This window comes from Chiloscyllium punctatum, chromosome 24 (assembly GCF_047496795.1).
Source record: "Chiloscyllium punctatum isolate Juve2018m chromosome 24, sChiPun1.3, whole genome shotgun sequence".
In the NCBI taxonomy this organism is placed as follows: Eukaryota; Metazoa; Chordata; class Chondrichthyes; order Orectolobiformes; family Hemiscylliidae; genus Chiloscyllium; species Chiloscyllium punctatum.
In genome coordinates, this window is record NC_092762.1 from 3,757,087 (window position 1) to 3,901,265 (window position 144,179).

General features: G+C 49.7%; 1 long non-coding RNA gene across 2 annotated transcripts; it reads right to left on the minus strand.

The window, feature by feature from the left end:
* Nucleotides 1-19,452: 19,452 nt before the first annotated feature.
* LOC140494369 (uncharacterized) lies at nt 19,453-68,311 on the minus strand. 2 transcript variants are annotated; one of them, XR_011963932.1, is made up of 3 exons: nt 68,071-68,311; nt 34,890-34,939; nt 19,453-19,731 (listed from the first exon to the last, which is right to left on the minus strand). It is a non-coding gene; the product is annotated as an uncharacterized lncRNA (long non-coding RNA). The 2 variants fall into 2 exon arrangements; XR_011963931.1 differs by lacking the exon at nt 68,071-68,311 and adding an exon at nt 67,561-67,715.
* Between the last annotated feature and the right edge of the window lie 75,868 nt (nt 68,312-144,179).

Here is a 144,179-nt window from a genome sequence, read left to right on the forward strand (position 1 = left end):
AATCGTTATTTCACTGTTGATGTGAAATCAGATCCTGCACTGAATCCGCTCGCTGTTTTTTGTTGTTGTGGCTAAAAGAATGACGATCGCAGTGAAAAACTGAGTTCCATTCCTTTCATTTCCTGCATCTCTGTCCTCAACAGGGTGGCTGGTGATCAGCCTTCTTGATCCGGTGGAGGCACCAGTGCATTGTGAACCTAATCTAAAACAGATGTAATTGGTAATCTTCAATTTCCGTCGTTCACTGTTCGTCTGTTCTGTTTCATGTTACTTTACCACTTTCCAGATAATGGTGCTGCACTGAGGCTCCAGTGAGTTTGTGAGCACCGTCTGGAATTGCCTCGCTGCCATTTGTGCGAGCTGCTCATGACCCAGATGACTCAACTGCCTCACAGAGAGCTTTCAAGCTTCGGTGTGCCAGGAATTAAGTTCTATTTGTCAGTTGTGTTTTTGTTCCACGTTAATATCGGTCAGTGTTTGGATTCGCTGGAGAGCTGAGGGTTTAACACGATTTGTGACGTCTTTTCTGCAGCAGGAACCTTTGGGAATATGTCAAGGAGAATGGTCATTGGCAGCAAGAGTTCGGAAAAACTTAACCTCCCGTTGGTTTCGATCCAACCACCTTCAAAAAGCTCTACCAAAGCGGACCGAGCGTGTAACGACGCCGTCTTCTACTGCCAACAATCTATTCAAGCTGCTACTCGCCACTGAAGCGTCTCAGTGGTACTGTCGTAGAAATTAAATTGAAATCTAGCAAGATCAAAAAGAAACGTTTATTTGAGACCTTTGCAAAGGGACACGATACATTGGCAAGACGCCTCATGTAAGGGGCGCCTGTGATCATTCACATAATCCTTTTATACAATAATGCTATAAAGTGAAGATTACCAATTTCAATCTGGATTAGATTAGGTTCACAATGCTTTTCCTTGTAAACACCTCAAGGTTGGGAGGCTGGAACATTCGATCTCCTTTGCAGATATGGAGTTTTGTTCATTCCTTGAGTTCTGATATGGTAGTTTAACTGGCCTTGTAAGTCTGCTGATAGGTCAGTTTGCTTTTACATTTTTTCTGTCAGTATGCAATACGTGCCCGTAATTTCAGTCAGGCCCTGACTTCTTTGTTTTCGCTATGGTTTTATAGATTTCAAAATAAATGTCAAATTTCCATTGCATTTTACCCTTTTTTTGTCATTTTATAACAACAAGAAAAAAAGCTACACAGCCTGACAGCGAGACATCAAACTGCTTAGGGCGCACCAGACATTTCCTCCGAAATCAGCTACCTGTAACGCAGCTTTCTGGTGGTATCAACACTTGCTGTGCCCTGTACATACCCCAAACTTCACACGTACAGCACGTCAACGTTACGATGTGGTGGGATCCATATAATCGGATCTTCCTGCTGTCGGGCCTCTGATCGTTTTACCATTTGGTATCCCACTGCACTCAGAAGCAATTGCCGGAGGCAGGTACACAAGCAGGGTCCAACACAAAGCACTGTGTGTAAGACCAGTCCTACCACTCGTCGAGTGTGTAGGATCCAATATCCCCATCCGCCCCAAAGATAGATAAGCCTTTGGAACCAGGAGTTATCTTCTGGGGAGGGTATCTTATTACTGACTTCATATGACTTATTTCACGCGTGATATTCTGGAACTCATCAGGAATCTTAAAACAGCTTGAGGTACCGAACATTTTGCAATCGCCTCTCTCTCGGCCGTAAGTATGTCTAGTACTATTCTATTTAGTGTCACTGCTTCCCTTACTGCCGTGAACTCATTATGAAAGAGTGTCAGACCTTCCTCTGTCAACACCGAATATTCGCTCCTAGTGTAGTCCAGGGGTCTGTGAGTGTGTACCCATTCCAGTTCTGCGGGATGTCACTTCGGGTTCGCCCATTCCTGACATTTGGGACGAACACTGTCATGCCAGTAGACAGTACCGTGGGGTAGCAGCACCGGTTCCATCCCAGGCGGTGGTGGTTGCCTTTCTCTGCACAGGTCCATATTATACCCACAATTATGGTCTGAGTATTGATAAAGGATCAAGTAATATGTAAAATCGAAACACTTGCATAGGCTGCGGAGCAAGTGTCATGTTCAGGTACAGCGTCATATAATACTGGGAGATTTCAAATTACGTCTCCCCTAATGTGTGCAAATACACGTTTCTCCTCTGCCTTCCATTGTATGGAAGGCTGTGGTTGGCAGCGTGTCAACATTTGGACTGCAGTTAGCGTTAAGTTCGGGTGGTGCTGCGAGATTTGTTCTAATTGCTCCCCCGATCAGGGTCAGGGAAGTCGCTGCCTGTGGAAGCAGGCAGCTCACATTTCTTGCCAAGCTCTGTTACTCGTTCGACAGTCCGTCGTCGGGCTGTGTACAAATATATCCATCAATGGCAGCCAACCTCTAATCTCTGGTGTTGTATTTGCGCCAAGCCACACGCTCTGTTCCTTTCACATCTAGCGATAGCACTTCGCTCCTCCCAACCTACTGGCATCGCATTTACGCCATTTATGTTATGACATCCAAATTCCACGAAAGAGTTAGACTCGCTTCCGAACCCCGACCAACTCCCTCCAGGTTCTGGAGTGTCAATAATACGCTCTGTTCTGCTTGGTGTTTGGTCCATTATTTGGTTTGGATGGTTGCCATGCCCCGGTGCTACTATTTCCTGTAATGTCTCTCGTGGAGTGAGGGGGCTATCACATTATATTTACAATATGTATCGGAGAAGGTTCTCTGTATTCCAAAGCACCAGGCTTCCTCAACGCTCTTCTGAATCTTGGTTATTATTACCCGTGCCATGGCACCTCCTTCCTTGATAATAGGATACCTATATCCCGTGTCAGGTGTCCCTGCAGCCGTGGTCGCTACTATCAAGTGCCAGTCACTGGGACAATAAGGATCCCTCCATAAATATTCCTTGTACCATTTATAGTCGAAGTGGTTACTAACCGGCCATGTGTCACATGTAAAAGTCAACTTAGTATCCCAGACGCACCTGCCTTCACGAATCGTCCTGCCAGGGCAGCCCCATGTTTGTATGAGTCTTCTAATCAATATTTGGTTCCGATGTTGTCCGATATCTCTTGAAGTCCAGCTACACGTTTGCAATGGCTGGTGTGTATCAACGTGGCTCTTTGGGCGATCTTAACAGCTGACTGTGTTGTAAGGAGCACTTTAAAACTATCCCACCCACCTCTTCGCCCTCTCGCATTTCCTCCTGAAGTCTTTCACCACGATCCAGTCTCCAGATTCTAGGTCGTGCATCTTCCCTTCTGCTGATTTGGTTATTGCTGCCTTCACTTGTTTCTGTATTTGAGACTGCAGTGCAGACAGTTGCATGGTGGTACGGTTGTTAGCATTGCTGTCACACAGCGCCATAGACCTGGATTCAGTTCCCGCCTCAGGCAACTGTCTGTGTGGAGTTTGCACATTCTCCCCGTGTCTGCGTTGGTTTCCTCTGGGTGTACCCGTTTCCTCCCACAGCCGAAAAATGTGCAGGTTAGGTGAATTGGCCATGCTAAATTGCCCGGGGTGTCAGGGAAAATGTAATGGAGTGGTTCTGTGTGGGTTGCTCTTCGGAGGGTCGGGGTGGCCTTTTTGGGCCGAAGGGCCTGTTTCGTCACAGCAAATAATCTTATCTAATCTCATCCTCGCAGTGGTCTGTTATCGGTCTTAACTTAGGTCTTGAGCCAATTCCTCTTTTGGGCGGCCTACCAACAAAGTCTCTAATGGGCTAAGTTTGGCTCTTCCTCTCCTTCCAAATCTCATATACATTTGCAAAATTGGAAGTGCCTTTGTCCATGATACCTAAAGTTCCTCACAGTGTTTGTCAATTTATTTTTTAAGGAAACATTTCACTTTCCACTGCCACCACTCGCTGGGTGTTATGCACAGTGTTGTCTCCCGTTTATTCCCAATTAATCACCGATCTACTCCAGGGCAATTTTGACAAATGGTGTCACATTGTCGCTGCTCAGCCATTCAGGAATTCCCCACCTCGGAATTATTTCAGCTAGCAAAGCCTTGGCTACTGCAATGGCATCCTGTTTAGACGTTGGGATCGCTTCCACCCAGTTGGACACACATCAACTATGACCAGACAATGCCTTTTCCCTTCACTGGGTATTAGCTCAATAAAATACATCTGTAAATGTTCAAATGCTCTTTGGGATAGGTGGCGTTCAGCCTGACTCATCTGTATTCCCCTCCCCACATTATTATTGGCACGGATAACACATCATTCACAATATATTCAGGAGAAATGAGTTAATCCCTTAGAGTACCAGTGCGAAGAAATATTGTTGTACATCCCACCATTTGACGCGTGGTCCTCACCATGTGCTGTTTGGCATAGAAACGGAATAATGATCGCGGTTGAGAGGGTTTAGCAATGGGGACACACCACAACCATTCCCTTATTCTGCGCCCTACCCTTGTCCATTCGCTTCTCCTCCGGCGAGGGCTGCGACTGTAACTCCCCTAAGTCTGCTTTGGATCACAAATATTTGACATACACATGCCAACTGATTACTTGGCGGCTGCTGGGCTGCAGTCCTTGCTGCCGAGTTTGCATTCGCATTGCCTTGTAAAGGAATCATTATGTTTCGTGTGGGCTTCACATTTACAGTCAGCGATTGATTTCGGCGATACGACTGCTTCCAGGATGTCAGAAATCAGGTCACAGTGTATGTTGGGCTTTCCAGTGTAGGCCAGGAAGTCCCTGTGCTTCCACAGCGTTGCAAAATTACGTACAACCCCGAATGCATATCTGCTGTCGGTGTAAATATTCACTGTCCTTCCCTCAGCCAATTTACATGCCTCAGTCAAGGCAATCAGCTCTGCTGCTTGAGCTGACAGATGACAAGGGAGTGATTCCGTTTTGACTACCTCGTGGATAGTTACTCCAGCATACCAAACACAATTCTGTCCTGTCTATTTGCTCCTGGATGCTGACCCATCCACAAAAAACGTCATATACCGATTCTGAATTTGTGAATCCTGCACGTCTGGTCTTGGGTTTCAAATTTCACTAGTTACAACGACACAGTCATGTGGGTCTCCGTTTCCTTCTGTGGGAAGAGTTCTAGCAGCATTAAGGAGGTTACATCTCTTTATTGTAATGTTAGGCATCTCCAATAGCACATTCTTGTATCTGAGCCAACGTGCTGCCGACATGTGTGCTGTGTTTTGCTCGGAAAACCTTTAGGATGCATGTGGGACCAGGATGGTAAATTCACCACAGCGACTGTGTCCCTGGACGCGACAGCAAACTTTTTCAGGTGCAGTCACGGCTCGCAGGCACTTAGGCAATCCTGTCGCTACGGGTCTAAGTTTAGACGAAATGTAAGCGACCTGCATCAATTTTCCCACATTATCCTGCATCAGCATAAATGTCATGCAGCCACGCTTCTCATCTACGATTTGTACAAAAAGCATGCTTGGATTCGGAATCTCCAGTGTAAGTGTAGTTTGGAGCGACATTTTTAATTCAACTGAACGCATTCTGGTTCTGCAACTCTTAGCCATGGGAAATTTCACTTAGTGGGGGGCCTCAAATTTTTCGTAATGTGGGATAAACATTCTATAGTAGGAGCGCACGACCAAAAAGGATAGCAATTGTTTCTTCATGTGAGGATTTGGAATTTGCTGGATTGCTTGAACTCTGTCTTGAACAATGGCCTTCCCTTGTTCAGATAAGAAGTGACCTAAGAGTGACCTGTGTTGCCCAATTTGTAGTTTTGTGAAACTAGCTCTGTGCCCGTCCCTGGCTAGATGGCAGAACAAGGCAAGCGTACGTTTCTCACATTGTTCCTCTGTTGGTGCTGCTATTGATCATTCGGCTACATGCTGAAGAAGCACTGACCCTGGGGTAAAGCAAGACTCTCCAGACTCTTGCATAGAGTCTCATTAATTATGGTGGGGGACTCACAATAATCTTAACATAGTCACGTGAATGTATACGATTTGCATTTGATTGGAAAAGTGAACCAGAATTGACTTTCTGTGCGTACTGGTACACTAAAGAAGGCATTTGCTAAATCCATAACAGATAACAATTTCCTTTCCAGTGAAATTTGAGCAAATATAGTACAAGGATTAGGAACATTTGGGATGGGCGGAACATCAGCATAATTGACTGCCTGCAGGTCTTGAACAAAGCTCCATTTCCACCGTTCACCTGGAATGTTTGCCTTTTGGACCGTAAAAATGGGGGCTCCCACCGGTGATTATCCATGGGGGATGATCACTCCAGCCTTCAGGAGGGATTCAAAGACTAGAGTAATTCTTTCCACAGCCTCGGGTTTTAACGGGTCTTGTGTTCTGCAAGACGATACTAAGAGTTCTGGGGTATTCTTATGGATTCACAGGTTCGTATAAACCCCAGACCACGTTTGCCTTTTGCCCTGCACTCAGTAGGGACCGTTCTTAATCTTGGGTCCGAGACATCTACCATAAGCTAGACGTCAGGCTACCCTTTTGGCGGGGTTTACCTGGATTGCCCGAGCTGCCTGATTTAGCCAATTTAGTTTCTTCATATATGTCCTTAGATCTTCATGGAATCAGATACGCACATCGTCGCTGAAGACACAACCTTTCGTATTTTGTGCCTGCAGTACCCATCATCCAAAGTCCTGCTACCTGTCGCTGAATGCCTTCTCCAATGGTACTTGAGGAAAGGAGCCTTCCGCATCAAAACGTTTGCGTCGACTTGCCGTCACAGATACTTTGGATAATTTTACACTGACTGCACATCTGTGATCATTCCAATAAAATTCCCACAATACTAACTGATCTGGTTTAACCAATCTCCTCACATGATCCTTCTCATATGATTTGTAAAGGCCATCATGTTATATGCGTGCTGTGCAGTGTCGCACATCCTCAGCAAGAAAATCGGTGTTAATGGGATTGACATGGTTACTTGCTTCCTGGGCGAGTGAATCTCTCACTGAACCTATAGCTCTCTGACTTAATCGCCACTCATAGACATGCATCAGGCGTCGTGCGTCGTATTTTACAGCCTGTGCTGGTAAATCTTCTTTTTGTCGTTCCTGCAAGCCTGTCAGGGTACTGTGCAAATCCGACCCTAGTCTCACTATGAGATCAAGAGGCCATCAGATTTAAAGAATTCCGACAACAGAAATGAGAATTGGAATGTTTCACCATTACTGGTTTCGCACAATATGGGTGCGGTTAATCTCTCACGTATCATGACTCCTGATGCATCCACTGCATCCACTCACTGAACTGCCTTCATTTAACGACTGAATATGTCCGCCTGTATCGACCAAAAAGGTAACGCGCACCGTCCACATATAATACATTTTCCCATGATACTCGAATTCGCTTCTTATAAACATCTCAGTGTCATGGGCCTGAAGCATTCGAGTTCCTTTCCAGATACAGATTTGTTTTTTTTCTAATTCCTAGATTTTTGATATGGTAGTTAACTGGCCTTGAAGTCTGCTACTAGTTCGGTTTAACTTTACTTTTTTTCTGTCTGTCTGCAACACTTACCTCTGCAAAGTCAGGTACTTACTTCTTTGTTTCTCTGTGCTTTTATTAGTTTCAAAATAAATGTTAATTTTCCATTGCAATGGACATCGCATTATTTTTCAAGGTCGCTGCAACAGGGAGGGCCAAAGTTCCTGCACTGTATTGTAACGTTCTATCTTGTTAGTTACATTTGCTGCTGGTTTCCGATATATCTCATGTGGAAGCTTCCAGTCACATCTTCCAGAGATTTGTCTGCACTTCATTTAATCAAGGCAACTGTATTTCCTGCTCAGAATGTGATCTTTCTACAAAGGAGAGAGGAAAACAGAGTCGCTGACAAAGCTGAGATCATTAACGTTCTGTCCAGAGTCAACAAAATCTATCCCGATCTATCAGTCTCCTGTAACTTCAAAATGACACTGTGTTCCCACCCTTCAGGCTCTCTGCCTGTATTCCTGATGGAGGACTGTTGCGCAAAACGTCGATTTTACTGTTCCTAGGATGCTACCTGAACTGCTGTGCTCCTCCAGCATCACTCTAATCTAGACACTGTGTTCCTAGGACACTATTTCAGTCTCTGGTCTGCTGCAGTACTCCTTCAAGGCACAACACAAGCTGGAAGACTGGCAACTCATTTTCTCCCGACAGACCATGCAAACTTTCGGACCCAACATCGAGTTCAATCATTTTAGACACGTCAGCCCTCTTCCACATTCTTCAGCCACCCGCCCATCCTATCAGTTCCGAAGACGGATCATTGGACTCGAAATGTTAACTTTCCTTTCTCATCAGAGATGGACAAAAGCTGCTGATTTTGTTCAGACCTTTTGGCTTTTCTTCAGAGAACTTTGCTTTTCCGTTGTAATCGCCAGACTGCTGGATGCGTCTGATTGCAGGAGGAGAAATTCACAGGAGATGAAAAGAATGGCAAGGGCTGGACCACTCCCATTGTGAAGGTAGACGAGCTGAGCTGGGGATGTTTATCTAAGCGCAGAGAAGGCTGTGTGAGAAACCAATTAACGTGCACATTTTATGAAGAGGAGAGATATGTATGACAGGGAAGGAATAGAGTGACAGATATGAAAGACAGGAGACGAGATGTTTTGAGGAGATTTAGGAAGAATGCTTTCACCTAGAGTGTTGTTTATCTGGAAATCATTGTGTGAACATGTGGTAAAGCTAAGTATCATGAGAACGTTTCAGCAGTCTGCAGCCGAACTCTTGAAGAGCCAGGGCACACGTGGAGAAGGACCATGTACTCGAAAGTGTGACATGGACAGACAGACGCGAGATGGGTATCCTGAACACAATGGATCAAAGGCAAACCTGTGTGCTTACGATCCGCTGCTGCAGATCTGTCGTGCAATAGAAAGCGCTTTGGGATTCTGTACCAATGTTATGGTTGCTATTCAAACGTTGTGGGTTCGAGTCATATCAGACTCGTGTTTTAGTATATGATGTGGAAGGTGGTCAGATCGGACTCGGCTGCTCAACTGAAAACCCAACAATATTCGTGCAGAAACCCAACTGTCTCGAAACGGAACGTTTGCCTCTCACAGATTTACATTTTCGATGTCTATTTATGACGGGGATCGACAAATGTTTGTTGGGCAGGAGGCAACACGATGATGTGGATGGGCTGGAAAAAGACATAAAATTGTTTTGGCAGCCATGATGATATCGAAAGACGTGGCAGGGCAGGATCGGTGTTAAGAATGGCCTCCTCCTGTTCCTTTGTGTCTGTGTCATTTCAGGCCAAGGTTTTCAAACAATCACAATGAGGACAATACGAATTAAACGCCAAGTAATATTTTGGTCTCACCTCCATTTCGATTCCCTCCCAGCTGGAATAGACAGATCTTGTTTCAGCTTTAGATCAGACAGTGGAGGATTCTCACAAGTTCTCCTTCAGGCTGAATGTTCCTTCACATAGGTTTCCAAGTGGACACGTGGAGCAAGCAATTGCATAGTTGTTGGAGATTCAGGTGCAGATTTCCCCTTTGCTGTGCTGGAATTCTGGCCAAGGTAATGAACGTGAATTTCTGACATTTCAAAGCTTACTCTGTATTCTTGCGACTTTACAAATTAAACTGAATTTCAATATGACCTTGCATAATATCATTCAATCTTCACTGTGCATAAAAACCATGCCACGTGCTCTTGGATGCAGTATGCTGGACATAGTTGAGGTTGTGTGCAGTATGGGTCGATGTGTCATTTGAACATGCCAAACGATGTTGGTAAAATATCAGTGAATCGAATTTTCTGATGAATTGAATCCGATAGAAGGAAAATCCCAGTACAGTTGCGACATAACATTGCCTGTGATGAACGCAGGAAGCCAAGGTAAACGTATGCAGTATTTAATAAAGCCGATTTTCACCACATTTTTAATGTCATTTTCTTGAACCTGATGCTTCATAATGGATGATCCCTTATCAGTATAACCTCCTCTGCACTGAGTTTCATTTTAGATCCACAGACAAAACTGAGTAATTGGGTCGCAGTGGTAAGACCAGGAGCCGTTCGTCATCATTAGATGGAAGGTCACGATGTGCAATTAGTTACTTACTGTACTTGCATGACAGAATGGCAGTACATGAGCTGCCAAAATTTCGCATTCGATTCATGCCAGGTGTTTGTTTTACTGATAGTGACCAGAGATGATTGCAACTTCAAGCTGAAGAACAGTTCAAACACGGAATATTGCAAAACAATAAAGTGTATTTGGCCCTAATGTTGCAACGACGTGTGATACCAATCTGAAGTCCATCTGATCAGCATTTTACCATTATAAGCCGTACATTTATCCAATGATCTCTTAATTGCTCTGGAGGTTGTTGAAGACAAGGCGTTCAGCACCCTTACTTCTCTCTGAGAAAGGAATTTAGCTCGGCATCTATCACCCTCAAATTGCATCGATTTGCCTTTGTGCCTTCCATTACCATTTGAAGAAAAAGGCCTTCATCGTTCACCTTATGGCAACATCTGATCATCTTTTATGTATCTATTAATTGACCTCTCAAACTTCTCATCTCTATCGCAAACAGCCTCAAGTCCCTCAGCCTTCCCTCGTAAGACCTTCCCTTCATAGAAGGTAACATCCTCGGAAATTCATCTGCACCATTTCCAATGCTTTCGCATATAATGTGGCGACCAGAACTGCACGCAACTCTACAAGTTTGGCTACAGCAGAGAAATTTCTAGAGTTGCAAAGGGGTCCTTTGGCCCCGAAATTCAATCTCCCTCCCAATAAAAACTAACACACTGTGCTCCATGCAAACAAATATATCAACGTGTGTGTTAACTTTCAGAGTTTTATGTAAATGAGCACCGAGATCACTCTCCTCATCTAAACTTCCAAGAATATTACAATTAACCCAGAACTCGTTATGCTTGTTGTTCCTTCCAAAGTAAATCATCTCATACTTTTCCACATTAACCTCCATTTGCAACCTCTAAACTCAGATATGCAGATTATCCATGTCCCTCTGAAACCTGCAGCAGACATTGGCACTGTTGACAACTCCATCGAGCTTAGTGTACTCTGAGCATTTTATCATCCACCATCCCATGCCCGAACCCAGGTCATTATAAAAGTGACAAACAACAGTGGACCAAAAAAGGAACCTTGTGGTCTACCATGAATTCCACAATGAATATTTCCCGTCAACTCCCACATTCTGTGTTCTTTCAGCCAGCCAATTACAGATCTAAATTAAATCACCGTCAATCCTATGTCTCTGTATTTTATGCAACAGTCGACCGTGTCTTCGAGAAAACCATATCCACCACGTCAACCACTTTACTCTCATCCACCTGTTTGCTCTCATTTTCAAATCGATCAATAAAGGTTGTGAGGCACAACCTAGGATTCACAAAATCGTGTTGACTGTAGCTAAACGAAAACTTCTTCGTTTTCAGATGATCATAGCTAATATCTCTCATAATCTTTCCCAAAACATTACCTCCAAGGAAACTAAGCCTCACTTCTATAATTGCCAGCGTTCTCCCTACTCACCTTCATGAATAAGGGGACAATATTTGCTCAAATCGAGGCTTTTCGCACTAATCACAGAGACAGTGACGAAATAATATTTGTAGTCAATTGTTCTGCAATCTCCTCCCACGATTCCTAGACAATCCAAGGATACATCCCACCAAGCCCAGGGTACAAAACTATTTTGAGGCTTTCAAGAATTGCTGACAACTCCTCTTTATGAATATCAATTTTGTTTTTTCTAACAGGTTGCATCTCAAAATTCTCTTCCACAACATTATCTTTTTCCTTTTTAGATATGATGAAAAATATACATTCAGCGCCTGTCCTATCCTTGAGACTATGCTGACGACTTCCTACTGCTGTTCCTGACAGGCCCGAATCATTCCATATCTTTTATTCTTGAAATAACAAGCTTCAGGGTTTTAAATGACCCTGCCAGCTGAAGACTTCTCATGACCCCTCTTCGCTCTGAGTAGCACTCTCTTTTTGACCTTCCTGGCTAGATTTTACTTTTCAAGTGCCCTAACTCAGTCTTCATATCTCATGTTGACATGCACCTCCTTCTCCCTCTTGACAAGGAATTCAACTCTTTCAGTAGAAAATGTCTCCCTGTCTCGACCTCAAAATCCCTGCATGACACACACATATTTTATCAAGGGCATGCAGGAGCGCTTCCGTGATCAAGCTCCATATTTCAGGTGTGCACAACCCCTGCGGTTACTTTCCTCGTCTGGTGCATCCTAACTCTTGCCTGATCGCATCATACTGACCTTTCTCCCAGTGGTACCTCATGCTCTGCAATGTATATAAATAAACATACCGAATTGTGGTCACTATCACCAAAGTGCTCACTTATGTCCAAATCCATCAGCTGACTTGCTTCATTCCGTAGTACCAAATCCAATGTGGTTTTGATCCTTGTTGGCCTGTTCACATACTGCTGCACGAAACCCTCCTGCACACATTGGACAAAGAACGACCAAGCGGAGGTACTCCAACAATAACGTGTCCAATTAATATTTAGAATGTTAAAGTTCCCCACTCCAACTACCCTGTTACTTTCGTTCTTATCAGAATCATCTTTGCAATCTTCTCCTCCAAATCTTTCGAACATTTTGGTGGTGACCTCTACTTTCCTGATTTTAATTTCAGCCCATTCTTGTTCAGCAGATTCGGTAGAGTCCACACCAAATATCCTTTCTGTTTCCATAGTACAGTCTTTGACTAATAATTCCACATCTCACCCTCTGTAACGACTTTCCTGTTCTAACTGAAAAATCGAAACTGAGATACCAGGAACAACCTTTCCTTTCAGTGCTCCATTCATGTCTCTGAAATGGCCACAATATTGAAGTCCCAGGTAACAACCCATGACACGTGCTTTATCCCGTATGCTCCTGGCGGTGAAGCAGACACAGTTCAAACTACCTTCATCCTACCAGTATACACTCGCAAACACGTAAACCTATTTATAACCTAACCACTCAAAAACTTCCTGCAAACTGCAGCTAAAATTCAGGTTCGCAGTCTGCTGCTGAATTCGTTTAAACCCTCCTGGGAAGCGTTAGAAAAGTATCCACTCAGGATATTGGTACCCTTCCAGTTCAGGTAAAGACCGTCCTGTTTGTAGAGTTCCAACCAACTCCAGAATGAGCACCAACTATCCAGATATCCTGATTCCTATCACCTGCACCATCCTTACAACCACGTTTTCAATTGCTCTCTCCCTGTTCTTGCCCTCACTACGTGGCATGTGTAACAAATCAGAGAGAACAACTCTGTTTGATCTAAATCTAAGATGTCTCATTGGATCCCTGAATTTCTGCCATTCATCCACATCAGTTTTCTGACCTATGTTGTTGGTGCATATCTGACACATGACCTCGGGCTGCTCCCCCTCCCTCTGAAGGAACTTGAAAACACGATGCAAGTCATTACCACCCCTGGTAACTTGGAGGGATCACATCAAACATGAGCCTGCCCTGTACCCACAGAAACTGCAATCTGTCCCCCTCACTATGTAGTCCCAAATAAATACTGCTCTCCTACCCTTCTTATCAACAGGGACAAACACTGTGCCAGAGACCTGTACCACATGGCTTACCCCTCATAAGTCATCCCTCCAAAAGATAACAAATACAGTATGTTTGTTACTAAGGGGCACAGCCATAGCGGATGCCTGCTTTGGCTGCCTCTTCCCTTTTCGTCTCCCGACTGTATCCCATCGACCTTTTTCTCGTACCTGAAGTGTAACTGCCTCCCTATAACTCCTCTCAATTCCCCTCAGACTTCAACGTTTGGGAGAAGATTTGTAGCTCGGGTGCTCGTTGTTGTGGTTCTGGTCGCCGATCTGTGAATTTGTCTTGCAAACGTTTCGTCCCCTGTCTAGGTCACATCATAAGCGCTTGGGAGCCTCCTGTGAAGCGCTTCTGTGCTCTTTCCGCCGGCATTTATAGTGGCCTGCCTCTGCCGGTTGTTAGTTCCAGCTGTCCGCTGTAGTGGCCGGTATATTGGGTCCAGGTCAATGTGTTTGTTGATTGAGTCTGTGGATGTGTGCCATGCCTCAATGAATTCCCTTGCTGTTCTCTGTTTGGCTTGCCCTATAATGGTTGTGTTGTCCCAGTCGAATTCATGTTGCTTGTCATCTGTGTGTGTGGCTACTTCGGGTAGCTGGTCGTATCGTTTCGTGTCTAGTTGGTGTTCATGGATACGGATCGTTAGCTGTCTTCCAGTTTGTCCTATGTAGTGTTTTGTGCAGTCCTTGCATGGGATTTTGTATACTACATTGGTTTTGCTCATGTTGAGTATCGGGTCCTTCGTGCTGGTGAGTTGTTGTCTGAGAGTGGCTGTTGGTTTGTGTGCCGTTAGGAGTCCTACTGGTCGCATTAGTCTGGTTGTCAGTTCGGAAATGCTCCTGATGTATGGTAGTGTGGCTAGTCCTTTGGGTTGCGGCATGTCCTCGTTCCGTTGTCATTCTCTTCGGCATCTGTTGATGAAATTGCGAGGTATCCATTTTCGGTGAATACCTTGTATAGGTATTCTTCTTCCTCTTTTTGCAGGTCTGGTGTGCTGCAGTGTGTTGTGGCCCATTTGAATAGTGTCTTGATGCAACTTCCTTTATGTGTGTTGGGTTGGTTGCTTTCATAGTTTAGGACTAGGTCTGTGTGTGTGGCTTTCCTGTAAACCTTTGTGGTGAATTTTCCGTTCAGTGTTCTCTGTACCATCACGTCTAGGAATAGGATTTGGTTGCCCTTTTCTTCCTCTCCAGTGAATCGGATACCTGTGAGTGTGGCGTTGATGGTCTGGTGTGTGTTCTCTATTTCTGTATTTTTAATTATTACAAAGGTGTCATCCACATATCTGACCCAGAGTTTGGGTTGAATTTGAGGTAAGACTGTTTGTTTTAACTTTTGAATTACTGCTTCTGCTATGAGTCCAGAGATCGGTGAGCCCATGGGTGTTCCGTTGATTTGTTCGTATATCTGCTTGTTGAATTTGAAGTATGTTGTGAGGCACAAGTCCAGTAGTTTAAGTATGGCGTCTTTGTTGTTAGGTTCAACGTCCTGTTGTCTGTTACGTCTGTCCAGCAGGTTGGCTATTGTTTCTCTGGCTCGGGTTTTGTCAATAGAGGTGAACAGTGCCGTTACATCGAATGAGACCATAGTTTCTTCCTTGTCTATGTGTATATTTCTGATGATGTCCAAGAATTCCTGTGTCGATTATACAGAGTGTCTGGATCCGCTGATCAGGTGTTTCAGTTTCTGCTGTAGTTCTTTAGCAAGTTTGTGTGATGGTGTCCCTGGTGGTGATACTATGGGTCTGAGTGGGATGTCTGGTTTGTGCAATTTGGGTAGTCCATAGAATCTGGTGGTGTTGTTGCTTTCAGGTTTCATTCTTTGTAGGTCAGACTTGGTTATCTGTCCGTTTTTTTGTAGATTCCTCAGTGTGTTGTTTATCCTCTTGGTGAGCTGTGGGGTAGGGTCAAACTCCCTCTTTTGGTAAGTGTTGGTATCTGCAAGTGGTTGTTATGCTTTTTCGATGTACTCTGCTTTGTCCAGGATGACCGTCATTCTGCCTTTGTCTGCTGGTAGTATGATTATGTTCTTACCGTTTCTTAGTGATTTTAGTGCTTCCCTCGCCTTGGTGTTGAGGTTATGTGTTTGTAGTTTTCTTGTTATCAGCGGTACGATACTTTGTCTCACTGTTTGTTGTGTCTCTTCTGTCAGTTCATTGTTCCTGAGTGTGCATTCTAGTGCAGCAAGGAATTCTGCTGTCTTGGCTTCCCTGTGGTTGTAGTTGAGTCCCTTGGCCAGTATTGTTCTTTCCGTGTCTGTGAGCTGTCTGTGGGAGAGGGTATTAACCCAGGTGTGTGTTGTGATGTCCTCTTCGTTGTGTGTTAGTCTGGCTATTTTTTTCTCTTCGTTGTGTGTATTGGATACCCTCGCAATTTCATCAACAGATGGCTAAGGGAAAGACAACGGAACGAGGACATGCCGCAACCCAAAGGACTAGCCACACTACCATACATCAGGAGCATTTCCGAACTGATAGCCAGACTAATGCGACCACTAGGACTCCTAACAGCACACAAACCAACAGCCACTCTCAGACAACAACTCACCAGGACGAAGGACCCGATACTCAACATGAGCAAAACCAATGTAGTATACAAAATCCCAAGCAAGGACTGCACAAAACACTACATAAGACAAACAGGAAGACAGCTAACGATCCGTATCCATGAACACCAACTAGACACGAAACGAGACGACCTTTAGTAGCCACACACACAGATGACAAGCAACATGAATTCGACTGGGACAACACTACCATTATAGGGCAAGCCAAACAGAGAACAGCAAGGGAATTCGTTGAGGCATGACACTCATCCACAGACTCTATCAACAAGCACATTGACCTGGACCCAATATACCGGCCATTACAGCGGACAGCTGGAACTGACAACTGGAAGTGGCCGAGACCGGCCACTATAAATGCTGGAGGAAACAGCACAGAAGCGCTTCACAGGAGGCTCCCAAGCACTGAGGATGTCACCTCGACAGGGGACGAAACGTTTGCAAGACAAATTCCCAGCTCACTTCAGACTCCCGAAAGAGCCAATGTCCAGCTCCCAACGCAGTTGCCAAGGAAATGGAGTTGGGTGCACTTCCCGCTGATTCAAATGTCGGGGGCATTACTGAAAACTCTTATCTCTCACATTCTACAGGAAGGATATTCAAATGGCCGATTATCCATTCCTAATGTTCTGAATTCACATACACACACATATATATGTGCGCATACATAATAAATATTTCCATTTATATATGTACAGATATATATGTGAACCGCATGTATGTATGTGTATATATACTTAAAAGTTGCAAAAGAACGTTGAGTAAAACAGCATTTATTCTAAAAAATATGACTTTGTGGAGTGTTCTGTCCTTGGAAAATACCTAAGTTACTTCAGACCAGCCAGAAAGACCCACTGAGTGAATATCCATCACTCAATAGAGATACAGAGGTGATTTTTTAAAGTCGATGACGTTTCTCGTGTCGCTGAGCCTGCGCTGTGTTCAATTCTGGAAAGGATGTTTATCTCGTTTCATATTACTGACATTGCTGCAAACTCGCACAGTCCATTAAAGCAATCCCAAAATTATTAGGTTTATCTCAGTGGACATTTTGCCTGTTATCAGAAAAACTGGAATAGAAATGACAAAGATGTTTTTAAGTACTGGTATGAAGATTACAGAATACCAACAGGAATATTTTTCGTGTCTTGTCACTGGATATTCTTGGGGGAGATGAGTGAGCAGCAAATGGATTCACTCCATTCTATGTGATTGCACCTAAATTTTGCAATGCAACAGATGAAAGAAAAAAGGTGCAATACATCGGCAGGTCAGTTCCAACTCACGAAAGGAGAGTTTCATTTTGAACATCGCTATAGTCTACAGTATTAGCTGAGTCGGTCAACCAGGAGCCTAACGGTATGCTGAGGCATTGCGAGAATTAATCCCACACTGTTGGCATCACTTTATATCATAAACCAGTTATGTAGCGGACTGAGCTAATCGGCTTCCCTTGAACGCTGAGATAACAAAAACAGCTCAGCTCTTTAACAACTCACTGAAGTTCACGTAAAACAAGCTGCCAAGCCTGTCCTCACAATCAGCTCATTCTATACTTAGTCGTACTCAGTTGCAGGTTTTATGAGGTTTCTTTCCAATTAACGTTTCCCAGTTATAGAATGTGCACCTCACGCGTACCCATCCTGGCCGCGCAGACTCCCTGTCCCGGTGAAATTCAATCCTTGTGTGCCTGCACGCATCTTTACAAATATTTTAGAATGAGATTCTGAATATTTTTCCTGAGAAAAAGGAATCATTTTTGAGTTCAACAGCTGTCGAAGGAAAAAGAAAACGTGCTCCAAACTTCCCTTTATCATTTATCGCTGGTTTTGAAGTTCTAAACTCTAGATATAGATCCATCCGAATGAGGGAATTTCCCTTCTGTTTCCTCTCACCAAATTCACATCACCTGGAAACCTTACATATGGACACAACTCAGTTTTACCTGGTGTCACGCCACATGGTCTATTCGTCTTTTCCATCATCCCATGAAGCCCCGCCTTTTCTTTTCAAATGGCATTATCCCCCATTGCATCATTGGCTTCCTTTCCATTTTATTGTTTCCAAGTAAACGCAGTCCATTCTTCCTGACGTCTTTCCATTCCAGTCACCGCCATCCATGACTTTTATCATCTCGTTATATCCCAGTATAGACCAAGTCAAAAAGGATGCTCGGTCCAATGCAACACATGGAAACCGGTCTAATGCTGTATACTGCCATTACCAATGTCTGGATAATGGGAGCTAATTCAATCAAAAGTGAATCAGTTGATTGTCGCATAATGGATCAATCCCTGACTGAGAATGACTCTTTTTCCTCACTTTTCTCCCCTTTCTGAACATGTGCGAAAGCAACACAGTGAGGGATCATAGAATGCCTACAGTTCAGAAACTGGCTGTTCAATACAACAAATGCACACCAATCCTCCAAGGATTAACCCTCACAGAACAATTCCTTACAGATTTTTCTCTTGATTTGCTCCTGATTAGGTTAAATTACTGACAGTTAACCTAGTTATAAGCAAATCATATCTCTGGCGCTGTGAGGCAGCAGTGATAATCAGTGAGCCACCATGCGGCCCTGTACAATATTGCAAGAAACATGCAGACACGTTTGAAATTCGATTCCTGTCAAAGATGCTCTACTTTTGTTGTTGCCCTTATCAGGATCAATAAATCTTGATTCCCTGAGCAAGAAATTAACCCAAACGACAGCGGTGAAAGAGCTGCATCACAACCACCAGTCGACCAGGAAGGACAGCATGTGCAATTGTGTCTTCACTTAACAGCATAGCTTTCTTTTCCTGCGATGAGAAATTACTTCCAAAAAAAGAATGTTCGTGACACCGTGCTTTTACAGCACAGAATAATACATGATATCAGTGCCGGTCATCAAACATCCATCTATTCTCGTTTCCAGTTTCCACTAGTTGGCCCACAGCCTGACGGCTGAAGTGTTCATCTGAATGAGAAATTCCCTGCAAAATTTTAATCTCACATGAACCAGCAAATGACACTGAGTCAGATACCGTTCAACTTTGTTCATGACCTGCTGTAGAAATGAACCTCATTTTGAGCCGTAGAGGGAAAAATACAGACACATCTTTTGAGAGTGACAAAGGCCTCAGGAGAGCCCAACTTCCATAAAATGAGGAATTGAACCGTTTGGCCTCTTCTTTCTTCAGTACTAGTTTTAAAACCCGATTCTATTTACATAAGCAGAGGGGTAAACAGGCAGGAGGCTGTCCTTCGAGGACTGCCCCAATCGTTAATAATTTGTACCTGCTAAACTTTGAGTTCTCCACCTCTGAGGCAGCCTGGCTGGCTATGCTCTTCCAGCCTCCCACCTGTTTAATTTGGATTCCAACAGATTTCTGTCTCTTCATAAGGAACGGAAGCATTCAGTCGCAACCCTGTACGTATTCGTCCCCCACTGTGTCACCGTTACTTTTCTGCTTCTACTGAGTCACGTTGTTCTTCCTGCCAAACGAAGTCATCCCTCACATCAGAAGCTTGTCATCCTCATGTTTCTCGAACGAAAAATACGGATGTGGACTTCCAAACTGAAACAGATGCAGACTGGTCTGCGTAAAAAATAACTTGCAGCTGTTGATTCAAAAATAATCCCTAACAACATAGAGAACGCACCTTCCGATGCTTGCTGCAATAGTTGCAAGAAAATTATGCAAGGCCAACGTGCGAATCGAGGTTACAACCCCGGGTTTACAAAACCAGGTTTCGAACCACTGATTTATCGAAGCACTGACGCATCACCCGTTTTGACACTAACAAAACATGGTGACGTGTTGGAGTGATGGAGTGAGAGTGAGGGGGTCAGGGTGACAGTGATGGAGTGAGTGTGAGGGGGTCAGGGTGACGGAGATGGAGTGAGTGTGAGAGGGTCAGGGTGACAGTGATGGAGTGAGTGTAAGGGGGTCAGGTGGACGGTGATCGTGTGAGTGTGAGGTGTTCAGGAAGACTGAGAAGGAGTGTGTGACGGAGTTGGGGTGACGGTGATGGAGTGAGTGTGAGGGGGTCAGGGTGACAGTGATGGAGTGAGTGTGAGGGGGTCAGGGTGACAGTGATGGAGTGAGCGTGAGGGGGTCAGGTTGACGGTGATGGAGTGAGTGTGAGGGAGTCAGGTGGTCCGCGATGGAGTGAGTGTGAAATATAGAGTGTGACAGAGATGATTTGACTGTGAGGGGGTCAGGGTGACAGTGATGGAGTGAGTGTGCGTGGGCCAGGGTGACGGGGATGGACTGAGAGTGACGGGGTCAGGGTGAGGGAGATGGAGTGAGTGTGAGGGAGTCAGTGTGACAGTGATGGAGTAAGTGTGAGGGGGTCAGGTTGACGGTGATCGTGTGAGTGTGAGGTGTTCAGGAAGACTGAGAAGAAGTGAGTGTGACGGAGTTGGTGTGACGGTGATCGAGTGAATGTGAGGGGACCAGGGTGATGGTGATGGAGCGCGAGTGACGGGTTCAGGGTGAAGGTGATGCAGTGAGTGTGAGGGGGTCAGGGTGACGGAGATGGAGTGAGTGTGAGGGGGTCAGGGTGACAGTGAAGGAGTGAGTGTGAGGGGGTCAGGGTGACAGTGATGGAGTGAGTGTGAGGGGGTCAGGTTGACGGTGATCGTGTGAGTGCGAGGTGTTCAGGAAGACTGAGAATGAGTGAGTGTGACGGAGTCGGGGTGACGGTGATGGAGTGAGAGTGAGGGGGTCAGGGTGACAGTGATGGAGTGAGAGTGAGGGGGTCAGGGTGAAGGTGATGGAGTGAGTGTGAGGGGTCAGGGTGAGGGTGTTGGAGTTAGTGTGAGGCCTCGGGTGAGGGTGATGGAGTGTGTGTGAGGGGGTCATGGTGAGGGAAATGGAGTGAGTGTGAGGGGGTCCGGTTGACAGTGATGGAGTGATTATGAGCGCGTCATGGTGACGGCGTTGGCGTGGGAGTGAACGGGTCAGGGAAACTGTGATGGAGTGAGAGTGACGGGGTCAGGATGAGGGTGATGGAGTGAGTGTGAGTGGGTCAGGGTGACGGTGATGGAGTGAGTGTGGCAGATCAGTGTGACAGTGATGGAGAGAGTATGAGTGGGTCAGTGTGATGGTGATGGAGTGAGAGTGAATGGGTCAGGGTGAGAGTGATGGGGTGAGTGTGAGGCGTCACAGTAACAGTGATGGAGTGAGTGTGAGGGGTTCAGGGTGACAGTGATGGAGTGAGAGTGACAGGGTCAGGTTGGTGTTGATGTAGTGAAAGTGATGGGGTGATGGTGAGGGAGATGTAGTGAGTGTGAGGGGGTCAGAGTGACGGAGATGGAGTGAGTGTGAGGGGGTCAGGGTGACGATGACGGAGTGAGTGTGAGGGGGTCAGGGTGACAGTAATGGAGTGAGTGTGAGGGGGTCAGGTTGACGGTGATCGTGTGAGTGTGAGGGGGTCAGGTTAACGGTGATCCTGTGAGTGTGACGGAGTCGGGGTGACGGTCATGGAGTGAGTGTGAGGGGGTCAGGGTGAGAGTGATGGAGTGAGTGTGAAGGAGTCAGAGTGTCAATGATGGAGTGAGTGCAATAGGATCAGGGTGACGGTGTTGAAGTGAGTGTGAGAGGGTCAGTGTGATGGTGAATGGAGTGAGTGTGAGGGGGTCAGTGTGATGGTGATGGAGTGAGTGTGAGGGGTTCAGGGTGATGGTGATGGAGTGAGTGTGAGGGGGTCAGTGTGATGGTGATGGAGTGAGTGTGAGGGGTTCAGGGTGTCAGAGATGGAGACAGTGTGAGGGGTCCAGGGTGATGGTGATGAAGTGAATGTGTGGGGGTCAGTGTGACAGTGATAGAGTGAGTGTGATTGGGTCAGGGTGATGGTGACGGAGTGAGTGTGAGAGTTTCAGAGCGCTGGTGGTGGTGTGAATGTGTGGAGTTCATGGAGACTGTGATGGAGTGAGTGTGATGGGGTCAGGTTGATGCTGATGGAGTGGGTGCGAGGGGGTCAGGGTGAGTGTGATGGAGTGAGTGTGAGGGGATCAGTGTGACGGTGATGGAGTGATTGTGAGGGGGTCAGTGTGACAGTGATGGAGTGAGTGTGAGTGGGTCAGGGTGATGGTGACGGAGTGAGTGTGAGTGGGTCAGGGTGATGGTGACGGAGTGAATGTGAGGGGATCAGGGTGACGGAGATGGAGTGAGTGGGAGGGGGTCAGTGTGACGGTGACGGAGTGAGTGTGAGGGGGTCAGGGTGACGGTGACGAATTGAGTGTGAAGGTATCAGGCTGAGGCTGGTGGAGTGAATGTGAGTGGGTCTGGAAGACTGTGATGGAGTGAGTGTGAGGGGGTCAGGAAGACTGCGATGGAGTGAGTGTGAGGGGGTCAGTGTCACTGTGATGGAGTGAGTGTGAGGCCTCGGGTGAGAGTGATGGAATGAGTGTCAGGGGATCAGGGTGACAGTGATGGAGTGAGTGTGAGTGGGTCAGTGTGACAGTGATGGATTGAGTGCGAGGGGTCCAGTGTGAAGGTGACGAAGTGAGTGTGAGGGGGTCAGGGTGACGGTGACGAATTGAGTGTGAAGGTATCAGGCTGAGGCTGGTGGAGTGAATGTGAGTGGGTCAGGAAGACTGTGATGGAGTGAGTGTGAGAGGGTGAGTATGACGGTGATGAAGTGAGTGTGAGGGGGTCAGTGTCACTGTGATGGAGTGAGAGTGAGGGTGTCAAGGTTACAGTGATGGAGTGAGAGTGAGGGGGTCAGGGTGACAGTGATGGAGTGAGAGTGATGGGGTCAGGTTGACGGTGATGGAGTTGATTAGATTAGATTACTTACAGTGTGGAAACAGGCCCTTCGGCCCAACAAGTCCACACCGCCCCGCCGAAGCGTAACCCACCCATACCCCTACATCTACATTTACATTGCCCTAACACTATGGGCAATTTAGCATGGCCAATTCACCTGGCCTGCACATCTTTGGACTGTGGGAGGAAACCGGAGCACCCGGAGGAAACCCACGCAGACACGGGGAGAACGTGCAAACTCCACACAGTCAGTCGCCTGAGGCGGGAATTGAACCCGGGTCTCAGGCGCTGTGAGGCAGCAGTGCTAACCACTGTACCACCGTGCCGCCCACGGTGAGTGAGTGTGAGTGGGTCAGGATGACTGTGATGGAGTGAGTGTGGCAGGTCAGTGTGACGGTGATGGAGAGAGTATGAGTGGGTCAGTGTGACGGTGATGGAGTGAGAGTGAATGGGTCAGTGTGAGAGTGATGGAGTGAGTGTGAGGGGGTCAGGTTTTTGGTGATGTACTGAGTGACGGAGACAGGGTGAGGGAGATGTAGTGAGTGTGAGGGAGTCAGGGTGACGGAGATGGAGTGAGAGTGACGGGGTCAGGTGGACGGTGATCCTGTGAGTGTGAGGTGTTCAGGAAGACTGAGAAGGAGTGTGTGACGGAGTCGGGGTGACGGTGATGGAGTGAGTGTGAGGGGTTCAGGGTGACGGTGATGGAGTGAGTGTGAGGGGGTCAGGGTGACAGTGATGGAGTGAGAGTGATGGGGTCAGGATGAGGGTGATGGAGTGATTGTGAGTGGGTCAGGGTGACAGTGATGGAGTGAGTGTGAGGGGGTCAGGTGGACGGTGATCGTGCGAGTGTGAGGTGTTCAGGAAGACTGAGAAGGAGTGTGTGACGGAGTCGGGGTGACGGTGATGGAGAGAGTGTGAGGGGGTCAGGGTGACGGTGATGGAGTGAGTGTGAGGGGGTCAGGGTGACAGTGATGGAGTGAGAGTGATGGGGTCAGGATGAGGGTGATGGAGTGAGTGTGAGTGGGTCAGGGTGACAGTGATGGAGTGAGTGTGGCAGGGCAGTGTGACGGTGGTGGAGAGAGTATGAGTGGGTCAGTGTGACGGTGATGGAGTGAGAGTGAGGGGGTCAGGGTGATGGTGATGGAGTGAGAATGAGGGGGTCAGGTTGACGGTGATCGTGTGAGTGTGAGGGGGTCAGGTTAACGGTGATCCTGTGAGTGTGACGGAGTCGGGGTGACGGTCATGGAGTGAGTGTGAGGGGGTCAGGGTGAGAGTGATGGAGTGAGTGTGAAGGAGTCAGAGTGTCAATGATGGAGTGAGTGCAATAGGATCAGGGTGACGGTGTTGAAGTGAGTGTGAGAGGGTCAGTGTGATGGTGAATGGAGTGAGTGTGAGGGGGTCAGTGTGATGGTGATGGAGTGAGTGTGAGGGGTTCAGGGTGATGGTGATGGAGTGAGTGTGAGGGGGTCAGTGTGATGGTGATGGAGTGAGTGTGAGGGGTTCAGGGTGTCAGAGATGGAGACAGTGTGAGGGGTCCAGGGTGATGGTGATGAAGTGAATGTGTGGGGGTCAGTGTGACAGTGATAGAGTGAGTGTGATTGGGTCAGGGTGATGGTGACGGAGTGAGTGTGAGAGTTTCAGAGCGCTGGTGGTGGTGTGAATGTGTGGAGTTCATGGAGACTGTGATGGAGTGAGTGTGATGGGGTCAGGTTGATGCTGATGGAGTGGGTGCGAGGGGGTCAGGGTGAGTGTGATGGAGTGAGTGTGAGGGGATCAGTGTGACGGTGATGGAGTGATTGTGAGGGGGTCAGTGTGACAGTGATGGAGTGAGTGTGAGTGGGTCAGGGTGATGGTGACGGAGTGAGTGTGAGTGGGTCAGGGTGATGGTGACGGAGTGAATGTGAGGGGATCAGGGTGACGGAGATGGAGTGAGTGGGAGGGGGTCAGTGTGACGGTGACGGAGTGAGTGTGAGGGGGTCAGGGTGACGGTGACGAATTGAGTGTGAAGGTATCAGGCTGAGGCTGGTGGAGTGAATGTGAGTGGGTCTGGAAGACTGTGATGGAGTGAGTGTGAGGGGGTCAGGAAGACTGCGATGGAGTGAGTGTGAGGGGGTCAGTGTCACTGTGATGGAGTGAGTGTGAGGCCTCGGGTGAGAGTGATGGAATGAGTGTCAGGGGATCAGGGTGACAGTGATGGAGTGAGTGTGAGTGGGTCAGTGTGACAGTGATGGATTGAGTGCGAGGGGTCCAGTGTGAAGGTGACGAAGTGAGTGTGAGGGGGTCAGGGTGACGGTGACGAATTGAGTGTGAAGGTATCAGGCTGAGGCTGGTGGAGTGAATGTGAGTGGGTCAGGAAGACTGTGATGGAGTGAGTGTGAGAGGGTGAGTATGACGGTGATGAAGTGAGTGTGAGGGGGTCAGTGTCACTGTGATGGAGTGAGAGTGAGGGTGTCAAGGTTACAGTGATGGAGTGAGAGTGAGGGGGTCAGGGTGACAGTGATGGAGTGAGAGTGATGGGGTCAGGTTGACGGTGATGGAGTTGATTAGATTAGATTACTTACAGTGTGGAAACAGGCCCTTCGGCCCAACAAGTCCACACCGCCCCGCCGAAGCGTAACCCACCCATACCCCTACATCTACATTTACATTGCCCTAACACTATGGGCAATTTAGCATGGCCAATTCACCTGGCCTGCACATCTTTGGACTGTGGGAGGAAACCGGAGCACCCGGAGGAAACCCACGCAGACACGGGGAGAACGTGCAAACTCCACACAGTCAGTCGCCTGAGGCGGGAATTGAACCCGGGTCTCAGGCGCTGTGAGGCAGCAGTGCTAACCACTGTACCACCGTGCCGCCCACGGTGAGTGAGTGTGAGTGGGTCAGGATGACTGTGATGGAGTGAGTGTGGCAGGTCAGTGTGACGGTGATGGAGAGAGTATGAGTGGGTCAGTGTGACGGTGATGGAGTGAGAGTGAATGGGTCAGTGTGAGAGTGATGGAGTGAGTGTGAGGGGGTCAGGTTTTTGGTGATGTACTGAGTGACGGAGACAGGGTGAGGGAGATGTAGTGAGTGTGAGGGAGTCAGGGTGACGGAGATGGAGTGAGAGTGACGGGGTCAGGTGGACGGTGATCCTGTGAGTGTGAGGTGTTCAGGAAGACTGAGAAGGAGTGTGTGACGGAGTCGGGGTGACGGTGATGGAGTGAGTGTGAGGGGTTCAGGGTGACGGTGATGGAGTGAGTGTGAGGGGGTCAGGGTGACAGTGATGGAGTGAGAGTGATGGGGTCAGGATGAGGGTGATGGAGTGATTGTGAGTGGGTCAGGGTGACAGTGATGGAGTGAGTGTGAGGGGGTCAGGTGGACGGTGATCGTGCGAGTGTGAGGTGTTCAGGAAGACTGAGAAGGAGTGTGTGACGGAGTCGGGGTGACGGTGATGGAGAGAGTGTGAGGGGGTCAGGGTGACGGTGATGGAGTGAGTGTGAGGGGGTCAGGGTGACAGTGATGGAGTGAGAGTGATGGGGTCAGGATGAGGGTGATGGAGTGAGTGTGAGTGGGTCAGGGTGACAGTGATGGAGTGAGTGTGGCAGGGCAGTGTGACGGTGGTGGAGAGAGTATGAGTGGGTCAGTGTGACGGTGATGGAGTGAGAGTGAGGGGGTCAGGGTGATGGTGATGGAGTGAGAATGAGGGGGTTCAGGGTGAGGGTGATGGAGTGAGTGTGAGGGGTCAGGGTGAGGGTGATGTAGTGAGAGTGACAGAGTCAGGTTGAGGGAGATGTAGTGAGTGTGAGGGAGTCAGGGTGACGGAGATGGAGTGAGTGTGAGGGGGTCGGGGACAGTAACGAAGTGAGTGTGAGGGGGTCAGGGTGACAGTGATGGAGTGAGTGTGAGGGGGTCAGGTTGACGGTGATCGTGTGAGTGTGAGGTGTTCAGGAAGACTGAGAAGGAGTGAGTGTGATGGAGTCGGGGTGACGTTGATGGAGTGAGTGTGAGGGGTTCAGGGTGACAGTGATGGAGTGAGAGTGAGGGGGTCAGGATGAGGGAGATGGAGTGAGTGTGAGTGGGTCAGGGTGACAGTAATGGAGTGAGTGTGGCAGGTCCGTGTGACGGTGATGGAGAGAGTATGAGTGGGTCAGTGTGACGGTGATGGAGTGAGAGTGAATGGGTCAGTGTGAGAGTGATGGAGTGAGTGTGAGGGGGTCAGGTTTTTGGTGATGTAGTGAGAGTGACAGAGACAGGGTGAGGGAGATGTAGTGAGTGTGAGGGAGTCAGGGTGACGGAGATGGAGTGAGAGTGAGGGGGTCAGGGTGACGGTGACGGAGTGAGTGTGAGGGGGTCAGGGTGACAGTGATGGAGTGAGTGTGAGGGGGTCAGGTGTACGGTGATCGTGTGAGTGTGAGGTGTTCAGGAAGACTGAGAAGGAGTGTGTGACGGAGTCGGGGTGACAGTGATGGAGTGAGTGTGAGGGGGTCAGGGTGACGGTGATGCAGTGAGTGTGAGGGGGTCAGGGTGACAGTGATGGAGTGAGAGTGACGGGGTCAGGGTGAGGGAGATGGAATGAGTGTGAGCGAGTCAGGGAGACTGTGATGGAGTGAGTGTGAGGGGGTCAGGTTGATGGTGATGGAGTGAGTGTGAGGGAGTCAGGTGGTTAGCGATGGAGTGAGTGTGAAATATAGAGTGTGACAGAGATGGTTTGACTGTGATGGAGTCGGGGTGACGGTGATGGAGTGAGTGTAAGGGGGTCAGGGTGATTGTGATGGAGTGAGAGTGAGGGGGTCAGGGTGACAGTGACGGAGTGAGTGCGAGGGGTCAGGGTGTCAATGATGGAGTGAGTGCAATAGGATCAGTGTGACGGCGATGGAGTGATAGTGAGTGGGCAGGTTGACAGTGAAGGAGTGAGTGTAAGAGAATCAGTGTGACGGTGTTGAAGTGAGTGTGAGAGGGTCAGTGTGATGGTGGATGGAGTGAGTGTGAGGGGTCCAGGGTGATGGTGATGGAGTGAGTGTGAGAGTTTCAAGCGACGGTGGTGGAGTGAGTTTGAGGGGGTCAGAGTGATGGTGATGGAGTGAGTGTGATGGGGTCAGTGTGACAATGATGGGAGGAGTGTCAGTGGTCAGGGTGATGGTGATGGAGTGATTGTGAGGTGGTTCATGATGACGGTGATGGAGTGAGTGTGAGAGGTACAGGGTGTTTGAGATGGAGTGAGTGTGAGGGGTCCAGGTTGACAGTGATGGAGTGAGTATGGGCGCATTGTGGTGACGGCGTTGGAGTGAGTGTGAGGGGGTCAGGGCGACGGTGATGGAGTGAGAATGAGGGGATCAGTCTGACGGTGATGGAGTGAGTGTGAGAGGGTCAGGGTGACGGTGATGAAGTGACTTTAAGGGGGTCAGGATGACGTTGACAGAGAGAGTCTGAGGAGGTCAGGTTGACGGTGGTGGTGTGAATGTGAGGGGGTCATGGAGACTGTAATGGAGTGAGTGTGAGGGGGTCAGGGTGATGGTGATGGAGTGAGTGCGAGGGGGTCAGGGTGATGGTGATGGAGTGAATGTGAGGGGGTCAGGGTGAGTGTGATGGAGTGAATGTGAGGGGGTCAGGGTGAGTGTGATGGAGAGAGTGTGAAGGGTTCAGGCTGTCAGTGATGAAGAGAGTATGAGTCCGTTGTGGTGACGGTGATGGAGTGAGTGTGAGGTGGTCAGGGTGAGGGAGATGGACTGAGTCTCACTGGAGCAGGCCAGTGAGACTGTGATGGAGTGAGTGTGAGGGGGTCAGGGTGACGGTGACTGAGTGAGTGTGAGGGGGTCAGGGTGATGGTGATGGAGTGAGTGTGAGGGGGTCCATGTGTGACAGTGACAGAGTGAGTGTGAGTGGGTCATGGTGTCAATGATGGAGTGAGCGTAATAGGATCAGTGTGACGGTGATGGAGTGATAGTGAGTGGGCAGGTTGACAGTGATGGAGTGAGTGTAAGGGAATCAGGGTGATGGTGATGGAGTGAGTGTCAGGGGTCAGGGTGATGGTGATGAGGTGAGTGTCAGGGGTCAGGGTGGCGGTGATGGAGTGAGTGTGAGGGTGTGAGTGTGACGGTGATGGAGTGAGTGTGAGGGTGTGAGTGTGACGGTGATGGAGTGAGTCTGAGGGGGTGAGTGTGATGCTGATGGAGTGAGTGTGAGTGGTTCAGGGTGACGGTGATGGAGTGAGTGTGAGGGCGTCAGGGTGACGGTGGTGGAGTGAGTTTAGGGTGTAGTTTTGCTCGTTGAGCTGTAGGTTTGATATCCAGACGCTTCGTTACCTGGCTAGGTAACATCATCAGTGGCAACCTCCTAGTGAAGCGAAGCTGTTGTCTCCTGCTTTCAATTTATATCTTTCTCCTGGATGGGTTTCCTGGAGTTTGTGGTGATGTCATTTCCTGTTCCTTTTCGGAGGGGTTGATAGATGGCATCAAGATCTACGTGTTTGTTGATGGCATTGTGTTTGGAGTGCCAGACCTCTAGGAATTCTGTGGCATGTCTTTGCTTAGCCTGTCCCAGGATAGATGTGTTATCCCAGTCGAAATGGCGGGTTTTTTTTCATCCGTGTGTAGGACTACGATTGATAGAGGGTCAGTGTGACGATGATGGAGTTAGTGTGAGGGGGTCAGGGTGACGGTGATGGAGTGTGAGGGGGTCAGGGTGATGGTGATGGAGTGTGAGGGGGTCAGTGTGAAGGTGACGGAGTGAGTGTGAGGGGATCAGTGTGACGGTGACGGAGTGAGTGTGAGGTGGTCAATGTGACGGTGACGGAGTGAGTGTGAGGGGGTCAGTGTGACCATGATGGAGAGAGTATGAGTGGGTCAGTGTGATGGCGACGGAGTGAGAGTGAATGGGTCAGGGTGAGAGTGATAGGGTGAGTGTGAGGGCGTCAGGAAGGCTGTGATGGAGTGAGTGTAAGGGGGTCAGGTTGGTGGTGATGTCGTGAGAGTGACGAGGTCAGGGTGAGGGAGATGTAGTGAGTGTGAGGGAGTCAGGGTGATTGTGATGGAGTGAGAGTGAGGGGGTCAGGGTGACAGTGACGGAGTGAGTGCGAGGGGTCAGGGTGTCAATGATGGAGTGAGTGCAATATGATCAGTGTGACGGCGATGGAGTGATAGTGAGTGGGCAGGTTGACAGTGAAGGAGTGAGTGTAAGAGAATCAGGGTGATGGTGATGGAGTGAGTGTGAGATGATCAGCGTGAGAGTGACGGAGGGAATGTGAGAGGTTCAGTGTGATGGTCATGGAGTGAGTGTGAGGGGTTCAGGGTGACCGTGATGGAATGAGTGTGAGAGTTTCAAGCGTGGGTGGTGGAGTGAGTTTGAGGGGGTCAGAGTGACGTTGATGGAGTGAGTGTGATGGGGTCAATGTGACAGTGATGGGATGAGTGTCAGTGGTCAGGGTGACGGTGATGGAGTGACTGTGAGGTGGTTCATGATGACGGTGGTGGAGTGAGTGTGAGAGGTACAGGGTGTTTGAGATGAAGTGAGTGTGAGGGGTCCAGGTTGACAGTGATGGAGTGAGTATGGGCGCATTGTGGTGACGGCGTTGGAGTGAGTGTGAGGGGGTCAGGGCGACGGTGATGGAGTGAGAATGAGGGGATCAGTCTGACGGTGATGGAGTGAGTGTGAGAGGGTCAGGGTGACGGTGATGAAGTGACTTTAAGGGGGTCAGGGTGACGTTGACAGAGAGAGTCTGAGGAGGTCAGGTTGACGGTGGTGGTGTGAATGTGAGGGGGTCATGGAGACTGTAATGGAGTGAGTGTGAGGGGGTCAGGGTGATGGTGATGGAGTGAGTGCGAGGGGGTCAGGGTGATGGTGATGGAGTGAATGTGAGGGGGTCAGGGTGAGTGCGATGGAGTGAATGTGAGGGGGTCAGGGTGAGTGTGATGGAGTGAATGTGAGGGGGTCAGGGTGAGTGTGATGGAGAGAGTGTGAAGGGTTGAGGCTGACGGTGATGAAGAGAGTATGAGTCCGTTGTGGTGACGGTGATGGAGTGAGTGTGAGGTGGTCAGGGTGAGGGAGATGGACTGAGTGTGAGCGGGCCAGTGAGACTGTGATGGAGTGATTGTGAAGGGGTCAGGGTGACGGTGATGGAGTCAGTGTGAGGGGGTCAGGGTGATGGTGATGGAGTGAGTGTGAGGGGGTCCATGTGTGACAGTGACAGAGTGAGTGTGAGTGGGTCATGGTGTCAATGATGGAGTGAGTGTAATAGGATCAGTGTGACGGTGATGGAGTGATAGTGAGTGGGCAGGTTGACAGAGATGGAGTGAGTGTAAGGGAATCAGGGTGATGGTGATGGAGTGACTGTGAGGGGGTCAGGGTGACTTTGATGGCGTGAGTGTCAGGGGTCAGGGTGATGGTGATGAGGTGAGTGTCAGGGGTTATGGTAACAGTGATGGAGTGAGTATCAGGGTGTCAAGTTGACAGTGATGGAGTGATTTTGAGTTCAGGGTGTCAGTGATGGAGTGAGTGCGAGGGGTTCAGGTTGATGGTGATGGAGTGAGTGTGAGGAGTCAGGGTGGTGGTGATGGAGTGAGTGTGAGGGAGTCAGGGTGAGGGTGATGGAGTGAGTGTGAGGGGGTGAGTGTGACGGTGATGGAGTGAGTCTGAGGGGGTGAGTGTGATGCTGATGGAGTGAGTGTGAGTGGTTCAGGGTGACGGTGATGGAGTGAGTGTGAGGGCATCAGGATGACGGTGGTGGAGTGAGTTTAGGGTGTAGGTTTGCTCGCTGAGCTGTAGGTTTGATATCCAGACGTTTCGTTACCTGGCTAGGTAACATCATCAGTGGCAACCTCCAAGTGAAGCGAAGCTGTTGTCTCCTGCTTTCAATTTATATCTTTCTCCTGGATGGGGTTCCTGGAGTTAGTGGTGATGTCATTTCCTGTTCCTTTTCTGAGAGGTTGATAGATGGCATTAAGATCTACGTGTTTGCTGATGGCATTGTGTTTGGAGTGCCAGACCTCTAGGAATTCTGTGGCATGTCTTTGCTTAGCCTGTCCCAGGATATATGTGTTATCCCAGTCGAAATGGCGTTTTGTTTCATCCGTGTGTAGGGCTACGAGTGAGAGAGGGTCAGTGTGATGGTGATGGAGTTAGTGTGAGGGGGTCAATGTGACGGTGATGGAGTGTGAGGGGGTCAGTGTGACGGTGACGGAGTGAGTGTGAGGAGGTCAATGTGACGGTGATGGAGTCAGTGTGAGAGGGTCAATGTGATGGTGACGGAGTGAGTGTGAGGGGGTCAGGGTGACGGTGATGGAGTGTGAGGGGGTCAGTGTGACGGTGACGGAGTGAGTGTGAGGGGGTCAATGTGACGGTGATGGAGTGAGTGTGAGGGGGTCAATGTGATGGTGACGGAGTGAGTGTGAGGGGGTCAGTGTGACGATGACGGAGTGAGTGTGAGGGGGTCAATGTGACGGTGACGGGGTGAGTGTGAGGGGGTCAAGGTGATAGTGATGGTATGAGTGTCAGGGGGTCAGGGTGACAATGATGGACTGACTGTGTAAAAGATAAAGTCAGTATTGTCCAACAGACCACCGGGCTGCTCTCTCATTCGGGAGAGATGTCTGTTGGTGGTTTAATCTGAAGGTTTCCCCAGCCCAGGCAAGGAGAGAGAGAGAAGGAGTGTCCATCTATTGCAGATGGCTATTTTGATGTATATTAGCAACACCCATGTCACATGAAATACTAATGTGATAAAACCCTATTCATGCAGCTAAAATTCCCCATTCATTGAACCATCCTGGTAATTCTTCTGTGCCCCCTCTCAGGGACCCTGCCATCCTTCCCAATGTGTGGGCGACCTCTGGTTTGCACAGACCCAGCTGCTACGTGTTCCTGTGGGTGGTGTCATCATCGAGCAACAGTTGCACTAAACCTCACTGCCTGTAATGGTGGGAGACACAGAAATCCCGACAATATTTAAGATGTATTTAGGAATGCAATTGCAACGCCAAGGCTGACAGGGCAATGGGCTAAGTGCTGGAAAATGGGAGTGGAATAGTTAGCTGGTAGGATTTCTTTACACCACAGACCCGATGGACCACAGAGCCTTATTCTCTCCTCGAGGCCTCTGAGACACCTAATATCGGAATATGATAAGCCATATTTGAAACAAGGTCAGACAGTTGATATGATATGATACATGATTGGTTAAGGTTCATGCGAGGAAAATGAGCCAGAGAGATTTTGCAGGAAACTTTGCAGCTCGGGGTGCAGGAATCTGAAATAAAAATGGCCTACCCTCAAGGCTGGAATTAGAGAAAGGCACACACCAAAGAGATTTGCGAGGCTGGAGGAGATCAGAGATAGAGATACTTGTGATAGCAGAGAAAGGGAGTGTTGAGAGGCTGGATGAGGTGACAGTGATAGGGAGTGTTGTGCGGCTGGATGAGGTGACAGTGATAGGGAGTGATGTGAGGCTGGATGAGGGGACAGTGATTGGGAATGTTGTGCGGCTGGATGAGGTGACAGTGATTGGGAATGTTGTGGGGCTGGATGAGGTGACAGTGATAAGGAGTGTTGTGAGGCTCGTTTAGGTGACAGAGATAGGGAGGTTTGTGCGGCTGGCTGAGGTGACGGAGATAGGGAGTGTTATGAGGCTGGATGAGGTGACAGTGATAGGGAGTGTTGTAAAGCTGAATGAAGTGACAGTGGTGGGTAGTGTTGTGAGGCTGGATGAGGTGACAGTGATAGGGAGGGTTGGGAGGCTGGATGAGGTGACGGTGAGAGGGAGTTTTGTGAGGCTGGATGAGGTGACAGTGAGAGGGAGATTTGTGAGGCCAGATGAGGTGACAGTGATAGGGAGTGTTGTGAGGCTGGATGAGGTGACAGTGATAGGGAGAATTGTGAGGCTGGATGAGGTGACAGTGATAGGGAGAGTTTGAGGCTGGATGAGGTGACTGTGAAGAGGAATGTTGTGAGGCTGGATGAGGTGACAGTGATGGGGAGGACTGTGAGGCTGGATGAGGTGACAGTGATAGGGAGTGTTGTGAGTCTGGAGGAATTTACAGAGGTAGCGTGTGTGAAAGTTATAAAGTTATACAGCACAGAAACAGTCCTTGTGATTCAAGCCATCCAATGTCAACCATAATTCCGAACAAAACTATTTGCAACTGCCTCTGCTTGGCCCATATCCCTCCAAATATTTCCTATTCATATACTCATCCAGATGTCTTTTTAGTATTGTAATTGTATTCACAGCTACCACTTCCTCTGGAAGTTCAACCCACAAGTGCAAAAATAAAAAAAAACTCATGTCTTTTTCCAACTTTTCTCGAAATTCGATCCGATTCGACTAGAATACTTAGTGTGGAAACAGGCCCTTAGTGTGGAAACAAGTCCACGCCAACCTGCCGAAAAGCAACCCACACCCAGACCCATTCCACTACATCTAACACTACGGGCAATTTAGCATCACCAATTCACCTGACCTGCCTGTTTTTGGACTGTAGGAGGAAAGCGGAACACACCCACACAGACACAGGGAGAATGTGCAAACTCCACTATCAGTCACCAGAGGCGGGAATTGAACGCAGGTCTCTGGCGCTGTGAGGCAGCAGTGCTAACCACTGTGCTACCGTGCCACCCACTAGTAAGCACCCATGTCTTGAATCCCCCTGCCCCACAGCCATCTTCATGATTTTATAAACCTCTAAGAATTTCACCCCTCAACCTCCTGCACTCCAGTGAAAGAAATCCCAGCCTATCCAGCCTCTCGTATAACACAATCCATCCATTCATGACAACATTGTGATAAATCTCGTCTGAACCTGCTCCAATTTAATAATATCCTTCCGATAACTGGGCGACCAGAGCTGGACACAGTATTCCAGAAGAGGCCACACCAACATCCTGTACAGCCTCAACATAACGTCCCAACTCCTATACTGAAAGGTTTGAGCAATGAACGCATGCATGCTAAATGCTGTTGTTAAAGTACAGATTTGAGACAACCCAGGGGATCCCATGTGGACTCAGACCTGTAAGCCTCTCTCTCTTGGTTCGGACCGGAGACGTACTCTTTGGAAGTCTGGAATAAAAAACAGACAGATTAGTTTAATTTTACTCATCCCCTCTATTTACCAACAGCATCACTATTACAACATAACACTTATACGTATAATCTAAACTAACCAGGTTCTAATAACCAAGGAGAGTAGGGTACCAGCTCTTCAGGTGCCCCAGCAGGCTGTACTGATACAAAGTGGCTTCCTTCATACAAAATGTTTACAAAAATATTGCATGTTCTTAATTAGATGGATAACTGTGGAAGGCAATAATTTGTAAGGAAGAGAGGATAATTGACAGGTCTAGGTATGCTCAACTAATCACTCCTACAGGTCCTAGGCCATTCATTAGGTGGGAAAAACATACCCAGCCGAGTTAGGCACCTGTAAGGGAGATAAACTCCTCTCATAAAGAGGTACCAGTCTGAGCTCATTGGAGAGTTCATGATGTAACCTTGCACAGCTCACATGTCAGATACGATTGTTTTACAAAATGGCTTCTTTGCAAGGAAGGCAAACGTTTGACCATAAAGTGTCTTCCTGACACATTGTGCTACAATCTCTTCAATGTTTGGCCTAGAATTATTTCTAAGCTAGGAGCAGATTCCTGCTCTTTAAGCACTGAATCATTCTGTACCTGAGGCAGAGATGTTACTGTAAGGTTGCATTTAAACTCATCCATTAGTGTTTGAATTAAACATGCTTTCTTTTCAGGGTTGTGATTCAGATTCAAATAAGACATAAGATCTGAATAGTTAGAATTGACAGTGGGGCAGTCTGTAAGGTCTGTAGAGCGGTCTGAAAGAACTGCAAGTAAATTAAAGCTTCATCGATATTACCTTTTACAGAGTTTGTGTTTAAGAACCGGTAATAGCTACACAATATCATCATAACGTCTCAAGAAAAGCAATTCAATTCAATCCAATTAAATTTTCTACTGGCTTCAGCAGCCTCAGCACTAAAATGGTCTTTCTCTAGTGTCCTTTTGAACTCTTAAGTCACGGTCTTGTAATGGCAAAATGTTTTTTCTCTGTTTGTCTGCTTGCAAGTGGTAATAAGGAATCATTATAATTGACAGGAGCTGACCGTCAATTCCAAGGCTTCTGTATCAAACACTGAGATTAATTTCATGAAAGAACAGTCGTGAATGTTATCACTTGGGGTCCTGTTTACACAGATTCACTCATGTGAAAGCAAATATTCTTAGTTGCCCTCGAGCATCCTGTTATCACTGGGTGAGCACAGATATTTTAATCTTCTGTATACCTTGTATTCCCCCCTTTTTCTGAGCCTCCAAGCCTGTCCTGTCAATTTTCTAGTGTTGAGTAAATGTATTCTATAATTCAGCATTACATTTTAGTCTAAATGTTTAAAGACAAGTTTTAAGGCGAGAGACTTTCTCACCTTCTTATCTGCCCTGTCTACATGTAATGCAAACTTCAAAGACCAGAACCTTTAGATTTCTTTGTTCTATATCACGACTCAAGACCCTACTTTTAAAAAGTGTATACCCTGCCCTTGTTTGTTTTATCAAAATTTAATATCTTTGCATTCATTCAAATTAAACTCCATCTGCCACTCTTCAGCCCATTCACCCAATTGATCAAGATCTCTTTGTAATCGTAGATAACCTTTGTTATTGTCCACTTTAACACCAATTTCAGTGTCACCCACAAACTTACAAACCATACTTTCCATATTATCATCGAAATCATTAAGATGATTGGCAAAAAAATGTGGGCCCAGCACCGATCCCTGTGGAACACCGCTGGTCACAGGCCTTCAGTCTGAAAAAACAACCCTCCACTATTACTGTCTCTTACTGTTAAGCTAAAAATCACACAACACCGGGTTATAGTCCAACAGGTTTAATTGGAAGCACATTAGCTTTCGGAGTGACGCTCCTTCATCAGGTGATTGTAGAGGGCTCGATCGGAACACAGAATTTATAGCAAAAATTTGCAGTGTGATGTAACTGACATTATACATTGAAAAATTGATTGTCTGTTAAGCCTTTCATCTGTTAGAATACAGCGATAGTTTCACTTCTTTCATGTGTAAATCACAAAACCCTTTTTTAAAAGTTGCATTCTCGGGTTAGCTGTTAACGATAGTGATAGCGAGACAATATGTTGAAGGTGTTAGCCCCCTGTGTTCTCTGTCAATGACCTGATGTTTAGATTGATTCCAATCTAAAAAGTGAGATAACAGAGTTTTACATAAATTCATGCAGTTTTTGAGCTCAGAGTTCGACATGAATGTATGTAGTTTTTGAGGAAAGTGCAATGTAACTCTGCAAGTACAAATTCACCACACAAAATATATGTGTACACACCAGTCCAACACCGGCATCTCCGAATCATGACTGTTAAGCTAATTTTGTTTCCAGTTGGCAAGTTCTCCCTGAATCCCACGTGATTCAACTTTACAAATTAGTCTCCCATACAGAACCTTGCCAAAGGCTTTACTAAAGTCCAAATAAGCAATGTCTAACGCTCTGCCCTCATCGATCTTCTTGGTGACTACCTTAAGAAAATAATCATTTTGATGAGACACCTGCTCATAAAGTTATGCTGACTATCCCTAATCATCCCCTTCCTGATGAAGGGCTTATACCGGAAACATCGAGTCTTCTGCTCCTCGAATGCTGCCTGTCCAGCTGCACTTTTCCCGCACCTCACTCTTCAATTCTGACCTCCATAATCTGTAGTCCTCACTTTCTCCCAGTTGATTATCCCTAATCATTCTTTAACCCTTAAACCGCATATAAATCCTATCCTTCTGAAGCACCTCCAACAACTTACCCACCACTGAGGACAGGCTCCCAGGTTTACAGTGCCCAGGCCTCTCCGTAATAAAGGTAGCCATGCTCCAGTCATCAGGCACCTCACCTGTGATTCTCAATTATGCAAATATTTCTACAAGTGGCCCGCAATTTCCTCCCATACAGAACTTTCCCCTACTTTCACTTCAGTCACTTCTCCTGTTTTGTTACCCTCGAAAAGATCATCTTCTTCTCCTTTTCTGACAGGAACATTTACACAATGATAAAGGAAATGTTCTCGAACTAATTTAACAAATTCTCCACCCACCAAACCTTTCACACAATGGTAATCCGAATCAATGTTTGGAAAATTAAATTGCTTACTATTAAAACCTCTTTATTCTGACATATATCTGAGATCTCTCTGTACATTTGTCCCTCAAGTTCTCTCTGATTATTGCAGCGTCTATTGTGCCACCGACCAAGGTGATCCTTTTTATTTAAATTTGAAAACACAATTACGTTCAAAAAAAGCGCTCCTCCACGATTTAAAATAAATCTTTTTGTTTCTTCATTTAGAACATGCATTGCCCAGAGTCAACGACATTGCTGTGGGTCTTGAGTCACATGTAGGCCAGACCAGGTAAGGATGGCAGATTCCTTCTCTAAAGGACATTAGTGAACCAGATGGTGTTTTTCCCCCTAACATTCAACAATGAATTCATGGTCATCATCAGATTCTTAATTCCAGATTTTATTGAATACCAATGCCACCATCAGCCATGCTGGGATTCGAACCCTCATCCTCCCAACATTACACAGGTCTCCATATTACTCGTCTTCGCAAAAATACCATTAGAACATCACCTCACTATTTGGCGACGTTTTTTTTTAAAAATGTCCTTCCTTCTATGTGAACAAATTGAGATAAATTACTGAGCCCATCCATGTGTCGGCCTCTCCAAATAGTCAGTTAACAGAAATCTTGGGTTTGTATTTTCGATTTTTGTGATAAAAGAGCTAAAAATGAATAAAAAAAATCTTACACCACAGACTTGTAATTTCTGAAGCTGGAGGGGGGTTAAGGAGATAAGGAGGGTTGTGAGGCTGGAGGAGGAATTACAGAGACAGGGAGGGAGCATTTTGGGAGAAAAGAGAAACAAACAGTGACATTTCACAGCTGCCCTCGGAGAGAGCTCACTCTCAGAACTACTACAGCTGGGGATCAGCTCTTATTACATAAATCATAGTCTGTTTAATTTTCATAAATCTACAATAGTGAATAAGGTCAGGGTTTCTTTTAATGTGTCTTACAGTCTCTTGATTAAATTTTAAAATATAAAGCGTAGGTATGAAATTATTCTGGAGTAGTGTTTTGTAGAGCAGTAAGACTGTGCCTTTTCCTGGGTCTGTAAAATTTTAAGGTGCAGAGATGGACATTCATAGATTGATATGTTTTTCCTGTCAGATGTGGTTGATCATGGAGAATTTCACTGATCCTGATTATTACGTCTGCAGGAAGTGAGGTTGCAAATCCCATTGGATCGGTTGGGGTGGGGCAGTTAAAGGCGGTTAGGAATTGACGGGAGGGGTGGTCAGTGAGCATGATAGGTGGCAGTCTCAGGATGGTAGGATACTGTAGATACAGTCACGTGGATGGGTTACCGCGACGAAAGGTAGGAGGGGTAGGCAGGTAATGCAGCAGTCTCCCGTGGCTGTCTCCATCTCAAACAAGTATACTGGTTTGGAAAAGTTAGTGGGTGATAGACTCTCAAGTGACTGACGCACTGACAACCAAGTTCCTGGTACTGAGACTCTCTCCGATGTAATAAGAGGTATATCAAGTTCCAGATGATCAATGATGATTGGGGATTCTCTGGTATAGGGCACAGACTGCCATTTCCGCAGCTGACTTTGAGACATCAGAATGGGGTGGTGCCTCCCTGGTGCCAGGGTCAAGGATGTCTCCGAGAGAGAGTAGAATCTTCTCAAAAAGGGAGAATAACCAGTGGGATGTGGTTGTACATTGGAACCAATGACATAGGAAGAGAAAGGATGAGGTTCTGATGAGAATATGGCAAATTAGTCTGGAGGATTAAAAGGTAGGTCCTTAAGGATAGTAATATCTGGATTAGTTTTGGTGCCTCATGCTAATGCAAGTAGGAATAGCAGGATGGAGGAGATGAATCAGTGGCTGCGGACCTGGTGGAGCTGAGAAGGATTCACATTTTTGAATCATTGGAATCTCTTGTGGGGGTAGAATTGCCCTTTATAAGAAGGATGGATTGTACCTGCATTGGAAGGGAAGATTTTCTAGTGCTACTTAGGAAGAATTGAACCAGTGAGGGAGTGGGAGTAAACCCAAAGTGATAGTGAGGAAAGAGGTAAGTCTGAGGCTGATACTGTTCAGAGGTCAGACTGTCAAGGCAGGCAAGGGCATGTCATAGAATGAGGTCACACTGCATTTATTTCAATGCAGCTGGCCTGACAGGGAAGGCAGATGAGCTCAGGATATGGTTTTGAACGTGGAACTGGGATATTACAGTAGTTACAGAGGCATGAATCAGGGATGGATAGGACCAGTACCTCACTGTTCCTGGGTATAGATGCTATAGCAAGGATAGAACAGGGGAAGTGGCATCTTTGATGAGGGATAACATTACAGCTGGGCTTCAGGAGGGCATTCCTGGTCCGAAATCAGGCAAGTTATTGGGTGGGACTGAGAAAGAAGAAAGGGATGATCACCTCATTGGGATTGTATTATAGACCTCTGCCCAATAGTCAGCAGGGAATTGAGAAGCAAGTTTACCAGGAGATCTGTAAGAATAAAATGGTTGCAATTAGAAGGGGTTTTAACTTTACCAACATCACCTCTCGGTGCTGTCGTGTGAAGGGCTTGGATGGAAAGGTATTTGTTCAGTCTGTACGAGAACAATTCAGATTCAGTTTCTAGGATGTACCTACTAGAGCAGGAACAAAACTTGACCTTTTTCTTTATTCATTCACAGGATGAAGGTGTCACTGACTGGGCCCAGAGGGCAGTTAACAGTCAACCACTTTGCGATGGGTCTGGAGTCCCATGTAGTCCAGATCAGGTAAGGATGGCAGATTCCTTACCTAAATGTTATTAGTGAACCAGATGATGCTTTTTAACCAACAATCGACAATGAATTCATTGTCATCATTAAATTCTTAATTCCAGATTTTTTGTTAAATTTAAATTCCCCCATCTGCCATGGTGGCATTCAAACCCAGCTCCCCAGATCGTTTCTGGGTCTCTGGATTAACTGTCTATTGATAATATCACTAGGCCGTCACTGCCTCCTCTCTTGGGAAATAAGGCAGGGTGAGTGACTGAGGTATCAGTGGGGCAGCACGTCAGCACCAAAGATCCCACAGTATTGTGGCTCAGTGGTTAGCGCTACTTCCTCAGCACCAGGGACCTGGGTTTGATTCCAGCCACGGGTGACTCTCTGTATGGAGTTTGCACATTCTCCCCACGTCTGACAGATTTTCCTTCAGGTGCTCTGGTTTCCTCCCACAGTCCAAAGATGTGAATGTTTGATGATTTAGCCATGGTAAATTGTCCAGAGTGTCCAGACGCAGTAGATGAGGTGTTTAGATTTGCAGGAAAATTTCTGCCTGATTTTGATGAGATCTTTTGGGGCCTTGGACAGAGGTGATGGGTGAGGTGTGGGCACAGGACTTACATTTCCTGTGGTGGCAAGGGAGGGCGCTGGTATGGAGGGTGGGTTGAAGGGATGGTGTGGACCTAACAAGGGAGTCGAATGGTCTATGTGGAATACAGATAGGGGTGGGGAGGGAAATATATCCCTGATGCTGGGGTCTGACTGTAGGTAGCAGAAATGGCAGTGGTTAATGCACTGTATCTGGAGATTAGTGTGGAGGATATGCATTGGAGGGCATTGTTGATCACGTGGGAAATAAATTGAATGGGAAGCCTTTCTGAGATGTTCTGGAATGGAATTGCTCCTCCTCAGTGCAGATATGGAAGAAGTGGAGGAATTAAGTACAGGTCTATACTCGAGAGTAATCAGGAGAGCAAAAAGGGAACATGAAATAACTCCAGGAAATGGTTTAAGGTGAATCCAAAGAGATTATGCAAATACATCACAGATAAAAGAATAACCAGGCAGATCAACAAGACAGTCTATGGAACCACTGAAGCTGGGAGAGATATTATGCGAGTATTTCACATTTTTTTTTACTGGAGAATGAAATGGAAGCTAGAGAGTTTGGAGAAATAAATAGTGATAACTTGATAAACGTCCATATTACAGAGAAGGTGGTACTGGATGTCTTAAATCGTATCAAGGTGGATAAATGAATGGGACCTGATCAGATGTATCTCAGACCTTTGTGGAAAACTAGTGAGATCATTGCTGGACCCCTCCTGAGATGTTTGTATCATCGATAGTCGCAGGTGAAGTACTGAAGGATGGCTGCAATGATTTTAAAAACGTGGTAAGGAAAGGCCGGGAAACCTTTTCATAGAGTTTCCCTGAAAACCGTTCCTAGAGTTATTTCATGTCCCCTTTTTGCTCTCCTGATTTCCCTCAAGTATCGTCCTGTACTGAATTCCTCCAATTCTTCCATATCTGCACTCAGGAGGAGCAATTCCACTCCAGAACATCCCAGTGGCAGGCGAGTTGTTGGAAGGGACTCTGAGGAATAGGATTTACATGTGTTTGGAAAGGCAAGGCATGATTAGGGATAGTCAACACAGCTTTGTGCGTGGGAAATTGTGTCTCACTGACTTGATTGATACTTTTGAAGAATGACAAAGATGATTGAAGGGAGACTGTGGACGTTGTCAATATGGACTTCAGAAAGACATTCAACAAGGTTCCGCAAAGCAGACTGGTTCCCAAGGTTAGATAACATGGAATGCATGGAGAACGAGCTATTTGGATACAAGATTGGCTTGAAGGTAGGAGACAGAGGGTGGTGATCGAGGGTTGCTTTGTTGTCTGGAAGCCTGTGAGCAGCAGTGTGCTGCAAGGATCGATGCTGGTATTTTAATGGAAATGATTTGGATGTGAATGAGGTATGGTCAGTAGGTTTACAGAAGACACCAAAATAGGAGGTGTAGTGGATAGCAAAGACGTTTACTTCAGTGTAGAACGGGAGCTTGATCAGATGGGGCAATGGGCTGAGGAATGGTAGACAGTATAATTTAGACACATGTGAGGTGCTGCATTTTGGAAAGGCAAATCAGGGCAGGACTTATGCACTTAATGGGAAGGTGCTGGAGAGCTTTGCTGAACAAAGAAACCTTGGAGTGCAGGTTCATAGTTCCCAGGAAGTAGAGTCACGTCTAGGCAGGGTAGTGAAGGCAGCGTTTGGCACACTTTCCACTATTGGACAGAAGTTGTGATGTCCTATTGTGGCTGGATAGGACATTGATTTAAGGCTCTTCTGGAATTCTGTTTTCCGTTCCAGTCTCCCTCTTCTAGGAATGATATTGTGAAACTGGAAACGTTCAGAAAAGTTTTGCAAGGGCTTTGCCAGGTTTGGACGGTTTGAGCTACTGGGAAAGCCTAAACCGGCTGGGAATATTTTCCCTGGAGTGTTAGAGACTGAGAGGTGATCTTGTCAAGATTTATAAAATCATGATGGGCATGAATAAGGCGAACAGTCAGGGTCATTTTCCCATGTGTGATGGGCTCAAAACTAGAGGGCACAGCATAAGGTGTGAGAGAAAAGATTAAAAGGGGTCTTAGGGGCAACCTCTTCATGTCGATGGTAGTGCTAGTATGGAACGAGCAGCCGGAGGAATGGGAGGACGCTTGTACAATTACAACATTTAAAAGGCATCTGAATGGATACATGAAGAGGAAGGATTTCGAGGTATGTGGGCCAATTCCTGGCAAATGGGAATCCAGGATTCCTGGTTGGCATGCATGAGTTGGAGCGGAGGGATTGTTTCTGTGTTGTACATCTCTATGACACTTATAAATTAAACCTAAAAGATTTCTCTTTTGTGGAGATGTAACATAATTTCATATAATTCTCCTTGGAGCTGAGAAGGTTAAGCAGTGATTTCGACCAGGAGCAGATAGTTTTCAGGGATATTTAATTTACAGTGAGAAATTATAAACTTTTGTGACCGTTTTTAGTAACTACTTTTGTTGGCAAATAATGTAGGGTGAAAATGTGAAGGTTGTTTTACTCAGTGAGTGTGAAGGGAGTGGGAGAGACAGCAGAGACTGGGAGAGAAATGGAGTTAGTGTGCACTGGGAGGGTTTATAACCACATGATCTAGGCTGCTAGACCTGAAATAGAAATTCACGGTGAAATAAAATCAAAAGAACTGCGGGCGATATAAATCAGAAACAACAACCAGAAGGTGCTGGACAAGTTCAGCAGGTCTGGCAACATCTGTGAAGAGATTTCAGAGTTAACGTTTCTGATCCGGTGACCCTTGCTCAGAGCTGATAGTCGGAAACTATTGGTTTATATGCTGAAGGGTGTGGGGAGGAGGTAAGGTGTAAAGGATCGGTAGGGATAGAGTGAAAAGAAGAGTTGGTTAAAGGAGTGGATAACAATGTTGTTGGGAGGGTGAATCACTGTTAAAGGAAACTTGGTGACTAACCAGAGGTAGTGTGTAATGGCAGGCTATGTGATAACAAAACCTGGTGTGTGGGGTAGAGGGCTAGGACATGGGGTAGTTCAGGCTTGAAACTATTGAACTTGGTATTGAGTCCGGAGAGCTGCACCGTTCCCAAATGGAAAACGAGGTGTTGTTCTTCCAATTTACGCTTATCTTTGCTGGAACACTGCAGAAAGTGTGAGACAGATATTGGCCAGCGAACAGGGTAGTGTGTTAAAGTGGCAGTTAACTGGAAGCTCATGGTCTCTGGTTAAATGCAGAATATAGATTATCAGCCAGGATTTCTGCCAACTCCGAGATGCCACCATCAGACACGTTCCCCTCCCCTCCCTACTGCAGGGACTGTTCTCTCTCGGTCACCATGGCCTCTCTTCTCCTCCATCGTTCTCAACAACCCCCTCCCCACCCCAGCACCTTACCTCTCAACATCACCCTCACCAACCCAGCCCCTTCCCTCGCAACATCCCCGTCCACACCCCAAATCTCCCCCTCAACATTTCCCTCTCCACCCCAGCCCTTTCCCTCTCAACATCCCCCTCCCCACCCCAGCACCTTCGCTCTCAACATCCCCCTCACTAAACCAGCACCTTCCCTCTCAACATCCCCCTCACCAAACCAGCACCTTCCCGCTCAACATCCCCCTCACCAAACCAGCACCTTCCCTCTCAACATCCCCCTCACCAAACCAGCACCTTCCCGCTCAACATCACCCTCACCAACCCAGCCCCATCACTCACAACATCCCCATCCCCACCCCAAAACTCCCCCCTCAACATTCGCCTCCCCACCCCAGCACCTTCCCCCTCAACATCCCCCTCCCCCACCCCAGCACCTTCCCCCTCAACATCCCCCTCCCTCACCCCAGCACCTTCCCTCTCAACATACCCCTCACCAAGCCAGCCCCTTCCCTCTCAACATCCCCTCCCCACCTGAGCACCTTCTCTCTCAACATCCCCTCCCCAACCCAGCACCATCCCTCTCAACATCCCCCTCCCCCAACACAGCACCTTCCTCTCAACATCCCCCTCCCTACCCCAGCACTCTCCCTCCCAACATCTCCCCTCCCCAACCCCAGCACCATCCCTCCCAACATCCCCACCCCCACCCCAGCACCTTCCCTCTCAACATCCCCCTCCCCCACCCCAGCACCTTCTCTCACAGCATCCCCCTCCCCAAACCCAGCACTTTCTCTCTCAACATTCCCCTTCCCCACTCCAGCGCATTCCCCCTCAACAACCCCCTCCCCTCCCCAGCACCTTCCCTTTCAATATCCCCCTCCCGCACCCCAGCACCTTCCCTCTCAATATCCCCCTCCCCCAACCCAGCACCTTCCCTCTCAATATCCCCCTCCCCCACCCTAGCACCTTCTCTCTCAGCATCCCCCTCCCCACCCCAGCACATTCCCTCTCAACAACCCCCTCCCCCACCCCAGCATCTTTTTTCGCAACATCCCCATCCACCACCCCTGAACCTTCTTTCTCAGCATCCCCCTCCCCACCTCAGTACCTTTCCAGTTATTACCATAAGAAGATAAGCACTGGGCACAGGAGAGGCAATGCAGCCCTTCGAACCAGCTCCATCATTCAATACCATGATGATTGAGCTCACCTCGGTCTCAGCTGGATTTTCCCTCCTGCTCTCTCTCCCCCTTCAACTCATTGCAAATTAAACATCTGTATCTCTTCATTAAATTGACTCATTGTCCTGGCATCCACTGCATTTTGAATAAGGAATTCCACAGAATCACAACACATTGAAATAGGTACATTCTTCTTCATGAGAATAGAATAGAGTCCCCATAGTGCAGAAACAGAGTATTCACCCATCGATTCCACACCAACCCTATGATGAGCATCCCACTCAGACACACCTACTCCCTGTAATCCTGCATTTCCTGTGGCTAATTGTCTAACCGGCACATGCATGAACACTATTAGCATGGGAAATCCACCTTAACTGCACATCTTTGGACTGACTGAGGAAACTGGCGCATGCAGAGGAAACCCACACAGACATGGGGAGAACGTGTAAACACCACACGGTCACCTGAGTCTGGAATCAAAACTGGGTCCCTGACTCTGTGAGGCAGCACTTCTAACCATTGAGACACCTCTGCTTAAAATCTGCTACCCGTTATTAACCTCCTTATCCACCAATTGGCTGAATCTCTTTTCCTTACATCAGAAGTCGGTTTGTATAAGCGGATGTCTCAGTAAAACCCAGTGCCATCCCACATGTCCTGTGTGTCTGAATGGGATTCTAAAACACAACACCCTCCACCCACAAATTTCATTCACTTTCTAGAGACAGGTCTCCAGGGGCTGCATGGGGACTACAACTCCCACAATCCCTGAGGCAGGGAACATGCGTGTGTGGGGAATCCCGGCACTGTACATGTACAAAATATGGGCGGGTGTTGGAGCATGTGCTTTGGGGTAATTAGCGGAAAGGATTTCACACTGTGATTGGCTGGAGGAGGGACTAATCTGCTTATTCCTGATCTGTTGGGGGGTCAAAGTCTCACCACACCCACACAGGACCACTTTCCATCCCCAACTCGACATATCACTGGAATCGACCAATGAGAAACAAAGAAGGAGCTGACCCATTCTCCCAGACTGAAGTTTCCTCTTCTGTCCAGGATCTGCCACCTCCCTTTCTGTTTCCTTTTGTCTCATTCTGCTATTACATATTGACTTGCAGCAACTGAAGGGAAAGGAAGTGAACCCAGAAAGGGTGCAGAGTCTAACCAGGGACGGGATGTGGTGGCATGGATCTGTTTATCAGTAACTTCATGAGAATGTAGAGGGTGTACATTAGGGGGTAGCAGAGTCAGAATGGTGGGAGAGAGTAAGGGGGCTGGAGGGTGACAGCTTTGGGGGAAGAAAGGGAAAAGGATATTCCAGAGAAACTAGAATTGTCTGTACTGAATTTCTACTCTGTACATATTCCTTTATACAGGGTGCTAGATGGTGAAGATTTGCAGACTGAAATCTGAAACTCATGTGCAGATTGTGATTAAGTTAACCAGCATCTGAAGAACCAAAGGTGGAGACTCACTGGGCCAAAATCCTACAACACTCAACACTCTCCCTCCCAGCATTGTCCATCTATCTGCGCAAAATGGACTGTGAATGGTTCAAGACAGCAGCTCACGACCATCTTCTCAAGGGTAACTTGAGATGGGGAATCAATGCTGGCTGAGCCAGTAATGCCCATATCCTGGAAATGGTTTCTATCTCTAGTTGCTGAAACCCAGTTGATGTTACTGCAGGATGATGAGGGACGCTGAGTGCATCCTCCAGAAGGCAGTACCATCACGTTACCCCTGTCTACACCCACACAGTAACACAGCAACATCACTGGAACAAAAGGCAGTGAAGCCCATGGAACACTTAGATATAGTTCTTCGAGGTAAAGTCATGAAAGGGGATTGGGACACAGCAGGAACAGGAGACTGAGCTGGATGGTCAGCTGTTTCCCATTGAATGGTGGAGCAGGATTGAAAGGCTGAATGGCCACTGCCTGCTGCTGTGGGATATAGGTAAATTAATATTACTTCTGCAATTCTGCAATTCCATTTTACAAAGTAAAATGAACTCACACCAGTGTGTAATTGTTTTAGCCACGAGCTGAGTCAACAAGAATGGAAACGATGTGGAGGAAATATATAATTGTTTTTGTATTAGCTAAAACTGTATGTCAGAATGAAATGTGACTGCAAAACAATGGTAGACATTACGGGCAAGTAGATAAGATGTTGTGAGGGGATGAAGTTAAGCGAGATACGCCTGTACAAACAGTAGGTATAAACATCTGTTTCCCACTTTTACAGAGACAGAGGAACAAACCCCAATTTAAAGGGTCATAGGGATCAGAACAGCCTCGGGAAAGGCACAGATGAAGGGGGTAGATAATGATGAAGAAAGAATATGCCTAACAATGACCTACAGCAGGATGAGGTCAAACAGCTTGTGAGGCCAGAAATAAGCATTTTGTCACAGACAAGGCCGGATTAGGCAAGAGATAAACAGGGGTAATGGGGGCTGGTCTTAGGGAAGTGGAAGATGTAAACAGGGGAGGAGCAGTGTAAAACAAAAGAAATCAAATTATATAAATGTTGTGTATGAATTGAATTTGGTGTGTATGTCCTCTGCCTTATAGACACTGGACATCACACCCACTTGCAAGTGTAAAATAAATGACACTACTGATTCAGATCTTGTCTCAGACTGAAATTATTGAAGTGAGTGGGCTTTGTTTCTCACAATTGGGGCTGCCCGGGATTTTCTTCCATCGCCGGGGGAAGTGGCTGGCCTTGGACACTGGGAAGACGCGTCCCGTTCCCCATTGAGGAGCGGTCTCGTGTCCCGGTTTAGTCCGCTCCCTTGGGCGACTGGTACGAATCCCACAAGAGAGACATCTGAATCAGACAGTGATAGGAGCTCGACAGACAATACGGCACAAAGGGGCCAGGCAACTCTGTGCACAGACCAAGGTAAGAAACCTGACTTTTAAGTATTGCCTTGGTGGCCGGGATTGAGTTTTAGTCGTTAATAAGGGACTAACGAAGGAACTCATTATAGGTTGTGCCGTGGGTAAGGAAAAAGCCTCCGGGAAAACAAAAGAAGGAAAAGGCAATGGAAATGGAGGCGGGGTCCCTTACAACGGACCTCCAGAATGTTCTTTGGGCAGGATGTTGTGTAATTGGCAAAATAATACTTGGACAAGGGAAAAAGATGATTAAATATTGTTGCGTCGTATGGACTAAGGAATCCATTCTTTGTCCCGCCGTCTTCTGGCCAAAATACAGGTCGGACAAAGACTGGGTTTGTAAATATCTGAATTTATTTGTCAATGAGTGAGAGAGAGAGAGAGAATGAAGAGAGCTGTACAGCTGGTCGTAAGTTTAACCCTTTGTGATTTGGTTTGAATGTACATTTGTTTGTTGGTGATTGAATGTTTGCGTTTTATTCCCTGGAGCTTGAGTTCCGGGACTGTTTTGAATCTGATTTTTATTATGGAAACTTAACATGATTTCTTTAAAGGTTAAGGATTCTATAGAGATTATGAAAAAAAAAAAGAATGATAACTCCTGTTCTTCTGACAGGTCACGACTGCCTTAACTAACTAATCTCTTTTATCTTTACATAAAAGCGATTTATGGAGGACAGTTGAAGTTTCAGTTCAAAATTAGATTGTAGTAAAAACAAAATTCTATGGTTAATATCTGTGACCTTGGATTTGGCCATTGTTCATGCATTAGAAGTTTTTTTTAAAACTTGAATAGACAAATTCTTTTAAGGCAGGTCTGATTATTTCACGACCGATAGTATTGTAATTGAGCAATGATTGGTTAGGACTACTTAAGAAAACTAATTTTGGATTTAAGTTAAGGGACTAAAACTGGGTGATTACAGTGGATTTCAAAATTGGGAACTTTTTGTATGCATTTTACATTTTAAATATTAAATACTGAATAAATGAACGTAAATATATAAATATATTTACAAGTTTGGAACAGGCTTTAAAGTTAGTCAAGCATGAATTAATGAATTGGTGTTTGAAGTTATGGGGAGCTAGAAATATTGCAATATTTCTTTAAAAAAGAAAAAGGGGAAGAACGTAATGACTTATCCCCTTCGGGAGGTACCAATCGGGGACAAAGAGATTGGGTTTGTAAGTGTCCCCCTCAGCAGTGGGGAGGTCAGAACATTTAAAAAAGAAATGAAGATCCTGGTTGAGGATCCGGTAGGGTTGTCTGAACAAATTGATCAATGTTTGGGGCCCAGTCTGTATACCTGGGCTGAGTTAATGTCTATTTTGAATATACTATTTACTGGGGAAGAAAGGGGACTTATACGGGGAGCAGCCATTAAAATATGATACAGGGAACACCACATTGGAGATGGGGATGCTGGACAGGGAGAGGTGAAGTTTCCCCTCAGAGACCCCCAGTGGGAAAATCAAAATCCGGAGCATAGAGAAGAAGGAATGAGGGAATTGAAAGACCTGGTTCTAAAAGGAATAAGAGAGGCAGTTCCGAAGTCACAGAATTTGACTAAAGTCTTTGAAGTTAGACAGGAGAATGATGAGACTCCTTCAGCTTTTTTTGCAGAGATTAAGAGACTCAATGTGGAAATATTCTGGAATGAACCCTGAGGACCCAGTGGCATAGGGTCTTATGAAAGTACATTTTTGTGACAAAGGCATGGCCAGATATACAGAGAAAGATACAGAAGATAGAAGGGTGGAGTGAAAAGCCATTAGATGAATTGTTAAGAGAGGCACAGAAAGTGTTTGTAAAGAGAGAGGATGAGAGACAAAAACAGAAGGTGATAATAATGGTAGCGACGGTTGATGAGGTAGTTAAGAAAAGAATGGGACCAATATTGAGCAACTGGAGCAGCGGGTGGCAGCATGTCCGACAGAGAGGACAAGGGGGAGCGTTTGATAGAGGGTTCGAGCGACAGGGGCAGAGCTGGAGGTCTCCACAGGCGGGATGCTATTATTGCGGAAAGATAGGGCACTTTTAGCGGGAGTGTCCTGCTCTGAAAAGGGAAGAGAGGGCAATTCTGCTTATGAATTTTGATGAAGAATAGGGATGTCAGGGGTTCCTGCCCTCGGGGGCCCACCAGGAACCCTTGATAAACCTGAAGGTGGGACCCTGTAGGGAAGAGGTAGTCTTCCTAGTAGATACGGGGGCAGCACGGTCATCACTGAATTTTAAACCAAAGAAAGTAGGAATGTCAACACGGTCAATTACTGTTTCGGGGGTAAAAGGGGAAGGATTTACTGTTCCAGTATTTGAACCTATATCCCTGTTATAGGAAGTAACTTATTAGGGAGAGATTTAATTATCCTCTTCGTACTGGGGATTGGCATTCAGGAAAAAGAATTAGTTGTACAAAGGCAATGTCAACAGAGGATATGGACAGAGAGATAGACCCTATTGTATTGGCTAGGGAAAGGAATTGTGGAAAACTACAGATCCCTCCCCTTGAAGTAAATTAAAAAAAAAGAAAAGGGGACGTTGTCTGTGAGCGACACTATCCCATTTCCATAGAAGGTAAACGAGGACTGCAGCCAGTAATTGAAGGACTGATTAGAGATAGACTGTTGGAGCCATGTATGTCTCCTTATAATACCCCAATACTACCAGTGCAGAAATCCGATGGAACTTATCGATTGGTGCAGGATTTGAGAACATTAAATTGAATTGTACAGATCAGGCACCCAGTGGTGCCAAACCCCTATACGTTATTAAGTAAGATCCCTCATGACCACAAATGGTTTAGTGTGATAGATTTAAAGGATGCCTTTTGGGCTTGTCCCTTGGCAGAGGAAGGTAGGAATTTGTTTGCCTTTGAGTGGGAAGACCCTAAGACAGGACAGAAACAGCAATACCGGTGGGCTGTGCTCCCCCAGGGGTTTACGGTCTCTCTGAATTTATTTGGACTGATGTTAGAATAAATATTGGAGAAATTTAGCAGCCCCAAGGGGACTACCCTGTTGCAGTATGTAGACGACCTCTTAGTAACAGGAAAAAGAAGAGAAAGAGTAGTAGAAGCCACTAACAAATTATTGAATTTCCTGGGCCAGCAAGGACTGAGGGTATCTAAAAACAAACCACAATATGTGGAGCAAGAAGTGAAATACTTGGGACATTTAGTTAGTGAGGGAAAGCGAAAGATAAGCCCGGAACGGATAGAGGGGGAATAGTGGGAATGCCGCTGCCCAGCACTAAACGGGAGTTACACAAATTTTTGGGTCTCACGGGTTATTGCAGATTGTGGATTGATTCCTATGCACAGAAGACGAAGAAATTATATCTCAAACTATTAGAGGGGGAACCAGAATGTCTAAGTTGGGATGATGAGGGAAAAGAGATCTGATCCATGCTCCCGTGTTAGCCTTACCTTCTCTGGATAAACCTTTCCACCTCTTTGCTACCGTGGATAAGGGAGCAGCTTTGGGAGTATTGACCCAGAGGTGGGGGATGGAATTAGTACATGAAGAATTGATTAAATGGGTCTTCAAATCCCTATTACTCCCCCGAGAAATAGCAGTAGTGCATGTAAATGGTCATCAGAAAGGAAATGAACCAGAGGTTAGGGGAAATAGATTAGCCGATGAAGTGGCTAGGGAAGCCGCCCTGAACCCACAAGAAGTGGTAATACATTCCCTAATACCTACTGTCCCAGGTCCTCGGGAAGCTCCTATATTTACTGAAAGCGAAGAAAAAGAATTGAGAGATTTCGGGGCTGTAAAAACAGCAGACGGGCATTGGATGTTACCTGATGGAAGGAGAATGTTAAACAAAATGATGATGTGAGAGATTATGGCTGTCCTACACCAAGGCAGCCATTGGGGAGTACAAGCAACGTGTGATTTAGTTCTTAGGGAATATGGATGTAAAGGAATATATACAATTGCTAAACAAATATGTGAGGGATGTATCATATGCAGAAAGGTAAATAAGAAAGTCTTGAGAAAACAGACCCCGGGAGGAAGAGACCCAGAATTGAGACCTTTCCAGAGTATACAAGTAGATTATACTGAACTCCCCAGGGTAGGGAGACTAAAATATATGCTAGTCATAGTAGATCATTTATCTGGTTGGGTTGAGGCATACCCCCTAGCTACTGCCACTGCGTGTGGAGTGTCTAAAACAATATTGGAGCACATAATTCCCCGATATGGGCTAGTGAATCGTATAGATTCTGACCAAGGAACTCACTTTACCTCTAAAGTGTTACAGGGGTAATGAAAGGGTTGGGAATTTCCTGGGAGTTCCATACTCCATGGCACCCATCATCATCGGGAAGGGTTGAGAGAATGAACCAAACACTCAAATGACAGCTCTCTAAATTGATAATAGAAACCAGACTCCCTTGGACCAAGTGTTTTCCTATAGCTCTCTTGTGAGTACGAACAGCCCCAAGGAAAGATTTGGGACTATCCCCCTATGAAATCTTATTTGGATTACCTTACTTGGGAATGAATGGAGAATTGCCAATTCCCGAAACTAAATATTTGTTTTTATAGAAGTATATACTGGGCTTGTCCTCCTCTTTGTTTTTCCTCAGGAAACAGGGTTTATTGACACAGGCTCCACCCCTTGAATTCACCGTTCATCCCATCCAGCCGGGAGATTGGGTCTTAGTAAAATCATGGACAGAGACTAAATTGCAGCCGGACTGGGAAGGGCCGTACCAGGCTCTTTTGACTACCGAAACAGCAATAAGGACAGCAGAGAAAGGCTGGACTCATTACACTCAGATCAAAGGGCCAGTGGACCCTCCCGTGGAGGAAGAAGTCTGGACAGCCGAATCAACGCAAGACCCGCTGAAACTCAGACTAAAGAGACTTTGAGTAACTAATTATACAGTGGCGACACGAGCGCGGGATTATTTCTGTAAGATTGTATATTAAGTCTTTTTGTGCTTCAACATGATGGTTAGAATACTGGGAATGCTTAGGGTTATGATGCTAGCCCTCTTAGTATTGGGATTTCGTCAAATATCATTTTCATATGTATTATTAACGGTTCCTGAATCTGATAATCCACAAGTAATAGATGCTGATGTATTCAGCTTAGTAAATTGTGGGGATGTAGATAATCAGAGACAGAGATAATCTGAGATACATCTTAAGTCCTACGGGGATGCCCTTGGGGACGGTACTTAGTATAATGGTCTCGTCACAGTAAACCGGGCCCCCTTCCGACCAGCTCACGATTGTCCCGATAAAAAGTGTAACCCAATATACCTAACAATAAGGAAAACCACATGGCACGAAACAATCCTGGGGCGGGGGGGCACCTATGAGATACAATGAAATGAAATGTTTGGGACAGAAATGAAAGCAAATGGGAAGGATTTCTTGGGCTATTGTTTTCGAATTAGCGTAGGACGGGGAAAACGGGTAGAACTACTGGGTAATAAAATACAATCTTTCACCCCTCCTGCTGATCCTAAAGTAGTAAAATTTATAGAGGTAAAGAAACAGACCATTGAAATAGAAACTGGGTACGGGGATGCAAATGCCTGGGTTGAATGGGTAAAGTATACTGTAAAAAGTCTGAACGAAAGCAATTGTTATGCATGTGCCTCCGGTCGGCCAGTGGCCCAGGTGGTTCCCTTTCCGCTCGGGTGGAAGCGAGACAGGAAGGGCATGAAATGTATGATAGCCCTGTATCAGGATGAGATTGCGTGGAATGATAGGAATTGTACCTCCCTATCTCTGATGTTCCCTCCCTTGGAGAAGAAAGATACAAAAGCTCCCCCCCCTATTTTCCGCCGCAGTTGGAAATCACACATCGTGTGTGTGTAGACGAGGTACAAGTCGGTCGAAAGATTTGGGGGTGCTGAAACTATGTACAGAGATTAAGAAAGTTACCGAAACGGAGAAGGGAGGGAACTACTCAGCACTAAAGTTTCCCCGAGCGGATCTGTGGTGGGACTGTGAAAGCAAAATATTGAGACCCACGCTACCTCCAGATTGGAGAGGGATATGTGCAATTGTACAATTGGCAATTCCATTTACCCTGGAATTTGAGAAGGAAAAGATAGGAGGCAAAAAGGGAAGGGGTAAGAGATGACTGTTAGACACTTCTTTCGATGACAGGATTTATCTCGATTCGGTAGGAGTCCCTAGGGGGGTACCTGATGTGTTCAAGGCTCGTAACCAGATTGCAGCAGGCTTTGAGTCAGCTCTCTTTTGGTGGGTAACAATTAATAAAAATGCAGATTGGATAAATTACATTTTCTATAATCAACAGCGATTTATAAATTGTACAAGAGATGCGGTTAAAGGAATATCAGATCAGCTTGATGCGACAAGTAGGATGGTTTGGGAAAACAGAATGGCCCTTGATATGATTTTAGCAGAAAAAGGGTGTGTGTGTGATGTTAGGAGGAAGCTGTTGTGCCTTTATTCCTAATAACACTGCACCGATAGTTCAATTACTCGGGACTTAAGGGGATTGACTATCTTAGCAGAGGAATTGGCTGAGAATTCAGGTGTAGACACATCTCTCACAGGATGGCTGAGTCCTGATTTGGAAGGTAGAAGGGGGTGGTGGTTTCTATCCTTACTTCCCTGATAGTAGTAGTCGGGGTATTGGTGGCCATTGGCTGTTGTATCATACCCTGTATACGAGGGCTCACCCAAAGAGTGATTGAAACAGCCTTGATGAAACAGGTGCCCCTAAAAGAAAAATGCAGAAGATAACAAATGGTAATTAAAGAAAAGGGGGAAATTGTGGGATATAGGTAAATTAATGTTACTTCTGCAATTCTACAATTCCATTTTACAAAGTAAAATGAACTCACACCAGTGTGTAATTGTTTTAGCCAAGAGCAGAGTCAACAAGAATAGAAACGATGTGGAGGAAATATAAAATTGTTTTTGTATTAGCTAAAACTGTATGTCAGAATGAAATGTGACTGCAAAACAATGGTAGACATTACGGGCAAGTAGATAAGATGTTGTGAGGGGATTAAGTTAAGCGACATACGCCTGTACAAACAGTAGGTACATCTGTTTCCCACTTTTACAAAGACAGAGGAACAAACCCCAATTAAAAGGGTCATAGGGATCAGAACGGCTTCGGGAAAGGCACAGATGAAGGGGGTAGATAATGATGAAGAAAGAATATGCCTAATAATGACCTACAGCAGGATGAGGTCAAACAGCTTGTGAGGCCAGAAATAAGCATTTTGTCACAGACAAGGCCGGATAAGGCAAGAGATAAACAGGGGTAATGGGGGCCGGTCTTAGGGAAGTGGACGATGTAAACAGGGGAGGAGCAGTGTAAAACCATAGACATCAAATCATATAAATGTTGTGTATGAATTGAATTTGGTGTGTGTATGTCCTCTGCCTTATAGACACTGGACATCACACCCACTTGCAAGTGTAGAATAAATGACACTACTGATTCAGATCTTGTCTCGGACTGAAATTATTGAAGTGAGTGGGCTTTGTTTCTCACACTGCTATCTCCCAGGTATGTATATAGCCATGGAGCCCGGATAGGAAGAAGTAGGCAGGGCAGGGATTCTCCAGGAGATTGCACTTCCACAACAGTTTTGAGTGAGGGATGGTTTCATGGATTTTATTTAACATTTGTCTTTTACACAAGGTTTGTGAATTTGGTTTTAAAATATTGTAGCTATTTATTCCGCAATAAATAAAACTTAAAAAAAAAGAAATGAAACTATCTGAATATAACAGTTTTTAAAAATTTCAAACGTCCTGTAAAACAAAATCCTGTTTATTCCCGGACACCATCACTTTCCAGTTATTCAAATTCCCTCCCTGTCTGAACCTTTGGTCTGATTTAACTGCTTTTCAGTTCTCCATCTGTGAGCTGTGAAGTGTTCTTTTCCCCCCATTTCTCTAACCCAGACATGTTATCACACACAGCTGAGCAACCTTCCCATGTTCATCATTACACCATTTTGGGTTTTGTTAATGTATAATCACCAGCAGTAAACCACCCGTGTAACCAATTAAATATTTACAAACAAAGACCACTGCGCGCAAAGCAAACCTTTACAAACGACAGAGTGGGAAGGGACCAAATCAAAGTAGAGTTAGGGGTGAGGGGGCAGCAGTGGAGATAAAGCATTGTATCACCTGCGATGCCCACCTCTATCTAAAGGCATCGAGAGCATTCATACATACCACGTGCTCCTTCTCCAAGGACACCCTGCTTTATCCTCAATCATAGAATAGAATCCCGACAGTGTGGGAGGAGAGCATAGGCCCATCAAACCCCACCAACCATCTAAAGAGCATCCCACCTGGAGCACTCCATCCCTGTAACACTGCATTTCCCATGGCTGATCCACCTAGTCTGCACATTCCTGGACACTGTGGACAACTTAGCACGACTGATCCAACTAACCAGCAAATCTTTGCACTGTGGGAGGAAACCAGAGCACCTGGAGTGTACCCACACTATCATGGGGAGAATGTGCAAACTCCACACAGGCTGTTGACCAAGGCTGGACTCCAACCTTGTACCTAGTGCTGTGAAGCAGCCATGCTATAATCCCAATTTAAATCAAAACAGATGATCCCTGTTCATTGTCACATTGCTGTTTATTGGAGACTTATTGCCCAGAGAGACATCCTGAGATTCAGAAAGAGACAATATAAATTCAGTCAACTCCAGCCGAGTTAATGTGATTAACAACAACATCAATACTCCAACAGGACTATCAGACCTCGTACCTACTCTATCATTTACGATTTTTAACCCATGGGAAGTTTGTTACCAGCTTCGATGACAGCCATAATGCTCTGACCACTTTGACGGAGCCAGTGCACGTCAGTTCTAATAATTATCAATAGATTGAATCGAAACAGGATGTCCCACAACAGGAAGTGCTCTGACACTCTATGCCCGTAATTCAAGATCATTTTCCTAAAACCACTCACGTCTGGTAATACCATTGAAGATATTTTATACAGTAACCTTTCAGTGTCAATTGTCAGTTCCAGTCCATGAAGCAGCCAGTAACATGCACCAGTGAATTGAATTCTCACAGCAGCATTGCCCTGGCAGGAGAGATTGAGGAGCTTGAAGCTGTCTTCTCTGGAGTATCGAAACATGAAACACTTCAAATGAACAAAAATCTTCAAGAGCTCGAGAGGATAGATACAGGAAGGATGTGCTCCTAGGCTGGTGTGTCTGGAATAAAATAAGCACTAACTACGGTATCTTCACCCAGCATCCTCTTTAGCTGCATAAATGTTTAAGATTTATTTGCTGCTCTAATTCCACTCTCTTGATCACTCCCATTATTAACTGCCGTAAAAGTTGATGACTATGCAAATGTATAAAATTTAATTTAATCCATCCCAAAACCTCTCTGTCCCTGTGTCTCACTTGTGTTCACCGAGACATTCATTCAATCTGACCTCTTTACAAACCCTGCCCTGATATTTCCTTAGATGGCTCAGAATGAAATATTCACAGAATTGTTACTGTGCAAAAGGAGGCCAATTGGCTGATCAGCTCTCCAAAGGATCACCTCACCGAATGCTATACTTCTCCCTTTACCCCATAAACCTTCCCATTCGTCCTCTTCCAATAACACCGGCAAGTTCACAAGTAACCACAGCGATTGGATTTGTTTTGTTTGTTCGTGGGATCACGGCATCACTTGCTGGGGCAGCATTTGTCATCCATTCTAACTGCCCAGGAGATGGTTCAGAGTCAACCCCATTATTCAGGGTCTGGATTCACATGTAGGCTGGACCAGGTCAGAATTCACAGGGTAAAAACAATGACTGCAGATGCTGAAAATCAAATACTGGATTAGTGGTGCTGGAAGAGCACAGCAGTTCAGGCAGCATCCAATGAGCAGCGAAATCAACGTTTCGGGCAAAAGCCCTTCATCAGGAATAAAGGCAGTGACTATCTCTGACACCTCCCTCCCCTTCCTGGACCTCTCCATCTCCATTAGTGACAACCGACTTGACACTGACATTTTTTACAAACCCACTGACTCCCATAGCTACCTGGATTACACCTCTTCCCACCCTATCTCTTGCAAAAATGCCATCCCATATTCCCAATTTCTCCGCCTCCGCCGTATCTGCTCCCAGGAGGACAAGTTCCACCATAGGACACACCAGATGGCCTCCTTCTTTAGAGACCGCAATTTCCCTTCCCACGTGGTTAACGATGCCCTCCAACGCATCTCGTCCACATCCCGCACCTCCGCCCTCAGACCCCACCCCTCCAACCGTAACAAGGACAGAACGCCCCTGGTGCTCACCTTCCACCCTACAAACCTTCGCATCAACCAAATCATCCACCGACATTTCCGCCACCTCCAAAAAGACCCCACCAACAGGGATATATTTCCCTCCCCACCCCTTTCCGCCTTCCGCAAAGACCGTTCCCTCCGTGACTACCTGGTCAGGTCCACACCCCCCTACAACCCACCCTCCCATTCCGGCACTTTCCCCTGCCACCGCAGGAGCTGTAAAACCTGTGCCCACACCTCCTCCCTCACCTCTATCCAAGGCCCTAAAGGAGCCTTCCACATCCATCAAAGTTTCACCTGCACATCCCCCAATATCATTTATTGTATCCGTTGCTCCCGATGTGGTCTCCTCTACATTGGGGAGACTGGGCGCCTCCTAGCAGAGCGCTTTAGGGAACATCTCCGAGACACCCGCACCAATCAACCAAACCGCCCCGTGGCCCAACATTTCAACTCCCCCTCCCACTCTGCCGAGGACATGGAGGTCCTGGGCCTCCTTCACCGCCGCTCCCTCACCACCCGACGCCTGGAGGAAGAACGCCTCATCTTCCGCCTCGGAACACTTCAACCCCAGGGCATCAATGTGGACTTCAACAGCTTCCTCATTTCCCCTTCCCCCACCTCATCCTAGTTTCTACTTCCAGCTCAGTTACTGTCTCCTTGACTTGTCCGACCTGCCTATCTTCTTTTCCACCTATCCACTCCACCCTCTCCTCCTTGACCTATCACCTTCATCTCCTCCCCCACTCACCCATTGTACTCTATGCTACTCTCTCCCCACCCCCACCCTCCTCTAGCTTATCTCTCCATGCTTCAGGCTCACTGCCTTTATTCCTGATGAAGGGCTTTTGCCCGAAACGTTGATTTCGCTGCTCGTTGGATGCTGCCTGAACTGCTGTGCTCTTCCAGCACCACTAATCCAGGTCAGAATTAATACAATTTCCCAGACCAAATGACATGAAGAGTTGATTTCTGGCCTGTTATCTTATTTCTGAAAACATAATGAATAACGTTTGCAGTTGATTTAAAACTGAAAGATCAAAATGGATTTTATTCTGATTGAGTACGTCCTGTTTTCTCAGTTGTTTTTGACAATCTCATTCCCATCGTACTAGAACCTGTTCCAGAGAGTGGTACAGAAAAGGCAGAATGGTCAGCTGCAGCTGGTCACCTGACTGGTCACTGGACCCAAAGGTTCACTCTCCACAGATGCTGCCAGTTCTGTTGAATTTTTCCAGCAATGTCTGTTTTTGTTCCTGATTTCCCAGAATTTGCAGATGATCAGTTTTTCAATATTGATCTTGTCTGTTGCAGAGGAGTTTATTGATGAGTTTGGAGAGTTTTGAAAATTGCAAGTTAGGCCACAAATCAGCCATGATCTATTGAATGGCAGAGCAGGATTGAGGGGCTGAATGGCCTCCTCCTGTTCCAATGAAAGTTGTCCATCTGCAACTTGTGGCAACATTTCCCCTCAATGCTCACTTCACCTCTATGTCGAACACACTGTTACTGACTGAACAAACCTCCTGTGTTTGAACTAAACCTGCTCATGTTCAGTGGCTCCCTCTCCTGCCACCCGGGTTTAACTCTCATCATGGAACGCTGTCTCCTATTACTGCGGGAATGCCCACAAAGGACTCAGCCTGGAGTCTGTATCCCCTGGGATCCACAAACCCCGTTTATTTCCTCATTCCTCTTTCATTCTGGCTATTGACCTCTCAGTTTCAATCCATTCTCCTGTCATGCTCTTCAACATGCCCATGTGGGTGGACTAGAGGCAGCTGGGATTTAATGAAGGGAAGTGGGGATTAGGCGGAAACACGAGGAGAGGCGACAGCAAAGACAGTTCTCATTGAAACGGCAGAATTTCTCCATGACCCAGTGAGTGGTGAGGCACCTGAGATTGTGGGGGGATGCAGATTCATCGGGGATTTGGGAAAACACTCAGACACTGACCTGTCCATCTGATTGTTAACTCAGACAGATAGACAGAAAGAAAAATGCACATTTAGGTAGCACCTTTGATGACCTGGGGGCAATGAAACATGCTTCTGACCTGATGCTTTCAACCTCCAATCTCTGAAAACACAAACACAAAGCTTCCTATTTGTACCAGGCTGTCGCTCAGCCTCCTTTCTTCTTGAGAAAAACGTTTTGAGCTCTTCAGCCTTTCCTTGTAATTATAACCTCTATTTTCCTGTATGCTTTGTAATTAAGCCTTTATTATTTTCCTGTCCCTTATGAGTGATGCCAGCAGCAGAAACAGGTCCTGACCTGTGAGGAGTTTCAGCTGGAATATTTATATTTACAAATTCATTCTCACCCTCACATATAGTGTGAAATTGCTGTAAAACAGAAGGAAAGGAGAGAGTGAGAACCCACAGAAACACAAAGGTAGCATGAGTCCCTGAGCTGAACGAACCGGGCATTAGGAAAATGTGACGACAATCACAACCATTTATAATCACAGAAGCCCGCAGGTGTAGAAAGAGGTTATTTGGCCATCGAAGTCTGCAATTACCTGCTCTTCCACCCTACCCCCATAACTCCACATTTACCATGGCCAACTCAACCCACCTAACCTGCACACTACAGGTCATGCTAACACGGCCAATAGAGCAAACCTGTTCATCTGTCGGAGGGTCACAGATTACATCCAAATGCTCCGAATTGTGGATGAAGGCTCACAAATACTTGACTGACACAAATTCGCTGTTTCCAAAATAAAATCTGGGGGAAACTGCAGCCAGAAAGATTTCCAATTATCTCTGGAGGAAGAGAATTCAAAATTCGTGCCATTGACCCAGGGGGGCGCAGTGAAATTTCCAGCAGCCTAGGAACCATCAGAAATGTAACAGGTTGTAAGTAAGGTGGGGGTGAGACAAGGACATAAAGACAGTCTGTCACATGGGGGAAGGCAGGAGAGATTAAACAGCAGAAATGGTAGTCCCTCAAGGCCACAGGGAATGGTGTTCGGGCTGGGAAAGAAACAAGGAAACGAGGTGTGCAGCTGCCAAAGAAATACTTTGAGAAAATAGATTATAATAACATAGAGGGCAGAGTTCACAGTCTGAAATTGTTGCTCTCATTGGTGTGTACAGAACGGTGTAAAGCCGGGGTCGTTCCATCACAGCCAACACATACAGGATAGGCCAAGTGGCTTTGATCTGTGCTGTAACTTTCTGATAATTTTATTCTGAAATTCGAGCTCAAGTCTAATGATGTTTAACTTCTCAAATTGGACTGGAGTTTAATATTCTGGAGAAATGTCAAATAGATCACATTAATCCCATTCTGCAGACCTTAGTCCATAGCCCTACATGTTCCAGCATTTCAGTTACATCCACGTCCTTTTATTTTAATGTGATACTGGTTACTGCATCTACCACCCCGTCAGTGAGTTCCTGCTCGCCAACGTCTCTGAGTAAAATGAATTCTCCCCTCTCCATCTCTCTGAGAATTAGTTTTAGTCTAAAATCTCCGGTTTCTGACCTCTCTGTTAATGAATAGCTCCTTCCTATCCACTCTATCTGGATTCCTCAGCATTTTATCACTTCAATTAAATCTCAGCTCATCCTCCTCGGAAATCATCCCCAGCCTATCCAGCCTTTCGTCAGAGCAGAAATTCTCCAATCAGAGAAACATTCTGATCAATCTCCTCTGTACCGTCTCTGGTGAGAACACATCAATTCTGGAATGTGGGGACGAGGAGTGAGTGCAGGACTTTAGCTGTGGTCAGACTAGTGCTCCAGACCGTTCCAGTGTCACCTCTGTGTTCTTGTGGTTGTCGCTGACACAAGAAGTGTCCTGGTTTTCCCACATGGAACTGGATGTGCACTCCATGGGACTGGGATTCCCTACCATGTGTTTATTTGTTAACTAATCCTAAATTAACATCAGATTAAAACAAGATTATCAGCTACCCACCAATCAATTTCTTCCATTATACTCAAGTCAACTTATTTTTTAAAATCTCTTTAAAATTATTACTATCTAAACAAAACAGGCTTTAATTTGCTGAACAAGTATTCAGATGTCTTCACTGTTACAATCACTTGAAGATTCGCTTTACCTTCAGCGACATCTGGTGAATTGAACACTGATTGTAAATATATGAATACCAAATGGAGCTGAAAATATGTTGCTGGAAAAGCGCAGCAGGTCAGGCAGCATCCAAGGAGCAGGAGAATCGACATTTCAGGCATGAGCCCTTCTTCAGGCCCGAAACGTTGATTCTCCTGCTCCTTGGATGCTGCCTGACCTGCTGCGCTTTTCCAGCAACACATTTTCAGATCTAATCTCCAGCATCTGCAGTCCTCACTTTCTCCTAGTTGAATACCAAGTGGACTTGTGTTTCATGATAATTAATCCAATCTGGTACTCTTGTTGATTAATATCTTGAAGAGAACAATCCTCAGAACTCCAGCTGTGCTCTGACTTCATTCACAACTGAATGTCATAGAGATGTACAGCAAGGAAACAGACCCTTCGGTCCAACCTGTCCATGCTGACCAGATATCCCAATCTAGTCTAGTCCCACCTGCCAACACCCGGCCCATATCCCTCCAAACCCTTCCTATTCATATACCCATCAAAATGCCTCTTAATTGTTGCAATTGTACCAGCCTCCGCTACATTCTCTGGCAGCTCATTCCATACACGCACCACCCTCTGTGTGAAAAAGTTGCCCCTTAGGTCTCTTTTATATCTTTCCCCTCTCACCCTAAACCTATGCCCTCTAGTTCTCCCTGACCCCAGGGAAAAGACTTTGTCTATTTATCCTTTCCATACCCATCATAATTTTGTAAACCTCTATAAGGTCACCCCTCAGCCTCCGACGCTCCAGAGAAAACAACCCCAGCCTGTTCAGCCTCTCCCTATAGCTCAAATTCTCCAACTCTGGCAACATCCTTGTAAATCTTTCCTGAACCCTTTCAAGTTTCACAACATCTTTCCGATAGGAAGGAGATCAGAATCACATGCAATATTCCAGCAGTGGCCTAACCAATGTCCTGTACAGCCACAATATGACCTCCCAACTCCTGTACTCAATACTCTGACCAATAAATGAAAGCATATCAAACACCTTCTTCACTATCCTATCGACCTGCGATTCACTTTCAAGAAGCTATGAACCTGCACTCCAAGGTCTCTTTGTTCAGCAACACTCCCTAAGACCTTACCATTCAGTGTATAGGTCCTGCTCAGATTTGTTTTCACAAAATGCAGCACCTCACATTTATCTGAATTAAATTTCCATCTGCCACTTCTCAGCCCATTGGCCCATCTGGTCAAGATCCTATTGTAATCTGAGGTAATCCTCTTCGCTGTCCATTACACCTCCGATTTTGGTGTCATCTGCAAACTTACTAACTGTTCCTCTTATGCTCGCATCCAAATCATTTTATGTAAATGACAAAAAGTAGAGGGCCCAGCACCGATCTTTGTGGCACTCCACAGGTCACAGGCCTCCAGTCTGAAAAACAACCCTCTACCACAACACTCTGTCTTCTACCTTTGAGCCAGTTCTGTATCCAAATGGCTAGTTCTCCCTGTATTCCATGAGATCTAACTTTGCTAATCAGTCTCCCATGTGGAACCTTGTCGAACGCCTTACTGGAGTCGATATAGATCACATCTACTGCTCTGCCCTCATCAATCTTCTTTGTTACTTCTTCAAAGAACTCAATCAAGTTTGTGAGACATGATTTCCCACACAAAAAGCCACACTGACTATCCCTAATCAGCCCTTGCCTTTCCAAATACATGTACATCCTGTCCCTCAGGATTCTCTCGAACAACTTGCCCACCACCAAGGTCAGGCTTATTGGTCTATAGTTCCGTGGCTTGTCTTTACCACTCTTCTTAAACAGTGGCACCACGTTTGCCAACCTCCAGTCTTCAGGCACCTCACCTGTGACTATTGATGATACAAATATCTCAGCAAGAGGCACAGCAAAGACTTCTCTAGCTTCACACAGAGAACTTGGGTGCACCTGATCAGATCCTGGGGATTTATCCACCTTTAACCGTTACAAGACATCCAGCACTTCCTCCTCTGTAATCTGGACATTTTGCAAGATGTCACCATCTATTTCCCTGCAGTCTATATCTTCCATATCCTTTTCCACAGTAAATACTGATGCAAAATATTCATTTAGTATCTCCCCCATTTTCTGTGGCTCCAGACAAAGGCCGCCTTGCTAGTTTTTGAGGGGCCCTATTCTCTCCCTAGTTACCCTTTTGTCCTTAATATATTTGTAAAAACCCTTTGGATTCTCCTTAATTCTGTTTGCCAAAGCTACCTTATGGTGTGGCTGGACTGCAGATCTTAGGTCTGCTCTGTTTTTTCCCGGATTGCTTTTCTCTGTCTATCACTTGCTGCTTATGCTGTTTGGCACACAAGTCGTCCTCTTTGGTAACTTCATCAGGTTAACACCTCATTTTTAGGTATTCATGCTGCTGGTACTGGCATGCCCTCCTGAATTCTCTCAGTTGAACAAGGATTGACCCTCTGGTTTGATGGGAAGAGGTAAGTTGAGGAATATGCTGGTCAGTGATTCTGTAAGTTTTGTTGGAGTAAAATTCTACTGCTGATGTCGGAAGGGAAGAGCTAAACTCTTACACTGTTGACCCCATATACAAGAAGCTAAATGCAGTATCATGAACACTGATCGGCCAAGACAGGAAATACGCGCAACACTGTAGAATGATGCAGGATCACAACTGCAGCAAGGGGAGATTAAGAGCCAACTTGACATAGGAGAAGGGAAAGAAGCAGCTGATCAGATTGATTCTCTTTGTGACTATGAATGAGACAATGAGATTATTGTACTGTTGGGGGTGAGGATGGAGGAGGTTGGGAAGATGGAGAGCCCTTCAAAAGAAACTAATCTGCCTGAGAGCTATGGGATCGACTTGATTGTCATGCATTTAACAGAAAGCTAACTGAAACTGTTTTTATCCCCAAAAGATAACAAGACTGATAGTGCTTCCAATCATCATCAGAAACAAACCCCAGAATACATGGTTCCGAGATGAATGTCAATAGCCCGTCAACATCCAACTCCTGCAATCATTCAGCAAAATTAAGCATGATTAACGAGTCTTGATGACCCAGAAAATCACTGTTCACTCTGTGCAGATGGATAGCGATGTGGGGAAGTATTGGTCGAGTGGTATTGTCACTAGACAGTTAATCCAAGGCCCCAGATAACGTTATGGAGACCTGGGTTCAAAGCCTGCTGCAGCAGGTGGGGGAATTTGAATTCAATAAAAATAAGCTCTGGAATTTAAGTATCTAATGATGACCATTAATCGGCTGTCAGAAAAACCCGTCTGGTTCAGTAATGCCCTTTCAGGAAGGAAACTGCCATCCTTCCCTGGTCTGGCCTACATTTTGACTTCAGACCCACAGCAATGTGGTTGACTCTTACCTGCCCTCTGGGCAATTAGGGATGGGCAGTAAATGCTGTCAGGCCAGCGACACCCTCATCCGGTGAATGAATAAAGGGAAATAAAAGTCTGTACCCAGTGTGAATCTGTACATGTTCAACAATGTTGTGAACATTTTTAAAACTAAGTTCTCCATATGCAAAACCTCATGAACTGCCAAAACCATTGTTCATTATTCGGTGTGAACAAGACAGAAAAAAAATCCTTCAATTGTGGTTATGAGTAAATTCACTGGTGTCTCAGCAAGATGGATGCCTGAGTGAATCCCTTTCCTTTCCCCCCGCGCCCCCCCCACCCCCCCACACACACAGAGCAGGTGAACAGCTTCTCCCCAGTCTGACTGGTTTGGCCAGATTCCAGGTGGGATGCATAAAGAATTCCCTTTTGCATTCCCCACATTTCCAGAGTCAGTCCCTAGTGTGGCTGCACTGGTGTTTTGCCATTTCAGGTAAATGCTGGCAGACTATTATACACACCGTTAGCAACCCCAGGATTCAGTATAAAGCAGTAAACATTATCTCCTGCTGTGGATGGACAGTCTGTATTGGTCTGAGTAGGAACACTGAGCAGATTTACCTCAATGATAATTTTAACCCCTGAAGGCAAGTGACCAGAGCAAGTTAAGCAAGTCCGAATGAAATGCATTATACCACAGAAAGAGACCCATCAAATCCAAACTGGCTCTCTGTAGCAGAATCCCACATTCTCATTCCCCATCCGTCTCCCAAACTCTGCAAGTTTATTTCCTTCAGATCTAATATAATTGTTTTTATCAATCATTCATCTTCTCTGCCTGCACCACCATAATATGCAACATGTTCCGCATATTTCCAGCCAATACAGTCAGCAGAAACACTTGCTCATCTCCCACTGGTCTCAAAACCTTCCATCTGATCTTAATTCTTGTGTCATCACCTATCAAATGCAGATATTTTTGTCTGTTATATCTAGGTCTGTTACAATCTTATACAGCTCTATCAAAAATATATTCAACTTGCTTACTTCAAAGAAAATGGCAATTTCTTCAAATTAATTCAGTGACTGCACTTTCTTCGTCAGTGAACCACTCCAGTAAGTCTGTACTCCACACCCTGAAGATCACTCATATCTATCCTTATTGATGTCTATTTTGTTCCACAAATCCAGACGACACACGTTTTCTGTCCAACAACAGTAGCTTTATTATCGGACAGCCGGCGAGAGTTTCAAAACATCTCTAAAGTAGTCGAGTGTCTACTTGTACAGACTCTCCTTCACGAATCTCTGCCTTACCCACAGAGACAGTATGTTTAATAAGAATTAGACAAAGGCATATCAGTCACATGGGCGACTGTCGTTACATAGTTGAAAGCTGGTAATTATGACCTTACAAAGCTTGATGAATGACGATGTCCTGTGATAACGTGTGAACGGATTACAGAAACTGATTATCGTATTGTTCATGATTATGTGTTGATGGGAAGAGATTAAGGCAGAAGGGTTCTTCTTTCAGTAAATGGGGGATTCACTTACCTATGCTAATATGGAGGGGATGAAAGACAATGGGAGCAGGAGGCAGTTTAACAGGGTTGTGCCCAGGGCTCGCAATCTTGTCTGGAAACGGCAAATTCCTCCGTCTGTGGTTATGGTGGAATCCACATGTATGGCTCCAAGAGGTTTTATTTTGAAGATACAGTCCGCCTCACTCCTCCTAAGGTCTGTATTGGGAGAGTACAGGCCTTGTACACTTACAATACGGCAGTAAGACCTTTGGCAGGAGAATGTTTAACTCTTGAGTCGCCAATGCATCCTGAAAGAGAAGCAAAGTTTGGAATTGACCTCTCTGTGGTATTTTAACTTCCTCATCCTGACCAGGAATCTGTTGACCACAATTGGATGCAATTATTGACTGTGACCTAACTAGAGCTTTGTCAACGGTCAGCATCTTTTCCATGAGTATGTAATCATTCCTTCTATTAATGAAGCCCAGCATCCTATATATTTGCTCAAAACACTTTATGTTCTCTCTCCTTTAAGGATTTGTACACATTGTCCCCCATTCCTGCTGTCCTGCTCCATGTGTCTGTGCCATTCAAATATATATTCCCTTTCTACATTGCTTCTCTCAAAATGCATCAACTTACTGTGTGTTCTAAAGAAGAGACATATTCCACTCAAAATATTGTCTCTCGCTCCACACATTCTACGCCCTAGAAAACAGAACATTACAGCACCGGAATAATCGGCCCACCATGTCTGTGTGGATCATGATGCCATTCCAAATTAATTCCATCTGCCTGTACATGATCCATATCCCTGCCAACCCATGCCTGCCTATCTGTCTGCCCAAATGCCTCTTAAACATTGTGATTGTTTCTGCTTTTGCCATCGCTCAGGCAAGTACAATTTAGTCACTGACCATCTTTTGCATAAGAAACTTGCCTGATGCAACTTCCTTTAAACTTGCACAGATGTTGTTGGAAATGCTCAGCAGGTCATGCAGCATCTGTGACGAAAAATCAGTTAATGTTTCGGGTCTGGTCCCCCTTCCTCAGAAACGTTAACTCATTTCTCTTCACAGATGCTGCTAGAACTACTGAGCGTTTTCAGAAACTTCTGTTTTTATTTCTAGTTTACAGCATCTGCTGTTCTTTCGGTTTTCATTTCCTTTAAACTTGCTCCTCTCCCCTTAAATCTACGGCCTCTAGAATTTGTCATTTCTACCTTGGAAAAAGATTCAGATTATTCACTCTGTTTGTGCCTCTCAGATCACTCCGCAGCCACTGACATTCCAAAGACAACAATTCAAGATTTTCCAACCTCTCCCAATCCAGGCAACATCCTGGTATACCTGTTACCACCCTCTCCAAAGACTCTTCAACCTCCTTATAATGCAGTGATCAAAACAGCACAAAATGCTCCAAAGGTGGTCTAATTGCAGTTTTATATTCACTCCCCTGAGAGAAGAAGGCAAGCCTGCCATCCAGCTCCTTCACCAGTTTCAGGGAACTGTGACATTGCACCTGAAGATCCCTCTGTATATCAAAGCTGCTAAGGGCCCTTCTGTTTAGTGTATACATTCCTCTTACAATGAGCCTCCCAAAACGCATCACCTCACACTTGTCTGAATTAAAATCTATCTGCAATTTCTCCGCATAACTTTCTAACTGACCTCTTCCTTGCTGTATCCTTTGACAAGATTCACAACTTCATGAGTTTGTACAATGTACAAACTTGCTAATTAAATCATTTACATTTTCAAGCTAATCATTTATTTGTATTACAAACAACAGATGTCCCAGTTCTGACCTTTGTGGAACGGCACTGGCCACAGACCTCCAGCCAGCAACTTGCCCCCTGCACAACTGTTGCTGGGAGAAATATCAAAGAGGAGCCTTGAGTTCTGTGTTTAGAGCACGACCAATGTTTATTCAGTTAAAAATCACACAACATCAGGTTATAGCCCAACAGGTTTAATTGGAAGCATACTAGCTTTCGGAGCGACGCTCCTTCATCAGGTGATTGTGGAGGGCTCGATCGTAACACAGAATTTATGGCAAAAATTTGCAGTGCGATGTAACTGAAATTATACATTGAAAAATTGATTGTCTGTTAAGCCTTTCATCTGTTAGAATACAGCGATAGTTTCACTTCTTTCATGTGTAAATCACAAAACCCTTTTTTTAAAAGTTGCATTCTCAGGTTAGCTGTTAACAATGGTGATAGCTAGACAATATGTTGAAGGTGTTAGCCCCCTGTGTTCTCTGTCTATGACCTGATGTGTGGATTGATTCCAATCTAAAAAGTGAGATAACGGAGTTTTACATAAAGTCATGCAATCTTTGAGCTCAGAGTTTTACATGAATGTATTCATGCTTCCAATTAAACCTGTTGGACTATAACCTGGTGTTTAGATTAGATTACTTACAGTGTGGAAACAGGCCCTTCAGCCCAACAAGTCCACACTGACCCGCCGAAGTGCAACCCACCCAGACCCATTCCCCTACACCTAACACTACAGGCAATTTAGCATGGCCAATTTACCTGACCTGCACATCTTTGGACTGTGGGAGGAAACCAGAGCACCCAGAGGGAAACCCACGCAGACACAGGGAGAATGTGCAAACTCCACACAGTCAGTCACCTGAGGCAAGAATTGAACCCAGGTCTCTGGCACTGTGAGGCAGCAGTGCTAACCACTGTGCCACCGTGCCGCCCACAGTGCGACTTTTAACTTTGTACACCCCAGTCCAACGCCGGCATCTCCAAATAATGTTTATTCAGAGCTCCTTTGTAGTGCATAATGGGAGAGGTTCCTCTCTGGAATTCTGTGGCTCCTCCAGACAAGTACAGCATTTTGATGTGTTTCCTGCATATGTTCCAGTAATATATCTCCCCCCCGACCTGATCTCCTGGGTTCGGGATGTCAGCTGGGATGTTTCTGTGCTCCGTTTCCCAGTTTCTGATTCTCTATCCTTCTGCAACTTCCCCTCTCAGCTCATGCTGTTGCTTTGCCATTTCTTTCACAAATTGGTTAACCCTATCCTTGCCATTGCACATCTCCAGCCCTCCCACTACCACACCCTCTGCAGTTGCATAGTCCATCCTGTCACTGATTCAAAGGGACAGCCCCGTCCCCTTTGCTGGGGTTGACTTCAGTTTCATTCAGTTGGTGGGGATTACGCTAACCCGTCCCTGCCTAGCTCTGTCACAGCCTTAGTCAGACTAGCTTTCAGTGTCTGCTTCATTCCTTCAACTGTCCCTGAGCCCTGGGGGTGGTATGGGGAATGGGATTTCTGTTCAGTATCAAACAGGGCACATAGCAGTTTAACTATGTTCCGTGGAACATATGTCCCTTTGTCAGAATTTTCAGGGGATTGCTTCCACTCATTGAGTAAACCTGTGTATTAAGACCCAGCAGGACTTCCTTCCCTGGGATTGGGATGGGGGTGTGTGTAAAATCCATCCTTAATTCTTCCCATGGGCCCCTGATCCTCTGCTGCTGCCTCCAATTTATCCTGATTGCATTGCCTGGCTTACATTGTGTACAGACTACACACCTTCAACAAAACCTTGCTGTATCTCTCCCTGTTCCAGGCCACCCTTGTAGTGGGGCATCTGATATTGCATTGTATCCTGCCCAATATGGGTTGATCCATGATATATTTTTAATAGTGTTTGCCTTATACAGTGTAGTGACACTGCTGGATCACCCAGACTCTGTCGTGTCCTATTACTGTCCACCCTTTTCCCATTCATGTCTTTCCTGTTGTGGGGCTGTATCTGGGAAGGTCTTTAAACTTTCCTTTCTCACTTCTGCAGCTACTGCCACTGTCACTTCCCCAAATGTCTGCACTGTTTCAATCAGTATTTTACCTGCCTTATCCACATACACACTGCCCCTTTGGTGTGGGTTTTGACTTCCCTGTGAGCTCTAATCTTCTTTATTGCTGCTTCACTGGGAAAGTTAGCTGTTTCCACTAACTCTCTGACCTGTTCTTCATGCTCTATGTGGCCCCCAAACAGGGTGATGTACCTTCACCAAGCCCAGTCATGAACTATACCAAAGGCATGCTGACTGTCTGTGTACCTTTTGCCTTCCTGACCCCTGGCTAATGTCCGTGCTTCTGTCAGGGCTCGTGATGGTTCTCTATTTCGGAATAATTCCCCACAAAATTCCCACATTACTTAAACAATCCTAAAGTTTGCCTGACCCCTTTACGGTGTGTGGGTGGATAGTTTTATAATCATAGTTTTTGTTCCTGCTGGGACTGTCCCCTCTCCCTTCCTGATTTGATCTCCCCAGTATGATGTCCCAGTTCCATCTCTCCCTACCTTCCCAGTTGCACTCTCTGTGCGTTAATTTTAAGCCTGGCCTGGCTAACCTGACCCAATACTCTGTTTAATATCTGGATATGGTCTTTCTCACCGACTGTGAGGTGATGAGGTGTTGGTAAGATCAGTGTGACTAAATCCATCAAACACACGTCGGTGGGATATACTGGAATATTGCGGGATCCCTGAGGTAATAGTATCCTGGTGGCCTGTTCTCCTCGGTCAGTAAACACCACTTTCTTCTGCCATTCAATGTCCACAGGTATTGACACAGATTATTTCCAGCTTCTGTCAATCTGTCACTGTCACAATTACTGCGTCCTCAGCCCCAGCTTGGATGAGATCCCATTTGTGTGGGGAATGAGAGGGCCCTCAATCTTTACAGGGTCGATAGATAACAACTCACATTCCTGTTTGAGTTATGCACACCACTGAGTGGGTCCGAGCTATAACCCACCAGATTCTCTGACTGTCTCAGTCTCCCTACAATGTAGCTACTCCGGAGAGGTTGCCTCTCCTTTTCTTTCTGTCCCAGTCCTGGCCGGAGCATCCCCATGTTTAAATTCGGGTGTTCAGATCAATAGTTTTAGAATAAATAGGAGCAACTCCCAGAATGGTCCCTTCTTGAGTTTCACACCTCCATATCTGAATATATTTTGTCATACTCCCGATCTACATCGGGACAGGTTTGCTTCATCCAACTTCCTAGGTTCCCTCTCTGACTGCTCTCATTTTAGTAATTGAGGGGGTGAGGGGTAAATCCTTATCGGTAACTGACAAAGATGCTCCGGTATCAGCATCATGCAAGTGTTGGCCCCTGAACAGCGTGTCAATAAATATTCATGCGCTATGCATATACCTACGTGAACACACCCCACACACAATATGAACTATCTCCCTCTCTCTGCCTACGTTCCTTGTCTATGTGCCCTTTCCTGCTTCCCTTGTAACATTGTGGGTCTGATTACCCTCCCTGTACTGCAGCTATTCCCCTGTGTTTCTGTGTTTGCCTCAGCTCTCATGGCCCAATTCAGAATGTGGTTAGAATTATCTCCCACTGGGAGTCCCATGTTTATAATTACAGTTAAATAGGGTCCCATGTCATCTTTTAAATACATCAAACCGATTTCATCATCACAGATTGGGGTTTGGTAATCCCCCGTGGTCCTTACACACCTCAGGCTTCCTCTCTGTGTGATCCTCGATATTACCCTTGGGTCCCTGAGCCACCAAGGTTATTTTAGCCCATTCAGCCTGTCCCCTCCACAGTGTGTCCCTGTAATATCTGTAAATGCCTGGAGGCACTGATCGGCTGTGCACTGGGGGGAACCAGCTCGCACCCCCACCTTCTCATTGTAGGGACAGGTTCTGTTGTACACTTCAGGGCACCTTGGGCCGAGGGAGGATATGTACATCAACATCAGTGAGACTATGTACCTCAACTAATTCATCCATATTCTCCCAATAAGGCCCATTAATACCATTTCTCTATCAGGCTGGGTGTTCATTCACCAACATCTATCGTTCAGCGGGTGAACTGTTCAGGTTTAGTTTCTGTCAGTTCCCCTTGTTGCTCCCTACTGTCTGTCCAAGTTTGAGCTTTGATGCCCAGTGGTGCCATAGACACGGCCTTCTGGGCCTTACAGGGCAGTGGGTCATCCCACCCATTGTCGTCCCTCTGTCCATATTTGGGTGCTTTGTCATCTAACCCATTCCAGTCAGTGTCACCATCCTCACTGCCTTCTGAGGAGAGCAGGGCACTAGGTACCCCCCTCCCACTGTAACTACCACCTGGCCCTTTGGCTTTAAGGCCTCACCTCTGAGAGGCACCACCTTCACTTGTTCCTGTTTCTCATAATAGAACATAGAACATAGAACAATACAGCACAGAACAGGCCCTTCGGCCCACGATGTTGTGCCGCACTTCTATCCTAGATTAAGCACCCATCCATGTACCTATCCAAATGCCACTTAAAGGTCGCCAATGAATCTGACTCTACCACACCCTCGGGCAGCGCATTCCATGCCCCCACCACTCTCTGGGTAAAGAACCCACCCCTGACATCTCCCCTATACCTTCCACCCTTCACCTTAAATTTATGTCCCCTCGTAACACTCTGTTGTACCCGGGGAAAAAGTTTCTGACTGTCTACTCTATCTATTCCTCTGATCATCTTATAAACCTCTATCAAGTCACCCCTCATCCTTCGCCGTTCCAACGAGAAAAGGCCGAGAACTCTCAACCTATCCTCGTACGACCTACTCTCCATTCCAGGCAACATCCTGGTAAATCTTCTCTGCACCCTCTCCAAAGCTTCCACATCTTTCCTAAAGTGAGGCGACCAGAACTGCACACAGTACTCCAAATGTGGCCTAACCAAAGTCCTGTACAGCTGCAACATCACCTCACGACTCTTGAATTCAATCCCTCTGCTAATGAACGATAATACTCCATAGGCCTTCTTACAATCTCTATCCACCTGAGTGGCAACCTTCAAAGATCTATGTACATAGACCCCAAGATCCCTCTGTTCCTCCACCTGACCAAGAACCCTACCATTAACCCTGTATTCCGCATTCTTATTTGTTCTTCCAAAATGGACAACCTCACACTTGGCAGGGTTGAACTCCATCTGCCACTCCTCAGCCCAGCTCTGCATCATATCTAAGTCCCTCTGCAGCCGACAACAGCCCTCCTCACTGTCCACAACTCCACCTATCTTTGTATCATCTGCAAATTTACTGACCCACCCTTCGACTCCCTCCTCTAAGTCATTAATAAAAATTACAAACAGCAGAGGACCCAGAACTGATCCCTGCGGAACTCCACTTGTAACTGGACTCCATGCTGAATATTTACCATCTACCACCACTCTCTGACTTCGACCGGTTAGCCAGTTTTCTATCCAATTGGCCAAATTTCCCTCTATCCCATGCCTCCTGACTTTCCGCATAAGCCTACCATGGGGAACCTTATCAAATGCCTTACTAAAATCCATGTACACTACATCCACTGCTCTACCCTCATCCACATGCTTGGTCACCTCCTCGAAGAATTCAATAAGACTTGTAAGGCAAGACCTACCCTTCACAAATCCGTGCTGGCTGTCCCTAATCAAGCAGTGTCTTTCCAGATACTCGTAAATCCTATCCCTCAGTACCCTTTCCATTACTTTGCCTACCACAGAAGTAAGACTAACTGGCCTGTAATTCCCGGGGTTATCCCTATTCCCTTTTTTGAACAGGGGCACAACATTCGCTACTCTCCAGTCCCCTGGTACCACCCCAGTTGCCAGTGAAGACGAGAAGATCATTGCCAACGGTACTGCAATTTCCTCTCTTGCTTCCCACATAATCCTAGGATATATCCCGTCAGGCCCGGGGGACTTGTCTATCCTCAAGTTGTTCAAAATGTCCAACACATCTTCCTTCCTAACAGGTATCTCTTCTAGCTTATCAGTCCGTTTCACACTCTCCTCTTCAACAATACGGTCCCTCTCGTTCGTAAATACTGAAGAGAAGTACTTGTTCAAGACCTCTCCTATCTCTTCTGACTCAATACACAGTCTCCCACCACTGTCCTTGATCGGACCTACCCTCGTTCTCGTCATTCTCAGGTTTCTCACATACGCATAGAATGCCTTGGGGTTATCCTTGATCCTATCCGCCAAGGATTTTTCATGCCCTCTCTTAGCTCTCCTAATCCCTTTCTTCAGGTCCCTTCTGGCTATCCTGTATCCCTCCACTGCTCTGTCTGAACCTTGTTTCCTCAACCTTATGTAAGCCTCCTTCTTCCTCTTTACTAGACATTCAACCTCCCTCGTCAACCAAGGCTCCCTCACACGACCATTTCTTTCCTGCCTGATCGGTACATACATATCAAGGACACGTCGTATCTGCTCCTTGAAAAAGTCCCACATTTCCACCACATCCTTCCCTGACAGCCTATGCTCCCAACGTATGCTCCTCAAATCCTGTCTTACAGCATCGTAATTTCCCTTCCCCCAATTGTAAAAACTTCCTTGTTGTGCGCACCTATCTCTCTCCATAACCAAGGTGAAAGTCACAGAATTGTGGTCGCCATCACCAAAATGTTCACCCACTAACAAGCCCACCACTTGTCCCGGTTCGTTACCGAGTACCAAATCCAATATGGCCTCCCCTCTGGTTGGACAATCTACATACTGCGTTAGAAAAGCTTCCTGGACACACTGCACAAACACCGCCCCATCCAATCTACTTGATCTAAAGAGCTTCCAATCAATATTTGGGAAGTTGAAGTCGCCCATGACTACGACCCTGTGGCTTCTGCACCTTTCCAAAATCTGTTTCCCAATCTGTTTCTCCACATCTCTGCTGCTATTGGGGGGCCTATAATAAACACCCAACAAGGTGGCTGCACCTTTCCTATTTCTGACTTCAGCCCATACTACCTCCAGAGGCAGATCCCCCTCAAACTTCCTTTCTGCAGCCGTTATACCGTTTCTAATTAGCAATGCCACCCCCCCCTCCTTTTTTACCACCCTCCCTAATCTTACTGAAACATCTGTAACCAGGAACCTCCAACAGCCATTCCTGTCCCTCATCTATCCATGTTTCCGTGATGGCCACAACATCGTAGTCCCAGGTACCGATCCACGCCTTAAGTTCACCCACCTTATTTTTGATACTCCTTGCATTGAAGTATACGCACTTGAGCCCATCTCTGTGTCCGCAAGTAGTCCCTGTCAGTGCTACCTTCTCCACAGCCTCCCTACAGTCTTGGACATCCTGACACACAGCTAGCTTACTTGCTGGACTACAAGTCCGGATCCCATCCCCCTGCCAAATTAGTTTAAACCCCCCCGAAGAGTGCTAGCAAACCTACCCCCCAGGATATTGGTGCCCTTCTGGTTCAGGTGCAACCCGTCCTGTTTATACAGGTCCCACCTTCCCCAGAATGCAGTCCAATTGTCCAAATATCTGAAGCCCTCCCTCCTACACCATCCTTGCAGCCACGTGTTCAACTGCACTCTCTCCCTATTCTTTGCCTCTCTGTCACGTGGCACCGGCAACAACCCAGAGATGACGACTCTTGTCTGTCCTAGCTTTTAGTTTCCAGCCTAACTCTTTGAGCTCTTGAATGACCTCCCAAGATAATAGTGCAACACATTCCGTCATTTCTGGAATAAAGCAGAACAAAATGTGAATCTGGTTTTACTTGAAATAAGAAAAAATTTACATTCACTTGACATAACTATAGAGGTGAAAATTCTACTGTGATTATTTAAGTGAATTTAACTTGATCATACACTGAAAATAACTCTGGAAATCAATGACAATGAATGAATTGAATGATATGTGATTATTTGTAGCATTTCTTGCATTGAAGATTCAACTTTATTTTAATGCTTGTCACCTATTGCACCATGCATTGTCATTAGGGAAGAAAGTAATGGAAAGATCTAAAAAAAAACTGTAATTTTCCTGCAATAATTAACCAAAGCAATGTTTGGACAGATGGTTGAACTGGAAACTGTTTGATATATAGTGTCATCATTGATAAGAAACATGTTTTAGATTGCAAGATGTTCTGCACTGAGAATAGATTGAAGTGAACTGTGATTATGAATTGACCATTTAAAATATATTTTCAAGGGAATAATCAGATACATTTTTCTGGAGAAAATTAGGAAAGGAAATGAAGATGTATACATTGGTATTAATAGTTTAAAAATGTTTAGCAGTTGACCGAATTATTTGAATGAGAGAGCCTGCACGATTATACAGACTAATTCAACTTTTTCATTGCATTGTTGGTTTCACTAGAATCTGTTATGTTCTAAGCTCTTGTTATTTGCAATATCGCTCGTAGCTTAATTTTTATCTGAGAGACCCCGATCAGGTTTCCTTTGTCTGTGAATCAGGCGAATAATGAGGGACACACCTGCTTTTCTTTGTGGAAACAGAGGTTCTTTCCAAAGGAAATAAGTAGTAGATCACAGTGCGAATGGTTTCCAGCACACACCGTCAGCAGGGAAGGGTTTTTCTAAAGAATTCCAATCTCTGTCTACAAATCTGATGGTATCTGTGTTTGTCAGTTTGTGGAGGATTCAGCCCCTTTGTTCTGAGCTGTTTTTATACAAGCAGTTGGTTCATTATGTCTTTGCCAAGAATGTTGTTTACTTTCCCCTTTTCCTGTGATTCTGGGAGATTGCTTTCTGCAGATTCCAATACTCTGAAAATCAATAATTTTCGCTAACTTAATGTTAAATGATTTTGACTCTAACAGAGCAATGGCCTTGTTTTCAGCTCATTATTCACTTTCCATTTCCTGGTTGTGTTGAATGTTACAGAAACAGGCTCTGAGCAATGTTTCCATTCACTTGTGTTGGAGTCACTGACAGCCACGTCGTCAGTCAGTTTCAGGCTGATGGATCAGTTTCTCTGTCCTATTAGATGGTGGTCACTTGCTCAGTTACCGATGGCTCACCTCAGTGTCAGTCCGTCAGCTGCTGAAACCCTCCATCCAGCATTGGTTCCCTCTCACCATGACTACTCCAATACAGTCCCAGCTTGTTCTCCCACAGTCTACCTCCACATACTCATGATCACCTCAGATTCTCCTGTCTGTGTCCTTTCAGCAAGTCCCATAAGACAGCGAACTCAGTCTTAACCTGATCAAAATCATTTTAACATTTGGTTCACTGCTTTTAAACCCGTGCCTTCACCCTGTCCTCCCTGCGTAGTTCCACATCTCCCTAAGCTATCTGTACTTCTCCAATTTTAGCTGCATGACAGTTTCTTATTTTATTCTCCCCCCTGTTGGTGGCTTTAGATTCAGCTGCCTTGAACCTAAACTTGGTAATTCTCTTCCCCCATTCCCTTCAACTCTCCTCCATTCTATAGGCTCTCCTTAATTTCTACCTGTTTGATCAAGGATTTGGTTTACACCCTTAAAACTCTCCCTTTGTAGTTCGGTAACAGCCTCATGGTACCATTGCTGAACTGTTAATCCAGAGACTCATCTAGAATTATGAGTCTATTGATGAAATTATTCTCGATTGTCAGGAAAAACCCATTTGGGTCACTGATGTCCTTTAGGGAAGGAAGCTGCCATCTTGACCTAATCTGGCTGACATGTGACTCCTGACCCACAGCAATGTGGTTGGCTCTTACCTGCCCTCTGGGTAATAATTTTGCCCATAGCCAGTGACACCTACATCCAGTGAATGATGTGAGAAAGAAGCAGAAGGTGACCATTCGGCTCCACCATTCAATAAGACCTGATCTGTTTGTGATTTGTATTCCATCTCCCCCCAAAGTCCCTTAATAAGAATCTATCAACCTGTGTCTTAAAATACTCAGTGAGTCCACCTTCTGGGGCAGAGAGTTCCAAAATTGCACTGTCCTCTGATCTCCTCATATCTGTCCTGAAATGGTGAACACTAATTTTAAAGCAGTTCCCTCTCGTTCAGGAATGGCCCACAAGAGGAAACTTCCTTTCCACATCCTCCTCATCCAGTCATTCAGGATCTTAGACACTTCAGTGATGTCACGCCTCACTCTCCCAAACTCCAGCTAAAACAAACCCAGCCTGTCCAACCGATTTGCATTTTATTTGTCACGCCAGGTGTGAGTGGGGTTGAAATGTTGCGTTATGTTTATAATGCAATGAATGTGTTGCTTCACTCTACGGTGTCTAAGAGCCAAGATGAGTCATACTAGCTTTCCTGTCTCATTGTATTACATATATCTTACATTACTGTCGTGTTTCCACCTTCCCCTACCCCCCAACCAAAAAAGGAGACAAATCAAGAAAATCTGTAAGAAAATTGGTTGTCACTTAGTACTTAGTGACAATGGTACTTAGTCTGATTGTAGAGATTGCATTGTAATTGAAGTAACCAGTTAATAAAAAATTACTGACAAGAGATTTTGAGAGGGGCTGCCATGTTGGTCATGGCAGTGCTACTGGTTTGTATAACTAAGGGCCTGGGTGAATTCTGGGCTTTGGTGAGAAAGGTGAACATGAGAAAGGTAAGGTGAGATTCTTTTGTCTTCCTCATTAAGAAGAGGGAAAGATGGCAGTTCGGAGAGTGTAGAGCCATTTTAATCTTGCAGGCATTCTTTTTTATAATATTCATTTTGTGTGATGTGAGTGTCACTGGCTTGGCCAGCATTGATAGCCCATCCCTCCGAATAGTTCCAGAGATGTAGAGGAAAGGATAGCAAAGATGATTCTCAATAGGAGTGAGAGAGGCAGGGTAGGTGTCATGGGGGACTTCAACTTTCCAAATATTAACTGGGAACACTATAGTACGACTACTATAGATGGGTCAGTTTTTGTCCAGTGTGTGCAGGAGGGCATCCTGACACAGTATGTAGATAGGCCAATAAGGGGAGAAGCCACATTAGATTTGGTACTGGGTAATGACCCCGGCCAGGTGTTAGACTTGGAAGGAGGTAAGCACTTTTGTGATAGCAATCACAATTCTGTTATGTTGACTTTAGTGATAGAAAGGGATAGGTGTATACTACTGGGTAAGAGTTATAGCTGTGGGAAAGGCAATTTCAATGCGGTGAGGTAAGATTTAGGAAGCATAGGATGGGGAAGGAAACTGCAGGGGATAGGCACATTAGAAATGTGGAGCTTATTCAAGGAAAAGCTCCTGTGTGTCCTAGATAAGTATGTACCTGTCAGGCAGAGAGGAAGCTGTAGAGCGTGGGAGCCGTGGTTTATGAAGGAAGTGGAATCTCTGGTCAAGAGGAAGAAGAAGGCTTCTGTTAGGATGTACAACGCTAAAAATCACACAACACCACATTATAGTCCAACAGGTTTAATTGGAAGCTCACTAGCTTTCGGAGCGACGCTCCTTCATCAGGTGATTGCGTTGCTCTGAAAGCTAGTGTGCTTCCAATTAAACCTGTTGGACTATAACCTGGTGTTGTGTGATTTTTAGCTTTGTCCATCCTAACAGAAGCCTTCTTCTTCGGCATCTCCGAATTATGCTAGGATGAGATGTGAAGGCTCAGTTAGGGAGCTTGAGGGTGACAAGGTAGCCAGGAAAGACCTAAAGAGAGAGCTCAGAAGGGCCAGGAGGAGACATGAGAAGTTGTTGGCGGATCGGATCAGGGTAAACCCTAAGGCTTTCTATAGGTATTTAAGGAATAAAAGAATGACGAGAGTAAGATTAGGGACAATCAAGGATAGTAGTGGGAAATTGTGTGTGGAGTCAGAGGAGATAGTGGAAGCACTAAATGAATATTTTTCGTCAGTATTCACTCTAGAAAATGATAATGTTGTCGAGGAGAATACTGCGATACAGGCTACTAGACTAGGTGTGATTGAGGTTCACAAGAAGGAGGTATTAGAAATCCTGCAGAGTGTGAAAATAGGTAAGTCCCCTGGGCCGGATGGGATTTATCCGATGATTCTCTGGGAAGCCAGGGAGGAGATTGCTGAGCCTTTGGCATTGATCTTTAAATCATCATTGTCTACAGGAATAGTGCCAGAAGACTGCAGGATGGGAAATGTGGTTCCCCTGTTCAAGAAGGGGAGTAGAGAAAATCCTGATTATTATAGACCAGTGAGCCTTACTTCAGTTGTTGGTAAAGGGTTGGAAAAGGTTATAAGGGATAGGATTCCTAATCATCTATAAAAGAATAATTTGATTAGGGATAGTCAGCATGGTTTTGTGAAGGGTAGGTCATGCCTCACAAACCTTATTGAGTTCTTTGAGAAGGTGACCAAACAGGTAGATGAGAGTAAACCAGTTGATGTGGTGTATATGGATTTCAGCAAGGCTTTTGATAAGGTTCCCCACAGTAGGCTATTGTACAAAATCGGAGGAATGGGATTATGGAAGATATGACAGTTTGGATCCGTAATTGGCTTGCTGAAAGAAGACAGAGGGTGGTGGTTGATGGGAAATGTTCATCCTGGAGTCCAGTTACCAGTGATGTACTGCAAGGGTCGGTGTTGGGCCCACTGCTGTTAGTCATTTTTATAAACGACCTGGATAAGGGAGTAGAAGGGTGGGTCAGTAAATTTGCAGATGACACTAAGGTCGGTGGAGTTGTAGATAGCGACACGAAAGATGTTGTAGGTTACAGAGAGACATAGATAAGCTGCAGAGCTGGGCTGAGAGGTGGCAAATGGAGTTTAATGCGGACAAGTGTGAGGTGACTCACTTTGGTCAGAGTAACCGGAATGCAAAGAGCTGGGTTAATGGTATGATTCTTGGTCGTGTAGATGAGCAGAGAGATCTCGGTGTCCAGGTACACAGATCCTTGAAAGTTGACACCCAGGTTGACAGGGTTGTTAAGAAGGCATACAGTGTTTTAGCTTTTATTAATAGAGAGATCGAGTTCTGGAACCATGCTACAGCTGTACAAAACTCTAGTGCGGCCGCACTTGGAGTATTGTGTACAGTTCTGGTCACCGCAGTAGAAGAAGGATGTGGAAGCTTTAGAAAGGGTGCAGAGGAGATTTATTAGGATATTGCCTGGTATGGAAGGAATGTCTTATGAGGAAAGTCTGAGGGACTTGAGGCTGTTTTCGTTCGAGAGAAGAAGGTTGAGACGTGACTTAATAAAGACATATAAGAGAATCAGAGGGTTAGAGAGCCTTTTTCCAAGTATGGTGACGGCAAGCACGAGGGGGCATAATTTTAAATTGAGGGGTGATAGATATAGGACAGATGTCAGAGGTAGTTTCTTTACTCAGAGAGTAGTAAGGGTATGGAATGCTTTGCCTGCAACGGAAGTAGATTCACCAACTTTAAGTACATTTAAGTCGTCATTGGACAAGCATATGGACGTTCATGGAATAGTGCAGGTGAGATGGGCATTAGATTAGAATGAGGTAAAAACAATGACTGCAGATGCTGGAAACCAGATTCTGGATTAGTGGTGCTGGAAGAGCACAGCAGTTCAGGCAGCATCCAAGTAGCTTCGAAATCGACGTTTCGTGCAAAAGCCCTTCATCAGGAATACTCCTGATGAAGGGCTTTTGCCCGAAACGTCGATTTCGAAGCTACTTGGATGCTGCCTGAACTGCTGTGCTCTTCCAGCACCACTAATCCAGAATTAGATTAGAATGACAGGTCGGTGCAACATCGAGGGCCGAAGGGCCTGTACTGCACTGTAATGTTCCATGTTCGAATCCTTGGCTAAACATCATAAGCTGAAGGGCCTGTTCTGTGCTATACTTTTCTACGCTCTATGATCCGTAATTCCACAGCGTTCCCTCAGATCAGACTGTCTGACATGGCTGCGTTCTGTCAGTACTGAACGTCTGGCATTGGTGCATTCTGTCAGTCCTAACCTCTGACAGTGCAGCGCTCCATCAATACTGATCCTCTGACAATGGAGCGCACATTCAGTCCTGAACTTCTGACAGTGCAGCACTCCCTCAGTACTGAACCTCTGACAGTGCAGCACTCCCTCAGCACTAACCCACTGACAATGCAGCACTCCCTCAGTACTGACCCACTGACAGTACAGCACTCCCTCAGTACTAGCCCACTGACAGTGCAGCACTCCCGCAGTACTGACCCAATGAGAGGGCAGCACTTGCTCAATACTGACCTTCTGACAGTGCAGCACTGCCTCAGTACTGACCCACTGAGAGGGCAGCACTCCCTCAGTACTGACCTTCTAACAGTGCAGCACTCCCTCAGTACTGACCCACTGACAGGGCAGCACTCCTCAGTACTGACCTTCTGACAGTGCAGCACTCCCTCAGTACTGACCCACTGAGAGGGCAGCACTCCCTCAGTCCTGGCCCTCTGACAGTGCAGCACTACCTCAGTACTGACCCACTGACAATGCAGCACTCCCTCAGTACAGACCCACTGAGAGGACAGCACTCCCTCAGTTCTGGCCTTCTGACAGTGCAGCGCTACAGCAGGACTGACGTTCTGACAGTGCGGCACTAGCTCAGTACTGACCCTCTGACAGTGCAGCACTCCCTCAGTACTGAAACTCTGACATGGTGGTGCGTCCTCAGAACTGACCCACTCTCAGTGCAGCAAACCCTCAGTACTGACCCTCTAATGGTGCAGCGCTCCCTCAGTACTGACCCTCTAACAGTGCAGCATTCACTCAGTACTGACCCTCTAACAGTGCAGCACTCCTTCAGTACTGACCCACTGATAGTGCAGCACTCCCTCTTTATTGGCCCTCTGACAGTGCAGCACTCCCTCAGTACTGAACCACTGACAATGCAACACTCCTGCAGTACTGACCCACTGACATTGCAGTACTCCCTCAGTACTGACCATCTAACAGTGCAGCACTCCCTCAGTCCTGGCCATCTGACAGTGCAGCACTCCCTCAGTATTGACACACTGACAGTGCAGCACTCCCTCAGTACTGACCCACTGACATTGCAGCACTCCCTCTATACAGACCCACTGAGAGGGCAGCACTCCCTCAGTACTGACCTTCTGACAGTGCAGCGCTCCAGCAGTACTGACGTTCTGACAGCGCAGCACTCTCTCAGTACTGACCCACTAACAGTGCAGCACACCCTCAGTACTGACCCAATGATAGTGCAGCACTCTCTCAGTAATGACCCACTGATAGTGCAGCACTGGCTCAGTACTGACCCTCTGACGGAGCAGCACCCCCTCAGTACTGACCCTCTGACAGTGCAGCATTCCCTCAGTCCTGGCCCTCTGACAGTGCAGCACTACCTCAGTACTGACCCACTGACAATGCAGCACTCCCTCAGTACTGACACACTGAGCGGGCAGCACTCCCTCAGTACTGACTTTCTGACAGTGCAGCACTCCCTCAGTACTGACCCACTGACAATGCAACACTCCTGCAGTACTGACCCACTGACAGTGCAGGACACCCTCAGTACTGACCCAATGATAGTGCAGCACTCTCTCAGTAATGACCCACTGACAGTGCAACACTCCCTCAGTACTGAAACTCTGACATGGTGGTGTGTCCTCAGAACTGACCCACTCTCAGTGCAGCAAACCCTCCGTACTGAACCTGTAATGGTGCACCACTCCCTCAGGGCTGACCTCTGACAGTGCAGCACTGCCTCAGTACAGACCCACTCAGTGGGCAGCACTCCCTTAGTACGGATCTTCCTCGAGTACAGCGCTTCCTCAGTACTGACCCCGACAGTGCAGCACTGCCTCAGTACTGACCCTCTGACAGTGCAGCACTCCCTCAGGACCGACCATCTGACAGGGCAGCACTCCCTCAGTACTGACATTCTGACTGTACAGCACTCCCTCAGTACTGACCCACTGACAGTGCAGCACTCCCTCAGTACTGACCCTCTGACAGTGCAGCACTCTCTCAGTACTGACCCACTGAGAGGGCAGCACTCCCTCAGTACTGACTTTCTGACAGTGCAGCAGTGCAGCACTCCCTCAGTACTGACCCACTGACAGTGCAGAACTCTTTCAGTCATGACCCACTGACAGTGCAGCACACCCTCAGCACTGACCCACTGACAATGCAACACTCCCTCAGTACTGACCCACTGACATTGCAGCACTCTTTCAGTACTGACCCTCTGACAGGGTGGTGCATCCTCAGACCTGACCCACTCTCAGTGCAGCAAACCCTCAGTACTGACCCTCTGATGGTGCAGCACTCCCTCAGGACAGACCCTCTGACAGTGCAGCACTCCCTCAGTACTGAACTTCTGACAGTGTAGCGCTCCCTCAGAACTGACTTTCTGACAGTGTAGCACTCCCTCAGTTCTGACCCACTGACAGTGCAGCACTCTCTCAGTACTGACCCACTGACAGTGCAGCACTCCCTTAGTACTGATACACTAAGAGGGCAGCAATCCCACAGTACTGACCTTCTGAGAGTGCAGCACTCCCTCAGTACTGACCCTCTAACAGTGCAGCACTCTCACAGTACTGACCCATTGAGAGGGCAGCACTCCCTCAGCACTGACCCTATGACAGTGCAGCGTTCCCTCAATACTGACCCTCTAACAGTGCAGCACTCCTTCAATATTGACCCTCTGATGGGGCAGCACTCCCTCAGTACTGACCCACTGACAATGCAGCACTCCCTCAGTAATGACCCACTGACATTTCAGCACTCCCTCAGTACTGACCCACTGAGAGTCCAGCACTCCCTCAGTACTGACCCACTGAGAGGGAGGCACTCCCTGAGTATTGACCTTCTGACAGTGCATCGCTCCAGCAGTACTGACTCTCCAACAGTGAGGCACTCCCTCAGCACTGACACTTTGTCAGTACTGACTAATTCAAACAAGAGTGCGCACTCAGTACTAACCCACTGACAGTGCAGCACTCCCTCAGTACTGACCCTCAGAGAGGGTGGTGCATCCTCAGAACTGACCCACTCTCAGTGCAGCAAACCCTCAGTAATGACCCTCTGATGGTGCAGCACTCCCTCAGGAATGACCACTGACAGTGCAGCGCTCCCTCAGCAGTGACCCATTCACAGTGCAGCACTCTCTCAGTACTGACCCAGTGACAGTGCAGCACTCTCTCAGTACTGACCCACGGACAGTGCAGAACTCCCTCAGTACTGACCCACTGAGAGGGCAGCACTCCCTCAGTACTGACTTTCTGACAGTGCAGCACTCCCTCAGTACTGACCCACTGACAGTGCAGCACACTCTCCGTACTGACCCACTTTCAGTGCAGCACTCCCTCAGTACTGAACCACTGAGAGGGCAGCACTCCTCAGTACTGACCTTCTGACAGTGCAGCACTCCCTCAGTACTGACCCACTGAGAGGGCAGCACTCCCTCATTACTGACCTTCTGAGAGTTCAGCACTCCCTCAGTACTGACCCTCTAACAGTGCAGCACTCCTTCAGTACTGACCCAGTGAGGGTGCAGCACTCCCTCAGTACTGACCCACTGACAATGCAGCACCGCCTCAGTACTGACCCACTGACAATGCAACACTCCCTCAGGACTGACCTCAGACAGTGCAGCACTCCCTCAGTACTGACGCACTGATAGTGCAGCACTCCCTCTTTATTGGCCCTCTGACAGTGCAGCACTCCAGCAGTACTGACTCTCCAACAGTGAGGCACTCCCTCAGCACTGACACATTCTCAGTACTGAATAATTCAAACGGGAGTGCTCATTCACTACTGATTCACTGACAGGGCAGCACTCCCTCACTAGTGACCCTCTGACAGTGCAGCACTCCCTCAGTACTGACCCACTGACAGGGCAGCACTCTCTCAGTACTGACCCACTGACTGGGCAGCACTCCCTCAGTACTGACCTTCTGACAGTGCAGCACTCCCTCAGTACTGACCCACTGAGAGGGCAGCACTCCTCAGTACTGACCTTCTGACAGTGCAGCACTCCCTCAGTACTGACCCTCTAACAGTGCAGCACTCCTTCAGTACTGACCCACTGATAGTGCAGCACTCTCTCTTTATTGGCCCTCTGACAGTGCAGCACTCCCTCAGTACTGAACCACTGACAATGCAACACTCCTGCAGTACTGACCCACTGACATTGCAGTACTCCCTCAGTACTGACCATCTAACAGTGCAGCACTCCCTCAGTCCTGGCCATCTGACAGTGCAGCACTACTTCAGTACTGACACACTGACAGTGCAGCACTCCCTCAGTACTGACCCACTGACATTGCAGCACTCCCTCAGTACTGAAACTCTGACATGGTGGTGCGTCCTCAGAACTGACCCACTCTCAGTGCAGCAAACCCTCCGTACTGAACCTGTAATGGTGCACCACTCCCTCAGGGCTGACCTCTGACAGTGCAGCACTGCCTCAGTACAGACCCACTCAGTGGGCAGCACTCCCTTAGTACGGATCTTCCTCGAGTACAGCGCTTCCTCAGTACTGACCCCGACAGTGCAGTACTGACCCCCTGACAGTGCAGCACTCCCTCAGGACCGACCATCTGACAGGGCAGCACTCCCTCAGTACTGACATTCTGACTGTACAGCACTCCCTCAGTACTGACCCACTGACAGTGCAGCACTCCCTCAGTACTGACCCTCTGACAGTGCAGCACTCTCTCAGTACTGACCCACTGAGAGGGCAGCACTCCCTCAGTTCTGGCTTTCTGACAGTGCAGCAGTGCAGCACTCCCTCAGTACTGACCCACTGACAGTGCAGCACTCTTTCAGTCCTGACCCACTGACAGTGCAGCACTCCCTCAGCACTGACCACTGACAATGCAACACTCCCTCAGTACTGACCCACTGACATTGCAGAACTCGCTCAGTACTGACCCTCTGACAGGGTGGTGCATCCTCAGAACTGACCCACTCTCAGTGCAGCAAACCCTCAGTACTGACCCTCTGATGGTGCAGCACTCCCTCAGGACAGACCCTCTGACAGTGCAGCACTCCCTCAGTACTGAACTTCTGACAGTGTAGCGCTCCCTCAGAACTGACTTTCTGACAGTGTAGCACTCCCTCAGTTCTGACCCACTGACAGTGCTGCACTCTCTCAGTACTGACCCACTGACAGTGCAGCACTCCCTCAGTACTGATACACTAAGAGGGCAGCAATCCCACAGTACTGACCTTCTGAGAGTGCAGCACTCCCTCAATACTGACCCTCTAACAGTGCAGCACTCTCACAGTACTGACCCATTGAGAGGGCAGCACTCCCTCAGCACTGACCCTATGACAGTGCAGCGTTCCCTCAATACTGACCCTCTAACAGTGCAGCACTCCTTCAATATTGACCCTCTGATGGTGCAGCACTCCCTCAGTACTGACCCACTGACAATGCAGCACTCCCTCAGTAATGACCCACTGACATTTTAGCACTCCCTCAGTACTGACCCACTGAGAGTCCAGCACTCCCTCAGTACTGACCCACTGAGAGTCCAGCACTCCCTCAGTACTGACTTTCTGACAGTGCAGCACTCCCTCAGTACTGACCCACTGACAATGCAACACTCCTGCAGTACTGACCCACTGACAGTGCAGCACACCCTCAGTACTGACCCAATGATAGTGCAGCACTCTCTCAGTAATAACCCACTGACAGTGGAACACTCCCTCAGTACTGAAACTCTTAAATGGTGGTGCGTCCTCACAACTGACCCACTCTCAGTGCAGCAAACCCTCCGTACTGAACCTGTAATGGTGCAGCACTCCCTCAGGGCTGACCTCTGACAGTGCAGCACTCCCTCAGCAGTGACCCATTCACAGTGCAGCACTCTCTCAGGACTGACCCAGTGACAGTGCAGCACTCTCTCAGTACTGACCCACTGACATTGCAGCACTCCCTCAGTACTGACCCACTGAGAGGGAGGCACTCCCTGAGTACTGACCTTCTGACAGTGCATCGCTCCAGCAGTGCTGACTCTCCAACAGTGAGGCACTCCCTCAGCACTGACACTTTGTCAGGACTGACTAATTTAAACAAGAGTGCGCACTCAGTACTAACCCACTGACAGTGCAGCACTCCCTCAGTACTGACCCTCAGAGAGGGTGGTGCATCCTCAGAACTGACCCACTCTCAGTGCAGCAAACCCTCAGTAATGACCCTCTGATGGTGCAGCACTCCCTCAGGACTGACCTCTGACAGTGCAGCACTCCCTCAGCAGTGGCCCATTCACAGTGCAGCACTCTCTCAGTACTGACCCAGTGACAGTGCAGAACTCCCTCAGTACTGACCCACTGAGAGGGCAGCACTCCCTCAGTACTGACTTTCTGACAGTGCAGCACTCCCTCAGTACTGACCCACTGACAGTGCTGTACTCCCACAGTACTGATCCACTGACAGTGCAGCACTCCCTCAGTCCTGGCCCTCTGACAGTGCAGCACTCCCTCAGTCCTGACCCACTGACAATGCAGCACTCCCTCAGTATTGACCCACTGAGAGGGCACCACTCCCTCAATACTGACCTTCTGACAGTGCAGCACTCCAGCAGTACTGACTCTCCAACAGTGAGGCACTCCCTCAGCACTGACACATTCTCAGTACTGAATAATTCAAACGGGAGTGCTCATTCACTACTGATTCACTGACAGGGCAGCACTCCCTCACTAGTGACCCTCTGACAGTGCAGCACTCCCTCAGTACTGACCCACTGACAGGGCAGCACTCTCTCAGTACTGACCCACTGACAGGGCAGCATTCCCTCAGTACTGATCTTCTGACAGTGCAGCACTCCCTCAGTACTGACCCACAGAGAGGGCAGCACTCCCTCATTACTGACCTTCTGAGAGTTCAGCACTCCCTCAGTACTGACCCTCTAACAGTGCAGCACTCCCACAGTGCTGACCCATTGAGAGGGCAGCACTCTCTCAGGACTGACCCTCTGACAGTGCAGCATTCCCTCAGTACTGACCCTCTAACAGTGCAACACTCCTTCAGTACTGACCCAGTGATGGTGCAGCATTCCCTCAGTACTGACCCACTGACAATGCAGCACCCCCTCAGTACTGACCCACTGACAATGCAACACTCCCTCAGGACTGATCTCAGACAGTGCAGCACTCCCTCAGTACTGACCCTCTGACAGTGCAGCACTCCCTCTGTACTGATCCACTGACAGTGCAGCACTCCCTCAGTCCTGGCCCTCTGACAGTGCAGCACTCCCTCAGTACTGACCCACTGACAATGCAGCACCCCCTCAGTACTGACCCTCTGACAGTGCAGCACTCCCTCAGTCCTGGCCCTCTGACAGTGCAGCACTACCTCAGTACTGACCCACTGACAGTGCAGCACTCCCTTAGTACAGACCCACTGAGAGGGCAGCACTCCCTCAGTCCTGGCCCTCTGACAGTGCAGCACTCCCTCAGTACTGACCCACTGACAATGCAGCACTCCCTCAGTACTGACCCTCTGACAGTGCAGCACTCCCTCAGTACTGGCCCTCTGACAGTGCAGCACTCCCTCAGTACTGAACTTCTGACAGTGTAGCACTCCCTCAGAACTGACTTTCTGACAGTGTAGCACTCCCTCAGTTCTGACCCACTGACAGTGCTGCACTCTCTCAGTACTGACCCACTGACAGTGCAGCACTCCCTCAGTACTGATACACTAAGAGGGCAGCAATCCCACAGTACTGACCTTCTGAGAGTGCAGCACTCCCTCAGTACTGACCCTCTAACAGTGCAGCACTCCTTCAATATTGACCCTCTGATGGTGCAGCACTCCCTCAGTACTGACCCACTGACAATGCAGCACTCCCTCAGTAATGACCCACTGACATTTCAGCACTCCCTCAGTACTGACCCACTGAGAGTCCAGCACTCCCTCAGTACTGATCCACTGAGAGTCCAGCACTCCCTCAGTACTGACTTTCTGACAGTGCAGCACTCCCTCAGTACTGACCCACTGACAATGCAACACTCCTGCAGTACTGACCCACTGACAGTGCAGCACACCCTCAGTACTGACCCAATGATAGTGCAGCACTCTCTCAGTAATAACCCACTGACAGTGGAACACTCCCTCAGTACTGAAACTCTTAAATGGTGGTGCGTCCTCACAACTGACCCACTCTCAGTGCAGCAAACCCTCCGTACTGAACCTGTAATGGTGCAGCACTCCCTCAGGGCTGACCTCTGACAGTGCAGCACTCCCTCAGCAGTGACCCATTCACAGTGCAGCACTCTCTCAGTACTGACCCAGTGACAGTGCAGCACTCTCTCAGTACTGACCCACTGACATTGCAGCACTCCCTCAGTACTGACCCACTGAGAGGGAGGCACTCCCTGAGTACTGACCTTCTGACAGTGCATCGCTCCAGCAGTACTGACTCTCCAACAGTGAGGCACTCCCTCAGCACTGACACTTTGTCAGGACTGACTAATTTAAACAAGAGTGCGCACTCAGTACAAACCCACTGACAGTGCAGCACTCCCTCAGTACTGACCCTCAGAGAGGGTGGTGCATCCTCAGAACTGACCCACTCTCAGTGCAGCAAACCCTCAGTAATGACCCTCTGATGGTGCAGCACTCCCTCAGGACTGACCTCTGACAGTGCAGCACTCCCTCAGCAGTGACCCATTCACAGTGCAGCACTCTCTCAGTACTGACCCAGTGACAGTGCAGCACTCTCTCAGTACTGACCCACGGACAGTGCAGAACTCCCTCAGTACTGACCCACTGAGAGGGCAGCACTCCCTCAGTACTGACTTTCTGACAGTGCAGCACTCCCTCAGTACTGACCCACTGACAGTGCTGTACTCCCACAGTACTGATCCACTGACAGTGCAGCACTCCCTCAGTCCTGGCCCTCTGACAATGCAGCACTCTCTCAGGACTGACCCTCTGACAGTGCAGCATTCCCTCAGTACTGACCCTCTAACAGTGCAGCACTCCTTCAGTACTGACCCAGTGATGGTGCAGCACTCCCTCAGTACTGACCCACTGACAATGCAGCACCCCCTCAGTACTGACCCACTGACAATGCAACACTCCCTCAGGACTGACCTCAGACAGTGCAGCACTCCCTCAGTACTGACCCTCTGACAGTGCAGCACTCCCTCTGTACTGATCCACTGACAGTGCAGCACTCCCTCAGTCCTGGCCCTCTGACAGTGCAGCACTCCCTCAGTACTGACCCACTGACAATGCAGCACCCCCTCAGTACTGACCCTCTGACAGTGCAGCACTCCCTCAGTCCTGGCCCTCTGACAGTGCAGCATTACCTCAGTCCTGACCCACTGACAGTGCAGCACTCCCTTAGTACAGACCCACTGAGAGGGCAGCACTCCCTCAGTCCTGGCCCTCTGACAGTGCAGCACTCCCTCAGTACTGACCCACTGACAATGCAGCACTCCCTCAGTACTGACCCTCTGACAGTGCAGCACTCCCTCAGTACTGGCCCTCTGACAGTGCAGCACTACCTCAGTACTGACCCACTGACAATGTAGCACTACCTCAGTACTGACCCACTGACAATGCAGCACTCCCTCAGTACAGACCCACTGAGAGGGCAGCACTCCCTCAGTTCTGGCCTTCTGACAGTGCAGCGCGACAGCAGGACTGACGTTCTGACAGTGCGGCACTAGCTCAGTACTGACCCTCTAATGGTGCAGCACTCCCTCAGGGCTGACCTCTAAAAGTGCAGCGCCCCCACAGTACTGACCCTCTAACAGTGCAGCATTCACTCAGTACTGACCCTCAAACAGTGCAGCACTCCTTTAGTAGTAAGCCACTGATAGTGCAGCACTCCCTCTTTATTGGCCCTCTGACAGTGCAGCACTCCCTCAGGACTGAACCACTGACAATGCAACACTCCTGCAGTACTGACCCACTGACATTGCAGTACTCCCTCAGTACTGACCATCTAACAGTGCAGCACTCCCTCAGTCCTGGCCATCTGACAGTGCAGCACTACCTCAGTCCTGACACACTGACAGTGCAGCACTCCCTCAGTACTGACCCACTGACATTGCAGCACTCCCTCTATACAGACCCACTGAGAGGGCAGCACACCCTCAGTACTGACCTTCTGACAGTGCAGCGCTCCAGCAGTACTGACGTTCTGACAGCGCAGCACTCTCTCAGTACTGACCCACTGACAGTGCAGCACACCCTCAGTACTGACTCAATGATAGTGCAGCACTCTCTCAGTACTGACCCTCTGACAGTGCAGCACTCCCTCAGTACTGACCCTCTGACAGTGCAGCACCCCCTCAGTACTGTCCCTCTGACAGTGCAGCATTCCCTCAGTCCTGGCCCTCTGACAGTGCAGCACGACCTCAGTACTGACCCACTGACAATGCAGCACTCCCTCAGTACTGACACGCTGAGAGGGCAGCACTCCCTCAGTACTGACTTTCTGACAGTGCAGCACTCCCTCAGTACTGACCCACTGACAATGCAACACTCCTGCAGTACTGACCCACTGACATTGCAGTACTCCCTCAGTACTGACCATCTAACAGTGCAGAACTCCCTCAGTCCTGGCCATCTGACAGTGCAGCACTACCTCAGTACTGACACACTGACAGTGCAGCACTCCCTCAGTACTGACCCACTGACATTGCAGAACTCCCTCTATACAGACCCACTGAGAGGGCAGCACACCCTCAGTACTGACCTTCTGACAGTGCAGCGCTCCAGCAGTACTGACGTTCTGACAGCGCAGCACTCTCTCAGTACTGACCCACTGACAGTGCAGCACACCCTCAGTACTGACCCAATGATAGTGCAGCACTCTCTCAGTACTGACCCTCTGACAGTGCAGCACTCCCTCAGTACTGACCCTCTGAGAGAGCAGCACCCCCTCAGTACTGACCCTCTGACAGTGCAGCATTCCCTCAGTCCTGGCCCTCTGACAGTGCAGCACTACCTCAGTACTGACCCACTGACAATGCAGCACTCCCTCAGTACTGACACGCTGAGAGGGCAGCACTCCCTCAGTACTGACTTTCTTACAGTGCAGCACTCCCTCAGTACTGACCCACTGACAATGCAACACTCCTGCAGTACTGACCCACTGACAGTGCAGCACACCCTCAGTACTGACCCAATGATAGTGCAGCACTCTCTCAGTAATAACCCACTGACAGTGCAACACTCCCTCAGTACTGAAACTCTGACATGGTGGTGCGTCCTCAGAACTGACACACTCTCAGTGCAGCAAACCCTCCGTACTGAACCTGTATGGTGCAGCACTCCCTCAGGGCTGACCTCTGACAGTGCAGCACTGCCTCAGTACAGACCCACTGAGTGGGCAGCACTCCCTTAGTACGGATCTTCCTCGAGTACAGCGCTTCCTCAGTACTGACCCCGACAGTGCAGCACTGCCTCAGTACTGACCCTCTGACAGTGCAGCACTCCCTCAGGACCGACCATCTGACAGGGCAGCACTCCCTCAGTACTGACTTTCTGACTGTACAGCACTCCCTCAGTACTGACCCACTGACAGTGCAGCACTCCCTCAGTACTGACCCTCTGACAGTGCAGCACTCTCTCAGTACTGACCCACTGAGAGGGCAGCACTCCCTCAGTCCTGACCCACTCTCAGTGCAGCAAACCCTCAGTACTGACCCTCTGATGGTGCAGCACTCCCTCAGGACAGACCCACTCTCAGTGCAGCAAACCCTCAGTACTGACCCTCTGATGGTGCAGCACTCCCTCAGTTCTGACCCACTGACAGTGTAGCACTCTCTCAGTACTGACCCACTGACAGTGCAGCACTCCCTCAGTACTGATACACTAAGAGGGCAGCAATCCCACAGTACTGACCTTCTGAGAGTGCAGCACTCCCTCAGTACTGACCCTCTAACAGTGCAGCACTCTCACAGTATTGACCCATTGAGAGGGCAGCACTCCCTCAGCACTGACCCTATGACAGTGCAGCGTTCCCTCAATACTGACCCTCTAACAGTGCAGCACTCCTTCAATATTGACCCTCTGATGGTGCAGCACTCCCTCAGTACTGACCCACTGACAATGCAGCACTCCCTCAGTAATGACCCACTGACATTTCAGCACTCCCTCAGTACTGACCCACTGAGAGTCCAGCACTCCCTCAGTACTGACCCACTGAGAGTCCAGCACTCCCTCAGTACTGACTTTCTGACAGTGCAGCACTCCCTCAGTACTGACCCACTGACAATGCAACACTCCTGCAGTACTGACCCACTGACAGTGCAGCACACCCTCAGTACTGACCCAATGATAGTGCAGCACTCTCTCAGTAATAACCCACTGACAGTGGAACACTCCCTCAGTACTGAAACTCTTAAATGGTGGTGCGTCCTCACAACTGACCCACTCTCAGTGCAGCAAACCCTCCGTACTGAACCTGTAATGGTGCAGCACTCCCTCAGGGCTGACCTCTGACAGTGCAGCACTCCCTCAGCAGTGACCCATTCACAGTGCAGCACTCTCTCAGTACTGACCCAGTGACAGTGCAGCACTCTCTCAGTACTGACCCACTGACATTGCAGCACTCCCTCAGTACTGACCCACTGAGAGGGAGGCACTCCCAGAGTACTGACCTTCTGACAGTGCATCGCTCCAGCAGTACTGACTCTCCAACAGTGAGGCACTCCCTCAGCACTGACACTTTGTCAGGACTGACTAATTTAAACAAGAGTGCGCACTCAGTACTAACCCACTGACAGTGCAGCACTCCCTCAGTACTGACCCTCAGAGAGGGTGGTGCATCCTCAGAACTGACCCACTCTCAGTGCAGCAAACCCTCAGTAATGACCCTCTGATGGTGCAGCACTCCCTCAGGACTGACCTCTGACAGTGCAGCACTCCCTCAGCAGTGGCCCATTCACAGTGCAGCACTCTCTCAGTACTGACCCAGTGACAGTGCAGCACTCTCTCAGTACTGACCCACGGACAGTGCAGAACTCCCTCAGTACTGACCCACTGAGAGGGCAGCACTCCCTCAGTACTGACCCACTGACAGTGCTGTACTCCCACAGTACTGATCCACTGACAGTGCAGCACTCCCTCAGTCCTGGCCCTCTGACAGTGCAGCACTCCCTCAGTCCCGACCCACTGACAATGCAGCACTCCCTCAGTATTGACCCACTGAGAGGGCACCACTCCCTCAATACTGACCTTCTGACAGTGCAGCACTCCAGCAGTACTGACTCTCCAACAGTGAGGCACTCCCTCAGCACTGACACATTCTCAGTACTGAATAATTCAAACGGGAGTGCTCATTCACTACTGATTCACTGACAGGGCAGCACTCCCTCACGAGTGACCCTCTGACAGTGCAGCACTCCCTCAGTACTGACCCACTGACAGGGCAGCACTCTCTCAGTACTGACCCTCTGACAGTGCAGCACTCTCTCAGTACTGACCCACTGAGAGGGCCACACTCCCTCAGTCCTGACCCACTCTCAGTGCAGCAAACCCTCAGTACTGACCCTCTGATGGTGCAGCACTCCCTCAGGACAGACCCACTCTCAGTGCAGCAAACCCTCAGTACTGACCCTCTGATGGTGCAGCACTCCCTCAGTTCTGACCCACTGACAGTGTAGCACTCTCTCAGTACTGACCCACTGACAGTGCAGCACTCCCTCAGTACTGATACACTAAGAGGGCAGCAATCCCACAGTACTGACCTTCTGAGAGTGCAGCACTCCCTCAGTACTGACCCTCTAACAGTGCAGCACTCTCACAGTACTGACCCATTGAGAGGGCAGCACTCCCTCAGCACTGACCCTATGACAGTGCAGCGTTCCCTCAATACTGACCCTCTAACAGTGCAGCACTCCTTCAATATTGACCCTCTGATGGTGCAGCACTCCCTCAGTACTGACCCACTGACAATGCAGCACTCCCTCAGTAATGACCCACTGACATTTCAGCACTCCCTCAGTACTGACCCACTGAGAGTCCAGCACTCCCTCAGTACTGACTTTCTGACAGTGCAGCACTCCCTCAGTACTGACCCACTGACAATGCAACACTCCTGCAGTACTGACCCACTGACAGTGCAGCACACCCTCAGTACTGACCCAATGATAGTGCAGCACTCTCTCAGTAATAACCCACTGACAGTGGAACACTCCCTCAGTACTGAAACTCTTAAATGGTGGTGCGTCCTCACAACTGACCCACTCTCAGTGCAGCAAACCCTCCGTACTGAACCTGTAATGGTGCAGCACTCCCTCAGGGCTGACCTCTGACAGTGCAGCACTCCCTCAGCAGTGACCCATTCACAGTGCAGCACTCTCTCAGTACTGACCCAGTGACAGTGCAGCACTCTCTCAGTACTGACCCACTGACATTGCAGCACTCCCTCAGTACTGACCCACTGAGAGGGAGGCACTCCCAGAGTACTGACCTTCTGACAGTGCATCGCTCCAGCAGTACTGACTCTCCAACAGTGAGGCACTCCCTCAGCACTGACACTTTGTCAGGACTGACTAATTTAAACAAGAGTGCGCACTCAGTACTAACCCACTGACAGTGCAGCACTCCCTCAGTACTGACCCTCAGAGAGGGTGGTGCATCCTCAGAACTGACCCACTCTCAGTGCAGCAAACCCTCAGTAATGACCCTCTGATGGTGCAGCACTCCCTCAGGACTGACCTCTGACAGTGCAGCACTCCCTCAGCAGTGGCCCATTCACAGTGCAGCACTCTCTCAGTACTGACCCAGTGACAGTGCAGCACTCTCTCAGTACTGACCCACGGACAGTGCAGAACTCCCTCAGTACTGACCCACTGAGAGGGCAGCACTCCCTCAGTACTGACCCACTGACAGTGCTGTACTCCCACAGTACTGATCCACTGACAGTGCAGCACTCCCTCAGTCCTGGCCCTCTGACAGTGCAGCACTCCCTCAGTCCCGACCCACTGACAATGCAGCACTCCCTCAGTATTGACCCACTGAGAGGGCACCACTCCCTCAATACTGACCTTCTGACAGTGCAGCACTCCAGCAGGACTGACTCTCCAACAGTGAGGCACTCCCTCAGCACTGACACATTCTCAGTACTGAATAATTCAAACGGGAGTGCTCATTCACTACTGATTCACTGACAGGGCAGCACTCCCTCACGAGTGACCCTCTGACAGTGCAGCACTCCCTCAGTACTGACCCACTGACAGGGCAGCACTCCCTCAGTACTGATCTTCTGACAGTGCAGCACTCCCTCAGTACTGACCCACAGAGAGGGCAGCACTCCCTCATTACTGACCTTCTGAGAGTTCAGCACTCCCTCAGTACTGACCCTCTAACAGTGCAGCACTGCCACAGTGCTGACCCATTGAGAGGGCAGCACACTCTCAGGACTGACCCTCTGACAGTGCAGCATTCCCTCAGTACTGACCCTCTAACAGTGCAGCACTCCTTCAGTACTGACCCAGTGATGGTGCAGCACTCCCTCAGTACTGACCCACTGACAATGCAGCACCCCCTCAGTACTGACCCACTGACAATGCAACACTCCCTCAGGACTGATCTCAGACAGTGCAGCACTCCCTCAGTACTGACCCTCTGACAGTGCAGCACTCCCTCTGTACTGATCCACTGACAGTGCAGCACTCCCTCAGTCCTGGCCCTCTGACAGTGCAGCACTCCCTCAGTACTGACCCACTGACAATGCAGCACCCCCTCAGTACTGACCCTCTGACAGTGCAGCACTCCCTCAGTCCTGGCCCTCTGACAGTGCAGCACTACCTCAGTACTGACCCACTGACAGTGCAGCACTCCCTTAGTACAGACCCTCTGACAGTGCAGCACTCCCTCTTTATTGGCCCTCTGACAGTGCAGCACTCCCTCAGGACTGAACCACTGACAATGCAACACTCCTGCAGTACTGACCCACTGACATTGCAGTACTCCCTCAGTACTGACCATCTAACAGTGCAGCACTCCCTCAGTCCTGGCCATCTGACAGTGCAGCACTACCTCAGTCCTGACACACTGACAGTGCAGCACTCCCTCAGTACTGACCCACTGACATTGCAGCACTCCCTCTATACAGACCCACTGAGAGGGCAGCACACCCTCAGTACTGACCTTCTGACAGTGCAGCGCTCCAGCAGTACTGACGTTCTGACAGCGCAGCACTCTCTCAGTACTGACCCACTGACAGTGCAGCACACCCTCAGTACTGACTCAATGATAGTGCAGCACTCTCTCAGTACTGACCCTCTGACAGTGCAGCACTCCCTCAGTACTGACCCTCTGACAGTGCAGCACCCCCTCAGTACTGTCCCTCTGACAGTGCAGCATTCCCTCAGTCCTGGCCCTCTGACAGTGCAGCACGACCTCAGTACTGACCCACTGACAATGCAGCACTCCCTCAGTACTGACACGCTGAGAGGGCAGCACTCCCTCAGTACTGACTTTCTGACAGTGCAGCACTCCCTCAGTACTGACCCACTGACAATGCAACACTCCTGCAGTACTGACCCACTGACATTGCAGTACTCCCTCAGTACTGACCATCTAACAGTGCAGAACTCCCTCAGTCCTGGCCATCTGACAGTGCAGCACTACCTCAGTACTGACACACTGACAGTGCAGCACTCCCTCAGTACTGACCCACTGACATTGCAGAACTCCCTCTATACAGACCCACTGAGAGGGCAGCACACCCTCAGTACTGACCTTCTGACAGTGCAGCGCTCCAGCAGTACTGACGTTCTGACAGCGCAGCACTCTCTCAGTACTGACCCACTGACAGTGCAGCACACCCTCAGTACTGACCCAATGATAGTGCAGCACTCTCTCAGTACTGACCCTCTGACAGTGCAGCACTCCCTCAGTACTGACCCTCTGAGAGTGCAGCACCCCCTCAGTACTGACCCTCTGACAGTGCAGCATTCCCTCAGTCCTGGCCCTCTGACAGTGCAGCACTACCTCAGTACTGACCCACTGACAATGCAGCACTCCCTCAGTACTGACACGCTGAGAGGGCAGCACTCCCTCAGTACTGACTTTCTTACAGTGCAGCACTCCCTCAGTACTGACCCACTGACAATGCAACACTCCTGCAGTACTGACCCACTGACAGTGCAGCACACCCTCAGTACTGACCCAATGATAGTGCAGCACTCTCTCAGTAATAACCCACTGACAGTGCAACACTCCCTCAGTACTGAAACTCTGACATGGTGGTGCGTCCTCAGAACTGACACACTCTCAGTGCAGCAAACCCTCCGTACTGAACCTGTATGGTGCAGCACTCCCTCAGGGCTGACCTCTGACAGTGCAGCACTGCCTCAGTACAGACCCACTGAGTGGGCAGCACTCCCTTAGTACGGATCTTCCTCGAGTACAGCGCTTCCTCAGTACTGACCCCGACAGTGCAGCACTGCCTCAGTACTGACCCTCTGACAGTGCAGCACTCCCTCAGGACCGACCATCTGACAGGGCAGCACTCCCTCAGTACTGACTTTCTGACTGTACAGCACTCCCTCAGTACTGACCCACTGACAGTGCAGCACTCCCTCAGTACTGACCCTCTGACAGTGCAGCACTCTCTCAGTACTGACCCACTGAGAGGGCAGCACTCCCTCAGTCCTGACCCACTCTCAGTGCAGCAAACCCTCAGTACTGACCCTCTGATGGTGCAGCACTCCCTCAGGACAGACCCACTCTCAGTGCAGCAAACCCTCAGTACTGACCCTCTGATGGTGCAGCACTCCCTCAGTTCTGACCCACTGACAGTGTAGCACTCTCTCAGTACTGACCCACTGACAGTGCAGCACTCCCTCAGTACTGATACACTAAGAGGGCAGCAATCCCACAGTACTGACCTTCTGAGAGTGCAGCACTCCCTCAGTACTGACCCTCTAACAGTGCAGCACTCTCACAGTACTGACCCATTGAGAGGGCAGCACTCCCTCAGCACTGACCCTATGACAGTGCAGCGTTCCCTCAATACTGACCCTCTAACAGTGCAGCACTCCTTCAATATTGACCCTCTGATGGTGCAGCACTCCCTCAGTACTGACCCACTGACAATGCAGCACTCCCTCAGTAATGAGCCACTTACATTTCAGCACTCCCTCAGTACTGACCCACTGAGAGTCCAGCACTCCCTCAGTACTGACCCACTGAGAGTCCAGCACTCCCTCAGTACTGACTTTCTGACAGTGCAGCACTCCCTCAGTACTGACCCACTGACAATGCAACACTCCTGCAGTACTGACCCACTGACAGTGCAGCACACCCTCAGTACTGACCCAATGATAGTGCAGCACTCTCTCAGTAATAACCCACTGACAGTGGAACACTCCCTCAGTACTGAAACTCTTAAATGGTGGTGCGTCCTCACAACTGACCCACTCTCAGTGCAGCAAACCCTCCGTACTGAACCTGTAATGGTGCAGCACTCCCTCAGGGCTGACCTCTGACAGTGCAGCACTCCCTCAGCAGTGACCCATTCACAGTGCAGCACTCTCTCAGTACTGACCCAGTGACAGTGCAGCACTCTCTCAGTACTGACCCACTGACATTGCAGCACTCCCTCAGTACTGACCCACTGAGAGGGAGGCACTCCCAGAGTACTGACCTTCTGACAGTGCATCGCTCCAGCAGTACTGACTCTCCAACAGTGAGGCACTCCCTCAGCACTGACACTTTGTCAGGACTGACTAATTTAAACAAGAGTGCGCACTCAGTACTAACCCACTGACAGTGCAGCACTCCCTCAGTACTGACCCTCAGAGAGGGTGGTGCATCCTCAGAACTGACCCACTCTCAGTGCAGCAAACCCTCAGTAATGACCCTCTGATGGTGCAGCACTCCCTCAGGACTGACCTCTGACAGTGCAGCACTCCCTCAGCAGTGGCCCATTCACAGTGCAGCACTCTCTCAGTACTGACCCAGTGACAGTGCAGCACTCTCTCAGTACTGACCCACGGACAGTGCAGAACTCCCTCAGTACTGACCCACTGAGAGGGCAGCACTCCCTCAGTACTGACTTTCTGACAGTGCTGTACTCCCACACTACTGATCCACTGACAGTGCAGCACTCCCTCAGTCCTGGCCCTCTGACAGTGCAGCACTCCCTCAGTCCCGACCCACTGACAATGCAGCACTCCCTCAGTATTGACCCACTGAGAGGGCACCACTCCCTCAATACTGACCTTCTGACAGTGCAGCACTCCAGCAGTACTGACTCTCCAACAGTGAGGCACTCCCTCAGCACTGACACATTCTCAGTACTGAATAATTCAAACGGGAGTGCTCATTCACTACTGATTCACTGACAGGGCAGCACTCCCTCACGAGTGACCCTCTGACAGTGCAGCACTCCCTCAGTACTGACCCACTGACAGGGCAGCACTCTCTCAGTACTGATCCACTGACAGGGCAGCACTCCCTCATTACTGATCTTCTGACAGTGCAGCACTCCCTCAGTACTGACCCACAGAGAGGGCAGCACTCCCTCATTACTGACCTTCTGAGAGTTCAGCACTCCCTCAGTACTGACCCTCTAACAGTGCAGCACTCCCACAGTGCTGACCCATTGAGAGGGCAGCACTCTCTCAGGACTGACTTTCTGACAGTGCAGCACTCCCTCAGTACTGACCCACTGACAATGCAACACTCCTGCAGTACTGACCCACTGACAGTGCAGCACACCCTCAGTACTGACCCAATGATAGTGCAGCACTCTCTCAGTAATAACCCACTGACAGTGGAACACTCCCTCAGTACTGAAACTCTTAAATGGTGGTGCGTCCTCACAACTGACCCACTCTCAGTGCAGCAAACCCTCCGTACTGAACCTGTAATGGTGCAGCACTCCCTCAGGGCTGACCTCTGACAGTGCAGCACTCCCTCAGCAGTGACCCATTCACAGTGCAGCACTCTCTCAGTACTGACCCAGTGACAGTGCAGCACTCTCTCAGTACTGACCCACTGACATTGCAGCACTCCCTCAGTACTGACCCACTGAGAGGGAGGCACTCCCTGAGTACTGACCTTCTGACAGTGCATCGCTCCAGCAGTACTGACTCTCCAACAGTGAGGCACTCCCTCAGCACTGACACTTTGTCAGGACTGACTAATTTAAACAAGAGTGCGCACTCAGTACTAACCCACTGACAGTGCAGCACTCCCTCAGTACTGACCCTCAGAGAGGGTGGTGCATCCTCAGAACTGACCCACTCTCAGTGCAGCAAATCCTCAGTAATGACCCTCTGATGGTGCAGCACTCCCTCAGGACTGACCTCTGACAGTGCAGCACTCCCTCAGCAGTGACCCATTCACAGTGCAGCACTCTCTCAGTACTGACCCAGTGACAGTGCAGCACTCTCTCAGTACTGACCCACGGACAGTGCAGAACTCCCTCAGTACTGAACCACTGAGAGGGCAGCACTCCCTCAGTACTGACTTTCTGACAGTGCAGCACTCCCTCAGTACTGACCCACTGACAGTGCTGTACTCCCACAGTACTGATCCACTGACAGTGCAGCACTCCCTCAGTCCTGGCCCTCTGACAGTGCAGCACTCCCTCAGTCCTGACCCACTGACAATGCAGCACTCCCTCAGTATTGACCCACTGAGAGGGCACCACTCCCTCAATACTGACCTTCTGACAGTGCAGCACTCCAGCAGTACTGACTCTCCAACAGTGAGGCACTCCCTCAGCACTGACACATTCTCAGTACTGAATAATTCAAACGGGAGTGCTCATTCACTACTGATTCACTGACAGGGCAGCACTCCCTCACGAGTGACCCTCTGACAGTGCAGCACTCCCTCAGTACTGACCCACTGACAGGGCAGCACTCTCTCAGTACTGACCCACTGACAGGGCAGCACTCCCTCAGTACTGATCTTCTGACAGTGCAGCACTCCCTCAGTACTGACCCACAGAGAGGGCAGCACTCCCTCATTACTGACCTTCTGAGAGTTCAGCACTCCCTCAGTACTGACCCTCTAACAGTGCAGCACTCCCAAAGTGCTGACCCATTGATAGGGCAGCACTCTCTCAGGACTGACCCTCTGACAGTGCAGCATTCCCTCAGTACTGACCCTCTAACAGTGCAGCACTCCTTCAGTACTGACCCAGCGATGGTGCAGCACTCCCTCAGTACTGACCCACTGACAATGCAGCACCCCCTCAGTACTGACCCACTGACAATGCAACACTCCCTCAGGACTGATCTCAGACAGTGCAGCACTCCCTCAGTACTGACCCTCTGACAGTGCAGCACTCCCTCTGTACTGATCCACTGACAGTGCAGCACTCCCTCAGTCCTGGCCCTCTGACAGTGCAGCACTCCCTCAGTACTGACCCACTGACAATGCAGCACCCCCTCAGTACTGACCCTCTGACAGTGCAGCACTCCCTCAGTCCTGGCCCTCTGACAGTGCAGCACTACCTCAGTACTGACCCACTGACAGTGCAGCACTCCCTTAGTACAGACCCACTGAGAGGGCAGCACTCCCTCAGTCCTGGCCCTCTGACAGTGCAGCACTCCCTCAGTACTGACCCACTGACAATGCAGCACTCCCTCAGTACTGACCCTCTGACAGTGCAGCACTCCCTCAGTACTGGCCCTCTGACAGTGCAGCACTACCTCAGTACTGACCCACTGACAATGCAGCACTACCTCAGTACTGACCCACTGACAATGCAGCACTCCCTCAGTACAGACCCACTGAGAGGGCAGCACTCCCTCAGTTCTGGCCTTCTGACAGTGCAGCGCGACAGCAGGACTGACGTTCTGACAGTGCGGCACTAGCTCAGTACTGACCCTCTGACAGTGCAGCACTCCCTCAGTACTGAAACTCTGACATGGTGGTGCGTCCTCAGAACTGACCCACTCTCAGTGCAGCAAACCCTCAGTACTGACCCTCTAATGGTGCAGCACTCCCTCAGGGCTGACCTCTAAAAGTGCAGCGCCCCCACAGTACTGACCCTCTAACAGTGCAGCATTCACTCAGTACTGACCCTCAAACAGTGCAGCACTCCTTCAGTACTAACCCACTGATAGTGCAGCACTCCCTCTTTATTGGCCCTCTGACAGTGCAGCACTCCCTCAGGACTGAACCACTGACAATGCAACACTCCTGCAGTACTGACCCACTGACATTGCAGTACTCCCTCAGTACTGACCATCTAACAGTGCAGCACTCCCTCAGTCCTGGCCATCTGACAGTGCAGCACTACCTCAGTCCTGACACACTGACAGTGCAGCACTCCCTCAGTACTGACCCACTGACATTGCAGCACTCCCTCTATACAGACCCACTGAGAGGGCAGCACACCCTCAGTACTGACCTTCTGACAGTGCAGCGCTCCAGCAGTACTGACGTTCTGACAGCGCAGCACTCTCTCAGTACTGACCCACTGACAGTGCAGCACACCCTCAGTACTGACTCAATGATAGTGCAGCACTCTCTCAGTACTGACCCTCTGACAGTGCAGCACTCCCTCAGTACTGACCCTCTGACAGTGCAGCACCCCCTCAGTACTGTCCCTCTGACAGTGCAGCACTCCCTCAGTACTGATACACTAAGAGGGCAGCAATCCCACAGTACTGACCTTCTGAGAGTGCAGCACTCCCTCAGTACTGACCCTCTAACAGTGCAGCACTCTCACAGTACTGACCCATTGAGAGGGCAGCACTCCCTCAGCACTGACCCTATGACAGTGCAGCGTTCCCTCAATACTGACCCTCTAACAGTGCAGCACTCCTTCAATATTGACCCTCTGATGGTGCAGCACTCCCTCAGTACTGACCCACTGACAATGCAGCACTCCCTCAGTAATGACCCACTTACATTTCAGCACTCCCTCAGTACTGACCCACTGAGAGTCCAGCACTCCCTCAGTACTGACCCACTGAGAGTCCAGCACTCCCTCAGTACTGACTTTCTGACAGTGCAGCACTCCCTCAGTACTAACCCACTGACAGTGCAGCACTCCCTCAGTACTGACCCTCAGAGAGGGTGGTGCATCCTCAGAACTGACCCACTCTCAGTGCAGCAAACCCTCAGTAATGACCCTCTGATGGTGCAGCACTCCCTCAGGACTGACCTCTGACAGTGCAGCACTCCCTCAGCAGTGGCCCATTCACAGTGCAGCACTCTCTCAGTACTGACCCAGTGACAGTGCAGCACTCTCTCAGTACTGACCCACGGACAGTGCAGAACTCCCTCAGTACTGACCCACTGAGAGGGCAGCACTCCCTCAGTACTGACTTTCTGACAGTGCTGTACTCCCACACTACTGATCCACTGACAGTGCAGCACTCCCTCAGTCCTGGCCCTCTGACAGTGCAGCACTCCCTCAGTCCCGACCCACTGACAATGCAGCACTCCCTCAGTATTGACCCACTGAGAGGGCACCACTCCCTCAATACTGACCTTCTGACAGTGCAGCACTCCAGCAGTACTGACTCTCCAACAGTGAGGCACTCCCTCAGCACTGACACATTCTCAGTACTGAATAATTCAAACGGGAGTGCTCATTCACTACTGATTCACTGACAGGGCAGCACTCCCTCACGAGTGACCCTCTGACAGTGCAGCACTCCCTCAGTACTGACCCACTGACAGGGCAGCACTCTCTCAGTACTGATCCACTGACAGGGCAGCACTCCCTCAGTACTGATCTTCTGACAGTGCAGCACTCCCTCAGTACTGACCCACAGAGAGGGCAGCACTCCCTCATTACTGACCTTCTGAGAGTTCAGCACTCCCTCAGTACTGACCCTCTAACAGTGCTGCACTCCCACAGTGCTGACCCATTGAGAGGGCAGCACTCTCTCAGGACTGACTTTCTGACAGTGCAGCACTCCCTCAGTACTGACCCACTGACAATGCAACACTCCTGCAGTACTGACCCACTGACAGTGCAGCACACCCTCAGTACTGACCCAATGATAGTGCAGCACTCTCTCAGTAATAACCCACTGACAGTGGAACACTCCCTCAGTACTGAAACTCTTAAATGGTGGTGCGTCCTCACAACTGACCCACTCTCAGTGCAGCAAACCCTCCGTACTGAACCTGTAATGGTGCAGCACTCCCTCAGGGCTGACCTCTGACAGTGCAGCACTCCCTCAGCAGTGACCCATTCACAGTGCAGCACTCTCTCAGTACTGACCCAGTGACAGTGCAGCACTCTCTCAGTACTGACCCACTGACATTGCAGCACTCCCTCAGTACTGACCCACTGAGAGGGAGGCACTCCCTGAGTACTGACCTTCTGACAGTGCATCGCTCCAGCAGTACTGACTCTCCAACAGTGAGGCACTCCCTCAGCACTGACACTTTGTCAGGACTGACTAATTTAAACAAGAGTGCGCACTCAGTACTAACCCACTGACAGTGCAGCACTCCCTCAGTACTGACCCTCAGAGAGGGTGGTGCATCCTCAGAACTGACCCACTCTCAGTGCAGCAAATCCTCAGTAATGACCCTCTGATGGTGCAGCACTCCCTCAGGACTGACCTCTGACAGTGCAGCACTCCCTCAGCAGTGACCCATTCACAGTGCAGCACTCTCTCAGTACTGACCCAGTGACAGTGCAGCACTCTCTCAGTACTGACCCACGGACAGTGCAGAACTCCCTCAGTACTGAACCACTGAGAGGGCAGCACTCCCTCAGTACTGACTTTCTGACAGTGCAGCACTCCCTCAGTACTGACCCACTGACAGTGCTGTACTCCCACAGTACTGATCCACTGACAGTGCAGCACTCCCTCAGTCCTGGCCCTCTGACAGTGCAGCACTCCCTCAGTCCTGACCCACTGACAATGCAGCACTCCCTCAGTATTGACCCACTGAGAGGGCACCACTCCCTCAATACTGACCTTCTGACAGTGCAGCACTCCAGCAGTACTGACTCTCCAACAGTGAGGCACTCCCTCAGCACTGACACATTCTCAGTACTGAATAATTCAAACGGGAGTGCTCATTCACTACTGATTCACTGACAGGGCAGCACTCCCTCACGAGTGACCCTCTGACAGTGCAGCACTCCCTCAGTACTGACCCACTGACAGGGCAGCACTCTCTCAGTACTGACCCACTGACAGGGCAGCACTCCCTCAGTACTGATCTTCTGACAGTGCAGCACTCCCTCAGTACTGACCCACAGAGAGGGCAGCACTCCCTCATTACTGACCTTCTGAGAGTTCAGCACTCCCTCAGTACTGACCCTCTAACAGTGCAGCACTCCCAAAGTGCTGACCCATTGATAGGGCAGCACTCTCTCAGGACTGACCCTCTGACAGTGCAGCATTCCCTCAGTACTGACCCTCTAACAGTGCAGCACTCCTTCAGTACTGACCCAGCGATGGTGCAGCACTCCCTCAGTACTGACCCACTGACAATGCAGCACCCCCTCAGTACTGACCCACTGACAATGCAACACTCCCTCAGGACTGATCTCAGACAGTGCAGCACTCCCTCAGTACTGACCCTCTGACAGTGCAGCACTCCCTCTGTACTGATCCACTGACAGTGCAGCACTCCCTCAGTCCTGGCCCTCTGACAGTGCAGCACTCCCTCAGTACTGACCCACTGACAATGCAGCACCCCCTCAGTACTGACCCTCTGACAGTGCAGCACTCCCTCAGTCCTGGCCCTCTGACAGTGCAGCACTACCTCAGTACTGACCCACTGACAGTGCAGCACTCCCTTAGTACAGACCCACTGAGAGGGCAGCACTCCCTCAGTCCTGGCCCTCTGACAGTGCAGCACTCCCTCAGTACTGACCCACTGACAATGCAGCACTCCCTCAGTACTGACCCTCTGACAGTGCAGCACTCCCTCAGTCCTGGCCCTCTGACAGTGCAGCACTACCTCAGTACTGACCCACTGACAATGCAGCACTACCTCAGTACTGACCCACTGACAATGCAGCACTCCCTCAGTACAGACCCACTGAGAGGGCAGCACTCCCTCAGTTCTGGCCTTCTGACAGTGCAGCGCGACAGCAGGACTGACGTTCTGACAGTGCGGCACTAGCTCAGTACTGACCCTCTGACAGTGCAGCACTCCCTCAGTACTGAAACTCTGACATGGTGGTGCGTCCTCAGAACTGACCCACTCTCAGTGCAGCAAACCCTCAGTACTGACCCTCTAATGGTGCAGCACTCCCTCAGGGCTGACCTCTAAAAGTGCAGCGCCCCCACAGTACTGACCCTCTAACAGTGCAGCATTCACTCAGTACTGACCCTCAAACAGTGCAGCACTCCTTCAGTACTAACCCACTGATAGTGCAGCACTCCCTCTTTATTGGCCCTCTGACAGTGCAGCACTTCCTCAGGACTGAACCACTGACAATGCAACACTCCTGCAGTACTGACCCACTGACATTGCAGTACTCCCTCAGTACTGACCATCTAACAGTGCAGCACTCCCTCAGTCCTGGCCATCTGACAGTGCAGCACTACCTCAGTCCTGACACACTGACAGTGCAGCACTCCCTCAGTACTGACCCACTGACATTGCAGCACTCCCTCTATACAGACCCACTGAGAGGGCAGCACACCCTCAGTACTGACCTTCTGACAGTGCAGCGCTCCAGCAGTACTGACGTTCTGACAGCGCAGCACTCTCTCAGTACTGACCCACTGACAGTGCAGCACACCCTCAGTACTGACTCAATGATAGTGCAGCACTCTCTCAGTACTGACCCTCTGACAGTGCAGCACTCCCTCAGTACTGACCCTCTGACAGTGCAGCACCCCCTCAGTACTGTCCCTCTGACAGTGCAGCACTCCCTCAGTACTGATACACTAAGAGGGCAGCAATCCCACAGTACTGACCTTCTGAGAGTGCAGCACTCCCTCAGTACTGACCCTCTAACAGTGCAGCACTCTCACAGTACTGACCCATTGAGAGGGCAGCACTCCCTCAGCACTGACCCTATGACAGTGCAGCGTTCCCTCAATACTGACCCTCTAACAGTGCAGCACTCCTTCAATATTGACCCTCTGATGGTGCAGCACTCCCTCAGTACTGACCCACTGACAATGCAGCACTCCCTCAGTAATGACCCACTTACATTTCAGCACTCCCTCAGTACTGACCCACTGAGAGTCCAGCACTCCCTCAGTACTGACCCACTGAGAGTCCAGCACTCCCTCAGTACTGACTTTCTGACAGTGCAGCACTCCCTCAGTACTGACCCACTGACAATGCAACACTCCTGCAGTACTGACCCACTGACAGTGCAGCACACCCTCAGTACTGACCCAATGATAGTGCAGCACTCTCTCAGTAATAACCCACTGACAGTGGAACACTCCCTCAGTACTGAAACTCTTAAATGGTGGTGCGTCCTCACAACTGACCCACTCTCAGTGCAGCAAACCCTCCGTACTGAACCTGTAATGGTGCAGCACTCCCTCAGGGCTGACCTCTGACAGTGCAGCACTCCCTCAGCAGTGACCCATTCACAGTGCAGCACTCTCTCAGTACTGACCCAGTGACAGTGCAGCACTCTCTCAGTACTGACCCACTGACATTGCAGCACTCCCTCAGTACTGACCCACTGAGAGGGAGGCACTCCCTGAGTACTGACCTTCTGACAGTGCATCGCTCCAGCAGTACTGACTCTCCAACAGTGAGGCACTCCCTCAGCACTGACACTTTGTCAGGACTGACTAATTTAAACAAGAGTGCGCACTCAGTACTAACCCACTGACAGTGCAGCACTCCCTCAGTACTGACCCTCAGAGAGGGTGGTGCATCCTCAGAACTGACCCACTCTCAGTGCAGCAAACCCTCAGTAATGACCCTCTGATGGTGCAGCACTCCCTCAGGACTGACCTCTGACAGTGCAGCACTCCCTCAGCAGTGGCCCATTCACAGTGCAGCACTCTCTCAGTACTGACCCAGTGACAGTGCAGCACTCTCTCAGTACTGACCCACGGACAGTGCAGAACTCCCTCAGTACTGACCCACTGAGAGGGCAGCACTCCCTCAGTACTGACTTTCTGACAGTGCTGTACTCCCACACTACTGATCCACTGACAGTGCAGCACTCCCTCAGTCCTGGCCCTCTGACAGTGCAGCACTCCCTCAGTCCCGACCCACTGACAATGCAGCACTCCCTCAGTATTGACCCACTGAGAGGGCACCACTCCCTCAATACTGACCTTCTGACAGTGCAGCACTCCAGCAGTACTGACTCTCCAACAGTGAGGCACTCCCTCAGCACTGACACATTCTCAGTACTGAATAATTCAAACGGGAGTGCTCATTCACTACTGATTCACTGACAGGGCAGCACTCCCTCACGAGTGACCCTCTGACAGTGCAGCACTCCCTCAGTACTGACCCACTGACAGGGCAGCACTCTCTCAGTACTGATCCACTGACAGGGCAGCACTCCCTCAGTACTGATCTTCTGACAGTGCAGCACTCCTTCAGTACTGACCCACAGAGAGGGCAGCACTCCCTCATTACTGACCTTCTGAGAGTTCAGCACTCCCTCAGTACTGACCCTCTAACAGTGCAGCACTCCCACAGTGCTGACCCATTGAGAGGGCAGCACTCTCTCAGGACTGACTTTCTGACAGTGCAGCACTCCCTCAGTACTGACCCACTGACAATGCAACACTCCTGCAGTACTGACCCACTGACAGTGCAGCACACCCTCAGTACTGACCCAATGATAGTGCAGCACTCTCTCAGTAATAACCCACTGACAGTGGAACACTCCCTCAGTACTGAAACTCTTAAATGGTGGTGCGTCCTCACAACTGACCCACTCTCAGTGCAGCAAACCCTCCGTACTGAACCTGTAATGGTGCAGCACTCCCTCAGGGCTGACCTCTGACAGTGCAGCACTCCCTCAGCAGTGACCCATTCACAGTGCAGCACTCTCTCAGTACTGACCCAGTGACAGTGCAGCACTCTCTCAGTACTGACCCACTGACATTGCAGCACTCCCTCAGTACTGACCCACTGAGAGGGAGGCACTCCCTGAGTACTGACCTTCTGACAGTGCATCGCTCCAGCAGTACTGACTCTCCAACAGTGAGGCACTCCCTCAGCACTGACACTTTGTCAGGACTGACTAATTTAAACAAGAGTGCGCACTCAGTACTAACCCACTGACAGTGCAGCACTCCCTCAGTACTGACCCTCAGAGAGGGTGGTGCATCCTCAGAACTGACCCACTCTCAGTGCAGCAAATCCTCAGTAATGACCCTCTGATGGTGCAGCACTCCCTCAGGACTGACCTCTGACACTGCAGCACTCCCTCAGCAGTGACCCATTCACATTGCAGCACTCTCTCAGTACTGACCCAGTGACAGTGCAGCACTCTCTCAGTACTGACCCACGGACAGTGCAGAACTCCCTCAGTACTGAACCACTGAGAGGGCAGCACTCCCTCAGTACTGACTTTCTGACAGTGCAGCACTCCCTCAGTACTGACCCACTGACAGTGCTGTACTCCCACAGTACTGATCCACTGACAGTGCAGCACTCCCTCAGTCCTGGCCCTCTGACAGTGCAGCACTCCCTCAGTCCTGACCCACTGACAATGCAGCACTCCCTCAGTATTGACCCACTGAGAGGGCACCACTCCCTCAATACTGACCTTCTGACAGTGCAGCACTCCAGCAGTACTGACTCTCCAACAGTGAGGCACTCCCTCAGCACTGACACATTCTCAGTACTGAATAATTCAAACGGGAGTGCTCATTCACTACTGATTCACTGACAGGGCAGCACTCCCTCACGAGTGACCCTCTGACAGTGCAGCACTCCCTCAGTACTGACCCACTGACAGGGCAGCACTCTCTCAGTACTGACCCACTGACAGGGCAGCACTCCCTCAGTACTGATCTTCTGACAGTGCAGCACTCCCTCAGTACTGACCCACAGAGAGGGCAGCACTCCCTCATTACTGACCTTCTGAGAGTTCAGCACTCCCTCAGTACTGACCCTCTAACAGTGCAGCACTCCCAAAGTGCTGACCCATTGATAGGGCAGCACTCTCTCAGGACTGACCCTCTGACAGTGCAGCATTCCCTCAGTACTGACCCTCTAACAGTGCAGCACTCCTTCAGTACTGACCCAGTGATGGTGCAGCACTCCCTCAGTACTGACCCACTGACAATGCAGCACCCCCTCAGTACTGACCCACTGACAATGCAACACTCCCTCAGGACTGATCTCAGACAGTGCAGCACTCCCTCAGTACTGACCCTCTGACAGTGCAGCACTCCCTCTGTACTGATCCACTGACAGTGCAGCACTCCCTCAGTCCTGGCCCTCTGACAGTGCAGCACTCCCTCAGTACTGACCCACTGACAATGCAGCACCCCCTCAGTACTGACCCTCTGACAGTGCAGCACTCCCTCAGTCCTGGCCCTCTGACAGTGCAGCACTACCTCAGTACTGACCCACTGACAGTGCAGCACTCCCTTAGTACAGACCCACTGAGAGGGCAGCACTCCCTCAGTCCTGGCCCTCTGACAGTGCAGCACTCCCTCAGTACTGACCCACTGACAATGCAGCACTCCCTCACTACTGACCCTCTGACAGTGCAGCACTCCCTCAGTACTGGCCCTCTGACAGTGCAGCACTACCTCAGTACTGACCCACTGACAATGCAGCACTACCTCAGTACTGACCCACTGACAATGCAGCACTCCCTCAGTACAGACCCACTGAGAGGGCAGCACTCCCTCAGTTCTGGCCTTCTGACAGTGCAGCGCGACAGCAGGACTGACGTTCTGACAGTGCGGCACTAGCTCAGTACTGACCCTCTGACAGTGCAGCACTCCCTCAGTACTGAAACTCTGACATGGTGGTGCGTCCTCAGAACTGACCCACTCTCAGTGCAGCAAACCCTCAGTACTGACCCTCTAATGGTGCAGCACTCCCTCAGGGCTGACCTCTAAAAGTGCAGCGCCCCCACAGTACTGACCCTCTAACAGTGCAGCATTCACTCAGTACTGACCCTCAAACAGTGCCGCACTCCTTCAGTACTAACCCACTGATAGTGCAGCACTCCCTCTTTATTGGCCCTCTGACAGTGCAGCACTCCCTCAGGACTGAACCACTGACAATGCAACACTCCTGCAGTACTGACCCACTGACATTGCAGTACTCCCTCAGTACTGACCATCTAACAGTGCAGCACTCCCTCAGTCCTGGCCATCTGACAGTGCAGCACTACCTCAGTCCTGACACACTGACAGTGCAGCACTCCCTCAGTACTGACCCACTGACATTGCAGCACTCCCTCTATACAGACCCACTGAGAGGGCAGCACACCCTCAGTACTGACCTTCTGACAGTGCAGCGCTCCAGCAGTACTGACGTTCTGACAGCGCAGCACTCTCTCAGTACTGACCCACTGACAGTGCAGCACACCCTCAGTACTGACTCAATGATAGTGCAGCACTCTCTCAGTACTGACCCTCTGACAGTGCAGCACTCCCTCAGTACTGACCCTCTGACAGTGCAGCACCCCCTCAGTACTGTCCCTCTGACAGTGCAGCATTCCCTCAGTCCTGGCCCTCTGACAGTGCAGCACGACCTCAGTACTGACCCACTGACAATGCAGCACTCCCTCAGTACTGACACGCTGAGAGGGCAGCACTCCCTCAGTACTGACTTTCTGACAGTGCAGCACTCCCTCAGTACTGACCCACTGACAATGCAACACTCCTGCAGTACTGACCCACTGACATTGCAGTACTCCCTCAGTACTGACCATCTAACAGTGCAGCACTCCCTCAGTCCTGGCCATCTGACAGTGCAGCACTACCTCAGTACTGACACACTGACAGTGCAGCACTCCCTCAGTACTGACCCACTGACATTGCAGAACTCCCTCTATACAGACCCACTGAGAGGGCAGCACACCCTCAGTACTGACCTTCTGACAGTGTAGCGCTCCAGCAGTACTGACGTTCTGACAGCGCAGCACTCTCTCAGTACTGACCCACTGACAGTGCAGCACACCCTCAGTACTGACCCAATGATAGTGCAGCACTCTCTCAGTACTGACCCTCTGACAGTGCAGCACTCCCTCAGTACTGACCCTCTGAGAGTGCAGCACCCCCTCAGTACTGACCCTCTGACAGTGCAGCATTCCCTCAGTCCTGGCCCTCTGACAGTGCAGCACTACCTCAGTACTGACCCACTGACAATGCAGCACTCCCTCAGTACTGACACGCTGAGAGGGCAGCACTCCCTCAGTACTGACTTTCTTACAGTGCAGCACTCCCTCAGTACTGACCCACTGACAATGCAACACTCCTGCAGTACTGACCCACTGACAGTGCAGCACACCCTCAGTACTGACCCAATGATAGTGCAGCACTCTCTCAGTAATAACCCACTGACAGTGCAACACTCCCTCAGTACTGAAACTCTGACATGGTGGTGCGTCCTCAGAACTGACACACTCTCAGTGCAGCAAACCCTCCGTACTGAACCTGTATGGTGCAGCACTCCCTCAGGGCTGACCTCTGACAGTGCAGCACTGCCTCAGTACAGACCCACTGAGTGGGCAGCACTCCCTTAGTACGGATCTTCCTCGAGTACAGCGCTTCCTCAGTACTGACCCCGACAGTGCAGCACTGCCTCAGTACTGACCCTCTGACAGTGCAGCACTCCCTCAGGACCGACCATCTGACAGGGCAGCACTCCCTCAGTACTGACTTTCTGACTGTACAGCACTCCCTCAGTACTGACCCACTGACAGTGCAGCACTCCCACAGTACTGACCCTCTGACAGTCCAGCACTCTCTCAGTACTGACCCACTGAGAGGGCAGCACTCCCTCAGTCCTGACCCACTGACAGTGCAGCACTCCCTCAGCACTGACCCACTGACAATGCAACACTCCCTCAGTACTGACCCACTGACATTGCAGCACTCCCTCAGCACTGACCCACTGACAATGCAACACTCTCTCAGTACTGACCCACTGACAGTGCAGCACTCCCTCAGCACTGACCCACTGACAATGCAACACTCCCTCAGTACTGACCCACTGACATTGCAGCACTCGCTCAGTACTGACCCTCTGACAGGGTGGTGCCTCCTCAGACCTAACCCACTCTCAGTGCAGCAAACCCTCAGTTCTGACCCACTGACAGTGTAGCACTCTCTCAGTACTGACCCACTGACAGTGCAGCACTCCCTCAGTACTGATACACTAAGAGGGCAGCAATCCCACAGTACTGACCTTCTGAGAGTGCAGCACTCCCTCAGTACTGACCCTCTAACAGTGCAGCACTCTCACAGTACTGACCCATTGAGAGGGCAGCACTCCCTCAGCACTGACCCTATGACAGTGCAGCGTTCCCTCAATACTGACCCTCTAACAGTGCAGCACTCCATCAATATTGACCCTCTGATGGTGCAGCACTCCCTCAGTACTGACCCACTGACAATGCAGCACTCCCTCAGTACTGACCCACTGACAGTGCAGCACTCCCTCAGTACTGACCCTCAGAGAGGGTGGTGCATCCTCAGAACTGACCCACTCTCAGTGCAGGCAAACCCTCAGTAATGACCCTCTGATGGTGCAGCACTCCCTCAGGACTGACCACTGACAGTGCAGCACTCCCTCAGCAGTGACCCATTCACAGTGCAGCACTCTCTCAGTTCTGACCCAGTGACAGTGCAGCACTCTCTCAGTACTGACCCACTGACAGTGCAGAACTCCCTCAGTACTGACCCACTGAGAGGGCAGCACTCCCTCAGTACTGACTTTCTGACAGTGCAGCACTCCCTCAGTACAGACCCACTGAGAGGGCAGCACTCCCTCAGTTCTGGCCATCTGACAGTGCAGCGCGACAGCAGGACTGACGTTCTGACAGTGCGGCACTAGCTCAGTACTGACCCTCTGACAGTGCAGCACTCCCTCAGTACTGAAACTCTGACATGGTGGTGCGTCCTCAGAACTGACCCACTCTCAGTGCAGCAAACCCTCAGTACTGACCCTCTAATGGTGCAGCACTCCCTCAGGGCTGACCTCTAAAAGTGCAGCGCCCCCACAGTACTGACCCTCTAACAGTGCAGCATTCACTCAGTACTGACCCTCAAACAGTGCAGCACTCCTTCAGTACTAACCCACTGATAGTGCAGCACTCCCTCTTTATTGGCCCTCTGACAGTGCAGCACTCCCTCAGGACTGAACCACTGACAATGCAACACTCCTGCAGTACTGACCCACTGACATTGCAGTACTCCCTCAGTACTGACCTTCTAACAGTGCAGCATTCCCTCAGTCCTGGCCATCTGACAGTGCAGCACTCCCTCAGTACTGACCCACTGACATTGCAGCACTCCCTCTATACAGACCCACTGAGAGGGCAGCACACCCTCAGTACTGACCTTCTGACAGTGCAGCGCTCCAGCAGTACTGACGTTCTGACAGCGCAGCACTCTCTCAGTACTGACCCACTGACAGTGCAGCACACCCTCAGTACTGACTCAATGATAGTGCAGCACTCTCTCAGTACTGACCCTCTGACAGTGCAGCACTCCCTCAGTACTGACCCTCTGACAGTGCAGCACCCCCTCAGTACTGTCCCTCTGACAGTGCAGCATTCCCTCAGTTTTGGCCCTCTGACAGTGCAGCACGACCTCAGTACTGACCCACTGACAATGCAGCACTCCCTCAGTACTGACACGCTGAGAGGGCAGCACACCCTCAGTACTGACTTTCTGACAGTGCAGCACTCCCTCAGTACTGACCCACTGACAATGCAACACTCCTGCAGTACTGACCCACTGACATTGCAGTACTCCCTCAGTACTGACCATCTAACAGTGCAGCACTCCCTCAGTCCTGGCCATCTGACAGTGCAGCACTACCTCAGTACTGACACACTGACAGTGCAGCACTCCCTCAGTACTGACCCACTGACATTGCAGAACTCCCTCTATACAGACCCACTGAGAGGGCAGCACACCCTCAGTACTGACCTTCTGACAGTGCAGCGCTCCAGCAGTACTGACGTTCTGACAGCGCAGCACTCTCTCAGTACTGACCCACTGACAGTGCAGCACACCCTCAGTACTGACCCAATGATAGTGCAGCACTCTCTCAGTACTGACCCTCTGACAGTGCAGCACTCCCTCAGTACTGACCCTCTGACAATGCAGCACTCCCTCAGTACTGACACGCTGAGAGGGCAGCACTCCCTCAGTACTGACTTTCTTACAGTGCAGCACTCCCTCAGTACTGACCCACTGACAATGCAACACTCCTGCAGTACTGACCCACTGACAGTGCAGCACACCCTCAGTACTGACCCAATGATAGTGCAGCACTCTCTCAGTAATAACCCACTGACAGTGCAACACTCCCTCAGTACTGAAACTCTGACATGGTGGTGCGTCCTCAGAACTGACCCACTCTCAGTGCAGCAAACCCTCCGTACTGAACCTGTATGGTGCAGCACTCCCTCAGGGCTGACCTCTGACAGTGCAGCACTGCCTCAGTACAGACCCACTGAGTGGGCAGCACTCCCTTAGTACGGATCTTCCTCGAGTACAGCGCTTCCTCAGTACTGACCCTCTGACAGTGCAGCACTCCCTCAGGACCGACCATCTGACAGGGCAGCACTCCCTCAGTACTGACTTTCTGACTGTACAGCACTCCCTCAGTACTGACCCACTGACAGTGCAGCACTCCCTCAGTACTGACCCTCTGACAGTGCAGCACTCTCTCAGTACTGACCCACTGAGAGGGCAGCACTCCCTCAGTACTGACTTTCTGACAGTGCAGCACTCCCTCAGTACTGACCCACTGACAGTGCAGCACTCTTTCAGTCCTGACCCACTAACAGTGCAGCACTCCCTCAGCACTGACCCACTGACAATGCAACACTCCCTCAGTACTGACCCACTGACATTGCAGCACTCGCTCAGTACTGACCCTCTGACAGGGTGGTGCCTCCTCAGACCTAACCCACTCTCAGTGCAGCAAACCCTCAGTTCTGACCCACTGACAGTGTAGCACTCTCTCAGTACTGACCCACTGACAGTGCAGCACTCCCTCAGTACTGATACACTAAGAGGGCAGCAATCCCACAGTACTGACTTTCTGAGAGTGCAGCACTCCCTCAGTACTGACCCTCTAACAGTGCAGCACTCTCACAGTACTGACCCATTGAGAGGGCAGCACTCCCTCAGCACTGACCCTATGACAGTGCAGCGTTCCCTCAATACTGACCCTCTAACAGTGCAGCACTCCTTCAATATTGACCCTCTGATGGTGCAGCACTCCCTCAGTACTGACCCACTGACAATGCAGCACTCCCTCAGTACTGACCCACTGACAGTGCAGCACTCCCTCAGTACTGACCCTCAGAGAGGGTGGTGCATCCTCAGAACTGACCAACTCTCAGTGCAGCAAACCCTCAGTAATGACCCTCTGATGGTGCAGCACTCCCTCAGGACTGACCTCTGACAGTGCAGCACTCCCTCAGCAGTGACCCATTCACAGTGCAGCACTCTCTCAGTACTGACCAAGTGACAGAGCAGCACTCTCTCAGTACTGACCCACGGACAGTGCAGAACTCCCTCAGTACTGACCCACTGAGAGGGCAGCACTCCCTCAGTACTGACTTTCTGACAGTGCAGCACTCCCTCAGTACTGACCCACTGACAGTGCTGTACTCCCACAGTACTGATCCACTGACAGTGCAGCACTCCCTCAGTCCTGGCCCTCTGACAGTGCAGCACTCTTTCAGGACTGACCCTCTGACAGGGTGGTGCATCCTCAGACCTGACCCACTCTCAGTGCAGCAAACCCTCAGTACTGACCCTCTGATGGTGCAGCACTCCCTCAGGACAGACCCTCTGACAGTGCTGCACTCCCTCAGTACTGAACCTCTGACAGTGTAGCGCTCCCTCAGAACTGACTTTCTGACAGTGTAGCACTCCCTCAGTTCTGACCCACTGACAGTGCAGCACTCTCTCAGTACTGACCCACTGACAGTGCAGCACTCCCTCAGTACTGATACACTAAGAGGGCAGCAATCCCACAGGACTGACCGACTGAGAGTGCAGCACTCACTCAGTACTGACCCTCTAACAGTGCAGCACTCTCACAGTACTGACCCATTGAGAGGGCAGCACTCCCTCAGCACTGACCCTATGACAGTGCAGTGTTCCCTCAATACTGACCCTCTAACAGTGCAGCACTCCTTCAATATTGACCCTCTGATGGTGCAGCACTCCCTCAGTACTGACCCACTGAGAGTCCAGCACTCCCTCAGTACTGACCCACTGACATTGCAGCACTCCCTCAGTTCTGACCCACTGACAGTGCAGCACTCCCTCAGTACTGACCCTCTGACAGTGCAGCACTCTCTCAGTACTGACCCACTGAGAGGGCAGCACTCCCTCAGTACTGACTTTCTGACAGTGCAGCAGTGCAGCACTCCCTCAGTACTGACCCACTGACAGCGCAGCACTCTTTCAGTCCTGACCCATTGACAGTGCAGCACTCCCTCAGCACTGACCCACTGACAATGCAACACTCCCTCAGTACTGACCCACTGACATTGCAGCACTCGCTCAGTACTGACCCTCTGACAGGGTGGTGCCTCCTCAGACCTGACCCACTCTCAGTGAGGCAAACCCTCAGTACTGACCCTCTGATGGTGCAGCACTCCCTCAGGACAGACCCTCTGACAGTGCAGCACTCCCTCAGTACTGAACTTCTGACAGTGTAGCGCTCCCTCAGAACTGACTTTCTGACAGTGTAGCACTCCCTCAGTTCTGACCCACTGACAGTGTAGCACTCTCTCAGTACTGTCCCACTGACAGTGCAGCACTCCCTCAGTACTGATACACTAAGAGGGCAGCAATCCCACAGTACTGACCTTCTGAGAGTGCAGCACTCCCTCAGTACTGACCCTCTAACAGTGCAGCACTCTCACAGTACTGACCCATTGAGAGGGCAGCACTCCCTCAGCACTGACCCTATGACAGTGCAGCGTTCCCTCAATACTGACCCTCTAACAGTGCAGCACTCCTTCAATATTGACCCTCTGATGGTGCAGCACTCCCTCAGTACTGACCCACTGACAATGCAGCACTCCCTCAGTAATGACCCACTGACATTTCAGCACTCCCTCAGTACTGACCCACTGAGAGTCCAGCACTCCCTCAGTACTGACCCACTGACATTGCAGCACTCCCTCAGTACTGACCCACTGAGAGGGAGGCACTCCCTGAGTACTGACCTTCTGACAGTGCATCGCTCCAGCAGTACTGACTCTCCAACAGTGAGGCACTCCCTCAGCACTGACACTTTGTCAGTACTGACTAATTCAAACAAGAGTGCGCACTCAGTACTAACCCACTGACAGTGCAGCACTCCCTCAGTACTGACCCTCAGAGAGGGTGGTGCATCCTCAGAACTGACCCACTCTCAGTGCAGCAAACCCTCAGTAATGACCCTCTGATGGTGCAGCACTCCCTCAGGACTGACCGCTGACAGTGCAGCACTCCCTCAGCAGTGACCCATTCACAGTGCAGCACTCTCTCAGTGCTGACCCAGTGACAGTGCAGCACTCTCTCAGTACTGACCCACGGACAGTGCAGAACTCCCTCAGTACTGACCCACTGAGAGGTCAGCACTCCCTCAGTACTGACTTTCTGACAGTGCAGCACTCCCTCAGTACTGACCCACTGACAGTGCTGTACTCCCACAGTACTGATCCACTGACAGTGCAGCAGTCCCTCAGTCCTGGCCCTCTGACAGTGCAGCACTCTTTCAGTCCTGACCCACTGACAGTGCAGCACTCCCTCAGCACTGACCCACTGACAATGCAACACTCCCTCAGTACTGACCCACTGACAATGCAACACTCCCTCAGTACTGACCCACTGACATTGCAGCACTCGCTCAGTACTGACCCTCTGACAGGGTGGTGCATCCTCAGACCTGACCCACTCTCAGTGCAGCAAACCCTCAGTACTGACCCTCTGATGGTGCAGCACTCCCTCAGGACAGACCCTCTGACAGTGCAGCACTCCCTCAGTACTGAACTTCTGACAGTGTAGCGCTCCCTCAGAACTGACTTTCTGACAGTGTAGCACTCCCTCAGTTCTGACCCACTGACAGTGCAGCACTCTCTCAGTAATGACCCACTGACATTGCAGCACTCCCTCAGTACTGATACACTAAGAGGTCAGCAATCCCACAGTACTGACCTTCTGAGAGTGCAGCACTCCCTCAGTACTGACCCTCTAACAGTGCAGCACTCTCACAGTACTGACCCATTGAGAGGGCAGCACTCCCTCAGCACTGACCCTATGACAGTGCAGCGTTCCCTCAATACTGACCCTCTAACAGTGCAGCACTCCTTCAATATTGACCCTCTGATGGTGCAGCACTCCCTCAGTACTGACCCACTGACAATGCAGCACTCCCTCAGTAATGACCCACTGACATTTCAGCACTAGCTCAGTACTGACCCACTGAGAGTCCAGCACTCCCTCAGTACTGACCCACTGACATTGCAGCACTCCCTCAGTACTGACCCACTGAGAGGGAGGCACTCCCTGAGTACTGACCTTCTGACAGTGCATCGCTCCAGCAGTACTGACTCTCCAACAGTGAGGCACTCCCTCAGCACTGACACTTTGTCAGTACTGACTAATTCAAACAAGAGTGCGCATTCAGTACTAACCCACTGACAGTGCAGCACTCCCTCAGTACTGACCCTCAGAGAGGGTGGTGCATCCTCAGAACTGACCCACTCTCAGTGCAGCAAACCCTCAGTAATGACCCTCTAATGGTGCAGCACTCCCTCAGGGCTGACCTCTAAAAGTGCAGCGCCCCCACAGTACTGACCCTCTAACAGTGCAGCATTCACTCAGTACTGACCCTCAAACAGTGCAGCACTCCTTCAGTACTAACCCACTGATAGTGCAGCACTCCCTCTTTATTGGCCCTCTGACAGTGCAGCACTCCCTCAGTACTGAACCACTGACAATGCAACACTCCTGCAGTACTGACCCACTGACATTGCAGTACTCCCTCAGTACTGACCTTCTAACAGTGCAGCATTCCCTCAGTCCTGGCCATCTGACAGTGCAGCACTCCCTCAGTACTGACCCACTGACATTGCAGCACTCCCTCTATACAGACCCACTGAGAGGGCAGCACACCCTCAGTACTGACCTTCTGACAGTGCAGCGCTCCAGCAGTACTGACGTTCTGACAGCGCAGCACTCTCTCAGTACTGACCCACTGACAGTGCAGCACACCCTCAGTACTGACTCAATGATAGTGCAGCACTCTCTCAGTACTGACCCTCTGACAGTGCAGCACTCCCTCAGTACTGACCCTCTGACAGTGCAGCACCCCCTCAGTACTGTCCCTCTGACAGTGCAGCATTCCCTCAGTCCTGGCCCTCTGACAGTGCAGCACGACCTCAGTACTGACCCACTGACAATGCAGCACTCCCTCAGTACTGACACGCTGAGAGGGCAGCACTCCCTCAGTACTGACTTTCTGACAGTGCAGCACTCCCTCAGTACTGACCCACTGACAATGCAACACTCCTGCAGTACTGACCCACTGACATTGCAGTACTCCCTCAGTACTGACCATCTAACAGTGCAGCACTCCCTCAGTCCTGGCCATCTGACAGTGCAGCACTACCTCAGTACTGACACACTGACAGTGCAGCACTCCCTCAGTACTGACCCACTGACATTGCAGAACTCCCTCTATACAGACCCACTGAGAGGGCAGCACACCCTCAGTACTGACCTTCTGACAGTGCAGCGCTCCAGCAGTACTGACGTTCTGACAGCGCAGCACTCTCTCAGTACTGACCCACTGACAGTGCAGCACACCCTCAGTATTGACCCAATGATAGTGCAGCACTCTCTCAGTACTGACCCTCTGACAGTGCAGCACTCCCTCAGTACTGACCCTCTGAGAGTGCAGCAACCCCTCAGTACTGACCCTCTGACAGTGCAGCATTCCCTCAGTCCTGGCCCTCTGACAGTGCAGCACTACCTCAGTACTGACCCACTGACAATGCAGCACTCCCTCAGTACTGACACGCTGAGAGGGCAGCACTCCCTCAGTCCTGACTTTCTTACAGTGCAGCACTCCCTCAGTACTGACCCACTGACAATGCAACACTCCTGCAGTACTGACCCACTGACAGTGCAGCACACCCTCAGTACTGACCCAATGATAGTGCAGCACTCTCTCAGTAATAACCCACTGACAGTGCAACACTCCCTCAGTACTGAAACTCTGACATGGTGGTGCGTCCTCAGAACTGACCCACTCTCAGTGCAGCAAACCCTCCGTACTGAACCTGTATGGTGCAGCACTCCCTCAGGGCTGACCTCTGACAGTGCAGCATTGCCTCAGTACAGACCCACTGAGTGGGCAGCACTCCCTTAGTACGGATCTTCCTCGAGTACAGCGCTTCCTCAGTACTGACCCCGACAGTGCAGCACTGCCTCAGTACTGACCCTCTGACAGTGCAGCACTCCCTCAGGACCGACCATCTGACAGGGCAGCACTCCCTCAGTACTGACTTTCTGACTGTACAGCACTCCCTCAGTACTGACCCACTGACAGTGCAGCACTCCCTCAGTACTGACCCTCTGACAGTGCAGCACTCTCTCAGTACTGACCCACTGAGAGGGCAGCACTCCCTCAGTACTGACTTTCTGACAGTGCAGCACTCCCTCAGTACTGACCCTCTGACAGTGCAGCACTCTCTCAGTACTGACCCACTGAGAGGGCAGCACTCCCTCAGTACTGACTTTCTGACAGTGCAGCACTCCCTCAGTACTGACCCACTAACAGTGCAGCACTCCCTCAGCACTGACCCACTGACAATGCAACACTCCCTCAGTACTGACCCACTGACATTGCAGCACTCGCTCAGTACTGACCCTCTGACAGGGTGGTGTCTCCTCAGACCTAACCCACTCTCAGTGCAGCAAACCCTCAGTTCTGACCCACTGACAGTGTAGCACTCTCTCAGTACTGACCCACTGACAGTGCAGCACTCCCTCAGTACTGATACACTAAGAGGGCAGCAATCCCACAGTACTGACCTTCTGAGAGTGCAGCACTCCCTCAGTACTGACCCTCTAACAGTGCAGCACTCTCACAGTACTGAACCATTGAGAGGGCAGCACTCCCTCAGCACTGACCCTATGACAGTGCAGCGTTCCCTCAATACTGACCCTCTAACAGTGCAGCACTCCTTCAATATTGACCCTCTGATGGTGCAGCACTCCCTCAGTACTGACCCACTGACAATGCAGCACTCCCTCAGTACTGACCCACTGACAGTGCAGCACTCCCTCAGTACTGACCCTCAGAGAGGGTGGTGCATCCTCAGAACTGACCCACTCTCAGTGCAGCAAACCCTCAGTAATGACCCTCTGATGGTGCAGCACTCCCTCAGGACTGACCTCTGACAGTGCAGCACTCCCTCAGCAGTGACCCATTCACAGTGCAGCACTCTCTCAGTACTGACCCAGTGACAGAGCAGCACTCTCTCAGTACTGACCCACGGACAGTGCAGAACTCCCTCAGTACTGACCCACTGAGAGGGCAGCACTCCCTCAGTACTGACTTTCTGACAGTGCAGCACTCCCTCAGTACTGACCCACTGACAGTGCTGTACTCCCACAGTACTGATCCACTGACAGTGCAGCACTCCCTCAGTCCTGGCCCTCTGACAGTGCAGCACTCTTTCAGTACTGACCCTCTGACAGGGTGGTGCATCCTCAGACCTGACCCACTCTCAGTGCAGCAAACCCTCAGTACTGACCCTCTGATGGTGCAGCACTCCCTCAGGACAGACCCTCTGACAGTGCTGCACTCCCTCAGTACTGAACCTCTGACAGTGTAGCGCTCCCTCAGAACTGACTTTCTGACAGTGTAGCACTCCCTCAGTTCTGACCCACTGACAGTGCAGCACTCTCTCAGTACTGACCCACTGACAGTGCAGCACTCCCTCAGTACTGATACACTAAGAGGGCAGCAATCCCACAGGACTGACCGACTGAGAGTGCAGCACTCACTCAGTACTGACCCTCTAACAGTGCAGCACTCTCACAGTACTGACCCATTGAGAGGGCAGCACTCCCTCAGCACTGACCCGATGACAGTGCAGCGTTCCCTCAATACTGACCCTCTAACAGTGCAGCACTCCTTCAATATTGACCCTCTGATGGTGCAGCACTCCCTCAGTACTGACCCACTGACAATGCAGCACTCCCTCAGTAATGACCCACTGACATTTCAGCACTCCCTCAGTACTGACCCACTGAGAGTCCAGCACTCCCTCAGTACTGACCCACTGACATTGCAGCACTCCCTCAGTTCTGACCCACTGACAGTGCAGCACTCCCTCAGTACTGACCCTCTGACAGTGCAGCACTCTCTCAGTACTGACCCACTGAGAGGGCAGCACTCCCTCAGTACTGACTTTCTGACAGTGCAGCAGTGCAGCACTCCCTCAGTACTGACCCACTGACAGTGCAGCACTCTTTCAGTCCTGACCCATTGACAGTGCAGCACTCCCTCAGCACTGACCCACTGACAATGCAACACTCCCTCAGTACTGACCCACTGACATTGCAGCACTCGCTCAGTACTGACCCTCTGACAGGGTGGTGCCTCCTCAGACCTGACCCACTCTCAGTGAGGCAAACCCTCAGTACTGACCCTCTGATGGTGCAGCACTCCCTCAGGACAGACCCTCTGACAGTGCAGCACTCCCTCAGTACTGAACTTCTGACAGTGTAGCGCTCCCTCAGAACTGACTTTCTGACAGTGTAGCACTCCCTCAGTTCTGACCCACTGACAGTGTAGCACGCTCTCAGTACTGTCCCACTGACAGTGCAGCACTCCCTCAGTACTGATACACTAAGAGGGCAGCAATCCCACAGTACTGACCTTCTGAGAGTGCAGCACTCCCTCAGTACTGACCCTCTAACAGTGCAGCACTCTCACAGTACTGACCCATTGAGAGGGCAGCACTCCCTCAGCACTGACCCTATGACAGTGCAGCGTTCCCTCAATACTGACCCTCTAACAGTGCAGCACTCCTTCAATATTGACCCTCTGATGGTGCAGCACTCCCTCAGTACTGACCCACTGACAATGCAGCACTCCCTCAGTAATGACCCACTGACATTTCAGCACTCCCTCAGTACTGACCCACTGAGAGTCCAGCACTCCCTCAGTACTGACCCACTGAGAGTCCAGCACTCCCTCAGTACTGACCCACTGAGAGGGAGGCACTCCCTGAGTACTGACCTTCTGACAGTGCATCGCTCCAGCAGTACTGACTCTCCAACAGTGAGGCACTCCCTCAGCACTGACACTTTGTCAGTACTGACTAATTCAAACAAGAGTGCGCACTCAGTACTAACCCACTGACAGTGCAGCACTCCCTCAGTACTGACCCTCAGAGAGGGTGGTGCATCCTCAGAACTGACCCACTCTCAGTGCAGCAAACCCTCAGTAATGACCCTCTGATGGTGCAGCACTCCCTCAGGACTGACCTCTGACAGTGCAGCACTCCCTCAGCAGTGACCCATTCACAGTGCAGCACTCTCTCAGTGCTGACCCAGTGACAGTGCAGCACTCTCTCAGTACTGACCCACGGACAGTGCAGAACTCCCTCAGTACTGACCCACTGAGAGGTCAGCACTCCCTCAGTACTGACTTTCTGACAGTGCAGCACTCCCTCAGTACTGACCCACTGACAGTGCTGTACTCCCACAGTACTGATCCACTGACAGTGCAGCACTCCCTCAGTCCTGGCCCTCTGACAGTGCAGCACTCTTTCAGTCCTGACCCACTGACAGTGCAGCACTCCCTCAGCACTGACCCACTGACAATGCAACACTCCCTCAGTACTGACCCACTGACAATGCAACACTCCGTCAGTACTGACCCACTGACATTGCAGCACTCGCTCAGTACTGACCCTCTGACAGGGTGGTGCATCCTCAGACCTGACCCACTCTCAGTGCAGCAAACCCTCAGTACTGACCCTCTGATGGTGCAGCACTCCCTCAGGACAGACCCTCTGACAGTGCAGCACTCCCTCAGTACTGAACTTCTGACAGTGTAGCGCTCCCTCAGAACTGACTTTCTGACAGTGTAGCACTCCCTCAGTTCTGACCCACTGACAGTGCAGCACTCTCTCAGTACTGACCCACTGACAGTGCAGCACTCCCTCAGTACTGATACACTAAGAGGGCAGCAATCCCACAGTACTGACCTTCTGAGAGTGCAGCACTCCCTCAGTACTGACCCTCTAACAGTGCAGCACTCTCACAGTACTGACCCATTGAGAGGGCAGCACTACCTCAGCACTGACCCTATGACAGTGCAGCGTTCCCTCAATACTGACCCTCTAACAGTGCAGCACTCCTTCAATATTGACCCTCTGATGGTGCAGCACTCCCTCAGTACTGACCCACTGACAATGCAGCACTCCCTCAGTAATGACCCACTGACATTTCAGCACTAGCTCAGTACTGACCCACTGAGAGTCCAGCACTCCCTCAGTACTGACCCACTGACATTGCAGCACTCCCTCAGTACTGACCCACTGAGAGGGAGGCACTCCCTGAGTACTGACCTTCTGACAGTGCATCGCTCCAGCAGTACTGACTCTCCAACAGTGAGGCACTCCCTCAGCACTGACACTTTGTCAGTACTGACTAATTCAAACAAGAGTGCGCATTCAGTACTAACCCACTGACAGTGCAGCACTCCCTCAGTACTGACCCTCAGAGAGGGTGGTGCATCCTCAGAACTGACCCACTCTCAGTGCAGCAAACCCTCAGTAATGACCCTCTGATGGTGCAGCACTCCCTCAGCACTGACCTCCGACAGTGCAGCACTCCCTCAGCAGTGACCCATTCACAGTGCAGCACTCTCTCAGTGCTGACCCAGTGACAGTGCAGCACTCTCTCAGTACTGACCCACGGACAGTGCAGAACTCCCTCAGTACTGACCCACTGAGAGGGCAGCACTCCCTCAGTACTGACTTTCTGACAGTGCAGCACTCCCTCAGTACTGACCCACTGACAGTGCAGCACTCTCTCCGTACTGACCCACTGACAGTGCTGTACTCCTACAGTACTGATCCACTGACAGTGCAGCACTCCCTCGGTCCTGGCCCTCTGACAGTGCAGCACTCCCTCAGTCCTGACCCACTGACAATGCAGCACTCCCTCAGTATTGACCCACTGAGAGGGCACCACTCCCTCAATACTGACCTTCTGACAGTGCAGCACTCCAGCAGTACTGACTCTCCAACAGTGAGGCACTCCCTCAGCACTGACACATTCTCAGTACTGAATAATTCAAACGGGAGTGCTCATTCACTACTGATTCACTGACAGGGCAGCACTCCCTCACTAGTGACCCTCTGACAGTGCAGCACTCCCTCAGTACTGACCCACTGACAGGGCAGCACTCCCTCAGTACTGACCTTCTGACAGTGCAGCACTCCCTCAGTACTGACCCACTGAGAGGGCAGCACTCCTCAGTACTGACCTTCTGACAGTGCAGCACTCCCTCAGTACTGACCCACTGAGAGTTCAGCACTCCCTCAGTACTGACCCACTGACAATGCAGCACTACCTCAGTACTGACCCACTGACAGGGCAGCACTCTCTCAGTACTGACCCACTGACAGGGCAGCACTCCCTCAGTACTGACCTTCTGACAGTGCAGCACTCCCTCAGTACTGACCCACTGAGAGGGCAGCACTCCTCAGTACTGACCTTCTGACAGTGCAGCACTCCCTCAGTACTGACCCACTGAGAGGGCAGCACTCTCTCATTACTGACCTTCTGAGAGTTCAGCACTCCCTCAGTACTGACCCTCTAACAGTGCAGCACTCCCACAGTGCTGACCCATTCAGAGGGCAGCACTCTCTCAGGACTGACCCTCTGACAGTGCAGCACTCCTTCAGTACTGACCCAGTGATGGTGCAGCACTCCCTCAGTACTGACCCACTGACAATGCAGCACCCCCTCAGTACTGACCCACTGACAATGCAACACTCCCTCAGGACTGACCTCAGACAGTGCAGCACTCCCTCAGTACTGACCCTCTGACAGTGTAGCACTCCCTCTGTACTGATCCACTGACAGTGCAGCACTCCCTCAGTCCTGGCCCTCTGAAAGTGCAGCACTCCCTCAGTACTGACCCACTGACAATGCAGCACCCCCTCAGTACTGACCCTCTGACAGTGCAGCACTCCCTCAGTCCTGGCCCTCTGACAGTGCAGCACTACCTCAGTACTGACCCACTGACAGTGCAGCACTCCCTTAGTACAGACCCACTGAGAGGGCAGCACTCCATCAGTCCTGGCCCTCTGACAGTGCAGCACTGCCTCAGTACTGACCCACTGACAATGCAGCACTCCCTCAGTACTGACCCTCTGACAGTGCAGCACTCCCTCAGTCCTGGCCCTCTGACAGTGCAGCACTCCCTCAGTACTGACCCACTGACAATGCAGCACTACCTCAGTACTGACCCACTGACAATGCAGCACTCCCTCAGTACAGACCCACTGAGAGGGCAGCACTCCCTCAGTTCTGGCCTTCTGAATGTGCAGCGCTACAGCAGGACTGACGTTCTGACAGTGCGGCACTAGCTCAGTACTGACCCTCTGACAGTGCAGCACTCCCTCAGTACTGAAACTCTGACATGGTGGTGCGTCCTCAGAACTGACCCACTCTCAGTGCAGCGCTCCCTCAGTACTGACCCTCTAACAGTGCAGCATTCACTCAGTTCTGACCCTCTAACAGTGCAGCACTCCTTCAGTACTGACCCACTGATCGTGCAGCACTCCCTCTTTATTGGCCCTCTGACAGTGCAGCACTCACTCAGTACTGAACCACTGACAATGCAACACTCCGGCAGTACTGACCCACTGACATTGCAGTACTCCCTCAGTACTGACCATCTAACAGTGCAGCACTCCCTCAGTCCTGGCCATCTGACAGTGCAGCACTACCTCAGTACTGACACACTGACAGTGCAGCACTCCCTCAGTACTGACCCACTGACATTGCAGCACTCCCTCTACACAGACCCACTGAGAGGGCAGCACACCCTCAGTACTGACCTTCTGACAGTGCAGCGCTCCAGCAGTACTGACGCTCTGACAGCGCAGCACTCTCTCAGTACTGACCCACTGACAGTGCAGCACACCCTCAGTACTGACCCACTGACATTGCAGCACTCCCTCTATACAGACCCACTGAGAGGGCAGCACACCCTCAGTACTGACCTTCTGACAGTGCAGCGCTCCAGCAGTACTGACGCTCTGACAGCGCAGCACTCTCTCAGTACTGACCCACTGACAGTTCAGCACATCCTCAGTACTGACCCAATGATAGTGCAGCACTCTCTCAGTACTGACCCTCTGACAGTGCAGCACTCCCTCAGTACTGACCCTCTGACAGTGCAGCACTCTCTCAGTACTGACCCACTGAGAGGGCAGCACTCCCTCAGTACTGACCCACTGACAGTGCAGCACTCTCTCCGTACTGACCCACTGACAGTGCTGTACTCCTACAGTACTGATCCACTGACAGTGCAGCACTCCCACAGTCCTGGCCCTCTGACAGTGCAGCACTCCCTCAGTCCTGACCCACTGACAATGCAGCACTCCCTCAGTATTGACCCACTGAGAGGGCACCACTCCCTCAATACTGACCTTCTGACAGTGCAGCACTCCAGCAGTACTGACTCTCCAACAGTGAGGCACTCCCTCAGCACTGACACATTCTCAGTACTGAATAATTCAAACGGGAGTGCTCATTCACTACTGATTCACTGACAGGGCAGCACTCCCTCACTAGTGACCCTCTGACAGTGCAGCACTCCCTCAGTACTGACCCACTGACAGGGCAGCACTCTCTCAGTACTGACCCACTGACAGGGCAGCACTCCCTCAGTACTGACCTTCTGACAGTGCAGCACTCCCTCAGTACTGACCCACTGAGAGGGCAGCACTCCTCAGTACTGACCTTCTGACAGTGCAGCACTCCCTCAGTACTGACCCACTGAGAGGGCAGCACTCTCTCATTACTGACCTTCTGAGAGTTCAGCACTCCCTCAGAACTGACCCTCTAACAGTGCAGCACTCCCACAGTGCTGACCCATTGAGAGGGCAGCACTCTCTCAGGACTGACCCTCTGACAGTGCAGCACTCCTTCAGTACTGACCCAGTGATGGTGCAGCACTCCCTCAGTACTGACCCACTGACAATGCAGCACCCCCTCAGTACTGACCCACTGACAATGCAACACTCCCTCTGTACTGATCCACTGACAGTGCAGCACTCCCTCAGTCCTGGCCCTCTGAAAGTGCAGCACTCCCTCAGTACTGACCCACTGACAATGCAGCACCCCCTCAGTACTGACCCTCTGACAGTGCAGCACTCCCTCAGTCCTGGCCCTCTGACAGTGCAGCACTACCTCAGTACTGACCCACTGACAGTGCAGCACTCCCTTAGTACAGACCCACTGAGAGGGCAGCACTCCATCAGTCCTGGCCCTCTGACAGTGCAGCACTGCCTCAGTACTGACCCACTGACAATGCAGCACTCCCTCAGTACTGACCCTCTGACAGTGCAGCACTCCCTCAGTCCTGGCCCTCTGACAGTGCAGCACTCCCTCAGTACTGACCCACTGACAATGCAGCACTACCTCAGTACTGACCCACTGACAATGCAGCACTCCCTCAGTACAGACCCACTGAGAGGGCAGCACTCCCTCAGTTCTGGCCTTCTGAATGTGCAGCGCTACAGCAGGACTGACGTTCTGACAGTGCGGCACTAGCTCAGTACTGACCCTCTGACAGTGCAGCACTCCCTCAGTACTGAAACTCTGACATGGTGGTGCGTCCTCAGAACTGACCCACTCTCAGTGCAGCGCTCCCTCAGTACTGATCCTCTAACAGTGCAGCATTCACTCAGTACTGACCCTCTAACAGTGCAGCACTCCTTCAGTACTGACCCACTGATAGTGCAGCACTGCCTCTTTATTGGCCCTCTGACAGTGCAGCACTCCCTCAGTACTGAACCACTGACAATGCAACACTCCGGCAGTACTGACCCACTGACATTGCAGTACTCCCTCAGTACTGACCATCTAACAGTGCAGCACTCCCTCAGTCCTGGCCATCTGACAGTGCAGCACTACCTCAGTACTGACACACTGACAGTGCAGCACTCCCTCAGTACTGACCCACTGACATTGCAGCACTCCCTCTATACAGACCCACTGAGAGGGCAGCACACCCTCAGTACTGACCTTCTGACAGTGCAGCGCTCCAGCAGTACTGACGCTCTGACAGCGCAGCACTCTCTCAGTACTGACCCACTGACAGTTCAGCACACCCTCAGTACTGACCCAATGATAGTGCAGCACTCTCTCAGTACTGACCCTCTGACAGTGCAGCACTCCCTCATTACTGACCCTCTGAGAGTGCAGCACCCCCTCAGTACTGACCCTCTGACAGTGCAGCACTCCATCAGTACTGAAACTCTGACATGGTGGTGCGTCCTCAGAACTGACCCACTCTCAGTGCAGCAAACCCTCAGTACTGACCCTGTAATGGTGCAGCACTCCCTCAGGGCTGACCTCTAAAAGTGCAGCGCTCCCTCAGTACTGACCCTCTAACAGTGCAGCATTCACTCAGTACTGACCCTCTAACAGTGCAGCACTCCTTCAGTACTGACCCACTGATAGTGCAGCACTCCCTCTTTATTGGCCCTCTGACAGTGCAGCACTCCCTCAGTACTGAACCACTGACAATGCAACACTCCTGCAGTACTGACCCACTGACATTGCAGTACTCCCTCAGTACTGACCATCTAACAGTGCAGCACTCCCTCAGTCCTGGCCATCTGACACTGCAGCACTACCTCAGTACTGACACACTGACAGTGCAGCACTCCCTCAGTACTGACCCACTGACATTGCAGCACTCCCTCTATACAGACCCACTGAGAGGGCAGCACACCCTCAGTACTGACCTTCTGACAGTGCAGCGCTCCAGCAGTACTGACGCTCTGACAGCGCATCACTCTCTCAGTACTGACCCACTGATAGTGCAGCACACCCTCAGTACTGACCCAATGATAGTGCAGCACTCTCTCAGTACTGACCCTCTGACAGTGCAGCACTCCCTCATTACTGACCCTCTGAGAGTGCAGCACCCCCTCAGTACTGACCCTCTGACAGTGCAGCACTCCCTCAGTACTGACCCACTGACAGTGCAGCACTCCCTCAGTACTGACCCTCTGACAGTGCAGCACTCTCTCAGTACTGACCCACTGAGAGGGCAGCACTCCCTCAGTACTGACTTTCTGACAGTGCAGCAGTGCAGCACTCCCTCAGTACTGACCCACTGACAGTGCAGCACTCTTTCAGTCCTGACCCACTGACAGTGCAGCACTCCCTCAGCACTGACCCACTGACAATGCAACACTCCCTCAGTACTGACCCACTGACATTGCAGCACTCGCTCAGTACTGACCCTCTGACAGGGTGGTGCATCCTCAGACCTGACCCACTCTCAGTGCAGCAAACCCTCAGTACTGACCCTCTGATGGTGCAGCACTCCCTCAGGACAGACCCTCTGACAGTGCAGCACTCCCTCAGTACTGAACTTCTGACAGTGTAGCGCTCCCTCAGAACTGACTTTCTGACAGTGTAGCACTCCCTCAGTTCTGACCCACTGACAGTGCAGCACTCTCTCAGTACTGACCCACTGACAGTGCAGCACTCCCTCAGTACTGATACACTAAGAGGGCAGCAATCCCACAGTACTGACCTTCTGAGAGTGCAGCACTCCCTCAGTACTGACCCTCTAACAGTGCAGCACTCTCACAGTACTGACCCATTGAGAGGGCAGCACTCCCTCAGCACTGACCCTATGACAGTGCAGCGTTCCCTCAATACTGACCCTCTAACAGTGCAGCACTCCTTCAATATTGACCCTCTGATGGTGCAGCACTCCCTCAGTACTGACCCACTGACAATGCAGCACTCCCTCAGTAATGACCCCTTGACATTTCAGCACTCCCTCAGTACTGACCCACTGAGAGTCCAGCACTCCCTCAGTACTGACCCACTGACATTGCAGCACTCCCTCAGTAATGACCCACTGACATTTCAGCACTCCCTCAGTACTGACCCACTGAGAGTCCAGCACTCCATCAGTACTGACCCACTGACATTGCAGCACTCCCTCAGTACTGACCCACTGAGAGGGAGGCACTCCCTGAGTACTGACCTTCTGACAGTGCATCGCTCCAGCAGTACTGACTCTCCAACAGTGAGGCACTCCCTCAGCACTGACACTTTGTCAGTACTGACTAATTCAAACAAGAGTGCGCATTCAGTACTAACCCACTGACAGTGCAGCACTCCCTCAGTACTGACCCACTGACAGTGCAGCACTCTCTCCGTACTGACCCACTGACAGTGCTGTACTCCTACAGTACTGATCCACTGACAGTGCAGCACTCCCTCAGTCCTGGCCCTCTGACAGTGCAGCACTCCCTCAGTCCTGACCCACTGAGAGTCCAGCACTCCCTCAGTACTGACCCACTGACATTGCAGCACTCCCTCAGTACTGACCCACTGAGAGGGAGGCACTCCCTGAGTACTGACCATCTGACAGTGCATCGCTCCAGCAGTACTGACTCTCCAACAGTGAGGCACTCCCTCAGCACTGACCCTCTGAGAGGGTGGTGCATCCTCAGAACTGACCCACTCTCAGTGCAGCAAACCCTCAGTAATGACCCTCTGATGGTGCAGCACTCCCTCAGGACTGACCTCTGACAGTGCAGCACTCCCTCAGCAGTGACCCATTCACAGTGCACCACTCTCTCAGTACTGACCCACTGAGAGGGCAGCACTCCCTCAGTACTGACTTTCTGTCAGTGCAGCACTCCCTCAGTACTGACCCACGGACAGTGCAGAACTCCCTCAGTACTGACCCACTGAGAGGGCAGCACTCCCTCAGTACTGACTTTCTGACAGTGCAGCACTCCCTCAGTACTGACCCACTGACAGTGCTGTACTCCTACAGTACTGATCCACTGACAGTGCAGCACTCCCTCAGTCCTGGCCCTCTGACAGTGCAGCACTCCCTCAGTACTGACCCACTGACATTGCAGCACTCCCTCTATACAGACCCACTGAGTGGGCAGCACACCCTCAGTACTGACCTTCTGACAGTGCAGCGCCCCAGCAGTACTGACGCTCTGACAGCGCAGCACTCTCTCAGTACTGACCCACTGACAGTGCAGCACACCCTCAGTACTGACCCAATGATAGTGCAGCACTCTCTCAGTACTGACCCTCTGACAGTGCAGCACTCCCTCATTACTGACCCTCTGAGAGTGCAGCACCCCCTCAGTACTGACCCTCTGACAGTGCAGCACTCCCTCAGTACTGAAACTCTGACATGGTGGTGCGTCCTCAGAACTGACCCACTCTCAGTGCAGCAAACCCTCAGTACTGACCCTGTAATGGTGCAGCACTCCCTCAGGGCTGACCTCTAAAAGTGCAGCGCTCCCTCAGTACTGACCCTCTAACAGTGCAGCATTCACTCAGTACTGACCCTCTAACAGTGCAGCACTCCTTCAGTACTGACCCACTGATAGTGCAGCACTCCCTCTTTATTGGCCCTCTGACAGTGCAGCACTCCCTCAGTACTGAACCACTGACAATGCAACACTCCTGCAGGACTGACCCACTGACATTGCAGTACTCCCTCAGTACTGACCATCTAACTGTGCAGCACTCCCTCAGTCCTGGCCATCTGACAGTGCGGCACTACCTCAGTACTGACACACTGACAGTGCAGCACTCCCTCAGTACTGACCCACTGACATTGCAGCACTCCCTCTATACAGACCCACTGAGAGGGCAGCACACCCTCAGTACTGACCTTCTGACAGTGCAGCGCTCCAGCAGTACTGACGCTCTGACAGCGCAGCACTCTCTCAGTACTGACACACTGATAGTGCAGCACACCCTCAGTACTGACCCAATGATAGTGCAGCACTCTCTCAGTACTGACCCTCTGACAGTGCAGCACTCCCTCATTACTGACCCTCTGAGAGTGCAGCACCCCCTCAGTACTGACCCTCTGACAGTGCAGCACTCCCTCAGTACTGACCCACTGACAGTGCAGCACTCCCTCAGTACTGACCCTCTGACAGTGCAGCACTCTCTCAGTACTGACCCACTGAGAGGGCAGCACTCCCTCAGTACTGACTTTCTGACAGTGCAGCAGTGCAGCACTCCCTCAGTACTGACCCACTGACAGTGCAGCACTCTTTCAGTCCTGACCCACTGACAGTGCAGCACTCCCTCAGCACTGACCCACTGACAATGCAACACTCCCTCAGTACTGACCCACTGACATTGCAGCACTCGCTCAGTACTGACCCTCTGACAGGGTGGTGCATCCTCAGACCTGACCCACTCTCAGTGCAGCAAACCCTCAGTACTGACCCTCTGATGGTGCAGCACTCCCTCAGGACAGACCCTCTGACAGTGCAGCACTCCCTCAGTACTGAACTTCTGACAGTGTAGCGCTCCCTCAGAACTGACTTTCTGACAGTGTAGCACTCCCTCAGTTCTGACCCACTGACAGTGCAGCACTCTCTCAGTACTGACCCACTGACAGTGCAGCACTCCCTCAGTACTGATACACTAAGAGGGCAGCAATCCCACAGTACTGACCTTCTGAGAGTGCAGCACTCCCTCAGTACTGACCCTCTAACAGTGCAGCACTCTCACAGTACTGACCCATTGAGAGGGCAGCACTCCCTCAGCACTGACCCTATGACAGTGCAGCATTCCCTCAATACTGACCCTCTAACAGTGCAGCACTCCTTCAATATTGACCCTCTGATGGTGCAGCACTCCCTCAGTACTGACCCACTGACAATGCAGCACTCCCTCAGTAATGACCCACTGACATTTCAGCACTCCCTCAGTACTGACCCACTGAGAGTCCAGCACTCCCTCAGTACTGACCCACTGACATTGCAGCACTCCCTCAGTACTGACCCACTGAGAGGGAGGCACTCCCTGAGTACTGACCTTCTGACAGTGCATCGCTCCAGCAGTACTGACTCTCCAACAGTGAGGCACTCCCTCAGCACTGACACTTTGTCAGTACTGACTAATTCAAACAAGAGTGCGCATTCAGTACTAACCCACTGACAGTGCAGCACTCCCTCAGTACTGACCCTCAGAGAGGGTGGTGCATCCTCAGAACTGACCCACTCTCAGTGCAGCAAACCCTCAGTAATGACCCTCTGATGGTGCAGCACTCCCTCAGGACTGACCTCTGACAGTGCAGCACTCCCTCAGCAGTGACCCATTCACAGTGCAGCACTCTCTCAGTACTGACCCACTGAGAGGGCAGCACTCCTTCAGTACTGACTTTCTGTCAGTGCAGCACTCCCTCAGTACTGACCCACGGACAGTGCAGAACTCCCTCAGTACTGACCCACTGAGAGGGCAGCACTCCCTCAGTACTGACTTTCTGACAGTGCAGCACTCCCTCAGTACTGACCCACTGACAGTGCTGTACTCCTACAGTACTGATCCACTGACAGTGCAGCACTCCCTCAGTCCTGGCCCTCTGACAGTGCAGCACTCCCTCAGTCCTGACCCACTGACAATGCAGCACTCCCTCAGTATTGACCCACTGAGAGGGCACCACTCCCTCAATACTGACCTTCTGACAGTGCGGCACTCCAGCAGGACTGACTCTCCAACAGTGAGGCACTCCCTCAGCACTGACACATTCTCAGTACTGAATAATTCAAACGGGAGTGCTCATTCACTACTGATTCACTGACAGGGCAGCACTCCCTCACTAGTGACCCTCTGACAGTGCAGCACTCCCTCAGTACTGACCCACTGACAGGGCAGCACTCTCTCAGTACTGACCCACTGACAGGGCAGCACTCCTCAGTACTGACCTTCTGACAGTGCAGCACTCCCTCAGTACTGACCCACTGAGAGGGCAGCACTCCCTCATTACTGACCTTCTGAGAGTTCAGCACTCCCTCAGTACTGACCTTCTAACAGTGCAGCACTCCCACAGTGCTGACCCATTGAGAGGGCAGCACTCTCTCAGGACTGACCCTCTGACAGTGCAGCATTCCCTCAGTACTGACCCTCTAACAGTGCAGCACTCCTTCAGTACTGACCCAGTGATGGTGCAGCACCCCCTCAGTACTGACCCACTGACAATGCAACACTCCCTCAGGACTGACCTCAGACAGTGCAGCACTCCCTCAGTACTGACCCTCTGACAGTGCAGCACTCCCTCTGTACTGATCCACTGACAGTGCAGCACTCCCTCAGTCCTGGCCCTCTGACAGTGCAGCACCCCCTCAGTCCTGGCCCTCTGACAGTGCAGCACTACCTCAGTACTGACCCACTGACAATGCAGCACCCCCTCAGTCCTGGCCCTCTGACAGTGCAGCACTACCTCAGTACTGACCCACTGACAGTGCAGCACTCCCTTCGTACAGACCCACTGAGAGGGCAGCACTCCCTCAGTCCTGGCCCTCTGACAATGCAGCACTACCTCAGTACTGACCCTCTGGGACAGTGCAGCACTCCCTCAGTACTGACCCTCTGACAGTGCAGCACTCCCTCAGTACTGACCCTCTGACAGTGCAGCACTCCCTCATTACTGACCCACTGACAATGCAGCACTACCTCAGTACTGACCCACTGACAATGCAGCACTCCCTCAGTACAGACCCACTGAGAGGGCAGCACTCCCTCAGTTCTGGCCTTCTGACAGTGCAGCGCTACAGCAGGACTGACGTTCTGACAGTGCGGCACTAGCTCAGTACTGACCCTCTGACAGTGCAGCACTCCCTCAGTACTGAAACTCTGACAATGTGGTGCGTCCTCAGAACTGACCCACTCTTAGTGCAGCAAACCCTCCGTACTGAACCTGTAATGGTGCAGCACTCCCTCAGGGCTGACCTCTGACAGTGCAGCACTGCCTCAGTACAGACCCACTGAGTGGGCAGCACTCCCTTAGTACGGATCTTCCTCGAGTACAGCGCTTCCTCAGTACTGACCCCGACAGTGCAGCACTGCCTCAGTACTGACCCTCTGACAGTGCCGCACTCCCTCAGGACCGACCATCTGACAGGGCAGCACTCCCTCAGTACTGACTTTCTGACTGTACAGCACTCCCTCAGTACTGACCCACTGACAGTGCAGCACTCCCTCAGTACTGACCCTCTGACAGTGCAGCACTCTCTCAGTACTGACCCACTGAGAGGGCAGCACTCCCTCAGTACTGACTTTCTGACAATGCAGCAGTGCAGCACTCTCTCAGTACTGAACCACTGACAGTGCAGCACTCTTTCAGTCCTGACCCACTGACAGTGCAGCACTCCCTCAGCACTGACCCACTGACATTGCAACACTCCCTCAGTACTGACCCACTCTCAGTGCAGCAAACCCTCAGTATTGACCCTCTGATGGTGCAGCACTCCCTCAGGACAGACCCTCTGACAGTGCAGCACTCCCTCAGTACTGAACTTCTGACAGTGTAGCGCTCCCTCAGAACTGACTTTCTGACAGTGTAGCACTCCCTCAGTTCTGACCCACTGACAGTGCAGCACTCTCTCAGTACTGACCCACTGACAGTGCAGCACTCCATCAGTACTGATACACTAAGAGGGCAGCAATCCCACAGTACTGACCTTCTGAGAGTGCAGCACTCCCTCAGTACTGACCCTCTAACAGTGCAGCACTCTCACAGTACTGACCCATTGAGAGGGCAGCACTCCCTCAGCACTGACCCTATGACAGTGCAGCGTTCCCTCAATACTGACCCTCTAACAGTGCAGCACTCCTTCAATATTGACCCTCTGATGGTGCAGCACTCCCTCAGTAATGACCCACTGACATTTCAGCACTCCCTCAGTACTGACCCACTGAGAGTCCAGCACTCCCTCAGTACTGACCCACTGACATTGCAGCACTCCCTCAGTACTGACCCACTGAGAGGGAGGCACTCCCTCAGTACTGACCTTCTGACAGTGCATCACTCGAGCAGTACTGACTCTCCAACAGTGAGGCACTCCCTCAGCACTGACACTTTGTCAGTACTGACTAATTCCAACAAGAGTGCGCACTCAGTACTAACCCACTGACAGTGCAGCACTCCCTCAGTACTGACCCTCAGAGAGGGTGGTGCATCCTCAGAACTGACCCACTCTCAGTGCAGCAAACCCTCAGTAATGACCCTCTGATGGTGCAGCACTCCCTCAGGACTGACCTCTGACAGTGCAGCACTCCTTCAGCAGTGACCCATTCACAGTGCAGCACTCTCTCAGTACTGACCCAGTGACAGTGCAGCACTCTCAGTACTGACCCACGGACAGTGCAGAACTCCCTCAGTACTGACCCACTGAGAGGGCAGCACTCCCTCAGTACTGACTTTCTGACAGTGCAGCACTCCCTCAGTACTGACCCACTGACAGTGCAGCACTCTCTCCGTACTGACCCACTGACAGTGCTGTACTCCCACACTACTGATCCACTGACAGTGCAGCACTCCCTCAGTCCTGGCCCTCTGACAGTGCAGCACTCCCTCAGTCCTGACCCACTGACAATGCAGCACTCCCTCAGTATTGACCCACTGAGAGGGCACCACTCCCTCAATACTGACCTTCTGACAGTGCAGCACTCCAGCAGTACTGACTCTCCAACAGTGAGGCACTCCCTCAGCACTGACACATTCTCAGTACTGAATAATTCAAACGGGAGTGCTCATTCACTACTGATTCACTGACAGGGCAGCACTCCCTCACTAGTGACCCTCTGACAGTGCAGCACTCCCTCAGTACTGACCCACTGACAGGGCAGCACTCTCTCAGTACTGACCCACTGACAGGGCAGCACTCCCTCAGTACTGACCTTCTGACAGTGCAGCACTCCCTCAGTACTGACCCACTGAGAGGGCAGCACTCCTCAGTACTGACCTTCTGACAGTGCAGCACTCCCTCAGTACTGACCCACTGAGAGGGCAGCACTCCCTCATTACTGACCTTCTGAGAGTTCAGCACTCCCTCAGTACTGACCCTCTAACAGTGCAGCACTCCCACAGTGCTGACCCATTGAGAGGACAGCACTCTCTCAGGACTGACCCTCTGACAGTGCAGCATTCCCTCAGTACTGACCCTCTAACAGTGCAGCACTCCTTCAGTACTGACCCAGTGATGGTGCAGCACTCCCTCAGTACTGACCCACTGACAATGCAGCACCCCCTCAGTACTGACCCACTGACAATGCAACACTCCCTCAGGACTGACCTCAGACAGTGCAGCACTCCCTCAGTACTGACCCTCTGACAGTGCAGCACTCCCTCTGTACTGATCCACTGACAGTGCAGCACTCCCTCAGTCCTGGCCCTCTGACAGTGCAGCACTCCCTCAGTACTGACCCACTGACAATGCAGCACCCCCTCAGTACTGACCCTCTGACAGTGCAGCACTCCCTCAGTCCTGGCCCTCTGACAGTGCAGCACTGCCTCAGTATTGACCCACTGACAGTGCAGCACTCCCTTAGTACAGACCCACTGAGAGGGCAGCACTCCCTCAGTCCTGGCCCTCTGACAGTGCAGCACTACCTCAGTACTGACCCACTGACAATGCAGCACTACCTCAGTACTGACCCTCTGACAATGCAGCACTCCCTCAGTACAGACCCACTCAGTGGGCAGCACTCCCTTAGTACGGATCTTCCTCGAGTACAGCGCTTCCTCAGTACTGACCCACTGACAATGCAGCACTCCCTCAGTACAGACCCACTGAGAGGGCAGCACTCCCTCAGTTCTGGCCTTCTGACAGTGCAGTGCTACAGCAGGACTGACGTTCTGACAGTGCGGCACTAGCTCAGCACTGACCCTCTGACAGGGCAGCACTCCCTCAGTACTGAAACTCTGACATGGTGTTGCGTCCTCAGAACTGACCCACTCTCAGTGCAGCAAACCCTCAGTACTGACCCTCTAATGGTGCAGCACTCCCTCAGGGCTGACCTCTAAAAGTGCAGCGCTCCCTCAGTACTGACCCTCTAACAGTGCAGCATTCACTCAGTACTGACCCTCTAACAGTGCAGCACTCCTTCAGTACTGACCCACTGATAGTGCAGCACTCCCTCTTTATTGGCCCTCTGACAGTGCAGCACTCCCTCAGGACTGAACCACTGACAATGCAACACTCCTGCAGTACTGACCCACTGACATTGCAGTACTCCCTCAGTACTGACCATCTAACAGTGCAGCACTCCCTCAGTCCTGGCCATCTGACAGTGCAGCACTACCTCAGTACTGACACACTGACAGTGCAGCACTCCCTCAGTACTGACCCACTGACATTGCAGCA